The sequence below is a fragment of the Phyllostomus discolor genome, chromosome 3 (genome assembly GCF_004126475.2).
Source record: "Phyllostomus discolor isolate MPI-MPIP mPhyDis1 chromosome 3, mPhyDis1.pri.v3, whole genome shotgun sequence".
Taxonomy (NCBI): domain Eukaryota; kingdom Metazoa; phylum Chordata; class Mammalia; order Chiroptera; family Phyllostomidae; genus Phyllostomus; species Phyllostomus discolor.
The window spans coordinates 123,675,980-123,797,875 of NC_040905.2; the positions used below are offsets into that span (position 1 = coordinate 123,675,980).

Genomic DNA, 121,896 nt, shown 5'->3' on the forward strand with positions numbered 1-121,896 from the left:
TGTATTTTTTCTGGAACTTTGATCTGTTCTTTCATTTGGGCCATTTTTTTTGTCTCAGTGTACCTGTTACATAGTACGGGGTGGAGCCTTAGGTATTCATCAGGGCAGGGGAACCCATGTCACTGCACTGTGGCACTGTATGTGGGAGAGGAGTTTGAGAAGTAACAGTGTTGCTTGCTCAGCTCTCAGCTGGCTTTTAGTCACTTCTGCCACTACCCAGAAGCAAATCAGGGCCCTTTGGTGCTGATTCCAGGGTGAGTGGTTTTGTGCACATTCTAGAACCCTGTGGGTCTCTCCAATGAACTCTCCTGTGAGGCTGGGAGTTTTTCCTGCCACCTTAACTCCCACAGGTTTTTTCAGTAGAAGTTTGAGGCTTTATTTCCCAGTGCTGGGACCTGAGTTGTGAAGTCTGTCTCATTCCTCACTTGTTCCTGCTGGTTTATCTGCACACAGATGTGGAACAGCCTGGTCCACCAGCGGCCAACTCACTCGCTTCAGTCCTCCAGATGCCACCTTGCCACGAGTCCTCTTCACACTGGTTTCCTGTCTCTGTCCCTCCTACTGGTCTGGATGAATGTTTCTTCTTTAATGCCTTGGTTGTCAGACTTCTATAAAGTTTGATTTTCTGGCAGTTCTGGTTATTTTTTGTTTTTAAATTTGTTATTGTCCTTCTTTTGGTTGTGCAAGTGGGCAAAGTGTTTCTACCTATACTCCCATCCTGGCAGGAAGCCCTACCTTCTATAATTTCTACCAATGAGAAAATAACATAGCCATTGACGTGTAATGACCATAATCTGGTGCATTCTAGTATGTTAGAGTCCATTCAGAACCTATGCTGTAGGGATGCAAAAGCCAATCTACACAGTTTTATCTTTGTATTATAGAAATTCTTTTAGTAAATTTTGAATTACCAATTAGGCCAAATTGTGAATCTCTATTTTTGTTTTTTTGCTCCCTACTCTCCAAGTGTTGTCATTACTTGATTGTGGTGACTAGATATACTTCAGGGAGGGGGTTTCTCCCTATTAAAAAATTTCTTCCTCCAAAGAACCTCAAATTAGCATCATTAGAATTAGAAACCTCCCCCACAGGAATGGTGGCTTTATTGAGTTTTGGAACACAATGTGTAACCTAAGTGCTAACCTTTATGTCAGAATTGTCAGACCTCTTATGCTAATGGCAGATACCTCATGTCATGGGACCTTGGAGCCAACCATAAAAAGGACTAAGTGAAAACATAGAGTTGATTATCTCCTGATAGATAGAGAAGGTTGCACATATCAGGCACTTAAGAAACATTTGTTGACTTAATGGCCCCAGGATGTGAGATTTGAAAACTGATTATATAAAAGGCAGAGAAAAGGAACAAGTTAAAAATATTTCAGAAATCAAGAATGAGAAAGTTTCCCTGATGTCCTTTATCTTTGCACTTGGAAAATTTTGTGATGAAGAAAACCATATTTAAAGAAAAAGTTTGGGTAGTGAGACATTCAGGAAATCAATAAATAGCAAGCCTGTCCTTGTTAAGACAGTGTGTAGAAATAATTCTAAAAAGATTAAAATCAGTGCTGAACCCAGGAATCATTTTTTCTATATCATATTGATTATTCCAAGTGGAACTGTTAGCTATCTTAGAAAAATTGTGGTTCTGAATTGCTTTTGCCTCTAACTCTGAACCTCTATTTCTAAAGGATTATTTCCTGAAGGAAACACTCAACTGGAAAATTTTGGCCCATCAGAATCTCTCTGAAGATTAAGTCTCTGTGAAGACCCAAATGTCTAAATTGAAAAATTTTTGTTGTCACACTCAGGTATGAGTGAAATACTTCATATCCTCTTCCTTTCTGTCTGTCATTCACCTATGTCAACTATTCCCTCAGAGGTAAATAAAATGAAAGCCCATGACACTGAGAGTCAGTTATGGAGGGACATGTCACCATGTTTGCCTTTGCTGATGTGTTTCTAGAGACACTTGTCTCACACCAAGCCTCCACTGTACTTCCTTTCTAATCATTTTCACATAATCCAACAGTCACATCTCAGGTTCCCAGTTTCCACTGGTCCTGGCCACCTCTGTGTCTGCTCGAGAGGTCTCTTACTTAAAGGATCATCCCCCTCTCCAGACTGTGTGGATTGACTTTCTCCCCATGTGGGGTTGCTTAGAACAAAAATAACCACCTCAGCTCCTTGTCACTAAAGCAAGAGAAGATGGAATTCAGTTTCTTAGGACAGGATGTCATTACAGGTTTTCACTATCAGTTATAAGTAAGACATATTTGGGTGGCCATACTCTGCTGACCTTGCTACACAGTCATCCCAGATCTGGCATCCCAGATCCCAGAGTGTCACCTGAACAGGGACTCAGAGTCTGGCAATGATGATGATAATGATGAAACACAGGGATCTGGGCTCCCAGTTTCAGGGACTCTGTGGCTAACTTTTCATAGCTCTGCTTCCACATAAGGAATGTAGAATTTCAAAGTGCAGACAACCTTCCCTATTGTTGGTTGATCTGAATATGTTAAAATTCATCCTGCAACAAGTGCTCAGCTATTAGCTAGACTTCAGGTTCTAGGGAGGGGCCAGGCTGAGCTGCTCCCTTTGGAACCCCTTTAATACCACAGATGCACCTGGGAATATAAAGAGATATAGGACATCAGATTGAGAGGATTTTCCAATCTTCCCTCTGTCTTGTTTGTTCTTTGGAACCAAGAAAGTTTCCCTGCTAAAAGAGCTAAGGCATGTCCACCTACCAGGCTAGGTAGACATGCCTTAATTCAGTGCTTTCAAATTCTCATTACATAACACCTTCACTATTTTGGCTTATTATTTGTTTCACATTGTTCTTTAATTCAGCTCATTCTTAATTTATTTTTTTAATCTTAAGCAACAATATATAACAGCTAATGAGTTTGGTATGTTCATTATATATTTCTTTTCATAATTCACATTCTGCTAAATAAATACCTATTCGAATATTTTTTAAATGTTCAACTTGGTACCACTTAAAGTAATCTTATACACCTTATGTAACAGTCAAAACTCAGGCAGGACAACATAACAATAGGCAGGACTGCACACATTTATTTTTGCAGCATTTTTTAAACAGTATGGGAGAACTAAAAATGCAAAAAGGGTACACTTGAGTTAGCACAGAAATAGTAATTGTATGAAGCAGTTACCCTCCTGAAGGAACAGAGGAAAGAATATGGGGTTACTAGAACCTAGAAGCTTGAAAGAAGAGCTCCTCAGAGGTTAAAACTCTGAGGAGAAGATTATGCCCAGACAATGCTGGTCTCTGAGGGCCTGCTGAGGCTGGTTCTGCAAGGATGGGTGTAGAAATGGGGAACAGTGACAACTGCTGGTGTAAGTTACTTTCCCGCCAAAGCATAGAACCACTGCTGGAGTGATGTTAACTGGGAAAGCAAGCAAATAGGAAGAAAAGTGTTCCTTCTCCTTTCCCTCCCTTCCAGTCTCCCTACTGACAGAATGCTCAGCTGCCAGAGGAGAAAGGTGGTCCACAGACGCCCAGCCCCAGAGTCACAGAATACAGTCTAGACTGACAGGTTCATTTAGGGACAGTAACTTAGCAACCAGCACACCACACTTAGAAAAATAATGCCCTAAAAGATGCTCAGAAGAAAAAGCCCAGTTTGGGAAAATACTTTTGTGTGTTGTGAGAGAGGTAAGTTGGAACAGGCTTTTCAGGCCTCCTCAAGGCCTAACAAACAAATTATAATTTAGGCAAGTCTGTGATTCTTCATAGCTCAGCTTGTCTGTAAGGAAACCCCCTCAACAACACCTTTCTGGGGAAGCCTGGAAATGCTAAAAACATCTTTCCATTCTTGTTTCCAGCCAACGGGACTGAACTGGCAGATAGGTACTGGGTCCAAACCAATGAAAAGGATACTACAGACCTACATCCAAAAAGCTCACACCCAAGATAGCAAGGTAAGACAAACCCTCAAGACATAAATGGCACAGCCCCAATCACCTTGGCCATGTACCCTGTTATTGCTAGTTCCTGCTTAAAGATCTCCTGTGTTCCAATCACACAAATTTCTTATGTGGTTCAAAAATGCCCTCAACTGCTCACCACTCCCTGTATCCCACCCTTTACAATGTGACTTTGCAGTTCCTTCCATCTACAGGTGGACATTATTTCTCCATTCCTGGATTAAGCTGGCTGTGTGATGTGCTCTGGCCAATAGAATGTGGCAGAAATGATGCAGTGCCAGTTCTGAGCATAAGTCTCAAGTGACTTTGCCTGCTTCCACTTCCTCCTAGAACCCTGCCACCATGTGACCAAACCCACCTGATGTAGCTTAGTGGAGTATGAGAGGCCACATGGAGGAGAGACTAGGCACCCCAGCAAACAGCCAACCTACCCCCCACAAGCAGAGGCACCTGCTGATCCAGAGCTGACTGCAGATACAAAAGGCAGCTCAGCCTAGAACATAAAACTACCGAGCAGAGTCCAGCCTACATTGCAAAGCTGCTGAATCATAAACTAATAAATTACTGTCATTGTAAGCCATTGTCTTTTGGGGTATGCAGCTAAGTGATACATATGGTCCACAAGGCTATAGGAGATCTTTCCCTGCCTCTCTCTCCAGCCACATACTTCATTTCTCTCCCCCTCATTCACTGTTCTACTTCTTCTACCTAGATCACTCTTTCCCTTCCCTTGTCCACCAGGCAACTCCAACACATAGACCTTTTAGGTCTCTGCTTACATACTACTTTCTCCAAAAACTCCCTCAATCTCTAATATAAATTAGATCTATGTCTCATACTCCTCCACAAAATAATGTACTTTTCCTTCAAGGAGTACAGCATAATTTGTAATTATATGTCTAGCTGTGTGGTTCTTTGACTAATGCCTACTTTCTCCATTCTCCTAGAAGCTCCATGAGGACCTCTCAGTACCCAGCACCTAGGCAAGGGCTCCATTGTCTGTTGAATGACTGACTGGATTTCACATTACAAAACTGGCCATCCTAGATACCGGGCTTACTTGAAGAATCAAAGAACAAAGTGGTGCCAGCTCCCCTTCCTAACTAGTTTGTCTATTCTTGGGACCAGTCTGGGATGCTTAGAATGGATGGAACTGATGACAGTGCAAAATTATTATCTTTCTGTATCTGTCAGACTCTGAACTCAGGTGGCAGAGATGGCTAATTTCTCCCAATATCTACCCCTCCCCATTCCACCAAGGGTTTTCACAGGGTACATGGCCACAATATCGGAGTCTTACTTCTCAGCAACTAAATATAGCCATATAAGTAAATTCTCACCAAGGAAATGTGAGTGAAAGTGATATATCAGAATCTGCATCATTTTCCTTAAAAGGAAAAGTAACAGTCTTCAACAATTGTTAGTCCTCAACTTCTTCTCACCTTTCCTATGAGCTAGAAAAGGGATATGGTGCTGATGAGTCAGCTTCAATCATGTCAATAAAGGCCAAACCACATAGGGAAGGCAAAGCAGTAAGACAGAAGGAACCTGAGACTCTGGATGAGTTCATGGAACCAAGCTTCCTACCTTGCCCTTGACCAACCTGAACTGCAACACAGAAAAAATTTTAATCATGTTCTTGAATCATTGTATTTTAGAATTTCTTTGTTACAGAAGATCAGCCTCTAGTCTAACCAATATACCTCACCAAGCTTCCTGTGCCTGGGAGAGTCAGGAAAGGAAACTGAGTCTCAGAATATCATCTAAAACAAATGGATATAGAACATCAATTACACTAGCCTTGACCAGAGCTCAGAATCTTCCAATGTTTCTTCCCCACATCCCTTCATCTTACTCCTGTGATCAGATAGGACAAATAGCCGCTGGTCCTTTTCCCTCATTGCTGTTACATTAGAAATGGAAGCCTGGGTCCTCCTAGGACCCCCTCAGGAAAGTGGGGCATGCAATCATTCCTGGTGCAGCCCTTTGTCTTGCTGGGACTGACAGAGTTTAAGTAATGATAGGAATTAATACATCCTGATCACCAACTCATAACAGCACAAAAAGAAATTATTTTCATTCATTATACATTTTAAACTAAAACAGACTCAATATCTTAACCTAAACAGACTCTGTACTCAGAAAACTCCTTACACTGATGAACAACTGCTGTCCTGAACTTGTACCCAAAGGTGTCTGAGCATTTTGCACAAAGTAGCCCTCTACACATGGGGGATTTCTTTAAAGTCGTATATTTTTTCTTTAAAATGCTCCCAATGGGAGTTGTTTACACATTCTGCTTGCTTAAATATGAGGCCATATTTTCTTTTGTTTGCCATCATTTTTAAGCAGTTGAAAATATGTTCAACCTAGCTCATAATAAAAATAAAAGCAAATTAAAACTACAATGACATGATATTTTTCACCTATAAAGTTGGGAACATTTTTTAAATATTATCCTACACTCTGTTGACAAGGGCATGAGGAAACAATTGTCCCCTCCCTGCTGGATGGGACTGCATAACCATGTGAGGGGAAGGGGGTTAGATGACATGTATCTGAAGCTTACAGGCAAAATTGGAATTGACCCACAATGCGACCTCTGGGAATTTATTCTCCAGATATTCTCACACATGCATGCAGACATGTATGCAAGGATATGCATTCAACACTACCTGTAAAGCAAAAGACTGGAAACAGTCTCGGTGTCAGCCATTAGAAGACTGAAGATATGACGTGCAGATCCCAGAACAGAGTACAGAAGGTACTCCAGCAAGTAACAGCTGTGAAGGAAAAGGAGGAGGAACAGGATTGGGTAGGGCAGCAGCCATTAGGACACAGTTTAGAGCTGGGAAAGTCACAGCCAGCCCAGAGGGAAGCAGAGACTGCCTGATGGAAAAACAGGCAAGGCTCTTACCACACTGCATTGCTCAGTCATGGGCTGGGGGTGCTTGAGAGGAGCATGACCCCAACTCAGAAGTTGAGGGGGCCTTGAGAGGGCTGCCAGCTTCAGGCCATCGGTCTCCCATTCTTTGCAGATGAGCAACAAACCCTTTATTAAAGGAGGGTCAGAGCAGCTCATCTCAGGTCTGGCACAAGGGTAGCCCACAGAATAAAGAAAAAAGAGAGAAATCCGTATTTCATAGCATGGAACAATCTCCAGCATATATTGCTAAGTGAAAAAAAATAATGGAGTGTGAAAGAGAGCACAATGTTTTGGAACTAGATAGAGATGGTGGTTGTATAACATTGTGAATGTGCTTAATGCCACTGAATTGTACAGTTTAAAATGGCTAATTTTGTTATGTGAATTTTATCTCAATTTTTTAAAAGAGAGAGAATATAGCATGCTCCCATTGTGTTAACAAAAAAAAGGAAATGCAGTTATGTGCATGCATACACAGATGGGTGTGAAAAAAATCTGTGGAAGGAACTATAAAACCCTGGTCTGTGCTCACCACTGAGGAGAGAGACTTAGTTTTCACTGAACACCCTTGGAACTACTTATATTATTTACCATATGCATATAATTACCCCCTAAAAAAGACCATTATTAAAATTGCTTAATTATTCTGATGAGTAAATAAATTACTTACCATCAGGTAAACAAATGAAAATTTCTCTGTAAGACTATTATCAGCAAGACACTGATACATTGATCTTTCAATTTGTAAAAATTCAGCCTTTCGAGATGCATAGACATCACATGTCAGGTTCCTTCTGTCCCTTTTCTACAGGTCAAAGTACTTAGGAACACAGACACAGTAAACATATGAACCTTGCTACCAAAAAACTTCTATCATGCTGAAAATTCCTTCACCACCTGCTACACCATTCAGCATTGAGCAAATTAGCACACCTTCATAGATGGCATTATTTTTAAGATGGTAAAAAGTTTAAAACACTGACATTTCCCCTTTTAACACAACTTAGAGGTCTGGCTGCCCCTGGGACTCTCCACTAATTGCTCAAAGCATACCTTTTGAACCCGTTTGATGGTGTCACTCAATAAGGGCACCTTTTTCAACTTAGCTGCCTCTTTTTGACCCAACATAATTTCAACAACTCCTACAGCTCCAGGCTCCACCAAGTTTTCTATCATTATATCTAGCTTTCATGGTGATCCTAAACTGACTTTGAATGAAGAGACAAACAGATTGTTATCTGCTTGTTTGATTGCACTTCTCCATATACTGTTCCAAACAAGGACTTCTCTTAAGAGTTGCAAAAAGCACTAGTGTGTGGCCTCCAAAGTCACACAGGTGGCTTTTCAATGTCTCTGCCAGTGTTGTGTTTCATGCAATCCATGCTCCGACTATTCTTGAGGCACAGACATATGGTTTGGGCCCATTTCAGCAACATCATAATAAAACCCATTATATAAATAAGCAGCTAAGAATATCTTAAGCTTTTAAGGTTGACACCACTGCTTACTGCTCTATTGCTACTTGTGGATGGCGGTGAACTCGGCATCTTTGTGGTCAAGTTCACTGTGGCAAACTCAAAGGCAATGTCATATCACAGCTCATAGACATTGGGCTGTGTGAACATTTATTCATTACATGTCATATAGCACTGATTTCAAGTTTTTGCTTCAAACTCTTACAACTTTTAGGTGAAAGTACAACTTTAAACTTAATGCTTCTTAAGAAAGTAAATGAAAAATGATATTAAAAGCCAGACTTGTTAGCAATCTTATACATATTCAGTCATTCATACATTCATTCACTAATTCATTCATTTGACAAATATTTATCAAGTACCTGTTTACATGGCAAGTATTGCTTGGGGCCCTGGAAATACAATGGTGAGCAATAAGAACAAGCCCCTGGCCATACGGATCTTATGATGTCATAGGAAAATATAGCTATTAAGTCAATCATTGAACAAACATACAATTATATATTGTAAATGTGTTCTGAAGAAACATATACTACTTTAAATGAGTATAGCAGGCCTAATTGAATTTGGAGAGTTTGAGAACTAATATTTTAGGTGAGTCTTTGTCTTAGTCTGGGCTGCTGTAACAGAATAGCAGAGACTGGGTGTCTTGTAAATGACAGAAATGTATTTCTCACAGTTCTGGGGGCTGGAAGTCCAAGATCATGGTGCCAGCATGGTCAGGTTTCAGTGAGGTTCCTCTTTCAGGTTACAGATTGCCATCTTCTTGTTGTGTCCTCAAGAGGCAGAGAGCAGGGAGGGAACTCTTATAAGGGCACTCATCCTATTCATAAGGGCTTCACACTCCTGATCTCATCTAGTTCTATTTGCCTGACAAAGGCCCCACCTCCTAATACCATCACATTGCAGGGTAGGGTTTTGGGAGGACACAGACATTCAGTGCACAACAGATCTGATTTCAGTGGTGCAAAGTGACAGAAATGTGTTCTAGGTAGAGGCAACAACACATGTGAAGACCATGGGGAAGGAAAGAGAGGATGTATTTGGGGAAATGAAGGACAGTTGCATGGCTGGGAGATAATTGAGGATGGTGTAGAAGAGATAGCCATGCAGGACTCTGTAGGCCACAACAAGGGTTTTGGATGTTATGGTCACTTTAAGGGAGGCTTTGAAGGGAATTGCTTTAGCAGCCACACATTTGTCCAATGTTCCTCCTTGTTAGGAGAACAGACTAGGCAGGAGGCAAAAAAGGAAGTGAAGGGATCAGCTATTGCCATATGGAGTTGAGTTGTGATGGTAGCTTAGAGTGATGACAGAGGAAATTTAAAAAAAGCAGATGAGTTAGAGGCATGCTTTCAGAGAAGATTAGACAGTCCTGGGAAAGAGAGTGACTGTATAACAGAGGAACGAGAGTGTCAAGAATGACAATACAATAGCTAACCACATTCCCTGTTTGAAACTCATCCTTCTCTGACCACTTCCAATATCATATCCAAGCCTCAGCTTCTCTATGTAGTAAGAATACTACTACTTACATTTTCAGTTTGTTGTGTTGATTGACAGGGATAAGACACAGGAGCATCAATGAGCAATGATCAAAAATGGCCCTCTTCTGATTATCCCCTTTTTGCCTACATCTTCAGCTTCACTCTTTATATTATGGCTATTCTTCATGTGGGCTAGCTTTTGTCCCCCTCTTTGCCCACCCACTCAGTGCCACCCAAAATGCCTCTCCTTTCCCTTGGCATGATAGTAAATCACCCCTTCTCAGTCCGTAAGTCACCCAGTCATCAGCTTTCATGTCCAGGGCAATTCCTTCTGTACATGAAGAAGCTGAGCAAAGAGCTGGGTTCTCTTCTACTATCAGCAAGTCTATTAAATATTACTGTCTATTTAATAGTCCCTCATCTTTTATTAGCTTTGATGTCAGTGAGGTGAGCTTGACATGGTTTTCCTGGTCCCCATCATAGCTGCTACTGCATTTGCTCAAACAAGGGAAGAATAAAATACCCTCCAGCAAGTTCTTCTGGAACCACACTCACGGTTCTCAAGAAAGAGTGGCCATGGTGAGGAAATCCACACATACCCTTCACCAAGAGGGGTGTCACCATGGCAATTTCTAAAGTATAAACTGTTGGCTATTTTCATAGAGTCTGATTGCACCTTTGCGGGCCAGGAATTCCAAGGTTTGAGATAGCTACTTCTGGATAATGCCCAGATTAAACCAGTTAAGCAATTAATAGGTTAATTGGAATAGAATTATGCCAATATCCATTTCCTGGTTTTGACAATAGGATTATGTAAGTATTATTGGGGGAAGCTGGGTGAAGACTATACAGAAAAGGTGTAACTCTTGTGCCATCTTACACTGTTTCAAAATAAGGAATTATAATTTTAAAAATCAAATGGAACTTAAAAATCCATTATGGCAATCAGTTTGGAAACACTGTGTTGTACTTTGACGTGCTTTGGGGAGAAGCAAAATGCTTCACAATTTATCAAAGCTGCAAGAGCAGAATGTAAGTCATATGAAAAGCCAGGTAGACCCAAACACCTCCATAGACAGAGTCTGAGCTGAAAGTTGATTATCTCAGAAGCCCAGGTAGTAGCTAGTCCCCATCTCTTGTGGCAAAGTTATCTCCTATCCTGGGCTCTCCCAGGGTCCTTAACGCCTTCTTCAACTTAAATCCTCAAAACTTCACTGAGCCAGAAAGCCAACCATACATTTATTGTCCCATAACCTTTGGAATACACATCCTCCAATATACTGGGGAGCTTACAGCAGTCCTGATAATAAATAACAACAGTAGCTAATATTGACTGGACCTTCGAAGATGTTTTTATTTTTTTTATTTTTTTCTTCTTTTCTTTTCAAGATTTTTTTAAGATTTTATTTATTTATTTTTAGAGAGGGAAGGGAGGGAGATAGAGAGAGAGAGAGAAACATCAAGGTCCGGTTGCTGGGGGTCATGGCCTGCAACCCAGGCATGTACCCTGACTGGGAATCAAACCTGTGACACTGTGGCTCACAGCCCGAGCTCAATCCACTGTGCTACGCCAGCCAGGACGATGTTTTTATTTATGATCTTGCTTAATTCTCATCATGGCACCAAAAGTTACATAAAATAATCAACTATTAAGCCAACAATCCAAACCCCACAACTCTCCCACATGGTTTCCTGAAATTAGGGTTTCTCTCCCCACCCACCTTCATAGCTAACCCTTCTGGGAACTTCTGTCCCTCCTCCTCTGAGGCTGAAGACTTTATAAGTGAAAAAGCACCCCATGCTTCTTGTTGTTTTAAATATATTTTATTGATTATGCCATTACAGTTGTCCCATTTTTTCTCCCCTTTATTCCCATCTGCCTATAACCCCCTTCACACTATCATTCCCCCACCTTAGTTCATGTGCATGGGTCATACATATAAGTTCTTTGGCTTCTACATTTCCATTACTATCCTTAACCCCCCCTGTCTATTTTGTAGCTACCATTTATGCTTCTTATTCCCTGTACCTTTACCCCCATTCTCCCCCAACCCTTCCCCACTTATATCCCTCTGTGTGATCTCCATTTCTGTGAATCTGTTCCTGTTCTAATTGCTTAGTTCATTTTTGTTTTTGATTTTTTAGGTTCAGTCATTGATAGTTTTGAGTTTTTTGATCATCTGTTTGTATTTTTGATCATCTTTTTCTTAAATAAGTCCCTTTAACATTTCATATAATAAGGGCTCTGTGATGATGAACTCCTTTAAGTTGACTTTATCTGGGAAGCACTTTATCTGCCCTTTCCTTCTAAATGATAGCTTTGCTGGACAGGGTAATCTTGGATGTAGGTCCTTGCCTTTCATGACTTGGAATACTTCTTTTCAGCCCTTTCTTGACTGCAAGGTTTCTTTTGAGAAATCAGCTGATAGTCTTATGAGAACTCCTTTGAAGGTAACTGTCCCCTTTTCTCTTGCCACTTTTCAGATTCTCTCCTTATCTTTAATCTTGGATAATGTAATTGTGATGTGCTTTGGTGTTGTGCTTCCTTGGGTCCAACTTCTTTGGGACTCTCTGAGCTTCCTGGACTTCCTGGAAGTCTACTTCCTTTTCCAGATTGAGGAAGTTCTCCTTCATTATTTGTTCAAATTTCTTGCTCTTCCTCTTGTCCTTCTGGTACCCCTATGATTCAGAAGTTGGAATGTTTAAAGTTGTCCCAGAAGTTCCTAATCCTCTCCTTGTTTTTCTGAATTCTTGTTTCTTCATTCTGTTCTGGTTGAATGTTTATTTCTTCCTTCAGTTCCAAACCGTTGATTTGAGTCCCAGTTTCCTTCCCTTCACTGTTGATTCCCTGTACACTTTCCTTCATTTGACCTTTCATAGCCTTCACTTCTTCCTCTGTTTTGCAACCATACTGAACCAATTCTGTGAGCATCCCAATTAGCAGTGTTTTGAGCTATGCATCTGATAGGTTGGCTATCTCTTCATCACTTAGTTGTATTTTTTCTGGAGTTTTGTTCTATTCTTTCATTTGGGCCATAATTTTTTTTGGTCTCGTAGTGCCTGTTACCTAGTAAGAGGTGGATTCTTAGGTATTCACTAGGGTGGGGCAACCCACATTGCATGGTGGTGCTGTGTGCAGGGGAGGGATCCGAGAGATAACAATGCCACTTGTTCAGCTCTTTGCTGGCTTTCAGTCACATCCTCTGCTACCCACAAGAAAGTTGGGCCTTTCTGATGCTGATTTCTGGGTAGGTGGGTTTTGGATACATCTCACCAGCAAACTCTCCTGTGAGGATGGGAGTTTCTCCCATATCAATCCCAACAGGTTTTTTTCAGTGAGACGTTTTGAGGCTTTATTTCCCCACCCTGGAACCCTGGGTTGCCCTGCCTGTCTTGCTCCCCAGTTGTTCCTCCCTGTATATCTGCACATAACTGTGGGACCAGCTGCTCCTCCAGCTGCTGCCTTGCTGTGAGTCCTGTCCACCTCAGCTGCCCATCTCCACCTCTCCTACCATCTGGATGAATATTTCTTCTTTAACTCCTTGGTTGTTGGACTTCCATACAGTTCTATTTTCTTTCAGTTCTGTTGTTTATTGTTTTTAAACTTTTGTTGCCCTTCTTTTGGTTGTGTGAGCAGGCACAGTGTGTCTACCTATGCCTCCATCTTGGCCGGAAGTTCCACACCCTGTGTTTCTGAGGTGTGGAAGGAGGGGAACAATGACTCCTGGTTTCAGCTAATAGTGTGAGAAATAAACTTAACCAAATATGAGGTAAATTTTTTAATGCATCTGAAAAGATTTATAAATCAAATAGCATTTTTTCATCCCTCTGCTTCTCAAAATTATCATGCATGCACCTGAGGGTTAAGCAAAGAAATCCATTAGACATCATAAAAATATAAAACACAGATTTAGAGATTTGTTCCTTCACTCTAATGAATATCTAATTCAAAATGCCTTTTTGTCTTCAAAGAGCCCTGAAGGCCCGGAAGGTTCTTACCTTTGTTATCTTTCTGTACTTTTAGCAGAAATATTACATTTTTCAAAAGAAGAAAAACATTATTTCCAGAGTTAAAACAGAGAAGGCTTCTAACTATTTAGGCATAAATTAACTCATAGTTACCAACACACCAAAGAGAAGAAGAGAGATTATTTCAAAATGAGCAGGTCCCTCTTATATATATTCAAATGTTAATTTCCAAATCAGCCTAGAATACACACAAATATATTTAAATTCTGCTGAAATGTCACCAAAGCCCCCATTTAACCAGTTAAATCATTCAATTCCTTCTCAAAGGAAGGAACAAGGCTGTCAGATGAGCCAACCTCAAGTAAAATGTCTAGATCCTCATGCAGGTAGACATTACCAGTTTCACATGACCTCTTTTACCAGAATGCCATTGCTTATCATTTATACATAAATTTACCTGAACTTAATTTAAATTTTAAAATGTTTTTCTCAGTGAGTTGCTGAGCTTTGTAATGAGGAGGAATAACAGGTATTCTCAGGACCTCCAAACACAGTTGAGCTATGGGTGCACTGCACAAAGGCACCTAGCCACTGTGATGAGTGGGGACAAAGCCAGTCCTCACTCTGATCACTAGTTAAGTCACCTGGCCCGGCCCAAAGCGCTTCAACCTTTTGGTAGTTAGCCCACCCTATAAAGAAGAGGCACTTTTTAAAATTCACCAGGCCTGAAGTAATTCACCTAAAAAACTGTAGTTCCTTTGTAATCCACCTGATGGAACTGTAGGTGCTAGCTCTGGCTCTGGACATCACACATCTGTATCCCACTCCCTTGCAGTGATCTATACACACCTGTAATAGAACCAGGCTTTTGTCTGCAGCTGTCCCTGGGTCCAGCCCTTCCCTGCTATTGTCTGTCAGCCTTTACCCTTGTTTTAAACTTTGGAGTTACAGTTCCATGTAGTACAAGTACAGGAACCATTTTTCTCATTCTTATTTTACTTAGAAATTATAGCACAAATATTTCCTGGAATACTCAATCCATGGCATACACACGTTGCTTTATAAAGTGCCTAATACAATTTCAGAGATGAAGAAAATGTGGCTTTATAGGCATAGACTCAGAATAATCTGGTGGCCAGATGAACACCAAAGAATCTCAGTATCAGTAAACTTAAAACTGAGTTTCTGTCTTACAGTATCATATGAAATGATGGACAGATTTTCATCAAGGTGAATGTTACGTTTGTGCTGGGTTTGATTTAAATAATAGGGCATGTGGCACATGGGGAATTCACCTTGGGGTCTACTGGAGAATCTCAAAGAGATAAATTGTTAGACTCTGGAGTTTTATGAGAGGCCTCTGTGATCCAGAGACACATGCCATATATTCAACATGCCACCAATAGCATGTGGACAGAAAGGGGCCATATACTAAAATTGACAAGCTCAGGGAAGGCCTGTGTGGCAGCCTTACAAACTCAGACCTAAACTAACCACATGGGATGGTCTGAAATGAAAACTTAGTAACTAAAAATATGTTGTGGCAGGTAGTCATGTCCTAGACCAGTATCTTCCCTGATGAAGGTCAATCTTCACCTTAACCAAGCCTGCCTATTGTCTTTTCTCATCTACCATAACATGCTTTTGGAATGGCAGGGTAATCCCCTTTGTCCACACCCCACAGGGCACAATCTCCCACCAAAGCAGGAGACCACAGGCCCCTCATTGTCATTGTTATGATACCCATTATTAAATGTTAACGATCCTGTACCCACAAATATAAAAGATGTGTCTATTCATTTTCCTTTTACCCAACCCCAGAGATTTCTCCACTTTGCTCTCTCTTGCCTCCCTAATCTACCACCAATAACTTTCAGGTAACCCCTTTAAGCCTGCCACTTCCTTTGATTGTAATGTATAAAATAAGGTACAAAACTGCCATTCTTGAGAGCTTTTTCTCAATCTGTTGAGATTTTGTTTCTCAACAATTGTCAGTTCAGCTCAAATAAACTCATAAAACTTCTTACAGGTTTGGACATTTCTTATGTCAACATGAGAAAGCCATGTTTTACACAGAAGCCTTAGTCTATTGTATTGACTCAGAAAATCTTCTTCTGTTTCCTTTTATGTAAAACATTCCTTCTAGCTTTGTTAAAGTATAAGTGATAAAACTGTATACATTTGAAGTATACAACATAATTTTTGATATATGCACACATTGTGAAATGGTTACCACAATCAAGCTAATTAACACAACCATCTCGTCATATAGGTACCTTATGTGTGTGCACAGTGGAAACACTTCAGATCTACTCTTTTGCCAATTTCATGTATACTATACAGTATTATGAACTATAGTCACCCTGCTGTACATTAGATCTCCAAGACTTAGTCATCTTGCATAACTGAAACTTTGTACTGTTTCACCAACTTCTCCCTGTTTCCTCACCCCAATCCCCTGGCAACCACAGTCTACTTTCTGCTTCTACAGGTTCAACTTTTTTGGATTCTACATATAAGTGAAACCATACAGTACATGTCTTTGTATCTGGCTTATTTCACTTAGCATAATGGTGTTCCAGGTTTATTCATATAGTTACAAATGACAGGATTTTTTTCTTTTTAAATATTAAATAATATTGCATTGTGTGTGTACTTGAGGAGACCAAAATTCTGCCACCCTGAGCTGCTTTCAGGGATATTGATTTTAAGCTGTATATTAAGGAATGAAAGATACATAAAGAAACCTTGATCCTCCCTGCTTTCTTGCCCAAGATATTCAGACAGAGAAACTGCTTCAGGAAGGCGATCTTAGGATGCTGCCTCAGCCTAATTTGAATTAAGTGTGGTAAACAAGAGGGCTTCAGTCAGGGACCTGTTAGCTAACTACCCCCACGTCCCATTGTTTCTAAGTCATCTAGCAAAAATTTTCCCACCATGTTTGTTATACTCTGCCTCAAATACCCATAAATCACTCATTCCCACTTCTGAAATCTAATATCATGTTCGCCCCCTTTTCCCTTTGTCCAAAATGTCTTATATGCCCAATGCTGCCTTGCTGTCTTTGAAATGTTCATGGATTTACCATGTCTATGTGAATTTCCCATGCACATGTATTAAACTTTCACTTTCTCCTGTTAGTTTGTTAATTTGGTGATTGGTTCAGCTACAAGAACCTAGAAGGTAGGAGAAAGAGTGTTAATATTTTTTAAGCCCCCACAGTATAAACCATGGTTTCTTTTTTTTAAAGATTTTATTTATTTATTTTTAGGCAAAGGGGAAGGGAGGGAAAAAGGGAAAGAAACATCAATGTGTGGTTGCCTCTCTCACATACCATACTGATGACCTGGCTGGCAGCCCAAGCACGTGCCTTGACTGGGAATTGAGCCGGTGACCCTTTGATTTGCAGGCTGGCGCTCAGTCCACTGAGCCACACCAGCCTGGACTGAACCACAGTTTCTTTATCCATTCATTCATTCATTCATGGACACTTAGCTTGTTTCCATGTCTTGGCTATTGTGAAGAATGCTGCAAAGAACATGGGATCCAGGTATCCCTTTGAGATGCCAACTTTATTCCCCTTGGCTATGTATGCAGAAGAGGGGTTGCTGGGTCATAAGGCAGTTCCATTTTTAATTTTTTGAGGATGCTTCATACTATTTTTTACAGTGGTTACACCAATTTGCAACCCCACCAACAGTGCACAAGGGAACCCTTTTCTCCACATTATCACTAGCACTTATTGTTTGTTGCTTTATTGATAATAGCCATTCTGACAGGTGTGAGGTGACTTCTCATTGCAGTTTTGAATTGTGTTTCCCTGATGACTAGTGATGCTGAGCATCTTTTCATATGTCTATTGGCCACCTGTATGTCCTCTTTTGGGAAATGTCTATGCAAGCCCTTGGGACAGCCACTCTTAACTGCTAACTTGGAGTTTAGCTGCATCTCATGTGCACAACTATATATTCTGGGAGAAGAGCAGCGAAGGCTCATGTATTAAACCATGTTTAACAATTCTCCAGGCAATTGCCCGAGAGATAGAGTGGGGAAATTGTACAAACAAGGGAAGGTTTGCCCTTATTTGTGTATGCTACCCTCAAGGGCCTGCAATTTAAAAAGAACATTTTAATCTAACTGACAACTTGTGTGGCATTTTCCTACACTGTTTGCAGGATGTTGATATTTCTTTAACAGCTACTGTTTTCTTATGCCACATGGTAGCTTTTCATTCATTCATTCAACAAATATTTATTGAACATCTATGTACCAGACACTGTTCTAAGTACTGAAAATATAGCAAGTTTAAAAAACAAGACAAAAATCCCTGCCTCAGAGAGCTTGCAATCTGCTTGGAGATGGAGAGTCAGACAATAAGCCAAAACATAAGTAAACTATGTAGTAATTCAGATGTGCTACAAGGAAAATTAAGCAGGAAAAAAAAAAAAAACCTGACAATGTCAGGAATGTGCTCTCATATAGGATGGCCAGCAAGGTGGCTAAGTGACACTAGAGAAAAGACCTAAATGAGGCGAGTGACTAAGCCACGAGGAAATGCAATGTGAGCACCTTGCATGCAGGGAGAAGGGCCATGGCAAAGACCTGAGTCAAGAGCATGTCTGTGGGTAGAGAGGGGCTGGAGGAGGCTGGAGTGGCAGAGAAAGGAAGGGAACTTCAGACAAATGGTGTGTGGAAGCCAGTGCTGAGCCTTGAAGAAAAAAAAATTTTAATATTTTATTTATTTATTTTTAGAAAGGGGGAGGGAGGGAGGGAGAAAGAGAGAGTGATACATCAATGTGCAGTTGCCTCTGTAGCTCTCCCTACTGGGAACCTGGCCTGCAACCCAGGCATGTACCCTGACTGGGAATCGAACCAGCGACCCCTAGGTTTGCAGGCTAGCACTCAATCCACTGAACCACACCAGCCAGAGATAGATTTTTAAGAACTTTAGTTTTTCCCTGCCCAGTGTGGCTCATGGGTTGGAGCATTTTCTGAAGACCACAGGGGCATGGGTTCAATTCCACATCTGGGCTCTTGCCTAGACTGTGGGTTTGATCCTCCAGTTGGGGCACATACAGAGGCAACCAATCGATGTTTCTCTTTTACATCAATGTTTCCATCCTTCCCTCTCTCTCTCCCATCCCCTCTCTAAAAAAGAAAAAAAAAATCAATAAGCATGTCCTCAGGTGAGGATAAAACAACTTTTTTTTTTAAAGAACTTCAGTTTTGACATTAACATGAAAGACCACTGGAAGGTTTTGGGCACAAGAATGTCATTTTTCTTTTTCACATGTCCCTGCAGCAAAATACTTCTTTGACCCTGTCACCATCTCTGTCTTGGAAAGGCTATGATGTGTTACTGGATGCTGAGAATTGTTTATTCTTCAATGTAAAGTTACCAGACTAAGTTTATTCTTACTCAAGACTGCATAGGACCTGGCTAATCAAGAACTCCAAAGTCCAAATTTTCCATATATGTCTTCTTTTATCTAATAGCTCAAATTGAAGTACAATTCATACACCACACAATTTACCCATTTAAAGTGTCCAAGCCCATGAATTTGTACTATATTCATAGAATTGTGCAACCACTAGCACATTCAATTTTATAATATCATCATCACCCCAAAAGGCAACATAGTATCCATTAGTAGTCCTGGCAATCACAAAGTTGCTTTCTGTCTTTGGGGTTCTGTACATTTAATGTAAATGAAATCATACAGTAGATGGCCTTTTGTGACTGGCTTTTCACATAACATAATGTTTTCAAGGCTCACCCATGCTGCAGCATGTGTCAGTATTTCATGCCATTGTACAGGTAGACTACATTTTGTTTATCCATCAGTTGATGGACATTTGTTTGGGTTATTTCCATCTTTTGACTGTTATAAATTATGCTCTGACTTACTTTTTTTTAAGGATCATTTGGTTGTTGTGTTGAAAATAGCCCTCAAGGGGCCCATCTGAGACAGGGAAAACAGCCAGGAGATTTTTGCAAGGATCCAGGTAAGAGCTTTGTGGCTCACACAAAGGTGAAGAAGTCAGAAATGGCCACGTTTTGATGTTCTGATGCATTTTTATATAATTTGCTTCCAATGTTTTCCTTTCTTCTTTTTATTTTCTAACCATCACTACAATGTTTTCACTGCATTTTTGCTGATAGATAACATGTTTAAAACCTTGATACAAACACCTACATTTATCTTTCTTGTGGGGACTGTGTTAGGTACTTAACAAAGTCTTAGCTCTTCCAGAGTTTTTGTGTAGGAAACAACCAAATAAAAATCTGCAAATCAAGAACTCTGCTGTGCTTCTATAACTTCACTGTTAAGATTTACCAGTCTCGGCCACTAAAATTATTTCATCAAATTCAATGAATAAATGGTCTTCAATTCTTTCCTAGCTCATATTTTTTCCAAGAATGTTGCTAACTATATTTCTGCAGCAACCTTCTTGTCCAAGATAACTAATTGAAATGTCACAAAGCATGGAATTTACAAAGCTTGTCTTCAGGGGAATGTACTTCTCCTTCACATGTAACATGACAACTTGAGTAAAACAATGTCATCAGGGCATTTTCTTTGCTATATTAAAATAGTGTTTGCATACATTGTTCAATAGTTTTAAGCTGTTGAACAACAATATATACAAGAAGCTGAGAGACTTATGTAACAGGTACTTGATCGACCTATATAACCCACTTCACTCCCTAAGAAAGGTGGCAGGGCTTAACCAAGAGGGCTTTATTCTTCTGCTGGACACCTACCTGAAGGGGTTGTCAGCAAGGTCAGGGGTAGGCTTCAGAAAGAACTGAAATTCCCTGCAAAATGAGCAGGTCAGGTTCTAGCAGGAAGGACAGCATACTTGAATGGGGTCATAGAGGACAGTTAAATGAAGTGATTATTAGTGAGGTATTGTTACAGGGTGCAGCCAAGGGGAGGACCACAAATGGGCATTTGAAGTGGGGTCCAGAGCTCAAGGTGTCCAGATTTTAGGATGTGCTGACACCACCCCCCACCGCCCCCCCCCCCGCCCCCGTGTAGGTTGGGGGAAGGGACAAATGGAGCAGGGCCTTTGAGAGCTGTTTCACATAGCAACAGCCTTGCAGCTACCCTCTGGCATGGTCATTTAACATACCTTTTGGCTGGTCACTTAAATATGCTAAATAGCTATGGCCATGCTCTAGGCCAGGGGGATGGAAAGGGACCTCCCCTCTAAGATGTGACTGGGGGGCAGGTCCCCCCGAGTTGCAGCACCTGCGTGGGAGCTTGGAGATGATTGGCTCCATGACATGGGGCCACACCTGCCCAGACTCACGATGGCAGTCCAGTAAAGCTGGAAGGATATGAGTTCTGGCATGTGAAGCCAAGTGTGGGAGGAGTCGGAAATGGGGCTGCAGAGGAAGATTGGCGCAGGGATTTAAACCCAGATGCGGCAGCCATTGAGAGAGAGAGAACTACACGTCATTAGCAGAGTGGAAACTCCCACAGCCCTGCGAGAGAGAATCACCATGAGACTTTAGATGAGAACCGCCACTCAGCTTTGACAGAGTGGCTACCCGCCGCCCCCTCCCATAGCCACTGGAGAGAAGCACGTGGTTTTGGCTGAGTGGGGACTCCCATGGCCCTGGGAGAGAGGACCACGTGCCTTTGCCAGAGTGGGGACCCCTGCAGCTTTAGAAGGGAGAACCACCACCTGGCTTTAGCAGAGATCCCGGCGACTCAGCTGAGGGTGCTGGGAACCCAGGGAGGTCTCCCAGTCGAGATGGAGACTAACTGGGAATAACCAGGGACTGCCTGAGCCATGGACTTCTATTTCCTTTCTTGAGATACGGTACTCTGGACTGGGCAAAGGGGGAAGGAAGGACTGTGTCTGTTTGTGGGTATTTTAAAGGGACTTCAGGATTTTTGATAAAGACATTAGGTCACTACTTTAAGTTTGTATAGCATTAAATAAACATTTCCTTTCCTTTTCACGAATCTCTGGCATTGAGAGATGTCTTTCCTCTGGTGGCGGACATAACAGACCTGGGGGCTTCTTTCAGTAATAGTGTATCATCCCAGGCCCCCCTTGTTTGTTCTGTAACAGTATGGGCAGGGTGAAGAGAAAACATAGAATATCAAGCACCCTGAAACTGTCACAGTAGGAAGCCCTTACCACCAGGTCTAAACTAAAGAAGAGAGAGGTTTCTGGAACTAGAAAAAGTCACCCACCAGGATCTGTGGCCTTCAAGGAGGAACACAAGCCCAAAGGCTGGCAGGAGGGGAGTCAGACCCTCCAATCTCCTGCTGGGCCTCCTTGGCCAGTCCCACTGGAAACCAGAAGCAGAAGAGCAAAGGGGAAAAGGAGATAGTGTTACAGAAATACAACAAGGGGGGCCTGGGATGATATATTATTATTGAAAGAAGGCCCCGGGTCCGTTATGTCCGCCACCAGAGGAAAGACGTCTCTCAATGCCAGAGATTTGTGAAAAGGAAAGGAATTGTTTACTTAATGCTATACAAACTTAAAGTAGTTACCTAATGTCTTTACCAAAATCCCAAAGTCCCTTAAAACACCCATAAACAGACACAGTCCTTCCTTCCTTCCCCCTTTGCCCAGTCCAGAGTACTGTATCTCAGGAAAGGAAATAGAAGTCCATGGCTCAGGCAGTCCTCTGGTTCTTCCCAGTTAGACCCTCCATCTCGACTGGGAGACCTCCCTGGGTTCCTGGCACCCTCGGCTGAGTCACCGGGATCTCTGCTAAAACCAGGTGGTGGTTCCCCCTTCTAAAGCTGCAGCGGGGGGGGAACCCCCCCCCCCCGCTCTGTCAAGGCCACATGGTTCTCCTTCTCTCAGAGCTGCGGGAGTCTTCACTCTGCTAAAGCTGTGTGGCTCTCTCTCCAATGGCCGTGATCCTCTCTGCACCTCCACGGCCACGTGGTTCTATCCTCTCAGGGCTGCGCATGGCTCTCCTCCTCAGGGCTGGGCATGGTTCTCCCCCAGTGGCTGCCGTGTCTTCTCTGCACCTCCACAACCACATGGTTCTCCTCCCTAAAGCAGCATGGCTCTCCTCCAGGGCTGCTGCGTGGTTCTCCCTCTCAGGGCTGCGCATGGCTCTCCTCCTCAGGGCTGCACATGGTTCTCTTCCTCAATGGCCGCCAAATCTGGGTTTTAAATCCCCATGGCCAATCTTCCTCTGCAGCCTCATTTCTGACTCCTCCCACACTCGGCTTCACATGCCAGAACTCGTATCCTTCCAGCTTTACTGGGCTGCCATCCTGAGTCTGGGCAGGTGTGGCCCCAAGTTCTGGAGCCAATCCTCTCTGAGCTCCCACGCAGGTGCTGTAGCACAGGGGACCCGCCCCCCCCCAGTTACATCTGGGTGGGGAAGTTACTTCCATTCCCCTGGCTTAGAGCTGATCACAGCTACTTAACATATCTATGCAACCAGTCAAAGGTTATAGACATGCCAAACGACCATGCCAGAGTTTAGCTGCAAGGCTGTTGCTATGCTAAACAGCTCTCAATGGCCCTGCTCCATTTGTCCCTTCCCCCAACCCACACCCTGGGGGGGGGGGGGGGGGGGGGGACATCCCAAAATCTCCTGGACACCTTAAGTTCTGGACCCCATTTCAAATGCCCATTTGGGGTCCCCCCTCTTGGCTGCACCCTGTAACAATAGGACAAATGGAAGGTATTCAAAACAAACAAAAAGCCAGGCAGCTTGATCTGAGCTTTAAATAAGTACAAAAGTCATTAAAATCTCCTGAGAAAGAGCAGATGCCATAGGCTCTCAGAAGCTGCTCTTCCAACCAGAATGGAAAAACCCCAAATAGCTTTTAAAACGAAGGTCTTCTCTGGAAGGGAAAAGGAATGTATGCCTGGCAGTCTGCTTAGGAGGATTAAAGTGCCCACCCTCCCCCACCCTGTTGTATCTGACCACAGCCTGAACCAAGGCAAACGTTGGAGCCCCTGGAAGAAGCTCTGACTGCCCAAAACTAGAGGTATTACTGGGAAGTGCAGTGTTCAGCCCTGGGGATAAGGCCTTTGAACATGCAGCAAGGACACTCACTGCAAGAGTGCCAGGCCTGGGGGACAGAGGGGGATGGGGTATGAAGATCTGTAAGCACATGTTTACAGGGATCAGCATCATTGCATATTGTTGTTTCATTTCTATAACCAAGCACTTGACAAACCCAGTGATCACAGTGACAGCATGGGGACAGTCACGCACTACACACCAAAAAACACCAAAGACCCTGGTATCTCTGCAAAGACCAGAGGCACCTTTACAAGAAATCACATGATGAGGTATCATGGGATGCTGCCTAGAAAATCCAATTTGATTAGAGCTAGTTGCTGTGTCAGCAAATCCAGAGTATCCAAGAGAACAAAAGAACCCTCCCCACTCCCTCCCAACCCTGCCCAGAGTTCTGCCCTGGGTGATGCTAAACCAGGAGGAAGAAAAGCAGAAGCCAAGGTTGCCCTCAGGGCACAGGAAGCATCAGGCTCAGCTGGAAAAGCAGACTTGGATACCTGGAGTCACTCAGGTATGACTCAGCCCCCTGAGGCCAAATTTCCAACAAGGAGGCCCCTGGAGGGGGACTGGGTACATATCTCTAAGAAAAGTCATCTCTAGAACAAGGCCATTGCTCAAGGCAAAAATCTGCAGCACTATTTTCCTATTTTATCATCTGTGTAAAGACAATTTTCAAAAACGGGGTCCTTGTAAACCATTACTTAGGTTCATCTGAGACAGATTCAGGGGAAATCTTGGGGCTGTTGGGGGCTTTTTAAGACCAAGATGTCCGTACCAATTAGTTATAGAGCAAATGGCACTTCATAATCAGCCAAACCCACAATAAAAAGCAATCTGTGGATGCCAAAAATTAAGAATAAGCAGGGAAGAGGAGTCATTCCATCTAGTTGTAGATATCAGAAATTTGTTCTTTACATACGAATGGTCCAGGGTACAATTGCAGGTATGGTTTGATCCAGGCTCCAAAAACTAGTACCAGATCTGGTTTTTCTCATACTATTTAACTCCATTCCTCTTTCAATTCTTAATTACATTCTTCATGCAGTTTCCCCTTTTACAATTTAAAGATGACTGGCCAGTTCATGTCCAGAAGGAGTAAGTTACCCCCACGCCCCTGCCATCCCCCAGCCTTTCCTTTAATGGTTGAATAAAAATCCTGGGCCTGGCTCTCATTGGCCCATCCATGAATCAATCACTGTGGCCTGAGGAATGGAATGTGCCAGTTGGTTTCAGTGAATTGGAGCCTAGACAAGGAGCCAAAAGTAGGATCAGTCCCACCTAAACCACATAACTAACAGTCCCAGAGGAATGTTTCCATTAAGGAGATTCACAGCATTGTGAGGAAGGAAGAACTGACGGCAAGTCACTATAAATGACAAATGCAAAAGATAAATAAACATACCAGGCCTCCCTTCCTACAAGAAGTGGAAGATCCTAGAAAGACTGAAAACAAATAGAATCCTCACCCAAGAAAACTGCTTCCCAGTATGGGGTTCATGGACATGGACATTTTTCCAGGCTAAGCTTGAATTCCAAAGCTTGTCTACTTCAACCAGAGATGGCTGCTTGTGTCTTGGCTCTTCCTTTCCTCTTGTTCTGTCAATTGATTTTCCATTACTACAACCCAAATTGACAGAAATGTAGCAGCTTAAGTAACACACATTTATTATCGCACAGTTCTGCAGGTCAGAAGTCTGAGCACAGCTAAGCTGGATCCTCTGCTCAGGGATCTGAGGTCTCATCTTCCAAAACTGATTGTTTTCAGACTTCAGTTCCTGTGATTGTATGACTGAGGTCTCTGTTTTCTTGATGGCTATCAGAGTCCACCTCCCTCTCACCTCCTAGAGTCCATCCTAGTCCTTGCTATGTGGCCCCTCCATGAACTCTCTCACACTCTGAATATCTCTGAGTTCAGGAAGGGCCTAGTTCCTTTAAAGGGTGTACCTGATTAGGTCAGGCTCACCCAGATAGCTACCTTTTGATTAAGTCAAAGTCCACCAATTAGCAACCTAATCATAGGAGTGACATTCCATTACCCCACAGGTTCTGCCTGCACTTCAGGGTGTGGAGATTTCACAGGGCATGCACATCGGGGAGTTTTGGGCCATCTCAGAATTCTACACACCACAGTTTAGCAACTTAACTGTAGTGGAACCAGCCCTTTCCTGTTTAGTCAGTGTCATTTTGGGCAGTATTCAGGGCAATCTCCTGGCCTAGGATTGGCTAACTGGTGTGCTCCTTTGTCCTGGCCACACTGGTCAGTTGAGAGATGGGCACCTGCCTCAAGTAAGCCAAATCAAAGCAAATTCAGGGACCTTGGCTGACATGAGCAGAAAAGACCAATTTCTCTCTCTCACAATATTGCTAAATTTATTAGGCTATACATCTAAAGCTGACAGTGTCCACCATAAAAGGAGAGCCCACCTAAAAAAGAAGCCAAACCTAAAAGAGGCAGAGGAAAGAGACAGGAGAGGGAAACCAACTCCTTGGAATGCTGTTGGAGCCCTTGGATCCAGCCCAGCCTGAATCCAGGACTTATCCTGGCTCCTGTCAGGGATATAAGTCAGGAAGGTACCAATATACCACCTACAGGTGACACAGAGGCACTCCTATAGATAACTGCTTACCCAGCTGGTATAAGGAACAAAAGGAAACCTGCCATTAGCAATGAGCATCACGGAGTGAGGATAAAGCCTCTCTCCATGTCTAGGGTACAGGGAAGTACCAGGAGACAAAATCTCAAGATAAATCTCCTACCATAATGTCCTCCAAGCTGAATTGATACAAGGACCGCTTTCAAGGAGGCAACAGGATGGGAAGTAAGGGAAGCCAGACAATATGTAAAGAATGTAAGACAGAACTCAGAAGAGTTCCAGGAGTCACTGGTCTTGGTGCTGGAGGGGGAGAGCTATAGAGGGCAAAGGTCCAGAAAGGTCCTGCCATGCCTCTGGCCAAGACCTCACCAAAATGCCATCTCAAATGGAACATGTGGTAGAAATCATGATGTTCACATTTCACAAATTTTCTGGAGTAAAGGCTACTTAACAAAGAAGGACCTGAGAGTAACCATAGGAAAAGAGTTCCCTGGGTTTTTTTGAAAATCAAAAAGACCCTCTGGCCATGGACAAAACAATGAGGGACGTGGACCAGTACTGAGACACCAGAGAAGGTTTCCAGAGCTTCTTTTTGCTAACTGCTGCACTCACCATCACGTGCAATGCGTATGTTGTAGTACACATGGAGCAGAAGGGAAAGAAGTAGGCGGCACTGAGCAATTACTTGTAACTTCATAAGAGTTTCCCCAGTGGGTTGCTTAAGGAATCTCTGCCCCAGAACTTCCCTGTGTAAGCATTTCGTGAGCAGATTGGGACCCTTAGAAAATGTACAAATAACATCCCAGCCCCATTCAACAATAGGAAGAGAAGCCAATTAAAGCCACATTAGCTTTTGATTTTTAGATTGTTTGTACCCTCTGGCCCTCAATAAACAATTTCTCTTCTAGTGCCTAATTTGGTGTGGATGAAGGCAAAGATCCTATGTGAGTTCCACCTTGTCCCACTTTCATTCTATTCAGAACCATGAGACAAAGCCCTATGGTGACCACAAGGCCCTGCCTGATCTGGCCCCCACCATCATCACTTCTCCAGCCTCATCTCCTGCCTCTCCCCACCTCACTCCCACTGCTTTGTCCCAGCCACCTGCCACTCTGACAGTCTGTAAACACCCTAACCTTTAACCCTGCCTCTGAGATTTTGTACTTGTTTGTCCTTCCGCCTGAGATGATGATGATAGGCATACATATAGATATAGATGGATACATAGATGATTGATTAGATAGATAGATAGATAGATGAAATAGATGGGATAGATGTAGATACACATGAACCACCCCCTGCCTCCCTCAAATCTTTGCTCAGTCATCCTCTTTTCTGTGAGGCTTCCCTTGATCACCTAATTTTTACTTAAAACTTGTTCTCTGCCCTCCTCACCACCACCACCTGAAGCTCCCAGTTCCTCCCTCCAGATTTAGCACCCTCTGATATGTGTGTGTGTGTATTACCTGCCTCCCCCAGTGCCCAGCAGAACTCGAGCTCCATGATGGCAGGGCTGTGTACTCTATCCATAGTGCCTAACACAGGGCTGGTAGAAGTAGGTTCTCAATAAGTTTTTGTTAAATGAATATATTCTGATCATATTTCCCCCAGCTTCCCTGGAGCTGAAGTTTCCCAGCATTTGCCTGATCAAAGATCCTACTGAGTTCAGTTTAGTGCAAGGAGAGAAGTGGTTTTACTCCTATATTGAACAAATATGTAACAAAAACCAACCATGACCCAGACTAATGGGTACTACTGAACAGTAGAAGCATGGCAGTGGACCTGACAGACAAGGCTCCTGCCCACAGCTGTTTATATTCTGATGGGGATACATGCTGGTGAGTTGCCATGTCTATTCCTCTAATCTCAAATCTTTCTTAGTGTGACAGGTCCTAGAGCTGGACTGGATAAGGTAGCAATCAGAGCCTCAGGTTTCCCATCCCAAGACCAGGGAGGACCATAGAGAAGTGCAGTGGGGAGTGGGGTTTCTGTAAGTCCGATATTGTAGGGAGCAGATGAAGATAAACTAGACCCCCAAGGGAGGGTAGTTCAGTCACTTCAAAGGGGCTTCTGGCCTCCAGTTGTGCAGAGGAGATGACCACGTACCTGGGGGAGAGTCATGGCTGTTTCCAGGGTGTTCTCTCCTAAGAATGGGCTGATGTGCTTACTACATGTGTGAAATCCTTCTGGGAGACTTCCAGCCCCCATCACACCAGGCTCAGTGTCCGAAGTGGTCCTGAAGGGGAGGCTTCAGCAAAAGGACCTAGCTGGGGAAATATTCAAAATAACCAGCAAGGCACAGGTCCTGAGCAATCATAACCATGCCCAGCACCCTGTAACCTACATGTAAGTGACTGTGATCTCTGCATCCATCCAGCTGGGGAAATGTAGAAGATGGACTCTGGGAATCCAACAGCAGGGTTGACATTGAAAGGCACCTGCCAGCGTGGCCCACTGCTTTCCAGTATGCAAAGGACTGTACATTTCAACCTGAGACCCTGAGGGTCCTGCAGGGCACAAACTAGGTTTGTCTTCTTGCCTGAGGCCATCACCAATTATACGTGCTGTGAGGCAGCTGGCCTCCTGCCAGAAGAAGAGGTGAAGGGATTTATAGAATCTTTTTAAATCGATTAAAGATTAAATAGAATCTTTTAAAGGAGGCTGCACAGTGCCAGATAAAAAAAAAAAGTCAGGATTCAAATTCTGCTGTCTGACAGGACTTCGACAAGAGTTCCTTAACCTCTCAGTCTCAGTCTCCTCACCTGGAACATGGGAATCATAGCAGCACCCACCTGGCAGGGTCGTGATAATGATGACGTGAGCTAATGGCACAGGTATAGCCCTCAGAACAGTGCCAGAGGCAGAGCTGACCCTCCAAAACAGAAGCCATGATCATTATCCAGGATGGGAGGGACAATCCAGGAAATATTCAAAAGCACATGAGGGGACGGGAAGATGAGACCCAAAACTGCATGTCAGTGGCAGCATGAAGTTTGCCTCAAAGAAGAGTTGTTTTTGTTGTCATTGCCGGGATAATCCAAAGGAATGGGATAATCAGAGGGAATACTGAATGAGATTGAGGGCCTTTCTGATCAAAATGAGCACAGACACATTCCCAGCCTCTCACATTCCCAGGGACACATTCCCAGCATCCCTCTCCAAGCAAATGGCCCAGCCCAGGTAAATGGGTGGCTGGTGTGATTTGTAACAAGATAAACAACTGGCTGGAGAAGCAACATTAGCACCATTTTCCCGCCATGAAAGAAAACCAAATCATAGCCTAAATGACATTGTTGCCAGTAGTAACGGTTCACAGACTCACAAGGAAAGCATTCCAGGGACCCACATATGGCAGGATAAGGTGTGGTGGTAAGATTTATTGTAGAAGCAAAATTAAAAGACTGTCCCAGGTTCAGTTCCACCCTGCAGTGAAAGAAGTCCAGCCTTGTTTTCACCAAGCCCAGAACAAAAGCCAGTGTCCAGAAATTCTGTGCTAGTGGTTCAGCCCGGTTCAGCCCAGTTCAGCCCGTTCCCATTTGGCTAGCCTAGTCTGTTCCTGGCTCCACTCCAGCAGATGCAGTGTTGCCATCTCCAGGCTCGTGCTGGGAGCTTAGCTTGTTTGTGCAGTTAGCACAGCTGCTGGGCTGCAGGCAGCTGCTGGGTCCTCGTGTAAGGGCCGGTGTTGGAGGGGGAGCGTGAGTGCTCAACCTTGTGAGGCTGATTATATTATCTCAAGCTCAAGAAGGACTGTTACAGAACACAACAAGGGGGGCCTGGGATGATATACTATTATTGAAAGAAGGCCCCGGGTCCGTTATGTCCGCCACCAGAGGAAAGACGTCTCTCAATGCCAGAGATTCGTGAAAAGGAAAGGAAACGTTTATTTAATGCTATACTAACTTAAAGTAGTGACCTAATGTCTTTACCAAAATCCCAAAGTCCCTTAAAACACCCATAAACAGACACAGTCCTTCCTTCCTTCCCCCTTTGCCCAGTCCAGAGTACCGTATCTCAGGAAAGGAAATAGAAGTCCATGGCTTAGGCAGTCATCTGGTTCTTCCCAGTAAGAACTCCATCTCGACTGGGAGACCTCCCTGGATTCCTGGCACCCTCGGCTGAGTCACCGGGATCTCTGCTAAAACCAGGTGGTGGTTCCCCCTTCTAAAGCTGTGAGGGTCCCCACTCTGCCAGGCCGAGTGGTTCCCTCTCTCTGGGATAAGGGAGTCTCCACTCTGCTAAAGACGCGTGGTTCTCTCCCTCAGGGCTGCCGCGTGGTTCTCCTCTCCAGGGCTGCACATGGCTCTTCTTCCTAAAGCAGCATGATTCTCTCCCTCAAATGGCCGCCAAATCTGGGTTTTTAAATCCCTGCGGCCAATCTTCCTCTGCAGCCTCATTTCCGACCCCTCCCACACTCGACTTCACATGCCAGAACTCGTATCCTTCCAGCTTTACTGGGCTGCCATTAGGAGTCTGGGCAGGCGTGGCCCCATGTCCTGGAGCCAATCCTCTCTGAGCTCCCACGCAGGCACTGTAACTCAGGGGACCCGCCCCCCCCCCTCAGTTACATCTAGGTGGGGAAGTTACTTCTGAGTGGGGAAGTTACTTCTGTTCCCCTGTCTTATAGCTGATCACAGCTACTTAACATATCTATGCAACCAGCCAAAGGCTATAGATATGTTAAATGACCAACCCAGAGGTTAGCTGCAAGGCTGTTGCTATGCAAAACAGCTCTCAATGGCCCTGCTTCATTTGTCCCTTCCCCCAACCCACACCCTGGGGTGGGGAATGCAGACATCCCAAAATCTCCTGGACACCTTGAGTTCTGGACCCCATTTCAAATGCCTATTTGGGCCCCCCTCTTGGCTGCACCCTGTAACAGGACCAGACACTTTTTCGAACTAACCAATTTCCTAATCCTTCACAGGTTCTGATGAGCCCTCTCTCTAACCAATTCATTACCTAGATCTCCTGGGTTCTGTGTCCCCTATCCAATCCGATCCTTTGCCCAGTCTAAACTGAGAGGCTTCTACCGTGGCCATCATGGCTCCCACTGCGCATGCCTCAAAGTGGAAGCACCACCCCTTGCGCCATCTTGGCTTCTACTGGGCATGCGCCCGGCAGAGGCCTTTCCTCTTCTCCTTCCCTCAACTATTGGCTACCAGGCCAGCAGTTCCTCAGGAAGATTGAGAAACTAGTCCTTTCTCCCTACACCAGGGAGGGAGGGGTGTTAACACCCTTGGCGGGGCAATGCTGTGATCCTCTAGGCAGTATGTGAAGTTGTAGCTTCTGAGTTTATTAGGCTTCCTAATGTCTGATTCCCTTTGCTCCCTTCCTTTATTACTATCTAGCTCCCTACACTAACAATACCTGCAATGCCACATCTTCCAAACCCCAGTCTCTTAATTTCTTGTCATAACCACCTGTGACATATGAGAAAATGCCAGTCTCTATAACACCTACCTCGCTACTTTTAAAAATCCACCCACCTCTTAGGGAACATTGGAGAGTTTGGAAACTCAAGCAGGTTTTCTTCTTACCGCCAGGTGTGCGCAGGAGGAGAACCCAGGATGCCTGACTTGCTACGTACGGAATGCTGTGAAACAACTTTGATGGCTGTCTTTAAGAAGGCACAACACATGGGAGGTGGCAAAGCACCACTGCTGTCGCCCCTTCCTGAGTTTTGTTTCCCTGAGCCGAAGGCCAAGAGTGTCCTGCAAATTTCCAGAAGTAACTCTATCCCAGCCTCCAAAAGGATTGGGCCAGTGGGCTGTGTCTGCTCTGCTGTGCCATAATCACATGGGTGACTAACTTCCACAATGTATTTTCTTTTATTTCAACCCATCCCCAAAGCCCAGAGCAACTTGAAACAGAAAGAGCCACCATGTCCACCAAAAAAGGAATTTTGGGAAAGCTTCACTGATAACAGCCATCCATTCAGCTGACTCCTAGTGAAATGGAAGGTGTCTGGAAAATGTGTTTAAAAACTGATTTAATGTTGAGCCATGTTAAATGTTTTAATTCCCAAGCAATGAAATGCCCACCAGTACATCAATTAGTCCCAGCAATCAGGCAGGAATATTGGCTTCCTGTGACGGATTCATTTATTTCAGCTCTGCTACATGTCTAAGAAGAAATCCAATGTAGCCTGTAGCTCTGAGGAAGGGAAATTAAGGCAGAGTAGAAACCATCAGTAGAAACCTGGGTAAAGTGATGCTTTTGCCTGAACCCATTGCTCTGGCCTCTCTCTGAAGAAAGGGCAGTAGCTTGTATGCAAGGTCCTCATACAGTTGACAGAACCACCCACCCCCCTTCCTGAACAGCTTCTGTCTCTAGGCTGGAAAACAAGAGAGGTTGAAACGGAGCAGAGGATGTGTCTCAGCTGTGTGCACAAGGCAGCTTAAGAACTTGCAAGATGATTGTTCATAATTTTTCTTCTTTTTCGTGACTTTTCAGTTTCAAGGCCCTGGTCTCCTGGCTCTGGTCTCAGGTCAAGGTCTTCAGCCAGCAGCTTCGGCACTGGAGGGTGATGTGTGCTGGCCACTCACCGCATGAGCTGGGGCACTAGAACCAGCAACAGGCAGCCAGGCCAAAGACTCAGGGGAATGGAGACTCCTGAAAGGAAGCACAAGAAAGTACACAGGGGGGTCTCCACAGCCGGTGAGGATGGATACATTTTATCCAACTCCCTGGGTTGGCCCCCTCTGGAGCCACTCATTTGACCTGCCAAATCTTGCTGTGCTCTCTTAGGTGGGAGTGATGACCCCAAATAAGAGGTTGGGGTGGTGAGAATTAACTAAGATTGTGGGAATCAGCAGTACCAGAGCTGCCTCCATCAAATGAGTCACCTGGGGAGCTGGTTAAAATCGAGTTCCAGGATCCTCCCCTACAGATTCAGATTCAGCAGGTCTGGGACAGGCCCAGGAATCTGAATTTTAAGCATCGATCCCAGGTGATTCCAATTATAGAGTATGTTTATGAAACAAAAGATTAAAGTCCTGGCCCACAGAAGGGTCCACCCACTGTCAGCCTGCTCAGGCCTGAGGGATGAATGGAGAGAGAAAGGCATCTAGGGTTGTTCCTAGCTGAGGACTTACGGGAACACCTTTTTAAGGTGCCCTAGCTACTTTCTGACCCTACTGGTTTAAGGGAAAATTGGCACTGCCCCTCCGCTTCTCTGCAAGGGATGTGGCAATATCCCTTAGTATTACAAATGCACAAACCCTCTGCCCTGTCTATCCCACTCGAAGAGTTTATCCTGCAGAAAACTTGAACAGATGCTGCCATGTTCTTTGTAACAGTGAAAAACAAAAACAGAAACTGATGTGTCTATCTACAGAGATCTAGTTAAATAAAGTTATGGCAGCCAGAAAGCCATCAGTAGAACAGCTCTATGTACAGACATGGAACAGTCTCCAACATTCTCCTTACATTGTTAGGTAAAAAATGCAAGACCTAGAATGAAGTATATAATAAGCTTCTATCAAAGTGCAGAGATAATCTAGAAATATCTCTGGGTAAACCGCACAAGAGGCTGGTAACACTGACTGCCTCTGGAGAAGGGAACTAGGTGACTTGGGGGCAGGGGACCAAGGGAGATGTCACTGCATCCCTTTTCAGACCTTACATGTTGTGAACCATGTATGTTATCTATTGTGTGTATTATACACACTACAACATTTAAAAATAATTTCCAAATATATACACAATATATTTTAATGAAGAGATTTTGTGGGGATTTGCATGTGTATGTTTTATCCTCACCAGAGGACATTTTTTTCATTGCTTTTAGAGAAAGAGGAAGGAAAAAAGAGAAACATTCATGCAAGAGAGAAGCATCAACAGGTTGCCTCCTGTACACACCCAGGCCAGAGAACAAACCCCCAACCTAGGTACATGCCCTGACTGGAAATTTAATCTGCAACCCTTATATTATAGGTTGACGCTCTAACCAACTAAACCACACCAGACAGTGCTAATGAAAAAATTTTAAAATAATCACAGTAAATCAAAAGGCATGACTCCTGTTTATTAGTACCATCTCTGGTCACTGGTAGCAGCAGAAATTGGGGGTCCTCTAATTTGCCATCTCAAACCGAAGGCTAGTGTGGACAAAAAGGGGCCACATACTAAATCTGATAAGCTCAAGGGAGGCCTGCATGGTGGGCTTACAAACTCAGAGACCAAAGTAACCACATAGGATGGTCTGAAATTAAAACCTCCTAACTAAAAGCAGTTCAGCACAGGTAGTCGTGTCCTAGGCTATTATCTTCCTTGGCAAAGGTCAGTCTTTACCTTAACTGAGCCTGTCTATTGTCTTTTTGCATCTAGGATAACATACCTTTGGAATATCAAAGTAATTTCTTTTTTCTAGGCCCCTCAAAGCACAACCATCACACCCAAAGAGACCACAAAATACCTCATTGTTATTATTATTATGTTGATTATTCACTGTTAACTATTCTATAACCACAAGTGTAAAAGAAAAGTATGTGTTGCTCTGGCAGGTGTGGCTCAGCTGGTTGGAGCAGTCTCCTGTAACTAAAAGGTTGCAGGTTCGATTCCATGTGAGGATCCATGCTTCGGTTGCAGGTCTGATCCCTGGTCCAGGTGTGTATGATCCCTGGTCCAGACGTGTAGGGGAAGTGGCCATTGATACTTCTCTCTCTCCCTTACTCTCTCTCTCTAAAAACAATAAAAAAAATATCCTTGGGTGAGGATAAAAAAATTAAAAGAAGTAGGTGTCTATCTGTTTTAGTCTTTATGTAATCTCAGAAATTTCCCCACTTTGCTTTCTCCTGCCTCCCTAATCTACCACCAATGAATTTCATGTAACCCCCTTACGTCTTCTCCTTGATGTATAATAAGGTGCAAAACTGCCATTCTCTGGAGCATTTTCTCAATTTGTTGAGATTTTGCTTCCCAGCAGTTGTCATCAGCTGGGCTCAAATAAGCTCATAAAAGTTCTCTACAGGTTTGAACATTTCTTACATTGGCACTGTTAAAGGTATAGTGGAGGTTTAAATACCAAGTTCTCTTTGTTCTCTGGGTATTTACTCACACTGTTCCCTCTACCTCAGACACCCTCCTGTGTCCTTTGGAACACCTGGCTGAGTCCATCTTCTCCCCACCTTGGGTGGAGTTTAGACATCACTGTCTTTGAGAGACTTCCCAGGCAACTGCCCAGTTCCCCCTGAGCCTAGGTCAGCTACGGCTCCCATGTCCCCTCAGTGCTGTTTTCCCATCATAGCACCTGTCATACTGCCTCAGGATCACCTGGATATGTATTCTCCCCTTGCCCCTATACTCAGTGAGGATGGAGGACAATTGTGGTTTGTTCACAACTGTCTCCCCACATCTTAGCCCAAAGATGCTGTTCACTAAAGACAGAAGGAATCACAAAGAAGTGTGAGAGTCAGGGAAAAGGAGGGGAGGAGTAAGAAAGGCAAGGAGGAAAAAGGGGGAGGAAAACCACATATCCCTATGCCCTTCTTAGCTCCACCCTCAGTCATCTCACCTCCCTGGCTTCTTTCCTTCCCTGCTCTTACCAGCTACGAAATCATCTTGTTCATTCACAAGACAGCTGGGCCTGTCTTGCTCACCTCTTTGTTCCCAGCCCCTACAGCAGGCCTGGCACATAGTAGGTGTCTAATATATATTGGTTAGATTTATTAATTAACACTGCACAGTGAGAAGGAAGGAGGAGGCAAAAAAGAATCAGTGAAATGAATTTAGTCCTGAGAGACTGATACAATAGGTTCTGGGTGGGGCCTGCAAAACTGGAGGTTTTTAAAGGGCCCCCAGGTGACTTTTAAGTGCAGCCAGAGTTGAGAGCCATGTATACATGTTTAGTAAAGTCTTTGGATTTTTCTCTGAAGACAGAATTCCATTGACTGTCAGAGACCCCAACTTGAATCTTAGGAATCTTCCTACACCAGGCGCAGCAAAGCAGACCAACCGATAGGAATGCAAGATGGGTAATGGTGGATGGGCAGGGAGGTTTCTTGCTCACCTGGAGAATGGGAGGAGGGGGTCCACATGGGGCTGGCGCTGGGGGGCACATCTAGCCAAAAACGCATCTTGGCGCCATCTAGTGCCCACTGGAGGCTCTGCAGTTGCGGCACGCTGAGCTGGCCGCGCTGGGCCGGGGTCACAGCCGCGGCATTCTGGGGACCCAAGGCGGCAATCTGATCCGCTGAGAGCTCCTGCAGGGGCAAAGGGGCAGCGCCATCATATACCATTTTATTATTCTCATCTTTATAGTTTCTCCTTAAAAGTCAGATCGTATTTTGGTAGCGATATTTTGGTATTTTCGCTACCAAAATAAATTTATTTTTTAAATGGAAATTTCCAAAAATGGAAAACCAGGTTGACTTGCCATCAGTAACCATTAAAAACAAGCCAAAAGAAATAAAAACAGCAGGGCTGACAGGTGTGGCTCAGCGGGTTGAGCATCCTCCTGCAAACAAAAAGGTCTCGGTTAGGTCTTGGTCAGGGCACATGCCTGGGTTGCGGGCCAGGTTCCTATTTGGGAGCCTGTGAGAGACAACCTATCTTGAGGTTTCTCTCTGGCATCCTTGTTTCTTTCTTTCTCCCTCCCTTCCCCCCTCTCTAAAAATAATAAATAAAATCTTTAAAAAAATGAAAACATTATAGAATTCTAGCTAGATTTGTTCACTAACAACAGCTGAACCTGAGGCCTTTAAAAAAAAAGGGGAGATTTAAATGTGTCACAGAGATGTTGAAGACATTTTAGCTCCAAACTGAGACATTGAGACCTCCTCTTTAAGCAACCAGTATTAAAGGAAAGTTGAAACAGGAGTCCATGACTTCTCACTGTGTGAGTTAATGTTGCTCAATGCCTCCTAAATGCTTCTGATGTGGAAGAGAAAATGCACACTTAAAGGCCACAGAGCTGAATCTGTCTGTGTTTCAGCTCTGCTACACCGAAGTGATGTGATATTGGGCAAGCTACATAACCTCTCCCAGCTTTTGGACAAGATATGGGATGGCATAGAGGACTCATCTCCTACGCACATTCTGATGTTTTGGTATGAGTGCCAAAGCACCATGAGTCCTCAGAGGAGGGAGATAGTGGGATCTATTAGTGATGTTTGCCCTGGTGATGTTTCCCACTGGAAGTGGGAAATTCCTTGGTGCACACTGTCTTTGAGGACCCTAAACAAGAGGCTTCTGGAATCGCTTCAGTCAGAGGTCTTGGTGAATAGTTCCAGTGGGTCTGGAACGAAATGGGATGGCAGGATTCTGCATTTGTGGGAAGGCCTTTAAAGTTATCTGGTTTGTTTTCTAAGGGCCCAAAAGATTCTGAGAAAGGAAGTCAGAATCTATCACCTCTTCTTCTTCTCCTTCACCCTCTTTCCTGCCTAGGGAGATGTGTTCCTGGATGCATGTAGACTCTTTCCTGCTCACTCCAGGACAAAGCTCAAGCTCCTCCTGAATGTGGCAATGAGGCCTCTGCCCTGGGCCCTGCCCATCTCTCCAGCCACTTCCCCCAGCACTCTTCACTCAGGAGAATGACCAGCTACATGTGCAGCACCCCTGAGTCAGCACTTCTGCCAAGCTCTTCCTTCTGTCTGGACAGTGTTCCTCCCTCTCCACCTCTCCTGCAAGATTCAGCATCATCTCCTTTCTCTCACTGTCCTGCACCCCACATGCACAGTGTAGGTGTTCTTCTGGCTTCCACCTTCCACCTACCATTAACAAATCTATAATAAAAATTATCTATTTTTCTAATGTTACTGACTTGTCACCCACAAGGCAGATTGAATCTCTAGGCCTACTGCACTATATTTTAAAAAGCAAATTCAAAGTTGTTGCCAACATTTAATTATCAGGAGATTTCACAGTGAAAATGGAGACTTCTGACTTCTTCTTTTTTAAAATGGTTTTATTCATTTATTTTTAGAGAGGGGAAGAGAAGGAGAAAGAGAGGGAGCAAAACATCAATGTGTGGTTGCCTCTCATGCACCCCCAACTGGGGACCTGGCATATGTCCTGACTGGAAATCGAACCAGCAATCCTGCACTCAATCCACTGAGCCACACTAGCTAGGGCTTCTTCTTCTTAAAAAAAAAAAAAAAAAAAAGGAAGATCCAACAACCCTGGGCCCACATTGTCACATTATACTGATGTATGTGCCAGACATGAGAAGTAGCCCTGGCAGGGGTTCAGTTAATTGAAACATCATCCTATACACCAAAGGGTTGAAGGTTTGATCCCCTGGCTGAGGCACATAGGGGAGGCAACCAATTGATGTTTCTCAAACCAATCTCTCTCTACTCTCCCCACCCCACTTCCACTTTCTTTAAAATCAATAAACATATCCTCAGGTGAGGATTAAAAAATAAAAAATAAATAGAGAAGAAGCCTCCCCATCTAGATAGGACTCTCCGGTTTACTTCCACCCCTACCCAGCTCACTGCACTCCTTTAGTTTATCTTCCAGGCCCCTGAAGACACTGTTAGACCCCTTCCCTGCTGCATGCCCAGGTGTACGTAGCCTTCAGCCTACCACATGTAGGTGGTCAATAGGAATTTCTGGAATAAGTGCTGCAGCAAGGAAGCAGCCACAAACTGTACTCCAAACAAGACTATAAGGAAGTGCTCAGCAATGTGCCAGCATTCAGAACCAAGCTGCCTGTCGCCAGAGGGGAAGCTCAATGGCCTTCAGGACTATTTATTCTTCAAAGGAACTACTGTGCCTGCTCTGTGCTGGGAACTGTCCTGTGTGTCTTGAAATAAATCAATGATGTGACATCATGGGAGTCTGTCTAAGCTCATTTGTGTGTCTTATCCAGTTGTGGCAGACAGGATGTGTTCTTGACTTACACAGCAAGCAAGAACACTAGTGTCAGTCCCCATCAGAGCAGGCTGTCCCAGACAAACACTCCTCTAATCTTGCACATGGATGGGAAGCAAGGACCCCTTCCTTGCACTGGATACCCTGCTTCCTTAACTTCAGTTGATCCAATTCCACTCTCACAATTTTTTCCATAGTAGCTTGTCACCTGTCCTGCTGTGGTTTTTAAAATATTTTTCTTTAAATCAATTCAAGTGTTTTTGCTGAAAAATATTTTGAAAGTTAATATCCAGGTCCACAATTCCCCATCTGCAATTCTGAAGTCCAAAAAGAGTCTGCAAATGGAAAGCTGTTTCTAAAGTTTAAGACAAACTTATTTGTTAGCAAAACTTGACCTGAACTGATGTGAAACCATTTATAGTCTCTATTTATTTCAGTTAGTGAGACTTGTCACCAGTTTCTTAGAAGAAACATTAATGTGTTTGCTTACAGGAACTTCCCAAGACACAGCCATACTGTGCAGTCACATAGTGATCTTTCTAAAATCTAGAAAATTCTAAATTCTGAAATATAGCTGTCCCCGAGGGTTTGGGATAAGGGAATATAAACTTGTCATACCATCATAAATAGAAATTAGTGCCACTCACTATGAAAAGAATGCAACCACAAAAATAAATACAATTAAAACATAAGTTAAAATTTTAAGAAAAACTCTTTAAAAATCCTGAAAGTATCTTGTGACTTGTCCATTGCCAGCATACAGCTCTCCTCTGGTACTGTGAGCAGAAGCCCAGTTGTGCCCCTAGAATACAAGGCCTTCCATCTGCTTCCTGCTGTGATATGAAATGGGGTCAAGCTTCAATTCTCCTTCAGGAAATGAGGACCTACTTTGAATATTTCATCAGGAAGGCATCTGATTGCTGATGGTTGGAAATATGGCATCAAATCCTTGTCAAGCACTCGGAGCTCTTCCTTAGTTAATCCAGCTGGGGAGAAAAAGGAAACATGAGGGTTTAGTTCAAACCAGCAGAACTCTACTTATTTTATTAATGATGCTGCAGAATGCACAGATCTGCATGCTTGAGGTGAACATAATTCCTTACAGAAGGCCCTGAAAATCACACTAGGAACTGAGTTCCCTAATCAACTCAAAAGAAAAATGTGGGTCGCATTAGCCCTGATTGGTCTCCTACAATAAAATGTATACCCAGAAGGTGCATTTTCATATCGTGTACAAACCAATTTAGGAGCCAATTCAATCACATTTTAAATCACTTTCGTGTGCACAAAACCACCAAGAGAGCTTATTCAAATGGCAGATTTGCAACCCCACCATCTGCAACTTCGTGTGCTGAAATCTAAGTTTTACTGTAACTATACAGATGTTTGCTACACACGACCAAGGATTTTTTTCTCTGTTCCCAGATTTAGCATCAGAAAAAGAGAGAAAGCTATGTGTAAGGTGCTTCTTACCTGCAATGGTTCCAAGTTCCTGCAAGACAGAGCCAGACCATTCTGTGGGATCCCCAAACACAACTTCTGCCTTCTTCTTGAACTCTGCCAAGACATGGGTGCTGCAGAGTAGGTGCCCGATTCTGGCAATGACCACCCTGGTTAAGGGGTAGGAATATACTGTGAGCCTGGAAGACTCTCTAGCCAAAAACGGTGTGCAGAAGTTAGGTCAGCTCAACATCAAAGAAACATCCAGCCAAGCCCACTCCCTGTTTTAGATCAGAAGGTGGCCAAGCATCAGAAGCAGAGGACATCTTGCTGAAGAAACAACCCACAGATCACTTTGCCATTTTGCACACTAGCATTTTGGTTACCTGAATTCTGAGATCTTTATACGTGAGATTTCAGTAAGATTCATGTCACATAGGGTTGCACCAAGTCCTACCAAGTGGAAGCTCTTCAGATCCTGGATGCGATAGCCTGAATCCTCCAGGAATCCTTGCAGGATGGATTTAGCCTATGAAAATAAGGAAGATTAGGAGATGAACTCTCTAGGGATGATTGAGACCACAAAGCCTGAGGGGATAATTCAGCGGCCTCCTAACTGATACCCTATTCCACTCCTCCACACACGTTCCCCATTCCAAACCACTGTAGCCACTGCATTCTGGCTAATCTCCGAGTCTGTGCTCTGACCAGAGAGGTATCTTTAGACAGTGCAGCTCTTGTAGCTTTCACCAACATTAAATGAAGAGTATCTTGTGTCTATGTCTGCTGGCTCATTTCCTTCAGTACTCATGATCTTCAGACAGCTTGGATAGTTAAGTCCTTCTGCATCAAGATTCAAACTTTTCCAGCATCTGCTTCCACAACTTTCTGACAGAACCGTGTAATTTTCTGCTTTTGTGCCTTTGCTCAAATCAGTCATTCCATCTGAAATGCCATGTCTTCATTCCCACTGTTAAAATTCAACCATCCTTTTATTTTGCGGGTTCAAGTCCAATGTCACCTTCTTCATTAAGTCTTTACTGACTATCTCTGCCAGAATGAATTTTTCTTTCTCTAAGATCCTACAGAAAAGTTTTGAACTTCCAGCCAAGATGGAGGTATAGGTAGATACACTGTGCCTCCTTGCACAACCAAAAGAAGGACAACAACAAATTTAAAAATAATAAACAACCAGAACTGACAGAAAATTGAACTATATAGAAGTCTGACATCAAAGGAGTTAAAGAATAAACATTCATGCAGACCGTTAGGAGGAGCAGAGATGGGCAGCTGGGCAGAGAGGACTCATGGCAGAGTGGTGCCTGGAGGACCAGGCAGTCACACATTTGCATGTGAATAAACCAGGAGGAACAACTGGAGAGAGAGACAGACCACACTTTAGAACCTAGGAACCCAGGGTTCCAGTGTGCGGAAATAAAGCCTCAAACCTCTACTGAAAAACCTGTGGGGGTTAATGTGGCGGGAGAAACTCCCAGCCTCACAGGAGAGTTCATTGGAGAGACCCACAGGGTCCTAGAATGTACACAAAACCACTCACCCTGGAATCAGCACCAGAAGGGCCCAATTTGCTTGTGGGTAGCAGAGGAAATGACTGAAAGCCAGCTGAGAGCTCAGCAAGCAGCACTGTTACCTCTCAAACTCCTACCCCACATACAGTGCCACAATGCAGTGACATGGGTTCCCCTGCCCTAGTGAATACCTCAGGCTCCGTCCTGTACTATGTAACAGGTACACTGAGACAAAAAACAATGGCCCAAATGAAAGAACAGATCAAAACTCCAGAAAAAAATACAACTAAGTGACTGAGATAACCAATGTATGAGATGCACAGTTTAAAACACTAGTAATCAGGATGCTCACAGAATTTGTTCAGTATGGTTGCAAAATATGAGGAAACAGTGAATGTTATGAAAAGTCAAACAAAGGAAAATGTTCAGGGAACTAACAGTGAATGGAAGGAAACTGGGACTCAAATTAATGTTTTGGACCAGAAGGAAAAATACACATTCAACCAGAACAGAATGAAGAAACAAGAATTCAAAAAAATGAAGAGAGGCTTAGGAAACTCCAGGACTACTTTAAACATTCCAACATCTGAATCATAGGGGTGCCAGAAGGGGAAGAGGAAGAGCATAAAATTGAAAACTTGTTTGAACAAATAATGAAGGAGAACTTCCCCATTCTAGCAAAGGAAATAGACTTCCAGGAAGCCCAGGAAGCTCAGAGAGACCCAAAGAAGTTAGACCCAAGGAAGCACACACCAAAGCACATCATAATTGCATTACCCAAGATTAAAGATAAGGAGAGAATCTGAAAAGCAGCAAGACAAAAGGGGACAATTACCTGCAGAAGGATTCCCATAAGACTATCAGCTAATTTCTCAAAAGAAACCCTGAAGGCAAGAAGGGGCTGCAAAGAAGTATTCCAAGTCATGAAAGGCAAGGACCTACATCCAAGATTACCCTATCCAGCAAAGCTATTATTTAGAATGGAAGGGCAGATAAAGTGCTTCTCAGATAAGGTCAAGTTAAAGATTTTCATCAGTACCAAGCCCTTATTATATGTAATGTCAAAGGGACTTATTTTTTAAAAAAGAAGATGATCAAAATATGAACAGTAAAATGGCAACAAACTCACAACTATCATCAGTCAAACCTAAAAAAAAACTAAGCAAACAATTAGAACAGGAATAGAATCACAGAAATGGAGATCACATCAGTGGGGTAGGAGAGTAGGGAAATAAGGAAAAGGTATAGACAATAAGTAGCACAACTGATAGGTGCAAAATAGACAGGGGAGTGATTAAGAATAGTGTAGGAAATGGAGAAGCCAAAGAACTTATATGTACGACCCAGATTTGATATGTACGACCCAGATATGGACTTGAACTCAGAGCTGGGGGATGTGGGTGGTAGAGAGTGTGCAGGGTGGAGGGGAAATAAAGGGGGTGGGGATGGAACAACTGTAATAGCATAATTGATAAAATATATTTTTAAAATATCCTACAGAAATATGTTTTCCCATTACACTTCCATTCCAGAGAGCAGTACATCAAATGCTTTGGCGTTGAAAACCACACAGGATCTCTTCAATGAAGAGATATAAGGGGGCTGATGTGTAGGGCTCCTGAAACTAGCACAGTGGCCATTCATTATTCATGACTTTCCTGGAGAGCATTCTCAGGTCCAGGGGTGATTCTATGGCCTGGTCCTGACTAATCAAGTCATCTCTTAGTCTGACCGCAGTAATGATCCTAGACTAGACATGTGGTCCGGTCAAAACCTACCAGGACTTTAGCTGGAATACTTAGGAAAGCCAAGCCTTCTTTACACCAGAGTGAACCTGGGAAGGATAAACACCTGAATTTGCTAGAACTACCACATGGAAAAAGCTTGCCTCTGAATAAAGCCAACAAAGTGAAAGCTGGGTCAAAAATGGTGGGAGACAGAATCCCACCATTTGTTGAAGGTCCTGGATCTAGCCACACCTGAACTCTACACTTGAACTCTTTAGCTATGGGAATCAATAAATTCCTTTTCTTCCTCAAGAAAAGCCACTTTGAGTTGGGTTTTCTGCCACTTGTAACTAAATGAGCCCTGTTGTATTTGATCTTATGTTGCACCTGAGAAAGGATCCAAGTCAATCCATTGTATGATAAAGTCTGGCTCCCTCAGTGATTATGATGGCAGATGCAAAAGATTACTAGAGGATAAGAGCTCACAAGGCAAAGGTGGGGAGGAGACAGCCAAGGATGGACATTTCTTTAATGAGAGTGATGATCACAGGGACATAGTGAACTTCCCATCTTCCTTTGACACCAGCCCATCCCCATCACACAAATAACACCATTACAGTGTTGAGAGAAAGTTTTGGCAAAGATTGTGATGTGTTAAAAAAAATTGTGCTTATGTGGCAATGGGATTCTACTTTTCATGTGGCTGGTGCTTTCCCATTTCTCTGGTCTGTTTAAATGTTACCTCTTCAAAGGTTGCCTAGATTCCTTCATCTCAAGTAGCCCCTTCCATACTAGTTCCATGAGCACCTTGCCTACTTTATGCTTATCACACATTGCAATTAAAATTTTTTTACCTTAACCATTCCTTTCTTGCCTGTATCACCAAGTAGAATCCCCAAAGACACACACCGTATCCACCTAGTTCACTATTGTATCCTCAGCACCTAGCACAATGCCTGGCACACAGTAGAGAGTCACTAAGTACTTTACAAATGAAGAATGAATGAACAGCTGCATGAGTGATCTATAGAAGTTGTAGAAGTACATGGAGGAGAGCAGGAGTACATGGTAGGCAACATGTACTCCTTTACAATGACATCCAATTGCTGCTTTCATACACTGGATTTGCTTTGGGGAGATTTCCCATGTTTCTGCAAATCATATTGGTCAGTGTCTTCAGAAAGCTGCCCTTAATGATTACCAAGCTCACAGGTTCCACAGAGGAATTTCAGTAACACCACACTCAGACTTCAATGTTTTTGGCACTTAATATGCACTGAAAATAATAGCTAATAATACTGAACGCCTACTTTCTGCCAGCACTTCAAATGTACCACCCTGTCTAGTCATCACAACTACCATATGGAGTATTAATAGCATCCCTATTTCACAGATGAGGAAGCTGAGGCACAAAGAGGTTAAGAAACAAAGCCAAGGTTACATAGCTAGTAAGCAATGGTCCTAGAATTAAAACTCAAGCAGTCTGACTCCATAGCCTGTGTTCTTAGCCAGTGAAGACACTCAAGTTGGAGAAAAGATGGAAATGAACTCTTTTTATTAAGTCTTCACAATCAGGTTTCACTAGTTGATTCATAGCAATATGTGCTTCCCCAGATACCAGGCATGCCTATTTTAAAATGAAAGTGCAAAAATAAAATTCAAATAAAATTACTTTGAAGATGAGGTATTTTTTCTTTATTTTTATGTTGACACTATTATAAATGTCTCAATTTTCTGCACCACCTTGGCCCACCTCCAAATGACCCCTGCCACCCTCCCTCTCGTCATCACCACACTGTTGTCTGTCTCCATGGGTTATACAAGCATGTTCTTTGGCTAATCCCTTCACCTTCTTTCATCTAGTCCCCGCCCCATTCCCCTCTGACAGATGTCAGTCTGTTTCATGTGTCCATGCCTCTGTTTCTACTTTGTTCAGCAATCTATTTTGTTCAGTAGATTCCACATATAATTGATATTACACGGCATTTGTCTTTCTCTGACTGGCTTATTTCACTCAGTCAGGTATATTCCAGATCCATCCATGCTGTCACAAAAGCTAAGATTTCCTTCTTTTTTTACTGCCACATAGTATTCCACTGTGTAAACGTACTGCCACTCTTTTTATCCACTCATCAGCCCAAGATGGGCACTTGGGCTGTTTCCAGATCTTGACTATTGTAAACAATGCTGCTATGAACATAGTGGTGCATATATTTTTTCAACTCGGTGGGATTCTTAGGATATACTCCCAGAAGTGGAATTGCTGGGTCAAAAGGCAGTTCTACTTTTTATTTTTTGAGGAAACTCCATACTGTTTTCCACATGGCTACACTAATCTGTATTTCCACCACTGCATTTTTTTCTCCACATCCTCATTAGCACTGATAGTTGATTTATCAATAGCAGCCACTCTGACAGGTATCAGGTGATATCTCATTGTGGTTTTAATTTGTATCTCTCTGATGGCTAATGATGTTGAGCATTTTTTCATATATCTTTGGTCCATCTGTATATTCTCTTTAGAGAGGTGTCTGTTCAGGTCCTTTGCCCATTTTTTAACTGGATTGTTTGTCTTCCTGGTGTGAAATTGTCCTTGTCACTGGAACCTGAAAAATGCAAGCTCAGCCTGCCAGGTAACAAGCCAACATATGTTTAATTGAATGACTGGACCAGTGTATCTGCAATGACTCCAAGACAATTAATACTAACACTTTTAGGCAATAATAACCACTGAAAACGAATAACTGTAACTTTTAATCTCTCTGTTCATCCTGCTGGCTTCTAGAATAGGTTCTTTTTTTTATACTGGTTTTTAAACTGAACTCTCTGTTAATGTAGTTCCACCAGGTCTATTAATCTAGAAACATACATTTAAGGATTTGATTGGGAATTAAATTTGAGGAACTGAGTGCAAATGATATATGCAAGTGTTAGGTTTTCATATCTTCTTCAAATATATTGACAAATCTCACTGACACCCATGGAAATTAAAATTGCTGTAAAAGGAAAGAGATACTCTAGCTTCCAAGTTGGGTATGTTTTGTTTTCTCCCAGATTGTGAATAGAATGGTTTTTAATATAGGAAATGTGATGTAGCACTTCTCAAACCAGTCAAAAAAGCAGTCTTAGAGCCCCAGGACTATAGAACACAAGAATGGAGAGCACCTCAGATTTCTGGGTCTAACCTCGCAAATGAGGAAACCCTTCAAATGAAGGGTAAATGCCAGGAAGAGAAACTGTGATGATGATGGTCATGAATATAACAATGATAACAATGAAAACCATTAACTTTTATTGAATGTTACATATCAGGTATTGTTCAAAGTGTTTCACATGTATTAACTTTTTTTAAAGATTTTATTTATTTACAGAGAGGGGAAGGGAGGAAGAAAGAGAGGAAGAGAAACATCAATGTGTGGTTATCTCTCATGAACACCTACTGGGAACCTGGCCCACAACCCAGGCATGTGCCCTGACTGGGAATTGAACCAGTGACCCCTTGGTTCATAGGCTGACACTCAATCCACTGAGCCACACCAGCCAGGGCTGTATAAAGTTATTTAATCCTTGTGGCCCATACTCCACATTGCCCAGCTCCAGGGGACACAATTCATACTGTGTCCAGTTTGAATGGTGCTGCTCGGAGGTACACGGCATGGCGATCCTGAGTACACAAGTTCGTGAGAGTGGGGGACATGCATTGGTTTGCCTACCCAGCATCCATTCTTCCTTTCTTCGATGACACCATACCTTTGACCAGTCTAACAAATTATTGGGTTGGCCAAAAATTTCGTTGTTGTTGTTTTTTTCCTGTATGATGGCTCTAGTAGCACTTAGTTGTCTTTAGCTTCATTTGAAAAAATTTTGTTAGATTGTATTGTGACAGGTTTAATATCAGCATGCATTTAAAAAACATCAAAATTGGTGAATTTTTGTGCAGCCATTTTAATATTAAAGATGAAAGAAAATAAGCAACATTTTGGCATATTATGCTTTATTATTTCAAGAAAGGTAAAACTGTGCAGTGTATGGAGCTGTGGCTGATAAAATGTGTCAAAGGCAGTTTGCAGAGTTTTGTGCTGGAGATTTCTTGCTGGATGATGCTCCACAGTCGGATAGACCAGTTGAAGTTGATAGCAATGAAATTGAGACATTGAAAACAATAAACATTATACCATGCAGGTAACAGCTGACATAATCAAAATATCCAAATTGATAAAGTTATTGGTGAAAATGAAAAAAGTTTTTTATGTTATGGAAAAAAAACATATGGACTTTTTGGCCAACCCAATACCACAAATTCAGTGGGTTAACACAACACATTATATTCTCTTACAGTTCTGGAGGTCATTAAGTCCTAAAATGGGTCAGCAGTGTGTATTCTTCCTGGAAGCTCTACAGGTAATTTGTTTCCTTGTTTTTACTAGCTTCTAAAGGCTATCTGCACTCTTTTGCTCATAGCCATCCTCAAACCAGCAGCACAGAACCCTCAGATCTCTGTGTGTCCCTCTGCTTCCATTGTCAGATCACCTCTGTCTCTGTGGCCTCCTGCCTCCTTTTAAAAGAACCCTTATGCTTACTTTGGGATCACTGGATAATCTAGTATAACTTCCCATCTCAAAATCCTTAAATTAATCATATCTGCAAAATTCCTCTTGCTATATAAACTAACAGGTTCTAGGGATTAGGATGTGGACACCTTTGGGGACCTTTATGCAGCATACCATATACCATTTCTCATTCTAGAACATATGCACATGGTAAGATGGACTCCACTCCCTGACTGACCAACATATTCTACAATGACCAGAGTGACTGTTCAGGAGAGGCAATTACACCATCGCAATCAATGCTGGGACTTTCCCAAATATTAATGAGAAAGAGAAAATTTTTGTGGGATTTCTAATTAACTCATATGTAAGCCTAGTGCTAAAGACTACTGAGGAGGGCTGCCTGAGAATGCAGATAACACAGAATAGCTAAGATCCCCCTTTCTAGCATTGTAATGGATTAACTTCCCTCCCAATTGGAACAAATTCTGAAGAGATCTTATTTAGTACATGAAGGATGAATTGTCCTCCCACAAAAACAAAAACAAACAAACAAACAAACAAAAAACAGAAAGAAAACTGAACAAATTACAGGACAACAAGGAGCACAGCATTGGATAACAAGGAGCACAGAACTATATTCCTGAAAAAAGGAAAACAAATAAGGCGAACCCTAAAATTGCTCTTGCTCAATGCCCAGAGGCTGTTTCTAGGCCATGGAGTAGAAAAGGGAACCCAAACAATCCCAGTGGTCCAGTGAAGTTGAGGATACAGAGGGGCCCAAGTTCAGAGAGGTCAGGGAATCTATAATTTGCAGGAAAGTACTGGAGAGAAAAATGCGCACAGACAGAGCTCACTCCAAAAATCTGCAGGGAGGTTTTCTCGAGTCTGACTGAGAACTAACCTACGCAGGCCGGAAGTAAAACTACACGTAAGTATTAGAACAAGGCATCATCAGACTTCCAGCCAAGATGGAGGCGTAGGTAGACACACTGTGCCTCTCCATGCACAACCAAAATAAGGACAACAATTTAGAAACAAAAAAAACAACCAGTACTGGCAGAAAATTGAACTGTATGGAAGCCCGACAACCAAGGAGTTAAGGTAGACATACTCATCCAGACTGGTAAGTGGGGCAGAGTTGGGCAGCCGGGTGGAGAGGGGTTGTGGCAAAGCGGTGGCTGGCGGACCCAGTGATGTGGCGGATTATGGAAGGGCGTGACACACAGGGAAGCTGGAAGACCAGCTGGTCCCACATTCGTGCACCACATTCGTGCACCACATTCATGCACCACCTTCATGCACAGATAAACCAGGCCAAACTGGAGAGTGAGACAGACCGCACAACCCAGGGTCCCAGCATGGGGAAATAAAGCCTCAAACTACTAACTGAAAATGCCTGTGGGGATTGAGGTGCTAAGAGAAACTCACAGCCTCACAGGAGAGTTCATTAGAGAGACCTACAGGGTCCTAGAACATACACAAACCCACCCACATGGGAATCAGCACCAGAAGGGACCAATTTACTCGTGTGAAGTGGGGGAAGTGACTGAAATCCGGCAGAGAGCGGAGCAAGCGCCATTGTACCCTCTTAGACCCCTGCCCCACATACAGCGTCACAACCCAGTGACTGGGTTGACCCGCCCTGGTGAACACCTAAGGTTCCACTCCTCACTATGTAACAGATGCGCTGAGACCAAAAAAAAAAAAAAAAAGGCCCAAATGAAAGAACAGATCAAAGCCCTAGAACAAATACAACTAAGCAACAAAGAGATAGCCAACTTATCAGGTGCACAGTTCAAAACACTGGTAATCAGGATGCTCACAGAATTGGTTCAGTATGGTTGCAAAATAAGAGGAAACAGTGAAGGTTATGAAAAGTCAAATAAAGGAAACCAACAGTGAAGGGAAGGAAACTGGAACTCAAACCAATGGAGTGGATCAGAAGGAAGAAACATCCAATCAGAAAAGAATGAAGAAACAAGAGTTCCAAAAAATGAGAGGCTTACAAACCTTCAGGACTACTTTAAACATTCCAACATCCGAATTATAGGGATACCAGAAGGAGAAGAGGAAAAGCAACAAGTGGAAAAGTTATTTGAACAAATAATAAAGGAGAAAAGGAGAACATTCTGGCAAAGGAAATAGACTTCCAGGAAGTCCAGGAAGCTCAGAGAGTCCCAAAGAAGTTGGATCCAAGGAGAAATACACCAAGGCACATCATAATTACATTAGCCAAGGTAAAAATGAAGGAGAGAATCCTAGAAGCAGCAAGAGATAAGGAGACAGTAACCTACAAAGGAGTTTCTCATCAGACTGTCAGCTGATTTCTCAAAACAGACCTTACAGTCAAGAAGGGGCTGGAAATAAGTATTCCAAGTCATGAAAGGCAAGGACCTACATTCAAGATTGCTCTATCTAGCAAAGCTTTCCTTTAGAATGGAAGGGGAGATAAAGTGCTTCTCAGATAAGGTCAAGTTAAAGGAGTTCATCATCACCAAGCCCTTAGTATATGAAATGTTAAAGGGACTTATCTAAGAAAAAGAAGGCAAAAATCATGTACAGTAAAATGACAGCAAACTCACAATTATTAACAACCACACCTAAAACAAAAAGTAAGCAAACAACTAGAACAGGAACAGAACCACAGAAATGGAGATCACATGGAGGGTTAGCAACAGGGGAGTGGGAGGAGGAAAGAGGGGAAAAAGGTACAGAGCACAAGTAGCATAGATGGTAGGTAGAAAATAGATAGGGGGAGGGCAAGAACAGTATGGAAAATGTAGAAGCCAAAGAACTTATAAGTATGACACATGGCCATGAACTAAAGGGGGGGAATGTGTGTTGTAGGGGAGTACAGGTTGGAGGAGAGTGAAGGGGGAGAAATGAGACAACTGTAATAACATAATTAATAAAATATATTTTTTAAATAAAAGAACAAGGCATCAGAAAGCAGTAGGGTGGACAATTCCCAGAGCTTATATGGAGCTGGAAAGAGTTCACATTCCCACCAGCCAGAGGAGAGAGGTTTTGAAATCCACAGAGCATTATTAGGTAGTATTCTCAGAAGGACCATGTCTCAGTCATTGGGATAAACTAACCACAGAATAAGTCACTCTACACTCTCCCTAATCAATCTCAAAAGGAAGCCCCCCCCCCCAAATCAAACTGATCTGAAGGTAACTTAAATGTATGCCAGAACAAAGCCCAATAGTTTTCAAAGGAGTATAACTAAATCAAGCTCTCAAAAATATAAAGTTCACAATGCCCATCAGCCAGTCAACATTATTAGGCTTGCAAATAAGAAAATATGATGCACAATTCGGAGAAAAAATACTAAATAGAAACAGACTAAAAAATGACAGTGATGATGGAACATTGAAAAGATCCAGCAGCATCTACCTACCTGTCCTGAGGTCCACTCTGACTGCTGACTTAGGGAAGCCACAGTGTCAATGGAACTGAGATCCAGTTGCCCCAGCTCACTCTCACTAAGAGCCAGAGCAATGCGGCCAAGTGAGACAATATGGTATTCTCTCCAGTAAGAGGGCATGTCCCAGACCTTCAGATGGATAAAAGCCAAATTAGACTGACCATTACTGAAAGTATTTAAAACAGACATAGAGTAAATCTCTTTAATATATAAAGTTCTTTTGTAAGTCAATTAGAAAAAGATGACTATATTTGCTTTTAAAAATAGACAATAAGACATAAACAGAAAATTCACAAAAGAAGAAATAAACATATGAGGGGAAATTCAGTCACGGTCATAATTTTAAAATGCACATTAACATCAAAGAGTACCATGTCGGCTGATAACTGTTTGGAACCACCCTGTCTGGTTTCAGAAGCTGTAACCCCCCATGGCTAAGACTGACTGAGAGACTTTGGGACCCTAAGCCACTAAGGAGGCAAAGCTTATCTCTCTGGCTGGGGGTGGGGGGTGCCTCTGCCCCCTTTACTTCACCCTGCCTGGACCCCAGTGGATGACCAACTAGCCAATGACGGGTAAGATTCCTGAAGGGAGGGATGACCTAAGACAGGCATGGTCTTGAGAGGGCCCTCAGGGAAGGACTTGGGGGGCTATAGAAAAAGGGCGGGGGGTGAACCCTCACCTCTCAGCTTTGACATAGCCTGAGTCCTCATTCTGTCTGCAAGAAGTCTCTTAATCTCTTGGCTGGCTTACTTCCCCCACCTGATTTAAGCCTGAAACAATGCCAGAGGTGGGTGTGGCCCTATGCAGTTCCCTGGGGGTGATCAGGCCTAAGAAAGAATGTATAAAATCCTGTGAAACCTGCTTTGCTAATACCCTCAACTTAAATGATAAGGGTATAATCATGAAATGAGTTTGTTTCCCCAAAGTTTTATGGCCCTTTAGCTGTCTGACCCTGACTCAAAATAAGCCCTCAGAGTTCTTTGAATGTTATCTGTTATTTGATCCTTACTGACTGATAATGATTGATGAGCTTTACGTATATATACCCTGTGTACCTATGCAAATGAACCCAATAAAAGCCCATTGAGGAAAAAGCTCCTGGTCCTTCTCCTTTGAGAGATGGCCACCTTTCCTCCCCAAGCAGATCTGTCTTAGTGGACTTGTTCATCTGTGGCAGTTGTGTGTGTGTGGGGGGGGGGGGGGGGGGTTGCAGAGCCCTCCCCACAGATGATACTGATAAGGAGTAAAGAAAATGACTATTTATTATTTATGGTGCTGGAAAGATATGAGGTAAAGGATACACCCATTTGCTGATGTTGATAATACAAATTGGTACAGACTCTTTAGAGGGAAATTTGGTTGTATGAAATGAAAGTTTTTAAACTATTAGACTCTTTGACCTATAAATTCTACCTCTGGGATAAGTAAATAATGAAACAAGTGCCCAAAGAAATATGTATAAATATGAGCCTTGAGGCATTAAAAACTATAAACAATCTAAAAGCCTACCAATTAGCTAAATAAATAAGAAGAACCAGTCATAAAATATTATGTAGCTATTTTAAATACTGATGTAGATTTATATTTCTGATATGATAAATGTGCATTGTGTAATGTTGGATATGGGCAGAAGTTATTGAATAGCAGGTGAGTATGTTACTATTTTTTGGTAAATATATATGTTAGTATACATGAAATACATGTATGAAATATATAAATATTATATATTTTACACATATACACAGAAAGCTAGTAAGCTTCAGGTGAATATACCAAAATATTAACAGTGCTTATCCCTGGGTAAAAGATTATGACTGATCTTTATTATTTCCTAACTTTTCTAAATTCTAATTACTTATAAAAATAGTTATAAATATAATTTTATGGAATTTAATGTCTTAACCCATACATTCCACAACTGTCATAAGAGCTGAAACAAGCCACTCAAAGGGATCTTTAAAAAACTGGCAAACTTCTTCTGGTCCCCAGTTTTATTCCTTTCTTCTACATTTCCAGATGGATTTGCAAAGAGTCTGTGAAAAGCGGCTTCATGCAACAGTTGGGTTATCCAGGTAGAAAAAGAAAAGGCACAATTCCTAGAAACATCTCTGCCAGAGACCCTGGAACATCCACAGAATCTGATTGACTGAGTGCCCATTAAATGCCAAGACACACCTCACTCTACTTCACAGCAGCCCTAAGTGGCAGGAACTGGAAACTTTATGCAGTGAAATTTCCACAAGAAAACACAGTGAGAACTCCTTGAGGAGCAAGTGCTCTGTGACGGAAGTGCTGGGGGTGTTGTATTGGGTTTTCCCTCTTTTAAATGCTTCTTCCCACAGCTGGGCTTTACCTGCACTGCCTTCTCCTTTAGGGCCATGAGCTGAGGATGGCTAAAACCCCTGACAGCCCCCAGAAGGTCCACATTCCTGATGAATGTGTCTTCCTCCATGCAGAGTAGGTGCTGGGGGGCCCAGCAGGCATTGGCTTCACCCAACCTGAAGACGTCATCAGAAGAGGGAACCTCGACCCCACGGCAACCTGAAAATAGGGAGATGCAGGGAAGAAACAGAGAAAGAGAATTTCAGGAAATGTTTATATGTTTCTCTATTGAATTAAATAATATTCTTCTCCAGTCGAGTTTATCCACAAGAGGCAGTACAGTATAGAAACTGACAGCAGGGAATCAGAGACCAGTTTGAATACCACTTCTGCCATTTCTTGCTAATTACCTGGTAGCAAAATGATGAAAATGCCAATGTTTTGCACAGCCACATGCTCAGAGTAGGAGATTTGCAACATTACAGCTAGATTTCAAATTGCCTTGAGGGCAGCAGGAGCTGGTGGTGAAGAGTTCTGGCTGTAAATTCAAAACCAAAGCTATTTAACCCTTCTGTACCTCATTTTCCTCATTTTTCTCCTCTATAAAATGAGGAGAAAATTTTTGTGAAGACTAAAAGTGTTGCCATATATACAGCACTTAGTGTCAGGTCTACAGTAGATACCCAATGCACACTTTTTTATTATTTATGCCACCTGCTGCCACCATCCCACATATTTGAGTTTGAAACCCAGAGTTAAGGGTTCCAGAATTGAGGAAGGATCACTCCTAAGAGTGGAAAGGGAGGATGATTTGCCCTCCATAAAAGTCATGGAGAGACTATAGCCTTCTATCACAGGAGAGAGGAGAAATTGACCTGTTGCTTCTTTTGCAATAGGAGCAACCACCCATTTTGGTCTTTGAATAATTTGAAACTCACCTGGTCAAACCAGCTACCCATCCTCAAACCAGAAATGAGATATTGTCTTTGCTGACCCGTATGTGCCCAACCAGGGAGAAAACCCAAGGCTCCTTGTTTTAAGAGCAACCCTGGACCCTCCCTACCTCACCTGGTGCTGACAGAATCACCAGTACCACCCTTTCCCAGGGTACTTCCCAAGCTCTGTGGCCACCCCTTTCTCACTGCATCATCAATGAAAATTAACTGGGCTCCAATCAAGAAGTAAAACTGGATCAGGTCAAGAGCACCATGTAAATTCCTCAAACATTATCATAACCCACTTGGAGGGGACAGAAGACCCATCCCTCCTAGACATCCCCCACCCCACTTGCCAATGAAAGCAGGATCCAGTGACAGGACAGAACGAGAGGAACAGAATGGTGAAACAGTGCAACAGGAACTTGGTCCTATCACTGCTGTGCTCCCAGGCCTGGCACAGAGCAGGTGTTCAGCAAATACTTGTTGCATGAATCAAACACACACACAAATTACCTAAAATGAAGCCAAATAGTAATTCTGCTAATCTACCAGCATGACAGTAATTAATACCCAGAACCACTAATGGCAACTCTGGCTACACATTGGTAACAGTGTCCTCTCCTGAGTGTAGAAAGACAAGAGGTGTTACAGTGTGACAACTGGACTGTGAGGCTGTAGACAGTGGTCGATACCATCATATTTGGGGACAAATCCAAGAGCTGCCCCTTATTAACTCTGATTTTGGCCAAGTCTCTGAAGGTGAACCTCTCTAAACTTCAATTTCCTTGGTCAATAAAATGGGAGAGGTCATAGTGCCCACTCCACAGGACAGACGTGAAGATGATATGATGCATGGAGTAATGATCACCCAAGGCAAACATAAATCAGATCATAACATTTCTTTATTTGATACTCCCCTGAAAGCCCTACCCAGGGTAAAATCCAAAGTCCTTAGGGTTCCTTTACGAGGCCCTGCATGACTGGCCTTGTGTCTCACTCCACTTCAGCACACTGGCCTCTCATTTCCCATCCATCTCCCACTCCCGCCATGCTTCCTTCTTCCAGGAAGACTCTAAAACTCCAAATATCCACAGGCCCTCTCCCACATTCCCTCAGGTCTTTACTCAAATGTCAAGTTCTCACTGAAACATCCCTTTTCAAGTTACAGGCCTCCACGCATACCCCTTGACCCCTTCCCTTGTTTATTTTCCTTCTTAGCACTTAGCATCACACAACATACTGTAACAGCAGAGAATTGTAATTGTGGGAAATTGTAACCCACCCCCACCATTCTTTTGACATTGTTTATGTAAATGCTGACCCTGACTAATAAGTAGATAAACAGCATGTTTGTATAAGAATCTTAGGATTAATGCCAAAAGATACAGACCTGGACCTTCAGGTATCCCAGCTCCAGGAGGAGCTGACCTTCAACTGTGGAGCCAGGATGACGTGAGCCCAGGATGACTAAACAGGATGACACACACCAGACTGTCACTTGCCTTATGGGAATGGACTGTGAGAGACTGCACACAGAGAACTCTGCAACCTCCTCACTTTGTCTCTTTGTTCTGTTTCCCTCTCCCTGCTTATAAAAACCTCTGCCTGCACTGAGAGGTGGAGATGGGCTTTGCCACATGAGTCCCCCATCTTCCAGATGACCAGCATCTGCAAATAAACTTTCCTTTATATCAGCACCTGTCTCTCAAGTACTGGCTTTCAAACGAAGCAGGCAACTGGACCTGCGTTTGGTTACAGTTTTTGGTGACTTAGCTGGGACAACATGGACTCTTGTAAGATTCAGGGTGTCCAGGCTGGGGTCCCAGATGACCCATGTTCTGTTACAATAGCACTGTGTAATTTATTGTCTGGCTACTCCCCCACGCCAGCCATTTGAAAGGAAGCTCTGTGAGGACAGAAATTTTTGCTTTTTGTTCACACATCCCTGCTCAATGATTATTAGTTGCAGGAAAGAAAGGAAGCACTATCTCTCAACTATGTAACTTTATTATACAAAATAATAATTGCATGATTATTACAACTATTATCAGGTCTGATTAACTTTATCTCCTCCTGCTTGGCACAAGTCTGTGCTGAGCAAGTATACAATTATAATAAAAATGCCTAACATTTATCAACCATTTCCTACATGCCAGGCACTATTGGGAACATGTTAAAGATTTAAACCCATTAATCTTCACAGTAACCTAATCTTGCACAGACTTTATTGTCCTTGTTTTACAGGAGAAAAACACTGAGGCACAGACAGGTTAAAAAGCTTACCCAATCACACAGCCAGGAAGCAGCAGACCCAGGGTTCAAAGCCAGCCAGTCTGGCCCCACCCAGCACGGCCACTCAGCCATTTTGGTCCCATTATGTCAATGATTTTGAAATGCTTGTTGCATGTGTCCACCATTAAACCACTAGTCTGCGTAAGGCACGCAGAATGTGCTTCCAAATCACTTTACAAAGGTGTAGTTCATTGGCCTGTGGGTTTTTGCCTATTGTTTTGCAAACACTTCATCCAGTCCCCTAGACGAGGAGGCCTCTGGATGCCAGCAATGCAGCCCAACATTGCTGCCATAGTAGGGGAACAGGTGCCCAGAAACACTCACCAGGGCTGGGGGCTGTGCTGGGGCTCCTCCCACTTCTGTCCCGGACAGACACAAAGACAGCCCAAAGGAAATCTTTGGGGGGCAAGGCCCCAGCCATCTCAGAAGCTGTTTGTTGAAGGATATCAGGAAACTGTTGTGGGGAGAGAAGATAAACAAGGAGGAGCAAATAATAGTTAAAGCACATTAAACATGGATTGAAGTCAGAGTTTAAGCTATAACAGTATTTACTGCCTCAGGGTTTTGTTTTGTTTTTTTTTTTCCTTCATAGCAGCTTCTCATATAATTTAATCCCTAACCCAACTAACCTGGTCTCTAAAGAATCATATAAAATGATACTCAACCTCAATAATAATTCAACAAATGCTCAATAATATAAGTATAGGTCACTTACACGGGCTGGTCATGTGCATGTGCACATGGCACTGGCACATGTAAGACTTGGAACAAACACATGTGTAGAAAGAGCAGAGTGGTAGCTGAATCATAGCTCACAGGCCATGCACCTCTGCAAGCTGGCCATGTGAAAAGATCAGAGTTCAGTTTGCTGCTGCTCATTCTCCTTTCCTAAACAATGGGCATCCTGGAGTGCAGCTGGAAACATCAGAGCCCTTTGGGGCAGGGAGGAAGGTTCCAGAAAAATAAGCTGGCAGCAAACCCAGTGGAGTAGAATGAACTACACTTTAACAATAGAACATAGAGATACCTTTGTGGCAACAGAGCTTAATTCATCTCCTGAGAAAAGTACTAGAAAGGGTCCCAAGTCCTTTGTCATCTCAGCTGTCCAGTTCTGGGGGAGACTAAGAAGAGATAATAAACAACAAATTAAAACCATGCAGTTGTCCTTGTCTCCCGGCATCCCTTTCTTTAAGAAATGGACTTTCTTCATATGTGGAGATGCTGTCAATCACATGGGCCAACTTTCCTGGCCAAAGCAATGTGTGTGTGATACAGACTGACCAAAGAGAACCATCCCTAGGAATTTTGATGGAACTACTGGAGAAGCTCTCTCTCTTCCTTCTGGTATTCCAAGAAGTAAAAAGAATATCAAAGGTCATTCCTATCACCAGTGGAGATAATAAAGCCACACCCTAAGAACATAGAGCTGAGGGATGGGAGGGAAATTCCTGATGACATCATTTGAGCTCCTGGATCCAACCATTCCTCTAGTCCACCCTGGAGTTTTCCATTACATTCAATTTTTAACTCAATAAATCCCATTTTGTAGCTTGAATTGAATTGTTAAATTTCTGTCATTTATATCACACCATTTCTTTCCTCCCCTTCCTCATTAGAACAGTAATGATCTGTTTCTTTAAAATACCCTAAGAGTCTTCTCTCTTATAACAGCACAAAATTTCCTCTTGAACTTGACATGATACTAATAGTACTAATACAGAATCTACTGTTGCTCTTATAGACACTACAAAGGTCTGCAGTGAAGTGCCTCACACCAAATTTGGTGACATCTCTAAAGGAAATCTGCCCAGTTAGCAATGATAACCCCTCTCTTAGGACTGAGGCCAAATCCCCCCTGGCCAAAAAGCTCCCCCCTTATCTCTTTGATTAAAAATGTTATGCCACTAAGACCATAAGCTCTGTGAAGACAAGAGCCACACCTTTCTCACTAACCACTGCATCTTTGGTGCTCTAGTAGCAGAACCATTGTTACATACTCAGTACTATGTGCTGGGTACTATTGTAAGTCATTTGCATGCATTAACTCAGTTAATCGTCACAACAATCTTTTGGGACTATCACTGTTCCCATTCTACAGATGCAAAAATAAAGTATAAAAATATTACATAACTTTCCCAGGTTACACAGAGAGCAGATGACAGAAACAAAATTTTAACTCAAGGAGTCTGGGCTCCCGACTCCATGCTCTTAAACAGCATATAATAGTACAGTGCCTGGGATACAGTGACATCTCCAAAAATGTTTGTTGTCTAACGGTGACTCATGGTTGGAGCCTTCTCAACTCTGAACAAACTGCATAAAATTCTACATGAGAAAGAACAGTTTTATTTCCCCCAGGGAGCTCTTACTTGCCTAGAGCTAACAGTGCTTCAATCATTTACACCTTTATCATCATCATTATTATTGTCCCATGACAACAATAATAGTACCACCTCCTTGCATTTGTAAAGTGCTATCTTTCCAAAACTACTTTTCTTTTCACATGCCAAGATGTTTGGGGACAACCATGTGAGGCCTGAAGAGCAGCAACCCCTGTTCTTGGTTTGCAGGGAATCTGAGACCAAAAGAAGAAAGGTCACATTTCCAGAGTAAATGTAAGTATCAACTCATTCTGAGCTAGATACTCTAGGTTTCGAGATTAGAAGAGACAGCGCTGGGCTCCTCTTTGCCAGTATCCCCCACCCCTGGGGCTGAGCCCTGGCCTTCCTTACCCATGCTGCTCCAGGAGCCTGAGCTTCACTGCAGCCTTCTGCTCTGGGCTGAGGTCTGCGCAGTGTCTGAGGCCATGCAGGGCAGTGGCCCAGGCTTTGGGGGACACTCCGTGGTGGATGACAGCCGCCGGCAAGTGGCAGAGCAGGTTCCCCATGATGTCTACAGCGTACTCATCAGCAATGGAGTTGTTCTAGAAGTGACAAGTGGAGCTGATGAGAATACCCAGTAGGACTCAAGATTGTGATCCCTTATAAACACATCCCGACTCCAAACCTCATAAAAATTCTAGGATGTGTATCACCTGCCCTGCCATGAACTGGTAAAGATAGCACAGGGCCTGATTTTTACCCCAGGAAGACCTGATTTTACCTGTAGGGAGACCCAACAGGGAACGAGTGTGGACAAAACTCGGCAGATGGTGAACGCTAGATAAATGAGGGCTGTCATTGTTGTTGCTGCTTTGAGCAGACCCCAGAGTTCAACGACCATTATAATAACAGTGCATAAATAACAAAAACAGCACCTCAAAGTCTGTATGGCCCTTGAAAATCTTCGAAGATTTTTCTCAACACAACAAAAGGAGCTAGCATTTATTGAGTGCTTACTATGATCTGGGCACAGTTCCAAGTGTTTACAGGTCTTGATCCATCATTCATCTTCAAAGTAACTATAAGAGCTAAGGACTAACAAAGACACTGAAATAGAGGACAGGCTGACAGTGACCAGAGGGGAGAGAAGAGGGAATTTCAGGGGAGAATGGGAAGGGTTTACAGGAACAAATATAAAGGGCACACGGACAAAAACTGGGGGGTGGGGTGGTAATGGGAGGGAGGTGGGAAGGGATGGGTGGGTGGGCAGGAATGGGAGTAAAAGGCAGAAAACTGTATTTGAACAATGATTAAAATAAAGAAAAAGAGCTAAGGATTAATATTATCTGTTTTTGAGATAAAGAAACTGCCAGCTAGTGGCAGAGAAGGATGGCCTTCTCTATGGGCCTTGGTATTAAGTAACTCCTTGCTTATTTCATTCCCTTGATGATTCCATAAGGGAAGTTCTCTTATACCCATCTTACAGGCTGAGGCCCTGGAAGGGGAAGTACTTCCCCACAGCAACATGACTGATCACCAGCGCACAGGCATGTCTAGACCCCACACTCTGTGTGCTGCATTCTTTTCAGTCCCCCAGAGCAGTCTCCCCTCATTCAGGCCCAGAACCCAGGGCCAAGACTGCCCCACCTAGTGGCTCAAAGCCAGCTCTGAGACCACCAGCAGGCTTGAGATCCCAGCCAGAACCCCTGAGGGCTCCCAAGAGGACTACAAGTACAAAGTCACTGAAATTGTCACCCAGAAAGTTTCCTTACCAGGCACTGCTGCACTTTCCTGAGGACCACACTCTTTTTGTGGGAATCCAAAACCAAGGAGTCCAGTTGAATCTTCCCCAGGCTGATCAGAAAAGGCACACATCGGGAGGCTGGGACAGAAGCCAGGTAGCGAGCCCTGGAGAGACGGGAAGGCCGAGGGAAAGAAGACAGTGGCTGCTCTGGATTACTTCTGAAGTCAGTGTCTGATGCCCAAGAACTTATCACAGGGCTGTTCTTTAAATGTTTGTTCTCCCAGTGATGTTGTAGCTCTTGTGAGCAGGTAGCAAGCCTCCCATCCATTGTGCTTCTCTCCTACAGGTGGGAACCAAACTTCCCATAATGCTCCTCTTCTATGCCCCAGCAGCATTGATCACAGAATAGTATCTCTATGAACACACATTGACTAATGGACCTGGTGAGGAGAGATTAGGAGAAAAGGAAAAGTAGAAGGAAGGGACAAACAGGAAAGAGAATAAAATAGAAAGTGAGAAAAAAAAGTGAAAAGGAGAGCATGAAGAGAGCAAAAGAAATGACTCCCACTTTCTTCATCTCTAGTCCAGGAGTGTCCCCTAAATTCTTGACTGTATATTCTCAACAGGTACAATATTGCCCCCCATTGGGGGAGAAACTGGTTCAGGGGGAAAAAAAGAGGGGTTGAAAATAATCTGTTACTACGATGATTTGTGACCTGTGAAAGCTCAACCCTACTCATCAAAGTTATTCCTTATCATTTCTCTCATTAGGGAGAAATGAAACTTTTCTCTTTAGGGAGGCAATAATGAAATGAAGGTTAAGAAAGACTTCTCTAGATCCATGTACCATCACCACTTGACTGTTTCAAAAACAAATTCAAAATGTTCTTCTACCCTTTAACCCTTGATCCCCAAAAGTCACTGCTCTCTCCTTACTACCACTCAAATCTGTCCTTGCCTCTCCATTTGCAGTAGCACTGTCTTATTTATATCTTCATTTGTTCATTCATTCACTCCACAGGTATCTACAGAGTATCTACTACATGCCAGCACCATGCTGGGGACCAGCTACAACCATGAACAAAAGCTGAGGGGGAAGTCCCAGCTCTCAGGATGCTTCATTGTAATTGTGGGGTAGGGAGGAGGAAACACTGAAACTAGTGGATAACAGGTATTTCAGCTCATGATAAATGTAAGGAAGACAACAAAATGGCTCCGTCATGGAGAGTGATGGGGGGACAGCCAGGACGGACCCTACTAAGGCTGTGCTAATTGAGCTGAGACTTGTATAAGTGGAAGGAGACAGCCATGCCAAGGTCCAGATTATAGAAATAAGCTTCCACTGGCCCCCTCCTCCCAGCTGAGCCCCTGTATTCTGTCACACAGGCAGTGGTGATGATCTTTCCAAAACTGAAATCTGAGGGCTGTGCCCAGGACACAGATGAAACAACTGTGGACATCACATAGCCCCTCTCTGATCTGACCATCCCTTACATCTCTGGCCTATCTCTCTAACAACTACTCTTCAGATGCATGCCTTAAATTCTTCTGAGCACTTCACTATCCTTGTCCCCTGCTGGACAACCCATATGCCCCTGCCTAGAGTGTCCATCTTGAACTCTCTAACCCCACCTCATTCTTCAAGCTTTAGTTCAGTCTCAACTGACTCTATAGTCTGAAGAAGATATTCCCTCCTCTGTTCCCAGGGTCCATTATCCTGTCCCAATGTATAGCACGTGGCTTTCTTGGAGAATCACCTTTCCCTCTAAGTCATTGTGCTTTGGGGTGGAACCCATTTCACTCTTAGTTCCAAAGTTTCCCATCCTCCCAATCCCAGTGATTGGGCCAAAGAGAGCAAATTGGCCCAATGTAGGCCAATGACAGTCAACCCAAGTCTTATGGAGAAGAATGGGAAAAGAAAGTCTTTCTCTTGCCTGAATATGAAACCAGGAAAATGTGACCTTGGGTCTGCCAGGGCCCATCATAGAGAAAGAATCTGCCTGACAGAGATGCCCACAGAGGAAAGCTGGGCTAAAAGACAGATGACATCATTCTATCCCCTGGATCTAGCCATGCCTGAAATCCAGCCCTGGACTTTCCAGTTACACGAACCCAAAATTGCCTTTCATTGCCTAAGCCAGTTTTAGTTAAGATTCTGTCACTTTCAACCAAATATCAAGTTGATATTATAATTGGCTTCATGTTTGTCTATTTCCCACCCCCCATGAGACTGTAAGTTCTTATAAGGGGAAGATTTAGTTATGTCTAAGAACCAGTCCATAGTAAGCACTCAATAAATATTTTTTGAATGAATGAAGACAATAACAGCAAGAGAAGGAAGAAGGAAACAGTGTACATACCATATTTTAAAATCAGGGCTGTCCCCCAGGTCTGAGCACCCACACATACCAGAAAAAATCCCCACATTTCATATCAGCCCTGATTCCCCTGGAGCTTGGGCACAGCTGTGAGGCCAGCCCAGCAGGACTGCTTCACTGGGCTGGGTTGCTTTGGCTTTAGTTTTTAAACAAGAAAATGCAAGGGTCTAAAATATCTGTGTGGGGCTCAGAATTTAAATCCCAGTTCTCAAGGACTTCACTGTCAAAGGCACCCTCTACTCGGCCTCTGGTTCCTCACAAAAACCCAGGGGGAGAGAATCACTTTGGCTTGGGAAGTCCTACCAATCCTATTGCTGAGCCAGAAAGGGGGTTGGGAGGCAGGTGGTGTTCACTTACGGGAGTGCAGCCAAGAGGAAGGGCTGCATAAAGGACCTGGAAACTTCCCAGTATTTCCATGCCAAACAATTAACCTGAAAGATTAAAAAATTTCTAGGCATTTACTCAAATAATAATGAGAGCAAACAAGATTGTACTCTCTGGTGCCAGGCACTGCTCAAAGCACTTTACACGTGTTTATTTATTTAGTGAAACAACTAGTGCTGTAGGTACCACTGTCGTGCTCAGTTTATGGATGAGGAAGCTAAGGCAATGGAAAGATGAACACAAAAATTTAAGTATGAGAATGCTCACCACAGTTTAGTTTATAACTGCAATAAAGTGAGGTATTACCTTAATGTCCCTCAGTATGGGATTGGGTAAGTAAATTATGGTATATCCATACAACAGAATACTACACAGCTATTTTGTTTCCACATGGTAGACTTAGATATTTTAATACAGAATGATGTCTATGCCCTATTTTATATATATACACATGTGTGTTGTATATAAAGTTAAAGAGAACAGTGTATATTAGTGTATGAGTTCATTTGTGCTTTTTAAGTTACATGTAAATATGTTTTATATACCAAAAAACTCTCAAAGGCAAGAGCCAACTCTTCCCTGCAGTTACCCCTGGAGCAGGTGGTCTCAGCCTCAGCACTATTGGCATTTGGAGCAGGGTAACCCTTTATTGTGGAGCTGTTGTCTTCATTCTGGGACATGAGGTGGCAGCCCTGGCCTCTACCCACTGGAAGCCAGTAGCATCTACCCCAAGTGTAACAGCCAAGTGTGTCTCCAGATAGGGCCCAATGGTCTCCTGTTGAGAAGCTCTGTTCTGGGGGAAATTTTACTTTCTTTCTGTTTTTTTTTTTAATAATTACGTGTTTTCAGGAAAAATATAAACAAAAAAGGCAAGTTTTCTAATGAACTTGTATTTGAAGGTTCTAAGAACTGGGGAGAGTCCAGATAAGGAGCTCCCCAGTTGGGGCAACTGTTCCTGCTCAAACATGCAGGTCTTCCTCTATCCACTCCATTAGTTACTGACTTCCCTCCCTACCTGAATGAGGCATTTTATATAGTTCCATTGTTCTCACCAAGGAATTGGGAATTGGTTAAAATGTAAACTATAGGGCATCACCCCAGACCTCCTCTAAGAGAAAGTCCGCAAGTGGGACTCTGCAATCTGTATCTTTTTAACAGTTTTATTGAGGTATAATTGATATACAAAGAACTACACTGTACTTTTATGTGTACAATTTGATGAGTTTGGACATATGCAAATATCTGCAATACCACAACCTCAGTCAAGGTCATAGACATGTCCAACACCTCCCAAAGTTTCCTTGTGTCCTTTTGTTTTTATTTCCATGAGATCATGTAACATGAGATCTACTCTCTTGAATTCTGAAGTGCACAAAACCACATCATTAACTTTAGGCACCATGTTGAACAGCAGAGCTTTAGAACCTACTCATCCAGCAAAAGTGAAACTTTAGAGCAAATGAACAACTCAGGCCTTCCCGCCTCTGATCTTCCCAAAGTATGAAACAGTGTCCATAACAATTTGGAAAAGGAAGGTTTTGTTTTGTTTTGTTTTTTAAGATTTTACTTATTTATTTTTAGAGAGAGGGGAAGGGAGGGAGAAAGAGAGAGAGAGAAATATCAATGCATGGTTGCCTCTTGCATGCACCCTACTGGGGATCTGGCCAGCAACCACGGCACATGCTCTGACTGGGAATGGAACCAGTGACCCTTTGGTTCACAAGCCAGTGCTCAATCTACTGAGTCATACCAGCCAGGGCTGGAAAAGGAAGTTTTAAGTGAAAAAGAAAATACTCTTAGAGCAGTGTTCTGTTCCTGGCCATCCCTTGAAAGTATAAGAATGTTGGATGAGGGCATGGCCTTCACTCTCAGGAGAACATAATTTTAAACATGCAAAATGCTATGTCTTCCAATTTTATTTGAAGGTTCAGATGAGAGTACAGAATAACCAAGCTGTGGAAACTCTGGCTGTGAAGACATGGGTTTTTGGAGCATTTAAGAAAAGAAACTGGAGAAAGCCTGGCTCAATATTTGGCCCCACATCATCACTCAATCAGAATAATTTTATCATGAACATCTTAAGATGCCAGTCAAGGCAGGGTCAGCAAATAGGGTAGGAAGAGAAAGACAGACGCAGGAAGGTACCTGGTACGGTGAAAGCAGAGAGAGGTTGTTCTCGAAATACTGGAAATGGGCCAGGAAGGAGTCAGCACTCAGGGCATCAATGTGGGAGCATGTCACGCCTTTGACCAGCTGCCCTGCACTAGAAAACAAGACCAGAGGCCAGGAGAAGAAAGGGTTGGGTAAGGCAGGAAAGGAGGAAAAAAGAGAAGGCAGAGCTGATGTGACATAGGCACAAACTCTCCCTGCTGGGAAATCAGGTTCCAAAGAGCTTGTCAGCTCCCAGGTGGAGTTACAGTCTTCTACCTCAGGAGCTCCTCAGGCCTTCTGGTGGTCTTTGACAGAAGCTCATACAGGAACAAGGCCTGAGGGATGAGAATGATGGCCAATGTTGATGGAGCACTCGGTCACCGTGCAGAGCACATGGTGTGCCCAGCACCATGGAGCCCTATGGGGAAGGCACACCATAATCCCATTTTACAGATGGGAAAATAGAGGCTTACCAGGTTCTGTCACTTGCCCAGGACCACACAATTGCTAAGTGGCAGAGCTGGGATTTGAACTGGTGGTAGAGCACTCACAGAACCCATGCTGTCACACCCAGCCATTCCCTGTCTTCTAGGAGGTAAATGAGGAGCTAGCTTCTGCGTACTTCCTGTGCTGTGTGTAGCTGCTGCCTAGTTGAGGACCTTCTGCAGCCCCTATTTCCATTCCCATCTGGTAGTCCCTGAACACATGACATCCCAGAAAGCAAAAGCAGATGAAATGGCTGAATAGACCAGGATGGGCTGATGAAGCCAACTATGTGATTAGAAGGCGGGAACTTTCAGGGCCAACCCCTGATCTCCAGGGAGAGGAAGTGGCCTAAGAGTTCAATTAATCGCCCATGGTCAATAACAGGGTTCTGAGAACTTTCTGATTGATGAACATGTGAAGATTTGGGGAGAGTGGCACTCGGAAAGGACATGGAAGCTCCTCACCCTTTCCCCAAACCTTGTCTACGCATCTCTTCCTTCTAGCTGTTTCTGAGTTATGTTCTTTCACAATAATCTAGTACTCTAATGAGTAAAATGTTTCTGTGAGTTCTGTGAGCTGCTCTAGCAAATTAATCAAACCCAAGGAGGGCATCACTGGAACCTCCAATCTATAATTAGTCAGAAGCACAGGCGACAACCTGGATTTGCAAGTGGTATCTGAAGTGGGGAGAGTCTTTCAGGATTGAGCCCTTAACCCCCAAGGTCTGATGCTACTCCAGGTAGGTAGTATAAGAATTGAGTTTAATTGTAGGACCTCCCCACCTAGTGTCAGAGAAGTCCCTGTTGGCGTGGGGAAACCCCTCGTACACACTTCAGAATTGGTGTCAGAACCCTTAGTGTCATACTTGACTCCTCCGAAGCTCCTTTTCCTTTAGGACAGTGACGTTGAATCCAGATTCCCTCCTTAAATCGAAAAGAGACACTTCCTTAAAGAAAGCTCCTTGTATTTCCACAACACTGGAGGTAGCATCTCCTGCTTCAATAATCTGCCAAAAGTGACAAAAAACGTACTAAGAGCCTTGTAAGACAGTATACCGAGCTTTGGGTAAAGGCCAGGCACTGTGTCAAGTGCTTCCTGGGCAATAAATCTTATCAGATCTGCTCAGCTAATTAAGGAAGTAGGAACTATCATTATCCCCATTTTACAGCCAAGAAAACTGAGGCTCAATGAGTATTGGTTGATAAGTGAGATTCAAGCAGAGTCTGTCTTATTTTGAAACCTAGACTCTTTATTTTAACCATATGTGCTACTACTGTCTACAAGGCATTGACATTTGGGACCAAATCCCTTGTGTTTGGTTTCTTAACAGAATTTCAATTGGAAAAGGCAAGTCTGAGAGAATAGGATGCCCCAAAGACCCTTTGCAAAACGGGAAAGAGGAACATGGCATGACTTCGAACAATGGAAGAGGCTTTCAGAAGTACTCCAGGAAGTTCAGAATTCATTTTTAGATTGAAAAAAAAACTTTTAAAAATATTATTATATCAAGAAAACTAATTAAAAAGTCTGCCCCATTTGATTTGCTAGAGAGAGCACCTAGGTCTTAGAAGAAATATAACGTGACCCCTATGGCTCTTTCTGGAAAGAAGGCAAGGCAGGCATCAGAAGAAGGAATTCTCCAGGCTCAGAACACTCCCTGCCAAAGGCTGGACTAACCCCAGCCCTGAGTGGACATCTCAAAGTCACAGCCCAATCACCAAACTGCAAAACCACATATTCTGTGAGCCACATGGCTGAAGATCAAATATCTCCCTCTTACCTTGCTGAGTACACCTTGCTGCTGGGCAGGAGACAGATCAGACATGTGCAAGGAGACGGTGCTTCTCAGGACCTGCTCGAGGTCCCTGCGCTCCATGCTGTAGAAGGCCTGGGTGCTGACCCCAGGCAGCAGCACACCCATCTGGCTGATGTTGTGGAAAGACAGCACCTGGACGAGGACAGGCCAGCAAGGTGTGAGGCTCTGGTGTGGCCTTTCACCTTACAGGCACTTACCAGTCCCACTGCATGTAGAGTATCAGGATGGGCACCACGGGCAACCCTGTGAGTAAGATGCTTGCTGCCCTCCCAGGCCTTCCTTCCTTCCATCAAGAAAAAGTTAAATATCAAAATAGGACACAGGTGTTAACTGCTCCACTGGGGGAAGTACTTTGCTGTCTGAGGCCACAGCACAAATATCCAAAAGCAGTGGCCCATGCGCCACAGCTGGCCAAACAGCTGGTTTCATGTTTACTTTGAACTAGCCTTCAGCATTCAAAAATATGGGGGATTTCCATAAAAACCCATATTCAAATCCCTTTTTTAAAAAAATCTGAACATCAGGTGATATGGGCCCACACTCATAACCATGGAATGGGCAAGAACTGCCTCTCAGGTAGGCCCTGGGGCCCCCAGATCACTCAGTCCTGACCCCTCTTACAGGGCCTTGAGGCAGCCACGGCTCTCATTACCTCACGTGACAAGCATCTGACTTAGCAAAAGCCCCACACTCATTTATCTCCAGAAAAAAGTTTTGAGTTGAAATAAAAATATATTTCAGGATATGAGTCTGATATTTTATGACTAATATGACTGTAGCTGGCACCTATCAGAAATTATACATTTTCTCCTCCTCCTTCAGAGTGAAGATGCTAGGTGGTTTTCAATATAAACAGGGACATTCATTGGTTCTACAAAAAGACAGTTGAGTGTTTTCCCTTAGTTTTGCTGTATAAAATGGATAGTCTCTTATTGTCCCCAAAGAAGGCAACACTTTCCAGCCCTTGGCTTCTTAGTAAAAGTCACCTTGCCCCACTGTAGGCAGAGCTGGATATCAGGAAAGAGACAAGCCACTTCATTCAGGGCTGGGAGAGAACATAACAGTCTTCCTCAGCTCCCTAATATCAAATGCACCCAGATGGCCCCAGTCAAAACAGAGAAGGGCTGCCAAGCCTTCAAACTGAAGCCACCACAAGGCTAGATGGGACAAGATGAATGGGCTAGCCTTGGCCTGGAGCCAGGAAGTAAGAATGGGTTGGACAATGGTCACAGCACTGCAATGGAGGTCGTTAGCATGGGAGTTAAGTGAGCAGGCTCCGAAGCCCCATGCCCTGGCTTCATTCCCAACTGTGTCCCTTTTATGTGTTCTTGGCAATTCCCTTTATACTCGGTGCCTCATATGAATGACCTGGAAAGCAAAAGTTATAACTCTATTGACTTCATAGGGTTGTTGGGAAGATTAAATGATTAACTCACTGTGCTGGCTTTGGCAGCACACATAACATTGGAACAGTGCAGAAAATATTCACATGGGCCCTGCGCAAGGACAACATGCAAATTCGTGAAGCATTCCATATCTGCGGGGAAAGAAGGGGAAGGGTCATCAAGGCATAGGTATGAAGGGCACATGGACAAAGCCAAAGGGAAATAGAATCAAGGGTGGGAGGTGGGGATGGGTGGGTTGGGGGGCAGTAGGGAGGGAAAATAGAGACAACTGTACTTGAACAACAACAACAAATAAACTTCATTGTATTTAAAGATTTTAAAAAATGATGAACTCAGAACAGAACCTGGAACACAGTAAGCACTTAATAAATGTTTGTTGTTGTCATATTGGAATTGGTCCCAGTCCAATCCTCATGAGCCAGTTTGCTTCCTAGGAAGCAGTTATGAATGTGAACTAAAAGAGTCAGACCCAAAATGTTTAAAAAACAAAAGATTTATATACTCTGAAGAGAAACCAAAGTATGGGACCCAAAATGTTTAGAGCTCAGATCTCTGGATCCGTTTCTACTGGGCCCAGCACAAACAGACTAATACCCCAAGAAAAAGGCCCATTTCCCACCCCAGGAGCAGCTAGGGCATAAAGTAGATACATGTTTCTGTGTATTGCCAAGGCCACATACAGGAGACAGAGCTGGGGATTAAACCAAGGGCATCTAGCTTCAGAGCCTGTTTGCTTAACCCCCTCCATTATCCCTCCTTTTGTGGGGACAATTCCTTCTGTGCAGTCTAAGGCTGGAATAAAATAGCATTATCTCTGATCCCAGGATGAGGGATGTGTTAGCAGCCTCAACAACTAAAAACGAAGTCTTGGGATGAATCCCATGCTTTGCTCAACAGCTCAAGGAGAGCTCACACACAGTGAGCTCACACTCTAGGTCATGTGGTGGTCCAGTCTCTTGCGGTGTACTAACTACATATTCCTTGTAGCCACCTTGTGGAATAGGTACTATTGTTATACATATTATCTTACAAATAGAGGAACCGAAACAAAGTGAAGTTAAGCCAACTGTCCAAGGTAGCAAATGTCCAGGTAGTAAATGGGAGAACAAGGATTTGAATCCAGTAGTCCTTGGAACTATCTTCTTACTGATTGGATGCCCCTGCTGTGTGTGCATATGACTGGACCCTGGGTGTTGAGATATTGAAAAACCATTCAGAGCTCCAACTAACCTTCTTATGGGCCAGGTATTTGGCAGACAAGAGGACGACCTGGCTCTTGGCCCAGCCTGGCACCTGGTTGAGGGTAGAAATGGCGCTGTGCACAGCCTCAGGGGAGAGGGATTCCAGCTGACTGTGGGTCAAGCCCACAATCGCATCCGACAAAGAGCCCAGGGTCTCATTGAGGGTCTGGTTCTCCGTGGCAATGTTCAGGAGGTCGGCTTTAAGCTGGCAGAGGAGCAAGCTGGAATGAGGTTGATAGCAAGTGGGACAGTAGTTCCCTCTGACATCCTGGGGTATAAGGGCCCCACAACACCCTCCCCCACCCTGCCTCACCAATGGGTGAGGAACTGCAGCCACAGGGAGAGGGATGCCTGCCATGCCCACAGAATGAGTCACCCCACTGAGAACACTGCCTGTGCTAGCTTTGACCTTAATGTCCTGCAAATTGATCTTGTGCTCTATTTATATATTAACTTGTTACTAGTCAACCTGAAAGTACAGCAGACAGAAATTTCATCCAATTCACCCATAACACCACCACACTCTCAAAGTATCTCTTTTCCTTTTGTGACCCTGAACTCTACCCCTGTACATATAGCTGTTTTCCTTTTATAAAATATCCGGGGGGGGGGGTGGCTGATGATAATATACAATCTATATAAAAGTAATTCTCAGTGGTAACAAAAAAGTAGGTCTCCTTGAAAACCTTACATCATACAAATAACTATGATTAGTAATTGGATATACATAGGCTTCTAAGACCTCTTATGCCTTTATAAATATGTACTTTATAAATAAACTATAGTACATAGTGTTACATAATTGTAATATGAACAGAAGTGCACTTTTCTATATTTTTCACTTAAAATGACGTCTTACAAGTTTTCATGCTTCTGTGATTACCCTAACAATTATTTCATTATGATATGCCCATCTAGCTGTAGTCAAGAGTGTTTCCCAATTGCTTCCATGTTACCTCTTGTAGCATGACCTCTGCACAAAAGAGAAACACAAGCATAGTTCATGTTTTAACACCTGAATTTGTATGAACAATACATGTATTCGTTTTAAATGTTGTGTAGTGTGTTCCAGGCAGTATTGAAATGGCCACTGGGGGGCAGCAGAGTGAAGTAAAGGAAAGAGCTCTCCCAGCTTCTGTTCTCCCAATTCTGCCTTTCCCCTTCTCTGGAGCTCAGCTTCAACATCCCTAAAGGAAGTAGTGGAGTAGAGCAGTGTTTCTCAAAGTGTGGCCTTTGACCAGCAGCATCAGCATCACTAGGGAACTTGTTAGAAATGCAGTCTTGGGGCCTACCCAAACCTACTGATTCCGAATCTGCATTTAAAAGCCCTAGATGACTTTTGTGCCCCTTTAAGTTTGACGTGGCTGCTCTGACAGAATTTTGATCTGTCCCAACTTCTCTACATTGTTTTGTGTTATCTCTGCTCTCAGTGGACCTAGATCCTGATTAACACTGCATGTTTCTCTCAAAGGCTGGCAAGACTGTTTTCCCCATTTCTCTGGCTAGTAAAACTGAGGCCAAGGCCCAGGCTATATCCCATCTGCACCTTCTGAACACCAGCCTGAAAGCCCCGCAGATGGCTGCACTTGATCATCTGGTGAAGAAGGACTTGGGCCATGGTGGCGTCCAGCAGCTCCAGGTCACTATAGAAACAGACCAGCAGCCCGAGCCTGTGTGAGAAGACAAGGGATTCTTGCAGAGGGTGCAGCGACTTGGGCAAGTGACTTGCTGAAGACGAGTAGTGGAGCTGGGACTTAAATCTAGAGCCGTTCAAGTATGTCACCTCTCCTCCTGGGGCAGTAAGGGACATGAGAAAAGCATGGTGCGAGGTTAGGCACAGAAAACTCCCCATTTCCCACCTCAATACAAGGTGTTTGTCCACCAAGACAGTCTCTGGGCAGAGATTCATTTCCAGGATGCTGTACAACCTATACACCCAGATGATAATGACTCCAAAAAGAAAGAAAAAGACAGGAGACAGGACAGTATAGGTGCAGAAGTGGGATCTGAACCATGGTCTGGCTGGGAGCACTATACCCAGTGGTTAAGAGCATAGCTTCAGGCCAATGGGAGTTTGAAGCCCAGCTCTATGGAATCTCCAGCAAGTCACTTAACTTCTCTGCTAAGTTGCTGTGCACAGTTGGGCAGTGCACACTCCTGACTACTGTACAGGGTGGGCCAGCCTCTCTGAGCTTTTAGTAAAGGGGGGGTTTGCTTTGTTCATCAGAGCACATCATAATAAATTTGATGAATGTAGAAATGAAGAGTACTGTGAGAGTTAAATGAGAATCAACATACCAGATGGTTAACACACTTCCTGGCAGATACCAAGCACACATTCATTAATGGATGCTCTTAGAATTAGTATGATATCTACTCGACTTCACATGGCCAGACCACCTAGCTGAGCATGCTCAACCTGGCTCCACCCTCAGAAAGACTCTGACCTGCTCAGACATGTCCGTGGGAGAGCAACCAGGTCAGAGAAAGGATCTGAAATTGTGTCTAATGAGAAGATGACTCCGGGAGGCAAAGACTGAATATTAATAACCATATGAAGAATAATATCTCTTGAGCACTGAACTGTGTGTCAGGTGTGTATAATACTTATAAGGGCCTTAATGAGGTAGGCAGATTATGATCCCCCATTTCACAGACAGGGGCACTAACATGACCAAACTCACACAACTCACAAGTTGCAGAGCCCAGATCCAACCCAAAAAGTCTGATTCCAGGTCCTATGTTCTTAACCACTAAGCAGTTTTTTGTATGCAACCATAGAAATATGGGACCCATGCTAACAGGTGAAAATTACTAGGGATCGGAGAAGAGGGATCAACAGTTTTATATAAGAACATTCTCTACTGGTGAGTTAGAAAAATTTAAGGTACTACAGTAATGTCAGAGTAAGTAATATCAAGTAATATCACTGTGACAGTAAGGCCCTGGGAGATGAAGAGAAGGTGACTGAACAGTGCTCCCCACCTGGCCCCACTGCACGCCCCATCCCCCTGACATTCAAACCCTTTCTGGAGTCACAGCTCCTGGCCCTGCCCTGCTGGAAATGGCTCCTAGGGGATCACGTTACAATTGGTAAATTCTAGAGCTCATTTCATCTGGGCTGGGTTAGGGGGCTAGATAACCCATCTGAGAGTCTAGGTAACAAGTGGTTCACAAATAGATAACCCAGGAGCTATTTCCAATATCTGACCCAATCTTATAGGACTCACACATTTACCTTGGGATGGACAGAATACAGAGTATTCAAACCTTAGCACTTAATAAAGTTCATAAAATGCCTGACATGCAGGAGGTGCTCAGAGAGTATCTGTCCCCTTCTCCCATTCAGGAGCTCTTTAGGGGGTCTCGTGAAGGGGTCACCTGCCTTCACATGCATAGAGACTCTTCACGGATTCGTCATCCCCCTTCTGTCCAGGGACCCTTTGCTGCTTAGGGGGCCTGATGCTTAGATCCCTTCCTAGGAAACAGCCCTGAAGGCCCAGAGCCCTGGCCCCTTGCCTGTGGATGGTAGAGGTATTCCTCATGTCAAAGTTGGAGGAGCCAATCCTCTCCAGAAATGCCTGGGCTAGCTCAGGCGTGATATCATAGACTGTGTCCAACTGCTTGGTGGCGTTGTCATAGCTGATAAACAGCCCAATCTAGTGGACAAGGACAGGAAGGTCAGTGAGGAGGACTGATGCAGCCCCGTGCCACACCACCCTGGTGCGTGTGCTGTGCCCACCCCAGACACTCAGATAATGCCTACGTCTCATTGTCACAGATTTCTTAAATGTCTGTCACTGCTGTTGTGGTTTCTTTTTCAGCCCAACCATTATTTAAGAAAGTATTATTTTTTAATATCCAAGAAGCCAAACTTTTTAAAAGCTAATATTTGCACATTTATTTCTAGATTTGTTATAGTGAGGTTAGAGAATATGGTCCACAAATTTTCTGCTTTGGGGAGTCAGAGATTTTTTAATAGATGAGTTTAAAAATGGCCCACAGGCAATAAAAAAATGCATGTTCTCTTTGTAAGATTAAAAAGCAAATAAGAATAAAAAGAATCTGAGTAGTATATTCATATCTTTCTATTCTTGTTCACTTTTTGCCTGTGTCCAAGGGCATCACGCTCACATCCCCTGTATTTTGACACGTTATTCTGTGCTTAAAAGACTCAGACAGAAGGTTGCCTCTCCCTGGTAGATTGCTCTTTGTCCATATAAAAATGCCCCTTAATGTTGGCATTCTGATTTCATCTCCCTTTTCTACACTTTTAGACAAAGGAGAGAAGTTGCAAATGGACTCTTGACCTTAGAAATTGTGTCCTAATGCCTAGCTTCCTCAGAATTTAACCTCTACCTACTTACTGAAATTCATCCAGCACTGGCAGAGTAAAATGGAGGTTTTATAACAGGGTTATAAAATGGATAGACATTGGACATATTCCCAGCCTCCTAGGTAAAAAAGAGGAACCTAGTGTTGCCTCTGACTTCAAAGTAACCAGGCATTATTGGGTCAGCTGGCCCATGAACAAGTCTGTCATTTGAGGCAAAGGCTTCTCTCACTGGCCAAGAGACAGCCAGGGCACACAGGAGAAAAACTGGAGGTGAGACCCAAGCTCTTCATGAGTGCCTCTGAGCTGGCAGCTTTCTTTGCAGGCTGCATTCCAGAGTCAGGGCACCCAAGGGATTTTAGTGTCACTGGATCAACATCAGGAGGAGAGAAACAGGCTGACCATGAGTTAAGTAACCTTAGAACAGCGTTAAAATGTAATCATTACTCTTGCTAAAATAACAATAAAGTAGCAGTAAAAGTAGCTATAAATAAACCTAGTTATTAATCCATGTTACTTTTGATTTGGAGCCATGCTTCTCAGGGCTGGAAACACAATAGCTACTGTCCTTGGCCTTTTTTGAGGATAAAAATACTCTTAAGTGATTTTTGGTTCATAGTCAACATTCTCTTTCTATCATGTTTATTCACATCAGAGCCATCTCAGTTGTTCACGATTCTTTTTCTTTCCTTAGTTCTTCTACACTAGAACACAATCCAATGACTGACCACTTGGGGCCTTATTCCAGTGTTTTCTTTAGATACCCAGATATATTGGGTTGAAGTAGGTATTCAATTTCCAGGGCACCTCACCTGGCTGGCTGCACATGAGAGGCTAAAAATACACCTTATCCTAGATGTACTGTATCAGTGAGGGGAGCATTAAGTGTACTTTCCCAACTTACTTCTACAGGACTAATTTTCATAATTTCTTCAAGTGATAGGTGAACCATATATCTGCCCAAGATCCATAAGTTTTCTGCACTGACCCATGAAACAGAGTCACCTGCAAGGAAACAAATAAATGGGTGAATTAGTAAATCAACCAACCAATCAATCAATCAATCAATAAAAGCCTCTGCACTGGAATGTGACTGTCAAAAGCATCTTTGTTATTAGGACCTCTTTGTTGTATTCCTTAATTCATCAGTTCATTCAATGGCCATTCACAGACAGCCTCCTGCCCACGAGACACTACACCATACATCAGGAAGCATGGGTGCCCACCACCTGAACACTCATTAGAAATGCAGCTTACTTGTTAAGACTTGAGACCACAAAACAGTTTTATTTTTAGCTCACTTAGTTACTAAATAATCTGGAAATTACAAATATATACTTGATTCTCTTTCATTACTACAGTAATAATCATGACCATTCTTGCTGATTATCACCATGTTACTATACTTGAGCCAAATGGAATCACTGGTCCTTCCTTGTGCGCACCCCAAATGTTTGCCAAACCTTCTCGTGACCTAGAATACCTTTCACCTAACTAACCCTTCTCCCAAACCCTACCTTCAAGACTGAGCTCAAACATTTCCTTTTCCTTAAAGCCTCTCTGTCTCTCCCCAGCCAGCAGTAACTTCTCTGTCCTCTGGATTCCCAGAGGACTCTCTCCCTGTCATTCTGTTCAAGCATTTTAAATTCCCCATTAGTGGGATGTCAATGGGACTTGAAGAACCATCATGTGTAGAAAAGGGAATCCTCGTGCACTACTGCTGGGACTGCAAATTGGCACAGCCACTGTGGAAAACAGCATGGAGGGTCCTCAAAACACTAAAAATAGAGCTATCATATGATCCAGCATATGATCCCTCTTCTGGGTATTTATTTGAAGGATATGAAAGCATTCAAAAAGATATCTGTACCTCAGCATTATTTACAATAGCCAACATATGAAAGCAGGCTAAGTGTCCATCAATAGATTAACGGACAAAGAAGAAGTGGTACATATATACAATGGAGTATTCCCTGCCATAATAAAGAATAAAATCTTGCCTTCTGTGGTAACATGGGTAGACCTAGAGGTCATTAGGCTAAGTAAAATAAATCAGATGGAAGAAGACAAATACCATATGATTTCTCTTACATGTGGAATCTAAAGAACAAAATAAACAAACAAAAGAGAAACAAATCCATAGTCACAGAACAAACTGATGGTTGCCAGATGGGATGGGGTTGGGGGTGAGGAGTGAAAAAGGTGAAGGGAGTAAGAAATACAAATTTGTTGTTACAAAATAGTCACAGGAAAGTGCTGTACTATAAAGTATGGCATAGGGAATGTAGCCACTAATATTGTAATAACCATGTATGGTGCCAGGTGGGTACTAGACTTATCAGGGGGATTACTTCATAAGTTATATAAATGTCTAATCACTACTGTTGTACACCTGAAGCTAATATAATGTTTTTAAAAGAGATTTTATGTATATAATTTTTGAGAGAGGGGAAGGAAAAGAGAAAGAGAGGGAGAGAAACACCAATCGGTTGCCTCTCATACAGGTCCCAACTGAACCTGTATGAGACTGGGGACTGAACCCACAACCCAGGCATGTACCCTTATCAGGAATTGAACAAGCAACCCTTTGCTTTGTGTGATGACACCCAACCAACTGAGCCACACTAGTCAGGGCTAATATAAAATTTTATGTCAATTGTAATTGATTTTTTTTAATTTAAAAGAGCTGTTACATCCTGGATACAACTTCATTTCCCTGAGCTAGAATTAGCCACCACTGCCCCAATCCTTCAATAAAAGACTTGTATACACAAAAACATTGCATTGTTGGCATTTGGGGATAAAAGAAAGAAGCAGGGGAGCATTTACAGACTACAGTAAATCAGTCACCAAGAGCTGGTACTGAAAGCCATGGTCAATGATGAAGTCATTGATGCAGCCGCTGAGTCACAAGAACAGGGTGACTCCCCTATCCAGGAATCAGAGCTCTTGGGGTGAGCATAGGTAAACACTATAGGATCCCCTAGATGGAGACTCTGGACACTTAACTTGGTGATTAGATTGGCAGTCCCAGAAGGCTAGGGAACTGGGGACATGAAAGCCAGCGAGGACCACAATGGGTTGTTCTTTTTAATTATTACACATGAACTATCTCTCTGCAGGCCCATGTTCCCCAAGCTGGGGATATTTTTAACTCCTAAAGTATTTGCAGTTACCTCAAGAAAATTTATGAAAAATACAAAGTTTAAAGTATGAGTAGAATTCATTTTCACTCACTTTAGTTTAATAATGAAACATCCAATAGGAATTTTAGAAGGAAAGTTTGTCTCTAGTTAAATATGGCACTAAGGACTTAGGGAAGCGTAGAGGTTCGGTGGTTTTTTCAGAGTTTTATCGTATGAGGCTCATAACTATGCATCAGGCAGAGGGAATTTTGTGTGCATGGAAGACATTGATTTGTATGTCATTGAATGCTCCTCACATACAAATCTCAGAACTTCCTTTTTGCTCCCCCAGTTCAGCAAGCTCATGCCCGCCTCAGGGCCTTGTCTTGCTGGTCTCTCTGCTGGGAATGCCCTTCCTCCAGGGCCTGCGTGACTGCTTCCATTTTCCATTTTAATCTCAATTGAAATGCAGGTCTTCTCCGATTCCTTAGCCCAGGGATTGGAAAACTACAGCCCGTGGGCCCAACCCAGCCCACCATCTGTTTCTGTACTGCCTGCAAGCTTGGTTTTTACACTTTTCAATACTTGAAAGAAAAATCAAAAGAAAAATATTTTATGGCACATGAAAATTATATGAAATTCATATTTCAATGTCCATAAATAAATAAGGTTTTATTGGGACACAGCCACACTTGTTCATCTATTTTTCATGTCTGCTTTTGCTATAACATCAGAGTTTAATAGTTGAGACACAGACATTCTACAAAATCTAAAATATTTACTCTGTCACCTCATAAAAAATATGTGCCCAGCCCTGTTCCCTCTCCCTCTCTCTCTCTCTCTCATTCTCCCTCTCTCCCACTCTAATCTACTTGTTTCGATATTTTCTCCACCCACCCTCCTACAATCAAGCAATAGCTCCATGAGAACAAACACTGTGTCATGCTCCTCTGTGTCCCCAGTGGCTGACAGATAGTAGGCTTTTAAAAATGTTTTAAATGTTTATTCTGTTTACATTACTGACATTAAACATTCAACAAGTTAAAGATTACCTTAAAAATTGTTTGCATTACTAACCTACAGAGCCATTCTTTTTTCTATACTTCTTTCTCTCACTTTTTTTTGATTGTGATAAAGTACACCTAACACATTTACAGTCTTAACCATTTTCAGTATACAGTTCAGTAGTAATAAGTACATTCACACTGTTGTGCAACAATCACCACCATCCATCTCCAGAACTTCTTTCATCTTGCAAAACTGAAACACTACTCCTTAAACACTAACTCCCCACCCACCTCCTCCCAGTCTTCACAACCAACAATCTACTTTCTGTCTCTATGAATTTGACTCTATGTCCCCATCTAGAGGGACATAGCAGATCTTTAATAAACATGTCTCAAATAAATAAATCCTGATCTATTTCTGTTTTGTTTGCCAAGAAGCTTAATGCTAAATTTCTGCATTTTATTTCCTAGATTTTATTTAAAAAATTATCTTATGCCACTTTAATACAGATGTTTTAATACAGATCTTGAATCTGTACATTTATTCTAAAGGTTCTCATCAAATCTCAGATGCCATCACTGTTTATATCCCTCTAAGAAACCATGCCACACCACCAACTGTGAGGTATGATACAGCCTTAGTTCAGGCTTTCACACGTGAAAAGGGCACGTGTTTCATTCTGCAAGCCACACCACATTATTTCTGGAAGTTGGGGGAGGGGTGGGTAAAAATTATAAGTAACACTGAACTCAAATCTGTCTTCAGAGATGAAGCACTTCTTTTTTTAAGTATGGACACCCCCTAAAAAGCAATGCCACATCAAAACACAGGCTCACCAGTGGCATTGGAGGATGTCTGCAAAACACCAGCCATCCAGGAGTAGAGAGCTTGCCGGGAATGGGCTGAGGTTTGGTCGTAGAGGTCTTTGAACACCGCAGATCTGAAAGACACAAACACCGGGGCGAGGGGGCGGGGGGGGCGCAAGTAAGGAACAGACAGGTGGAGCCTCTCTTGTGTTAATAAAAGGCTTCCTCATTCCCTTGCTATATGGGGCTCTTTTCCCATTTCTCCTTGGCCCCTCAGTTAAATACATTCCCAAGACTAGTCTCCACATCCTCATCTCAGGGTCACTTTTCTTTTGTAACAGCTTGATTGAGATTATAATTCACATATCATATAACTTTCCCATTTAAAGTGTACACTTCAGTGGTTTTCAGTCTATCAATAAAGTTGTACAACCATCACCACAATCAATTTTAGAACATTTAACCCCTCAAAAAGAAAGCCCGTACCCTTTAGCTGTCACCCCTCAACCTCTAGTCACCCCCATTTCTACAAACCACTCATCTACCTTCTGTCTCTACAGATTTGCCTATTCTGAACATTTCTGAGCAATAGAACCAGACAATATGTCATCTTTGTGACTGATTACTTTTATTTAACATGATATTTTCAAAGTTCATGCATGTTATAGCATGAGTTGGTACCCATCCCTTTTCATAGCCAAATAATATTCCACTGTGTGGGTATATCACATTTTGTTTATCCATTCATCAGTTGAAGGACATGTAAGTGGTTTCCACCTTTTATCCATTATAAATAGCACTCCCGTAAACATTCATATACGACTTTTTGTGTGGACATGTTTTCATCTCTCTTGGACGCATATGAAGGAGTAAGCTTCCTGGGTTAAGTGACAACTCTGCATTTAGCCCTTTGAGAAACTGCCAGACTGTTTTCCAAAGTAGCTGCACCAATTTACATTGTAAATGTAAATTCACACACCAACAGTGTATGAAGGTTCTGATTTATCCACATCTTCACCAACACTTGTTACTGTCTGATGTTTTGCTTGTAGACATCCTGCTGGGTGTGGTGTGTCTAGATCACTTTTAAGTCACTGAAATCTGGCTTCCTCATCACCATACCACTCCTTGTGATCCAAGTTACTAGTGACCCCTTTGTTGCCATATCCAGTGGTCCCATTTGGTCCAAATGTGAGTCAACCTTTCATAGCATTTAGCACCAATCACCATTCTGGCTTATACTACAAAACAGCTGAGTCTCCTTGTCTTGGAAATCTTCCTTCACCCCCACCCACCACCACCGAAAATCAATTCACCAAATGACCAATTCATAAGCCTTTTCTAAGCTTAAACATCCTTTTCATTCTCCAAGTCATCACCTACATGAACAGGCCGACTTTCCCTTAAGTCCATGTTAAGATCTGATTTCTGCATTTTTCTTTTCATTTACTTATTTTTGCTTGTTGTTGCTATTTGTTTTTCCATAGCTGAGTAAGTGAAAATGACAGGACATAGACATAGTTCTGGAGAAATGGTAAACATCCTTTATGGGAAAGCCTGCCCATTTGCAAAAATGCTGGCTCTGGTATTCCCCAGTTACTTATTAAATTAAATTCTAAGATTAAATTTTTCATTAAGCTTGAACATTCCTCTGCAGAAACTACTCAGGTGATTCAAAAAGACTGCAGCTATGGGCTACTGGTGATTGGCAGCTTCATCATGACAACACATGCACACTTGAGCATCACATCTTGTGCAGTTTTTTGGCAAAACATAAAATCACCCAGGTGACTCAGCCCGCCTACAGCCCAGATTTGGCACCCTGTGACTTCTGGCTTTTCCCAAAACCAAAATCACCTTTGAAAAGGAAAAGATTTCAGGCCATCAACAAGATTCAGAAAAATAAGATGGGGCAGCTGATGGTGATTGGAAGAACTATGTGAGGTCCCAAGGTGCCTACTTTGAAGCAGACTGAAGCATCATTGTCTTATGTACAATGTTTCTTGTATCTTGTACCTTTCTCAATGAATGTCTCTATTTTTCATATTACATGGCTGGATTCCTTCTGGACATACACACACACAGTTCTCCCGAGTTGTTGTCATCATTGGTCTTTTCCTCTTGTAAGTCACTTTTAGATTGAGAAAGCCTCTTTTAGGGCCATAAAGTGATATAATTAGTAAAAGGAAGAAGTTAGTGGTGAGTACAATGCCTATGGGCTTTCGAGTCCTGGACACAAGCCTCTAATTTGGTATCTCCCACCCCACAGTGTAATACCACGTAGGACAAGAGGTTAACACATTGACTGACACAGCATCTCAAAAGAGAAAGCACTTCCTCTTCAGTGCTCTGTCAGTCCTCCCACCCCTCAAGGACAAGGTCTCAGTCAGTGCTAGTGAGTCTTCAACAACATTCAGCTCCTTTTCATCCAGGAAAAAGACCCCAGGCTCAGAGCCTTGGAAAACCCACACATCCAATTAGGATTAGTGGCACTGTTTTTCTTTTATTAATGTATTTATTTTACAATTACTTTTTTTCTTTTTAATATATTTATTGATTATGCCATTACAGTTGTCCTATTACCCCCCTTCATTCCCCTCCACCCTGCACACCCTCCCCACCCACATTCCCCCCCTTTAGTTCATGTCCATGTGTTCACATAGTTCTTTAGCTTCTACATTTCCATACTATTCTTGCCCTCCCACCTGTCTATTTTCTACCTACCATCTGTTGCTACTTATGCTCTGTTACCTTTCCCCCCCTCTCCTCCTCCCACTCCCCTGTTGCTAACCCTCCATGTGATCTCCATTTCTGTGGTTCTGTTCCTGTTCTAGTGTTTGCTTAGTTTGCTTTTGTTTTAGGTGGTGGTTGTTAATAATTGTGAGTTTGCTGTCATTTTACTGTACATGTTTTTTCTTTATCTTCTTTTCTTAGATAAGTCCCTTTAACATTTCATAAAATAAGGGCTTGGTGATGATGAACGCCTTTACCTGGACCTTATCTGAGAAAGCACTTTACCTGCCCTTCCATTCTAAGGAAAGCTTAGCTGGAATAGAGCAATCTTGGATGTAGGTCCTTGCCCTTTCATGACTTGGAATACTTCTTTCCAGCCCCTTCTTGCCTGTAAGGTCTCTTTTGAGAAATCACCTGACAGTCTGATAAGAACTCCTTTGTAGGTTACTGTCTCCTTATCTCTTGCTGCTTCTAGAATTCTCTCCTTCATTTTAATCTTGGGTAATGTAATTATGATATGCCTTGGTGTATTCCTCCTTGGGTCCAACTTCTTTGGGACTCTCTGAGCTTCCTGAACTTCCTGAACATCTATTTCCTTTGCCAGAATGGGGAAGTTCTCCTTTATTATTTGTTCAAATAACTTTTCCACTTATTGCTCTTCCTCTTCTCCTTCTGGCACCCCTATAGTTCAGACATCGGAACATTTAAAGATGTCCTGGAGGTTCCTAAGCCTCTCCTCATTTTTTTGAATCCTTGTTTCTTCATTCTTTTCTGGTTGAATGTTCCCTTCTTCCTCCTGGTCCACATCATTGATTTGAGTCCAGTTTCCTTCCCATCACTGTTGGTTCCCTCTGCATTTTCCTTTATTTCACGTAGCATCGCCTTCATTTTTTCATCTAATTTGTGACCAAATTCAACCAATTCTGTGAGCATCTTGATCACCAGTGCTTCGAACTCTGCACCTGATAGGTTGACTATTTCTTGGTCGCTTGGTTGTATTATTTCTGGAGCTTTGATCTGTTCTTCCATTTGGACCATTTTTTTTGTCTTGTCACACCTGTTACACATGAGGGGCAGAGCCTTAGGGGTTCACCAGGGCAGGTCAACCCAGTTGTTGGGTTGTGATGCTGTATGTGGGGCTGGGGTCCAAGAGGGAACAATGGCACTTGTTCTGCTCTCTGTCGGATTTCAATCCCTTCTGCCACTTCCCCCAAGCAAACTGGGCCTTTCTGGTGCTGATTCCCATGTGGGTGGGCTTGTGCACATTCTAGGATCCCGCGGATCTCTCCAACAAACTCTCCTGTGAGGCTGGGAGTCTCTCCCTGTGTTTCAACCCCCACAGGTGTTTTCAGTCAGTGCCCTGAGGCTCTATTTCCCAGCACTGGGACCCTGGGACTGCCCAGTCAGCCAGCCGCCTTGCATGCAGTGCCTCTCTTAACAATCACCACTTTGCTGGGTCTGCCCATTGCTGCCCTGGGACCCTGGGACTGCCCTGGGTCTGCCAGCCACTGCCTGTGTTCCCAGGGTCCACCCACTGTAGTATTGTGCACCCTGGATGCCTTACACTCCCAGTCCCACTGCTCTTTGTGCCATGACCCCTCTCCACCCAGCTGCCGGACTCCACCCCTCCTACCAGTCTGGATGAATGTGTCTATTTTAACTCCTTGGTTGTCCAACTTCCAATACAGTTCAATTTTCTGTCAGGTCTCATTGTTATTCTGTTTCTAAATTGTTGTTGTCCTTATCTTGGTTGTGTGAGGAGGTACAGTGTATCTACCTATGCCTCCATCTTGGCCAGAAGTATTTTATGATTACTTTTACTCAAGACAAATAACACTGATTTCCCATTTATAGGGGTAATACCAAATTTGCTTTTTAAATAAATATGAAGTAAAAAGACTAAGTCACTATAAATAAAATAAGTAATAAATAATAATGCAGGTGTGTATGGATATGGCAAAAACTGCTAGGATGGGACCAGAATGGTTGAAATTTGGGAGACACTGTTTTAATAAAACCATCTCTAAACACAGATTTTAGGCTTCTGTTCCAGACTTCACATACTAACCTGTCCCCACCTGCCTTCTCCCATCTGCCATGTACTACCTCCTTGAATTCTCACAGCAGCCTATGAAGGGTAGTGGGTGAAGTGAAAAGGGCCGGGAGGAGCACTCACAGGTTCTTGAAGGCATCTTCATGCAGGTCCTGGGGAAGCCTATCTGTGATATCAGGCTGCAGGAAGCTCCCTGAGGACCCTCTCAGCACCTTGCCCAGGATCTCTACACACTCCAGAGAGTTCAGCACCTGGAAGCACCTCTCCAGTGTGATGAGAAATAAGCTGCGGTTCACACCTGGGCTCTGCAAAGCTTGTTTCCGAATCTCTCCCAAGTCGATGATGATATCTTCCAGCTTCTAAAGGAATAAAAAAAGCTAAGCTAACCTTGAGAGCAGTCTTCATATTTGGAAGCCCTGCAGGGACCAGTGAGGAAACTAAGGACCACTATGTAACACTGCTATGTCAAAACTTCTACAACTTTGCGTCACCTACAAAACAAAATCAAAGCTTTTGCCAGCTTTATTTGCACTGTGCCATTCCTTGCTCTGAGATACACCATGACTGTCACACCTCAGGCCCTTTCTCTAGCTGGAATTCACTCCCCACTTCCTTCTCCCAGCAAAACCCAGCTCATCCTTTAAGTCCAAACTCAGTCATCACACAATTGGTGATGTCCTCTCTGATATTCTCCTGCTTCAGTCAGATCAGAGCATCCCAAACCAAACCCTGTGATGCATTAGAGATGCTCATGGTGCTGTCTTTCCTCCAAGGTGGTCGTTCTCAACTCTGCCTGCACATTGGCAACAGTGGGGTGGTGATCCCAGCACCCCCAAAGAAGCTGATTTAACTGGTCTGGGGTGGAGTTCTGGCATCTGATTTTAGTGTGGGGTTGAACTAGGACAGTCCTTCAGGTCCAAGCCATTAGCCTAGTGGAATACCTGGTACCTAGAAGATATTGAGAAATAACCTGTTGAATTAGTGAATGTATGAAAGAATAAAGTGAAATGAATGAATGGATGAATCCTGTGAACCATAAAATCCGTAATGCTGACAGGGTTTAGTCACAATCTGACTGGGTCCTCTTTCCTTCACCCAGTATACTCTCCAAAAATAAAAGTCACCATTTACTAAGCATTTGCCTCACAATAGGCACTGTGCCAAGCATGGAGTAAACATGCATCTTCTCATAAATTCCCACAACAGTCCTGTAGTTTAAGCCTACAGGTCTAAGAATCAGACATTCTTAGATTCGAATCCCACACCCTCCACTTGTTATCTGTGTATCCTGAAGCAAATTACTCTCAAATTACTTCTCTCTTTTAAGTCTCAGTTTCTTCCTCTTTAATGGAGATAAAATTAGTGCCTACCTCTTAGATTTACATAAGACTTGAATGAGCCCTGACTGGTGTGGCTCTGTGAGTTGGGCATCATCCTATAAAGCAAAAGGTCGCCAGTTCAGTTCCCAGTCGGGGCACATGTCTGAGTTGCAGGCCAGGTTCCAGGTTGGGGGTGTGCAAGAAGCTACCAATCAATGTTTCCCTCGCACATCAATGTTTCTCTGCCTCACTTTCTCCTTCCCTTCCCCTCTCTCTAAAAATAAATTTTAAAAATCTTAAAAAAAAAAAAACAAACAGGAGGGGATAAGCAACCTGTCCTAACTTACACAGAGATGGAATCTGAGTTCAAGCCCACACTTCTCAGCTACCTTCAGTCTCTTACCACAAGAGCAAAACTGTGTTGTTAGTAAGTGCAACTTAGGGGATTTTAAGCAGGGGTTTGTGGGTAGAATTTAGGACATTTGTTAACACTTCAGGGAAAACTGCACCCTCATTTTCGCTGACATAGAACTGACATACAACATTTCATTCAGGGATAGACTTAGGCAACAAGTCACCCAGGTAGTAGCAGGACCTATGATTTGTCATCAGTAGGAGCCACAGGCACTTTTATAGCATGTCACAGTTGTTGCTGACATCTGAAATTTCACTTATACTCAACAGTCCCTCAAAATTGCAGAGGACCTATTAGGTCTGCTGCTAAATCTTGTTATTAGATGTGTTAAAGAAGCTCATAAATGATCATACTCCAATTTTTTAACATATTTGATTAATGAATTTCAATAGAATTGGCTTCCTTTGTAATCACTTGTATTTTATTTTATAGATTTTAACACGTTATTCTGAGAAGAGGCCCTTGGGTTTTACCAGATGCCAGCAAGGCTCAAGTTGGAATCAGGAGGCCAGGGTCCAACCTCAGATTTGCCCCTTGACAGTGTGTAATCCAAGTTTACTTCCCAAACTCTCCAAGCCCATTTCTTCATCTGAATGTTAAAGTGGTAAGATTCTTATTATCCTTATTTCAGAAAGCCCTAAGAGAATTCAGTGGATCCATGTGTGTTACATCCTTACAGCACTGTTGGCAAAACTATGGCCCACAAGCCCAATCTGGCATGCCACCTATTTTTGTGAATAAATTGTTATTGGAAGATGTCTACACCCCTTCACTTACCTACCATCTAAGGCTGCTTTCCTGCTACAATGGCAGAGCTGAGTACTTGTGACAGAAATTGTATGGCCTCCAAAGACTAAAATATTTACTATGTGGCCCTTCATAGAAATAGTTTCCTGGCTATTCCCTTAGGATAATACCTGACACATAGTAAACCTTTAATAAACATTAATCAATACCATTTTCACAGACCACCACCCCCATTTTTGCCATTATCTGGCACTTTGTTTACTATTATTTACTTCATATTTTTTGAACTAACTTTTTTTTAATTAAAGTCATTTCAAAAGAAACATTACATCTCTACTACCAAACTCACAGGTTTGATGTGTCCATTCTATTTTAATCACAAACATTACAGTATATCTATGATTATTAGAATGCTTAAATGATCCACCTCCTGTCGGGAAACACTGCTTCACACAAATGTGTCTCTGAAAAAAAGGAAACTCAAAACCTCCTGTTTCTAAGTCCAGTGGATTTCCTGGGTCTGAGGCCTTGATTTTTCTTACATCACCAACTTTGTTTTGTGGAAATGATCTGTTTCTGGTTTTTTGTCTCCCCTCCAGACTGTAAACTCTTTGAGGTCAGGGACAGTCTTTGATCTCTGAACCTATTGTCCCCAAATGCATAGTAATCATCCATGGGATGTTTATTAAGCCAAATTATAGGAGGCCCTGGGTGCCCCCTCATTTCTTAGTAGCCATAAAAGTGTGAATCATAAGTTTCTTCCTTTGAACTTTGGAGAAAATTCTAGATCCAAAGCTCCAGGAGGACTGGGGAGGGAGAAGAAGTCAGGGAGATACACAGAAAGGTCAGGGCCTAAATCAACCTCAGTTCGTTTCAGCTCAACAAATGCCAGCTGGTCCTGGACCTCCCCTACTCCATGGATGCAAGAGCTCTTCACCATGTGGTCCCTCGTGTCTTCCCAGAGGTACTTCATGGCAGTGCGGAACTGCTGGGCGTCTGCTTCCCTCAGGTCCTGCAGTAGCTTTTGGGGCTGGTACAGACGCTGCTCCAGGTGGGTTTCCATGGTTGCCTGAACACGGAATGTTGGGAGAGTTAGTGAGGGCAGGCCAGGAAGCACAGTCAGCACCAGGGACAGCAGCCCAGCTCAGGTTCCTACTTTGCAGAGACCACAAGCTGGAAGCCTTCACACGTTTTGATAGGCTAGCTGTGACATTTTTCATTAGCTGCCAACATTTAAAAGAGGGTATTCCTCATAAAAACTCAGATTTCCAACTTCTCTTGGAAAACACAAAGAATTGGGAATGCTGAGCACACATCCCCTGACATGATAATCAGCTCACCACCCAGCCAGCCACCCTTCTCCATGGCCTGCCTGGCCCCTGTAGGTGATTGAGGTTTCAAGTCGAGAAAGTTCACCCCCACGTGGGCACTCTCTCATGCCCCAAGCTAGCAGTACAGTCTCTCCTAAAAGAGATTTCCTTTGTTGTATGTGGAGTTATTTTCTAAACCTCCCTTAAATAGAGCTGCTGTAGAGGGCCAGCATAGTGTGATGTTGTAGGCAAAAGGTGGGCTCTAGAACCAGACAATCTGTGTATAAATGCTCACCTTGTCTCTTACTAGCTGGGTGACTTTAGGCAAGTAATTTAACTATGCTTGCCAGATAAAATACAGGATTCCCAGTTAAAACTTAATTGCAGAGGAATAATAAATGATTTTCTAGCATAAGTATATCCCAAATATTGCATGGGATATACTTATACTAAAAAAAAATAATTTGTTGTTCATTGGCAAGTCAAATTTCACTAGGAATTCTGCATTTTTTTATTTGCTAAATTGGCAATGCCACCTCTGGACCTCAGTCTCCTCAGCTGAAAATAGAGCCAATACTAGGCAATGTTGTTCTGAGGATCAAATGAGTATATAAAGCTTTTTCACTAGTCCATAGCAAACAGTAAGTAGTCAATAAGTGCCAGGCCATTATTCTCTATCTTAAATGAGCTCACTATTTACTCAATGTCTCTCCCCCTGGAATGCAAGGTCCACATGGGTAGTAACATAACTGTTTAGTCTCTCTGAGTCTCCAGTATCTACAACTGTGCCTGCAATAGACAGATAGGTGATAGATAGATAGATACACAGATACACACATAGATAGAGACACAGATACATACATAGACAGACAGTATGTCTACTAATCAGGTTAAAGTATGTCTCCTGAGAAACCAAACTGCTATGGAGAAAAGTGTCAGGCATTACTTCCCTTATTACCACAGATGGTGACAGTAGAAAGAAAGCAGATACTGTGAGGCCAACAGCTAGTGGGTACCCTAGTAACTGGTTAACAACCAGCTCTCTGAGGGTAGTTCAAATGTAAATGTTGGTTGATATTTTCATTTTCAATAAAAAGGAAGTAAACATGGAAACCACAGAAATATACATCAGAACTTCATTCATCTTTAGCATGAATTCTTTGCTCAATCTAATAGTTCTTGAATGCTAGAAAAATATTTCCTCAGTTTTCTGAGCTATTCACAGTATAATGGTAAAGACAGAACACACCAGCCCTGCCATGCCCTACTGCTTCTTGAGGCACACGTCCATTGCCATCTATTAACATAACCGTATAGAATACAGAGGTCCAGCAGGTGGAAGCTGAGCCCACTTGCTTGTGCCTCCAGCATGGGTTTTTGGCTGATCTTCCAAAAAGTGACATGAACAATCAACAGAATCTCAGCTAATATGAATTTTTGAAGCCAAGGAGTACAGAAGATGATTTGCATCTTCCGGTAAGAGATTTTATAAATTGAGAGGGAAATGCTTCATGTGAGGCCCCTGCAGAGAAGGAGAGATCACACAGAAAACACATTGTGATAGCTCCCTCCCATCCTGGAGCAGGAGCCTTGATCCCACACAGGAAATCAGGAGAGACTTTGAAGGATACGTAAAGGCTGGGAGACTTAGGCTGCACACACACAGCAAACAGCACACCCATAGCTGTAGCACCAACCAGAAGAGTTCCAGAAAGAAACTCTCTCCTAAAACTGTGGACAGCCCTGACCAAGACTTTCTGCTTTTGGGCAATGCACAGAGAGTCAACCCATGGCTAGGGGCTGCAGTGTGGGTGCCACAGAGAGACTTTTTTAGAGGGAGAGCTGAGGCATGGCAAGGCAGGGACCCCGCGCTCACACATACAGGGCCTCTGTCAACAAAGAAACCATAGTGAAAATGCAGTGTGTTCCCAATGAGTCCAGCTGCACAGGAAGAACAGAAAGTGGCATGTCAAAGGAACTGTGGGACCTGAGCCAGTACAGCTGGCAAGCAGGGGGCTGCAGAGTGGAGTATTTGGTTCTGAGTCTCCTATGAGAGAGGCACACTGGGGACTGGATAACCAGGAGCTGAGCACCTGAGGTTCATTGCAGCCAGGCAGGTCCACTCACAGGCAGGTATGCCCAACACCCACCTGTGAGATTGCAGTCTCTGCTGATCACTGAGATCAGGTTCAAGGGCCCCCTGCTTGGCGCATATCCACAAGGGAAAAGAGAAGCTCTGAAAGGGCCCTTTCTGAACTTCTATCACATAATACAAGCTACGCTGGTTCATTGGGCCCTGGCACAGCAACAGGTGTTCAGGGCCCTGCCTAACCTCAGCTCTTATACAGAGCTGCCATCAGCACCAAGCAGAAAAGAGCTGCCCCTTTTACACAGATTGGCCTCTCACAGGAAACAGACAGCTAATCCATCAGAAACTATACATCATTGGAAATTATCTGGGACAGACCAAGACATGTGGTGGGTGAGGGGATGGTGAGGAAACACTCCCACCATATTCCCAGAAGACTGAACAGTGCCTCTGTGGGTGTCCCAGGGATTCCACTCTCCCATTTGCACCAGAAGTCCCCTTGGATACAGGTGGAAGTAGTATTTGTAGTGCTTGCAGACTTAGATGAACCACTGATGGGCCTTGTGCTGATGGAAAGCCAGCAGGACAGAACAAGGAAGACCAGCCAGGCCTTAAGGAGAGAGCCACAGACTGGATCATTTGTAGTCTTGAATAGGGTGCCTAGGGCCAGATTAGGACACCACCTGACATCACCAGGAGTGGATCTAGAAAGAGAAGATGGTGACAAATACTAGACTCTGCTGAGACAAATTCCACTGTGGTCTTCTTCATTATTTGTGTTATTTTTTTCTCTGACATGGCTTGTTGACACTTTTCTTTCTCTTCAAGTTTGTTCCTATTATTTCACTATTTTTGTACTTTAGTTTTATTTCAAATTTCATATTCTACTCCTCCCTTCTCTTATTCTAATTTGCCTTCTCATCTTTGTTTTAAATTCTGTTTTTCCCTTTGTATGCCTTGTTTCTATCCCACACTATTACTATTTCTTCTCCTTCCAGCCTCTCAAAACCATTTTCCTTTTCTTTTTTTTTAAGACTTTATTTATTTACTTTTAGAGAGAATGGAAGGGAGGAACACAGAGAGGGAGAGAAATATTGATGTGTGAGAGAAACACTGACTGGCTGCCTCTCACACACCCCCAACTGGGGATCTGGCCCATAACCCAGGCATGTGCCCTGACCAGGAATTGAATGGGTGACCTTTTAGTTTGCAGGCCAGTGCTCAGTCCACTAAGCCACACCAGCCAGAACTCAAAACCGTTTTTCTTGCCACTAGTCATCTCACTCTTTTTCCCTTTCTTATAATATCTTTATTCTCTTTCCACCTTTATTAATCTTTGTTCCTTTGTTATTGACATGGTGGTTATTGATAATCTCTTAAATTTTTTTTCTAGATGTTCACTATTTTTGTATTTCAAATCTCAAATTTTAAACTGTTCCCATCCCCTACTCCATTTTGCCTTCCTCCTGCCCTTTTTATTTTGTTTTGTTTTAAATTTTATTTTTCCCTCTCTTAGCCTGGTTTTTATTCCTTACTCTTATATTTCTTTTCCCACTATCTTCTCAAAATCACTTTTTTTCATTTATACATGTCATAATCTTTTTCTCTTTCTTTTTTTCCTTCCTATTCTCTTGCCACCTTTATTAATCTTTGGTCATTTGAGGTTATATTGCTGTGGTGGTTGTTTTCCTTCAGTTTTCTTCTTATTTTCTCATTATCTTTTTACTTTTTTAAACCTCATATTATACTCTTCCCTTCTCCTACTCTATTTGCTTTCTTCCCTCCATTTTTTTAATTTATACTGTAAATTTTCCTGTCTTTTTTTCTTCACCATTATTCCCTATTCTTATAATTTCTTCTCCCTCTACTGTCTCAAAATAGTTTTTCTTTCTATTTGTCATCTCATATTTGTTTTTCCTTTCTTATAAGAATCTTCATCTCTTTCCACCTTTATTAATACTGAACAACATTCATTGTTGATAGTGTGGTTGTAGTTGGGAGTATTTTGGGAGGTGAGTTTTGTTTCCTGGTTATTATGTTTTGTTCTCACAGTACCTGTATAATAGCATACAAGATGTGGTGGGCATCATGACTCTCAGTGAGCCAACTGAAAAGAAGAAGCCACAAAAGAATGACCCAACAACAACCAAAACCCAACTATAGCAAGAGAACCAGAGAACCCACATAAACAGCATAAAGGGCATTGCAAGAGCATCCAGCTCAGGAGATCAAGGAGATTGCACCACTGAGTCCCAGAGGTCTCCCAGCACAGAAAGCCACCCCATGACTCAGGGAGTCAAAGCAGATCAACCCAATAAGTGGAAACAAACAAAAAGAGTCATCTAAAATGGGGATACAAAGAAATGACACCCAACTGGAAGAAAGTATGAATCCCCAGAAATAGTGCTAATGAAATTGAGGCAATCAAATTATCATACATGGAATTCAAAATAATGGTTATAAGGACGCTCAAGGAACTCAGTGAGAACTACAAGGAACTCAATAGTAGCTACAAGGAACTTAGTGGAAACTACATCAGCATGAAAAAACACACAGAAACTATGAATAAGAGCCAAGAGAAAAAGAATACAATATCTCAAATGAACAATACACTAGAAAGAATAAAAAAACTGGCTTGATGAAGCAGAGGATCGAATCAGTGAGTTGGAAGACAAGGTAGAAAAATACACCCAGTCAGAGCAACAAAACAAAAAAAAAGACTCAAAAAGAACAAAGATAGTTTAAGGGAGCTTCAAGACAACATGAATTGTAATAATATTTGAATCACAGGGATACCAGAAGGAGAAGAAAAGGAGCAAGGGACAGAAAACCTATCTGAAAAATTAATGACAAAAAATTTCCCTAACTTGGTGAGGGAAAAAATCATACAAGTCCGGGAAGCACAGAGGGTCTCATCAAGAGGAAACCAAAGAGGCCCACTCCAAGACACATCATAATTAAAATGGCAAAATTTAAAGACAAAGAGAGAATCTTAAAGGCAGCAAGGGAGAAAGAGCTAGTAACATATAAAGGATCTCTGATAAGGCTGTCAGCTGACTTCTCAACAGAAACACTACAAGCCAAAGCCAATGGCACAAAATATTCCAAGTGATGAAAAGCAAAGGCCTGAAACCAAGACTAATCTACCAGCAAACTTTTATTTAAAATAGTAAGTGAATAAGGAGCTTCACACACACACACCACACACACCACAAACACACACAAATAGGCTTAAAAAAAGCATCTCCAGCAACCAGCACTGCAAGAGATGAAACAGACTGTTTTAAGAAATGAAGAAAGAGAGAGAGAAAGAGAGAGATACACACAGGTACAAAGGGGAAACATGGCAATGAATAAACACCTATCAATAACAACCTTAAATGTAAGCCCTTGGCTTGTGTAGCTTGGTGGATTGAGTGAGGGCCTGTGAACCAGAGTTGCAGGTTCAATTCCCAGTCAGGGCATTCTTTGGGTTTGTGGGCCAGGTGCTGTAGCAGGAGGCAACCACACATTGATGTTTCTCTCCCTCTCCCTCTCCTTCCCTTCCCCTCTCACTAAAAATAAGTACAAACTTTTCCAAAATGTAAATGGGCTAATGTACCAATAAAAATACATAGGATATAGCTGAATGGATAAGAAAACATGACCTATATATAAGCTGTCTATAAGAGACCCACCCACCTCAGAACAAAAGATGTACAGAGGCTGAAAGTGAAGGGATAAAAAATATATATCTAACCAAACAGACATTTAGAAAAAGCTTGGTAGCAATACATATATCAGATAAAAATAGACTTCACAACAAAGGGCCGTAACAAAAGACAAAGAAGGACACTACCTAATACTTAAGGAATAATAGTCCAAACAAGGAGGATATTGCCCATCTAAACATATATGTGCCCAACATAGCAGCACCTAAATACATAAGTAAAATCTTGGAGGACTTCAAGAAAGAGACTAATAGCAATACAGTCATAGTAGAGGATTTTTAACCACCCCACTGTCAACAATGGGTTAAATCTTCCAAAGAAAAAATCAATAAGGATAGGGTGGCATTGAATGACACTCTAGATCAAATGGACTTAATAGATATTTACAGGACATTTGACTCCAAAGAAGCAAAATACACACTCTTTTCAAATACACATAGACCATTTTCAAAGACAGACCACAAGGTAGAACAAAAAACAAGACTCAAAAAATTCAAGAAAATTTAAATCATATCAAGCATTTTTTTTAGATCACAATGGCTTGAAACAAGAAAGCAATCTCAAGGAATAAACTCAAAACAAATTAAATACATGAAGACTGAGTAACATGTTATTAATAATGAATGGGTTAACAATGAGATCAAGGAAGAAATTAAAAAATACCTACAAACAAATGAAAATGAATATACAACAATCCAAAACCTATGGGACACAGCGAAGGCAGTCCTGAGAGGAAAGTTCATAGTGATACAGGCCTACCTAAAGAAGAGAGAAAAATCTCAAATAAACAACCTAACCTTACATCTACAAGAACTAAAAGAACAACAAACAAAGTCCAGAGTGAGTAGAAGGAAGGAAATAATCAAGATCACAGCAGAATTAAATGACATAGAGACTAAAAAAAAAAAAACTCAAAGTATCAATGAATCCAGGAGCTAGTTCTTTGAAAAGATACACAATATTGATAAACCTTTAGCCAGCTCATGAAGAAAAAAAGAAAGAGAACCCTAATGAACAAAATCAGAAATGAAAGAAAGTTACCAATACCAAGATATAAAAAGGATTGTAAGAAATTACTATGAACAACTGAATGCCAAGAAATTGAACAACCTGGGTGAAATGGATAAATTTCTAGAAACATTCAATCTTCTAAACTGAATCAGGAAGAAGCAGAAAGCCTGAATAGACCAATAACAACTAGTGAATTGAAGAAGTAATAAAAAAAAACTCCTGGCACACAAAAGCTTCACAGGCAAATTTTACCAAACATTTAAAGAAAATTTAATTCTTATTCTCAAACTATTCCAAAAAATTCAAGAAAAGGGAAGACTCACAAACTCTTTTTAAACACAACCAGCACTATTTTAATTCCAAAACCAGAAAAAGACACAACAAACAGAAAACTACAGGCCAATATCTCTGATGAACAAGAATGCTAAAATCCTCAACAAAATATTGGCAATATTGGCAATCCAGCAATACATTAAAAAGATCATACACCATGACCAACTGGGATTCATCCCAGAGATACAAGGATGGTACAATACTCACAAATCAATAAATATAATCCATCACATAAACAAAATGAAGGACAAAAATCACATGACTAAATCAATAGACGTGGAAAAAGCATTTGATAAGGTACAGCACCCATTTATGATAAAAACACTCAGCAAGGTAGGAATAGGGGAATCATACCTCAACATAATAAAGGCCATATATGAGAAAGCTACCACCAACATCATACTCAATGGGCAAAATCTAAAAACTTTCCCCTTAAGATCAGGAACAAAACAAGGGTGTCCACTTTCACCACTCTTATGCAACATAGTACTGGAAGTTTTAGTTATAGCAATTAGACAAGAAAGAAATAAAAGACATCCACATTGAAAAGGAGGAAGTAAAACTGTCATTATTTGCAAATGGCATGATGGTATACAAAGAAAACTTTGTAGTCTCTACCAAAAAAACTATTTGACCTAATAAGTGAATTAGGCAAACTGGCAGGATATAAACTCAATATTCAGAAACTGATGACATTTTGTACACCAACAATGAACTATCAGAAAAAGAAACTAGGGGGGAAATCCCAAGTACTATAGCAACAAGAAAAATAAAGTGCCTAGGAATAAATTTAACCTAGGGGGTAAAAAAACCTATACTCAGAAAACTATAGAACACTGAAGAAAGACACTGAGGAAGACACAAATAAATAGAAGCATATACCATGTTCATGGATTGGGATAATTAACATAATTAAAATGTCCATACTACCCAAAGCAATCTACAGATTCAACACAATTCTTATTAAAATACCAATGACACATTTCACAGATATAGAACAAATATTTCAAAAATTCATATGGGACCAAAAAAACACCCTGAATACCTCAGCAATCTTAAGGAAAAAAGAACAAAGTAGGATGGGATCATAAGACCTGATATCAACTATACTGCAAGGCCACTGTAATCAAAACAGCCTGGTAGCTGGCATAAGAACAGACACATACATCAAGGAACAGAATAGAGAACCAGAAATAAACCCAAGTCTCTAGGGTCAATTAATATTGACAAAGGGTGCATGAGCATAGCAATGGAGTAAAAATAGCCTCTTCAATAAATGGTGGTGTGAGAGCTGGACAGCTACATGCAAAAAAGTGAAACTGGACAACCAACTTACACCACACACCAGAATAAACTCAAAATGGATAAATGAGTTAAAAGTTGTGATACCATAAAAATCATAGAGGAAAACATAGGCAGTAAAATTTCAGCTATCCCATATAGCAATATTTTTTGCCAATATATCTCCTAGCACAAGGGAAAGAAAGGAAAAATAAACAAATGGGAGTACACCAAATTTAAAAGCTTCTGCATGACTAAAGAAAACATCAGCAAAATGAAAAGGGAACCAACTGTATGGGAAAATATATTTGCCAATTATATCTTGGACAAGGGTTTGATCTCTAAAATATATAAAGACCTCATACAACTGAACAAACACCAGGAATAAAAATAATCCAATTAAAAATGGGCAAAAGACTTCTGGCCAAGATGGAGGCATAGGTAGAAACCCTTCGCTTCCTGCACAACCAAAAGGAGGATAACAACCAATCTAAAATCAATAAATAACCAAAATATTTCAGAAAATCAAACTGCATGGAACTCTGACAACCAAGGAATTAAGAAAAAATCAACCAGAATAACCAGACCGGTAAGGCGGACAGCGCTGGTCAACTCAGAAAAACCACAGAAAAGTGGCTGGGGACTGGGCTAACTGCTGAGCTAGGCAGAGCTGCCTGGGAGGGGCTGATTTAAGAGGAAAACTGAGACTCAAAGCTGACTGTAGGCTACACCTGGGGTTGCCGCAGTGAGAGATACCTCCAGTCTGACAGATAGCCTGTTGGAAAGAATGCGCTAACAGACGGAACAGGCAAAAGGAAGCATTGCTTCCCTCTCTGGCCCTCCTCTCCCCACCGGCAGCTCAGCAATGAGGGTTGCCCTGCCTTGGGTGAATACCTAGGGCCCCCACCCCTTACACTTACCAGTTTGTCCAAGACAAGAAACAGAGGCCCAAATGAAAGAACAGAAGCAAAACCTCAAACTAGCAATGAGGAGATTGCCAACCCCTATCTGCATGGAGAATTTAAAGCCCTGGTAATCAAAATGCTTACAGAACTGATTGAGCTTGGTCAAAAAATGAAAGAACAAATAAAAGATACCCAAAATGAAATAAAGCAAAATATTCAGGGAACCAACAGTGACAAGAAGGAAACCAGGGTTCAAAGCAACAATTTGGAACAAAAGGAAGAAATCAACATCCAACTGGATCAGAAAAAAGAAACAGGAATCCCAAAAAACGAAGAGAGGCTGAGGATTCTCTGGGACAACCTGAAACATTCCAATATCCAAATTATAGGGGTGCCAGAAGGAGAAGAACAACAAGAAATTGAAAACTTATTTGAACAAATAATGAAGGAAAACTTCCCCAATCTAGTGAAGAAAATAGACTTCCAGGAGGTCCAGAAAGCCCAGAGAGTCCCAAAGAAGTTGGACCCAAAGAGGAACAAGCCAAGACACATCATCATTAAGTTACCCAAGATTAAATATAAAGAGAGAATCCTAAAAGCAGCAAGAGAAAAGGAGGCAGTTACTTACAAAGGAATACCCACAAGGCTATCAGCTGATTTCTCAAAAGAAACCTTACAGGCAAGAAGGGGCTGGAAAGAAGTGTTCCAAGTCATGAAAGGCAAGGACCTACATCCAAGGTTACTCTATCCAGCAAAGCTTTCATTTAGAATGGAAGGGCAGATCAAATGCTTCCCAGAGAAGGCCAAGTTAAAAGAGTTCATCACCAAACCCTTATTATACATAACGTTAAAGGGACTTATCTAAGAAAAAGAAGATAAAAAATATGAACAATAAAATGACAACAAACTCACAACTATTAACAAATGAACCTAAAGAAAAGAAAAACAAAAACTAAGCAAAAAAACTAGAACAGGAACAGAATCAGAGAAATGGACATCACACAGAGGGAGGTCAGTGGGGAGGGGGAAAATGAGGGATGGAGGGAAAAGGTGGAGGGATGAGGAGGAAAAGGTACAGGGAAGAAGAAGCATAATTAGTAGGCATAAAATAGATGGAAAAGATAAAAATGGTATAGGAAACAAGAGTACTCAAAGAACCCTGTATGTATACACCCATGGACATGAACTAAGAGGGGGGATGCTGGAGGGTTGGGGGTCCGGGTGGAGAGGGAATAAAGGGGGGGAAAATTGGGAAAACTGTAATAGCATAATCAATAAAAATACTTTTAAAAAAATGGGCCAAAAGACCTGAATACACTTCTCCAAGGAGGATATACAAGATGGCCCATAGACATATGAAAAGATGCTCTACATCACTAGCCATCAAAGTGATGCAAATTAAGTCCATGATGATATATCACTGCACACCTGTCAGAATGGCTATCATTAGTAAATAGAGAATAACTACTGGCAAGGATGTGGAAAAAAAGGAACCTTATGAACTGCTGGTAGGAATGCAGACCAGTACAGCTGCTATGGAAAACAGTATGGAATTTCCTCAAAAAATTAAAAATGGAACTGCCTTTTGACCGAGTGATTCCACTGCTGGGAATATACACTAAGAATACTGAAACACTAATTCAAAAGAACTTATGTACCCTTGTGTTCATAACTGCACTATTTACAATAGCCTAGTTGCTGGAAATAGCCTAAGTACCCATCAGTAAATGGTCAGTAAATGGATCAAAGAGCTGTGGTACATTTACACAATGGAATACTACAAAGCAGAAAGAAAGAAGGAACTCTTACCTTATGTGACAGCATGGATGGAACTGGAGAGTATTATGATAAGTGAAATAAGCCAGTTGGTGAAAGAAGAATACCATATGATCTCACTTATAAGAGGAATCTAATCAACAAAATAAACTAGCAAGCAAAATAGACTCAGAGGCATGGAAACATGGAACAGACTGAAAGTGACCAAAAGGGAGGGTAGGTGGGAATTATGGTGTAAAGGAGAAGACACTAGTCAAAGAATATGTATGAATAACTCATGGATGTGGACAACAGTGTGGAGACTGACTGGGAGTGGGGTTGAGCTGGGCAGAGGAAGGCAAAGGGGGAAAAACTGGGACAACTGTAATAGAATAACAATAAAAAATGTAAAGAAAATTTTCATGTTACTGAAAATAACATGCTTAACTATACACTTAACAAAAACATTATCATGCTATTGCTTTTCTTACAGTAGAATTAAAAGTGAAGAAAAATACTTCTTGCATGCATAACTGAAATACTGATAATTATACTCAAAGATCCACTCTCCTGTTTTCCTTGTAGCAACAGAATCCCACAAGTCTAAGCTGAGTTGATGGCCTCTGAGGAAGGACTACAGGAAGATGTGATTATGGACTGGGAGCCAAAGGAGGGTAAGCAGAAGGAAGTGGGGGACTTGCAGGTCACACCCTTAAAAGAAAAAGTGCTTGCCTTTACTTCCTCTTTCTCACCACACCCTCCCTTAGGTTAGAGAATAGAGGTGCTGTGGTCAGACATGTGTGGCAACAACTTCCTAGAGAATGATAAAACAACAAGATAGAAGGAACCTGGGCATCTGGAAGGGCTTTTAAAATAGACCCTCTCTGGAACTCTCACTTAGTTGTGGACTAATACATAAGACAGAAATAAATTAAATTGTTTTGAGCACTGTTATTTGGGGTCTCTTTGTTACAGCTGCTCAGTTTACATCCTAAAACACTATGTCTCCATCAAAGAGGGAAAAATAAATGATAGACAAAGAGCTTGTATTATGTTTCAAGAAAAACTCGACAGAACACATTTCTTTGAGGAAGTGAAAACTAGCTTTATACTTAGCCCACTTCTCCAACTTACCTGGCCTGAGTTTGCAATCCCTGAGCACTGAGAGGGGAGCATATGCAGATGGGTCTCAGGTACATACCTGCAGGCTGGGGATGGTGAAGGCAACATTCCGTGAATTCAGGTAGGCCACAACTCTGTGGGACAGGTCTGACGTCCACATGTGGGAGCTTCCGTCAAAGACAGGTGGGAGAAGGTCATGATGACAGTTTCCCTATGATGAGTAGTTCTCCTACTAGCTCAGTGACCAGGGCACCAGAGTTCACAGAAGATGGTGGGATGTCCCTGGGGATGCTAGAAACTTTATGTGTGAAGGTAGGAGACTTGTTAATCTGGCACAATGGGTAGGCAGTTAGGGGATTTTCCAATTCTAGACATCCACCTGGATCCCATTCTCCCAAGAACAATTATCAATCTCTGAGCTGTGTGTAACTTTATAATTCCCATAACAACCCACTTAAATCAACTACAATCAAACAGATGAACTTAGAAAGGTGTCCTTACTAAATTAAGTCTAAAAAGTAGATGCTGCCCTGGCTGGTGTGGCTCAGTGGACTGAGTGCTGGCCTGTGAACCAGAAAGATCACTTGTTCAATTCCCAGTCAGGCACATGCCTGAGTTACAGGGCCAGGTCCCTGGTTGGTGGTTTGTGAGAGGTAGCCAGTCAACATCTCTCACACCAATGTCTCTCTCCTCTCTTTTTTCCCTCCCCTCAAATAAATAAATAAATCTTTTAAAAAATAATAAAAATAGCCCTGGCTGGCATAGCTCAGTGGATTGAGTGCAGGCTGTGAACCAAAGTGTCGCAGGTTCGATTCCCAGTCAGGGTACATGCCTGGGTTGCAGGCCATGACCCCCAGCAACTGCACATTGATATATCTCTCTCTCTCTCTCTCTCTCTCTCTCTCTTTATCTCCCTCCCCTTCCCTCTCTAAAAATAAATACATAAAATCTTTAAATAATAATAATAATAAATAAATAAAAAGCAGATGCTGTGTGAACTGTGAGATGCTGGAATAGCATTGTGAAGAAGGGGGCCTCAAAACCTGGATTTAATGTTGGCTCAATCACTTAGTTTTGTGGCCTTATATAATTTATTGAATTGTCCTGTGCCTCAATTTCCTTTCTATGTTATACAGCTAACAATTGTGAGGATTCAATATGCTCACCTGGTAAAGTGCTTAAAACAGTAGCCAATGCACAGAAAATGCACAGTTTCATTCATAATAGCCAAAACATTGAAAACAAATCAAATATCTAACAGGTGAAAGGTTCAACAAATGTGGCATACCCATTCAGTGGACTACCACCTGTCAGTAAAAAAGGAGTGAGTCAGGTGTTTGCTACCGGATGAAGTAGAATAACTGACGATAAACCTTTCTGCTGTAAGCCATTAGAAGGCCTTTTATAATCCCATTTTTGTTATAAGTAGAATAATGAATAAACTAAAATTTAGTCTGAAAGAATATATACACAACTATCAACTGGAGTTATTTTAGGGAGAGGAGTTTTATGGGGATCCATCACTCTCACATAATTGGGTGCCCCTGCCATGAGACCCAAGGCCTCCATTTCTTCTCCTTCAGAATACTCATCATGTTAGAACCATCTGCTAACATCTGTCTTTCCACCAGACCCTCCAGTGCCCTGCCTCATGCCCCAGTATCTAACACTGGCCCACCTGCAGTACGTAACAAAACCGGGTGAAGGCAACAGACCATGGAGTCCGGATGATGGGTACACGCTGCAATGCCACCACTTCCCTGCTATATGACCTTGATTCACCCTCTTGGGCTTCAGTGTCATCATTCTGTTTAATGGGATAACAATAGGACTGACCCCAGGGTACCTGCAATGATTAGATGTCTTTCTATGCATAAAGCACTTAGAACAATACCTTCTACACAGTAAACACTCAGTAAATGTTAGCTCCTATGCGACAGCAAAGAGGAATGAAAGTCTGTGGAACAAATGTGTCTACTTGACAAAAGCCACTTGTGCTGTGGTTGACATTTTTGTATAAGCATGTATTGCTTTTTACAATTAAGAGACTTTCACTAAGAGTTTTTATTAAAAATCTATTCCATCCCATCTCCTCCCCTCTAAGGCCAGTTACCTTTGAAACTGTATGAGATCCAGTAATGCTACAATGGGAATAAAATGAAAAAAAAGTTTAAAAAAGAATCACTCCAGAGAGATCACAGTCACATTCCATGTGAAATTCTTAGAAGCAGCAAGTAGGGACAGAGTGGGGACATTACCCATCAGATAGTTTCCATCTATTATTTCTTCCTAAAAGGCAAAGAGAAAATATCAAGTATAACATCCAAAAATTGGCCGTTCCAGTAGAAAAGGTTTTGGTTTTTTTAAAACAATGGAATACTCACTGCCATTTTTTGCAACAGTGGATGCAAATCTGTAAGAAAGCCAATGAATGTATAACTAGAATTGTGTGACCTTCAAAGATACAAATGTGGGTTAGAAAAAAGAGTCCCCCTAAAAAGTCAGTGATGAAGGAAAATTTTAGTGGGTTTTAATTATACCTGCACTTGTATGTGCCTAATGTGAGAAAACCTTAGTTTGAAAACCCTTTTAGAATAATTGTGAAAACCCTACATGCATGTGCTCACACATGTACACGTGCACACACACTCTCATCATAATACTTTACCATAGCACATTACAAACCTAAATTGACCCATCCCCACTCAATCCCCTAAGATGTGTGGAAACCATGACAGACTTTTCCTCCCTTGAAACTTACCCTGCCTGGAATTTGGAATTCTGAGACTTGCCACTCCATAGCTCAGAAAAAGGAATAGGAGAAGAGCGTATGTCCTAGGTTCCTGAGACATCCTCCTGTGGTTAATTCAAGCATAGAAATAATTCAGGTTTAATTTCTTAGATATATTTAAGAACATTCAGAAGATAAGAGGCAAAGACAAATAGACCCAGAATCCCTAGCAATTTTTTAAAAAATAACTTTAAAATTCCATCTATTTTGCTCCTCTAAACCCCTATCCTAGTCTAAGACACAGTCATCTCTCTCCTATCTAAACTCTCCTCCATTCCCCCCAATCAAGCAAAGAGGAGTGCTTAAAAGCATGGGTTCTGTTACATCAGACAAAGGATTTATATCCAGAATCTAAAAAGAACTCTTGCAATTCAGTGAGAAGAAGATAAGCCAATGGGGAAAATGGAGAAAAGATATAAACTTAACCTTCATTTTAAAAAATACAAGTGGTAGACTTCCGGCAAGATGGAGGAATAGGTGGACGCACCGTACCTTCTCGCACAACCAAGAATAGAACAACAATAATTTACAGACAATAACACTCAGAACTGACAGAGTATTTATCTGAATGAAAGTCGGACAGCCAAGAAGTTGAAGTAGACCCGTACATCCAGACCGGTAGGGGACGACAAGCCGGGTGGGCGCAGGGCTGGCGCAGGGCTGGCGGAGGTCGGGGAAAATTTGGCACAAAATCGGCGCAACAGCCATCTGGGGCGCAAGAACGCAGCGGTGATCCCTGAGTACGCGAGCTGTGGCTGGGGGACCCAGTGAGGCAGCGGTTGTGGACCAGGGCAGAGCTCGCAGCCCAGGGTCCCAGAGAAGGGTCTGAGCCCAGGAGAACGAAACTACCACCATTGTTCCCTCCCATCCCCGCTCCCGCCCCCACCCCCACATATAACGTCACAATCTAGCGACTGGGGTGCCCAGCCCCAGTGAACACCTAAGGCTCCATCCCCCACCATAATAAGAGCGACCAGACCGGAAAAAAAAAAAAAAAAAAAAAGGAGAGATAGGGAAAGACGTAAGACATGTTTCCAACAGAACAAATCAGTCCCCCAGGACTCATCCTTTTGAGTGACCAAGAAATAGCCAATCTATCAGTGCACAGTTCAAAACACTGGTGATCAGAAAGCTCACGGAATTGATTGACTTTGGGCGCAATTTAGATGAAAGGATGCAGGTTACCCTAAAAGAGATGCAGGAAGATATACGGAGGAGAGCCAATAGTGAAAGGAAGGAATCTGAGTCTCAAAACAATACAGTGGACCAGAAGGAAGATAGAATCAACCAAGCAGGAAAACTTGATGAAATAAAGAATTCAAAAAATCGAGGAAAAGCTTAAGAGCATCCAGGACACCTTTAAATGTTCCAACATCCAAATTATAGGGGTAGGAGAAGGGGAGGAGCAACAAGTGGAAAAGTTATTTGAACAAATAATAAAGGAGAACTTCCCCAATCTGGCAAAGGGAACAGTCTTCCAAGAAATCCAAGAAGCTCAGAGAACCCCAAAGAAGTTGGACCCAAGGAGAAACACACCAAGGCACATGATAATTATTACATTAGCCAAGGTAAAAATGAAGGAGAGAATTCTAGAAGCAGCAAGAGGTAAGGGGACAGTAACCTACAAAGGAGTTCCCATCAGACTGTCAGCTGATTTCTCCAAAGAGACCTTACAGGCAAGAAGGGGCTGGAAAGAAATATTCCAAGTCATGAAAGACAAGGTCCTACATCCCAGATTGCTCTATCCAGCAAAGCTCTCATTTAGAATGGAAGGGAAGATAAAGTGCTTTTCAGATAAGGTCAAATTAAAGGAGTTCATCATCACCAAGCCCTTATTTTATGAAATGCTAAAGGGACTTATCTAAGAAAAGAAGATAAAGAAAAGACATGTATAGTAAAAGGACAGCAAACTCACAATTATTAACAACCACACCTAAAGCAAAACCAAAAGAAACTAAGTAGATAACTAGAACAGGAACAGAACCACAGAAATGGAGGGCACATGGAGGGCTAGCATCAGGGGGGTGGGAGGAGGAGAGAGGAGGAAAAGGTATAGAGAATAAGTAGCATAGAATGTAAGCTGAAAATAGATAGGGGGAGGGCAAGAATAGTATGGGAAATGTAGAAGCTAAAGAACTCATAAGTATGACACATGGACATGAACTAAAGGGGGGGAACGTGGGTGGGAGAAGGGGTACAGGGTGGAGGGGAGAGAAGGGAGGAAATGGGACAACTGTAATAGCATAATCAATAAAATATATTTTTAAAAAATACAAGTGGTCAATAAACACATTAAAGATTATCAACATAATTAGTTACTGGAACATGAAAATTTGACCCACAATGAGATACCACTACCTACGCACTAGAATGGCTAAAGGTTTAAAAGACTGATAATGCCAAGTATTGGTGGTAATGTAGAGCAGCAAGAGCTCTTATACACACATTGTTGATATGCTATGTTGGAGAACTGTTTGGCAAAGTCTTAAAAGTTAAATGTACAATATTTTTTTTAAAAATGACCCAGGAATTCAACCTGTATGTATTCACTAAAGAGAAGTTAAAACATATGTCCATACAAAGACTTGTCCAGTTTCATTCATCAGGGCCAAAAACTGGAAACAACTCAAATGCCCAACAACAGGTGAAAGATTAAGCAAATGTGGCATATCCATTTGTGATATACCAATCATCAGTAAAAAAGAAACAAGTTGAACCTATGCATTCAGCTATGATGGGGTCATTGGCAGTAAATAAAACCTCCTGCTTTGAATAATTAGAAAACCAACCAAAACATATGAATAGAGATTTTTAGAAATTGAACAATAGGTAGCACAAGACTAAGATTCCTGAGAGAAGGGAAACTGTGAGATGATAAAAAATATAGATTGGTTTATGCCCCTGGTTCCTGCACAGGGCTCCTAAAATCCTTGTAATTTCCTGAGTGATAAGAGCACTGGGAGCTTCTTTTGTTCTATAAGGTGACTTTGGGTAGGCTTCTGGATGGGAGCTGGTCACCACAAACCCCAAGCCATAATTAAAAGCTTGGAATTTTTCCCCCTACTCCTGATCATCCAGAGAGTGGAAGAGGGCTGGAAATGGAAGTTAATAATTGATTGTTCCCATATAAGGAAGATCCCAATAATAGGTGGTTCAGAGAGCTTCCAAGTGGCAGATGCATCCCCACTGGGAGGATGATGCACCACAGCTCCACATGACAAAAGTTCTTGTACTCAGGACTCTCCCATACCTCACCCCGTGTCTCTCTTCATTTGGCTATTCATCTGTGTGTTTTATCATTGCATTTAATAAAGTAGTAAGCATAAGTATTTCCCTGAGCTTTGTGAGATGCTCTAGAAAATTAATCAAAACTGAAAAGAGGGTTGTAGGAATGTGCAATCTGCAACCCAATCAGACAGAAGTTGTGAGTAACCTGGGGACTTACTGCTTGCAATTTGTATATGGAATGGGGTAAAAGAAGTGTTGTGGGACTAAGCCCTTAACCTGTCTGACATTATCTCCAGATAGAGAGTGTCATGACTTAGTTAAATTGTAGGACACCCTACTGGCATCACTGAATTGCTTGGTATGGGGAAAAACCTTCATATATTTGGTGACCAGAAGTGAAGTACTCAGTGTGGAGTGTTTTGTGTTGAGTGGTAAAAGACTCACAGGAAAGAGAACAAAGAAGGAGGTGGGGAGCCATGTTTTTTCCTACTTAGGAGGGAAACAAACTGAGCTCTGCATGTTCTCCTACTCACTACCTGGAGTCTCCAGATCTCAGCACAAGGAGGGAGAGCCTATAGGTCTCACTGAATTGAGGAGACAGTGGAGGGAAAACAGATACAGAGAGAGAGAGCTCTGGAGATTTGCAGAAGGGTCCCTTGAATCTTTGGCTAATATTTGTCTTTCTATGCCTATACATGTGAGAAACCACCTGAGACTATAGCAGAACACAACCATGAGTAAGTAGAACAATACTTCAAGCTCACACAGGGCAGAGAATAAGTCCTACTAGTTCAAGTTGGAAAATCTCCAACTATGTGGGGTATTAAGGAAAGCAAGCTGTGAAAGGATCAAACCAATTCCAATTAACTGGCTTACATCCCAGAAAAAAATCCCAATAATATTTAAAGAAGATCAGAAAATCCAGCAACCAGCAATGTAAATATCCAAAACAGCCAGCATTCAATCAAAAATTACCAGGCAAAGAAGCAGGAAAATATGGGTGATTACCCCAGAAAAGAGTCAATCAATAGAAACAGATCCAGAAATGACAAAAGATCAAATTAGCAGACAAGGATAGCTATTATAAATATACTCTGTAGGTTCAAGAAGGTAGAAAAAGTGTAAACATGTTAAGGAGAACAATAGAAGATGCACAAAGAGCTCAAATGGAATTTCTAGAGAAGAAAAATACAATATCTGAAATGATATATACACCAGGAGGGATTAATAGCAGATTAGACACTGCAGATGGAAAGATAGGTAAATTTGAAATCATAGCAGTAGGAAATATCCAAATTAAACACAGGTGAAAAAAAAAAGACCTTCCCAAAATATAAGAGAGCTCTGGACAATATGGAACATTTAAAATGTATCTAATTAGGGGCCCAAGAAAGAAGATGGCAAGACAAATATTTAAAGAAACAATGGCCAAAATCTTTCCAAGTTTCATAAAACTATAAACCCACAAATCCAAGAAGCCTAACAAACCCCTAGCAGAAGAAACATGAAGAAAACCACACTAAAGCACATCATAATCAAACTGCCAAAAAAAAAAACCCCAAAGAGTTGAATCTAGAATACATAAAGAACTCTCAAAACTAAACAGTGTAAAACATCAATAAACAATCCAATTAGAAAACAGAGAAAAGATGTAAGCAGACATTTCCCCAAAGTGGATATACAGGTAACAAATAAGAACATGAAAAGATATCCAACATCATTAGCCATTAGGGAAATTAACATTAAAACCACAATATCATTATAGATCTGTCAGATGGCACAAAATGTTTTAAAGTGATAATGCTAAATGCTGGAAAGGATGCAAAGAAACTAAATCACTCATACATTGCTGGTGAGAAAATAAAATAGTACAAATATTCTGGGAAATAGTTTATAAGTTTCTTATAAAACTAAACATGCCTTTAACATATAGCCTCACAACTGTATTCTTGGAAACTTACCCCAGAGAAATAAAAATTTATGTTCACATAAAAACCTATGCATGAATATTTATAGTGACTCTATTTATCACAGTCAAAAACTAGAATCAATTCAAATGCCCTTCAACTGGTGAATGATTAAACAGATTGTAGTATGTCCACGTCATTCAATACTACTCAGAAGTAAAAAGAACAAACTATGGATATGTGGTGATTTGAATGGACCTTAAGGGAGTTATGCTCAGTGGGAAAAAAAAAAGCCAATCATGAAGGTTACATACTGTGAAATTACAGGATTGAAAACAGATTAGTGTTTGCCAAAGGGAGAGGAAAGCGTGGCTATTAAGGGTACACAAAGGAGGCTTGTGGTCATGGTAAAATTATAAAAACTGAACACAAATACACATAAGAACAGTATATGTAAAATGGGAGAAATCTGAAAAACTCTGGGTTGGATTATATGAATGTCAATTTCCTGGTTTTGATACTGTATCAAGTTATGTAGGATGTAACCATTGGGGGAAATTGGGTAAAGAGGATACAAGGAACTTATTTTTTTTCCTTTTGCAACTTTCTATGAATATAATAAAATACCCAAAGAAAAATATCACATTATGTACACAAGAAAAAGAATAAACTGATTTATGCAAGAATATAGATGAACCTTGAAAATATTATGCCAAACAAAAGCCAATCCAAAAAAAACATATATTGCATGATTCCTTTTATATAAAACTTTAGGACAGACAATCTACAGCAATAGAAAACAAATCAGGAGTTAACTGGTGCACAGTGGGGTACAGTGGGAGGAGTTTATTGCAAAAGAGTACAAGGAAACTGTACCGAGTGAAATTTATCTTAATTATGACGGTTGTTATACAGTTATATACATACACTTATTGAATCTTGAATCCTACACTGTAAGTAGATGTGTTTTACTTTGATGTCAATTATACTGCACAAAAGTTGATTTCAAATGAGAAAAGCATGGACCATGTGGCCAAACTGCCTGATTTGAATCCCATCTTTACCACTTACTAGCTGTGTGATGTCACACAACTTACTTCATCTCTCTGGGCTTCTGCTCCCTCATCTGTAAGAAGGAGTAAATAATGGTACCCACATCATCCTGTTGTCTGAGGAAGAGTTAATAGTAAATCACCTAAAATAATGCTTGGCACACTAAAGCTCTATATATGGGTTTATTATATATTTTTAAAGTCAGACTGATATTTTCAAAATTCAAATCATGGAATGTCTGCAGAAAGAATGTTCTAGAAAAAGGCAAGATTAGGTAATTTTTTAAAAAATTTTATTTTAATCATTGTTCAAGTACAGTTTTCTCCCACTTACTCTCATTCCAGCCCACCCACCCAACCCTCCCCTCTTCCCCCCCATTACCCCCCCACCCCTAGTTTTTGTCCATGTGTCCTCCAAATTTGTTCCTGTAAACCCTACCCATTCCCCCCCTGAAATTCCCTCTTCTCTCCCCTCTGGTCACTGTCAGTCTGTCCCCTATTTCAATGTCTTTGGTTATATTTTGCTTGTTTCTTTGTTTTGTTGTTTAGGTTCCTGTTAAAGGTGAGATCATGTGGTATTTGTCTTTCACTGCCTGGCTTGTTTCGCTTAGCATAATGCTTTCCAGCTCCATCCATGCTGTTGCAAAGGGTAGGAGCTCCTTCTTTCTTTCTGCTGCATAGAATTCCATTGTGTATATGTACCATAGTTTTTTGATCCATTCATTTACTGATGGGCATCTAGGTTGCTTCCAGCACCTAGCTATTGTAAATTGTGCTGCTATGAACATCGGGGTGCAAATGTTCTTTTGTATTGGTGTTTCAGTGTTGTTAGGATATAGTAAATGTAATACATCACATAAACAAAAGCAAAGACAAAAACCACATGATCATATCAATAGATGAAGATTAGGTAATTTTTAAGCACCTTGACTTTTACTTGGAGTGAGATGGGAGCCACTGAAGGGGTATTAGCACAAGAGTGAGAGCCATGCTCTGGCTTTTTAAAACTGAATCAATAACACTGATGCTGTCTTGAGAACACCCTGGAGGGAGACAATGGTTGAAGCAAGAAAACCAGTAGAGATGATAATAATGACTTAGTCATAGATGGCAGTGAGGGTGGTGAGAAATGGTTGGATTCTGTGGAGGTATTTTAAAGGCAGAGCCAACACACTGGGAGTGGACATGCTAAGCTTGAGATGCCTAGTGAATATCTGAGAAGAGACAGCAATGAGCATTCTGGTCTCTGAGTCTGTAAGTAGGGAAGAGCTCCAGGGTGGAGATCGATATTCACCCAAAACATTCAGCATATATCTAAACCCATAACACTGGATGACAGTACCAAGAAATTATGCATATAGAGAAACAAGGTGAGTTTAAAGGACAGAGACCAGGGCATTTCTTTGTTAAGATATGTTAGGTAAACCACGTACAAACAGCAAAATCAAGACTGGGTGATTCCCCAGAACAAAGAACCTACTTTCTTCAGCAAATATATTGCAAAGACAGAGACAGAAACAGAAAGGGGAAGGAACTATGAACTTCAAAACAAAACAAAACAAAAAAACCCTTTAATATATCAATCATTTAGAGACTTTATTTGGATCCTGATTCAAGCAAACCATAAAAGCAAAAATTATAGACTGGAGAAATTTGAGCCCTAACTGGATATTTAATTAGTTTAAAGAATTATTGTTAATATTTTTAAGTGTGGTCACAGAATTGTGGTTATATTTTTAAAGCAGTCCTTCTCTTCTAAAGGAGGAGTGTTGGTCAAATTAGCCCCATATGCAGAGTGTAAAGAAGAAAAAGGCAGTCCGCTCCACATTGGCAGGCTTGTCTTAGGTGGTGCAAAGACAAGTAGAACTCCACCCAATCCTCCAGAATCTTGAAAATTTATATACAAAGGTCTTAATGAGGTTCAGTCCATATTAAGTCCAGATGGTCTCAACAGCACATTGCTCTCTCGAGGCTGTGTCCTTGAAAATGGCTCCCTCTATGGGACCAGTGGGCAGAACACACATGATAAGGACAGGAAAGGGGCTCGGGAGACTCTGATTGCCCTTAAGGGTCAATCCAGGGTCATATCCTCTCATGGTCTCCACCAAAAATGGGTCAGCAAAATACAACCAAGGGGCTAAATTTAATCAGCTATCTGGTTTTGTGTGGCTCATTGTTAGGTAGAATAAATAGTAAACCAAGGCAGGGAGGAGGAGGGAGACAAGTCTTACCCACTAACTCAGCAGTCCTGAGCCTGGTCTGATAATTTTGCCAGGTGTTCCACCACCATAAGACACACTATGTTAGCACAGGAGGAGGGAAGCCCTTGAATTTCTATGCTTCGTTTCCACTATCTGGGAAAGAAAGTCTTGAAACTGCGTATTCATCCTAAACCCTAAAAGGAGGAAGAAGAGGGGATCCACAGTGCCCCAAAAAGAAGCCCATTAAACAGCTTTGGTTAATTGTCTACCTCTGGTCACTCTCTCCTTTAAAAGGGAGTCCCTAATGCTTACAGAAAGAGCCCATAAATAACTTTGAGTAACTGCCTTAACTTTAATTAGCTGCCTCCTTTCACTTATCCATTTTACAACATGATGACCAAACATAGTCTGGAGCAAGATAAGGATTCAGACTAACAGATCCCACACACACTTAGGTTTGGGTAGTCACATTCCCCCACTACCCTAAGTGAAAGCTGGTACCACTTTTACCTGTCAGTCAATATGCAACTTCTTCACCCTCATCCTGCCAACTATGTAAGTCCTCAGAACAAAGGGCCTGATGCTCTTGCCACCCTGGCTCTTGCCTTTCTCCCCCACCTTGGAAAGGTCCATTCTCTTCCATGAGAATGTATCACCAATAAACCCTGCTTGCACACTTGCTGATCTGTAATTCTTTACTGTGTTGGCAAAAAGAACTGAGTTTCTCCCATAATATCATAAGCTAAAAATGGTTTTTACATTTTTAAATAGTTAAAAAAATCAACAGAACAATATTTCCTGAGACATGAACATTTCATTTATGAAATTTAAATTTTAATGTCAATAAATAAAGTCTCATTGGAATACAGCCATACTCATTCATTTTGTCCATGGCTGCTTTCACACTATACCAGCAGATCTGAGAACATGGACAGAGACTATGTTGTTCACAAAGTGGAAAATACTTACACTCAATTTACTGAAAACTTTGTCAACTCCCTTTTAGGGCTACATACTCACACATTTACAAAAGAAATGTGATGTTTGAGATAGCTTCAAAATATTTTATAATACAGGAGGGAGAAAATAGGTGGGACACAGGTATTAGTATAACTGAGCAAACCGGACCCTGTCCACAGCATGACCCAACAATTAGTGTTGAAAGAAACAGGTTTTTATTTACAGGATTCCAACCTTAGGGTGGGGGGCTGAGTGCACTCCTGCTCAGCCTTACTCTCCCCCAAAATCCAGCACTTTCCTTGCTCCTCACCAAGCTATAAGCTAATAGCATGCCCAAAAGTTCACCACATCCTTACCTGTTCCTAAGCCTGTGGCACCAACAGGTCTCAATCCCCTCTAAAAGCTACACTCGTGGGTTTCAGAGTTGCCATCCTCTTACAGTAACTCTTTCTTTCAGGATCTGAAATGTACTGTCCTCAGCCTCCATGAGTGTGGTTCAGGGAAACATGTACCATCTTACACTGGATCATGCTGGAGTCCAGGGAGGCACACATCCCAAGAGACTGGCCTCTCTGTATGTCCTTCAGAGAAGCAGAAGTCAGCATTCTCTGATCACAGTTCAGCATTCTAGGCATCTCTCACAAGTCTGTGCCCGGTTCAGCAGTTTCCCCAACAGGTCCATCAGCTCTCTCCTTACACTCTTTCCTCAGCCTGCATAGCTGCCTTCCTCACCACCCCAGGCTCCTTGGCAGAATCCTGACTCCAGCCATCATGGAATCTACTTTACAAACCAACCATCATGGGGTACCACTTCACTGCAAATTGCATAGCTGGTTGCTGTTTCCTCTCTCACACCTCATGACAGAATTCTCAGAGGAGCAGACAAGCTCCTCCCTCACTACAGGCAGCATAGCTGGGTTCCCTTCTCTCTCAGCCCACCTGTATTTTAAATGCTGTCCCAGAGCTTCCTCTATGACCTCATATCCTGCCCCTCCTAAAATGTGCTACTCTTGCCAATTCCCCCATATATTTTACCTTCTTTCAGTTGCCATCTTTAGTCAGGGCAAGAGTTCCATCGTATAAGGGCTGTATAAGCTCCCCATCACCTCCCACCTGACCCACCCCTATGTCAGGAGTCACTGAATGCTCTTAGAGTTCACATTTTGCCAGGGGCAGCAGCAGAGCTATCAAGTAGCTATCAAACTTGCTATAGTTATGCAAAGTATCTTAAATGACAGATCATCCCCTTCCCCTATCACTCAACTGTGGGCTGTATGGAATTTCTCCTATATTCTGAGGACCCCCATTTTGTACCCCATTACATTATGAGAAATGTTGGCTATGGGTTGACAATGGAAGCTGTGTGATGGGTACATGAGGTACATTATATTCTTGTGTCTACCCTTATATGTGTTTGAAATCTTCTACACTGATGAATTTTTTAAAGAAAAGACCAAACAAAGAAGACTGTTGTGCTTTGAATAAAGAGGGTAGATAAGTGAAGAGGAACTGGGAATGGGGGCTGAAAGGAATGGCCAGAGGGCTAGAAGGAAAACAAGTGAGGATATGGTGTCCTTGGGGTCAAGTGTGAAGAGGGAGGACCACTCCAGAGGTCCTGGGTCAGGCCAGATGAAGTCTGGGACTTACACTATCTTTACATGACTCTCAGGCAGCCCATACCGCAAATACAGAAACCCCTCATAACAGGAACTGGAAAGGAACCCCATAATACACAACCATCCTTCCAGATTATTTCAGAGAAGCACCAGTATTCTTGTCTAGCTTGTTATGAAAATAGATTCTTTATCCCCCAAGGGGGCTTCTACAACCAGCTTTAGAAAGAATTATGTTCATTTTACTGCCCAGGACAATACTTTTTCCAAAAGCTTTGGAAACTTTTGAAACCTCCAGACACCAAACACTGTGTGTTCCAAACTGGATTGGAATAGATGCATTCTGCCCCACCAATCCTTCCTCCAGGATGGTATTTTCAATCTCTTGACTGTTACTGGGTTCGGGTCTTTTTGGCTCTGGGGAGCCTTTGGCCCTATTTTCTCTTTTCCTTTTGGTCAGCTGCCTTGGGGCACTGGCTTCATTCACGATTCTCCAGTTTCCCAAACAATGAAGTTCTTGTGTTTATGGCTAGTCTCCCTATTAACTCCACAGAAAAGTTTACAATTACTGAAACAGATGCCTGCCCACCACTTTGTCTTCATTCCAATGTAACCCCAGCCCATTAGTTTTAATTAAAAGTCCTTTGGGTCACTCTCTTTTAGGAGATTGGCCAAAAGGACTGAAAGGCCTGAGCAGAGCAATGGCAATTAGGGAATCGATAGCTTTCTCCACAGGTCCCACCCATTTGCCACCAAAGACTCCCCACAGCAGACATGTGGGTGGAAAACCAGGCAAGCAAGGACAGCCTTGGTGAAACCTAAAATGAAAGCAGGAGCAATAACCACAAACCTAAAATAAACAGTTTCCTGAGAAACTACAAGCATCTGGATGAGCAGGGAGACCAACTGTCTAGTTTCCTGGGACTGTCACAGGGGAACCAGGGCAAGTTGCTCACCCTATGGATAAAAAAAGTTTCACCTACGAAACTTGCAAAAACACTGGGAGGTTTCTCCAGTGCTGGGGCATCCATCCCAGGCACAAACCAACCGTTCACAACGACATGGAGTTTTACTGCCTGCAAAGCAGTTCCCTTTAATGTCGGTACCATAGACACATAGGATTGGGCCTCCAGATGCCAACTTGGGGATTTTCCACCCCCCTGGCCCTAACCAAAAAGTACATTTTCATTACTATAATGCAAAATGTGCTAACTTGTGGCTTATAGGACACTAGGCTGACTGAACTGGATCGGATTTCATTTCAAACCTTGGTGTTGAAGTGGCTAGGCTCACAAGGAGTATAGAACTCCAGGGAAAGGACACTTTCTGAACCAGAGGCATGGAGGCCTGAGCTGTTGTCTCAGCCCTGCTCCTGAAGGTGAGATTCAGGATAGCCATTCCTCTTCCTCTTTTAGTCTCCGGAGAACAAACTGGAAGGCTAGGGGTTCCATAACAAAAAGAGGAGACAGAAATGGTCTCATGGAGTATTTTCCATGTGTCAGGTCCTCCCTTGCATCTACTCTTTCTGCCAGCCCTAAGGGGTAGTCTCACAGAGGAGATCAGTGGGTATGCACAGGTCACACAGCCAGCAAATGGCAGGGAGGGCATCCCTGAGCATTGCTGCCTGACTCCCTGGTGTCTATAACCCCAGCAACCACTGAAGGAGAGATAACTCTGTATATGGCCCTCTTCACATCTTGGCACTTCATCCGCACAGAATCTTTGAGGCAAATATTACCATTATCTATTTCACAGATGAGAACATGGGTTCTAAGAGGCCAGGTGAACTGCCCAAGGTCACACAGCTACAAAGTAGCAAGGCCACTTGGATAGCAAGCCCAGAGCTAAAATGATTCCAAGCATTTACCAGCTTTGCTCTTCAGCCTCTGTGCTCATCAGTCCTAAAGCTAAAGCTCCAGTGGCTGGTACCACCTCGGGGATAGGAGCTCTGGCTTTAACATGAGCCATCCCTTACCAGCTGTGTGGTATTGGGCAAACTCCTTAACCTCTCTGGGCCTTCATTTTCTCCTCTGTACAGCAAGGATGGCAATACTGCTCCCTCACAAAGACTGTGTAAAACTTTTAAAGCTCAAAACAGCATCCAACACATTTGCTTTACCTGCATTTTCCCATTTCTTGCTCACAGAGCTCTGAGGTAAACTGTAATATATGTCAGAACTAAGACCAGCGCTACCAGCAGCCATTATTATCATTATTATTATTGCTGCTGATATTACTATTACAAAGTCATCTTTGCTGTTCTTATTACTATTAGTGGGTTTGCATCTCTTTACTGTAACTTGCATCACACAAACACACACATACATACATCTCCCATGGGTCGCCCCTTCCCAGGACCCCTTAAAGTTCTGTACCCGCCATTTACCATCCCCCCTCACCTGCACCCCATGCATGCTTTGGTGCCCCTTCCCTGGGCAGGCTCTGGGCCAAACCTCCGTCCGCTCCCTGAGCCTGAGCTGCGCTCGCCTGTACCCTGTGTCTGGCCCACGTCCCCTGTGCCTCTGGGCCAGCTGCGCACGCCTCACCTGCAGTACCGGCTCCGCTGCCCTGTGTTCTGCCAGAGAGGCGTGGGGTGGAACTTGGTGGAGTGGGGTGGAGCGTGGTCGGGTGGGACGAGGTGGAGCTTGGCAGACGGGTTGGGGTGGAGAGGGGCGGTGCAGGTGGAAACCCAAGCACCCAACGTTAGGGGGCAATGAGGGTGGCTCAGATTACAGGCCCCACTTGGGGCCCCCTGCCTAGACCCGAAGCAGACCGGACGAAGTTCATTACGCGCTCCCGGTTGCCTCTCTTGGAGTTTGTCTTCGGGAAAGGAGGATCAGCTCTAAAGATATAGCCATCCACGGCACTGTAGGGGCTCTGCTTGGATCTACATTCAAACAAAGGTTTATTAAAAGTTTGTAAGACCGTTGGAACAATGTGGTCGCGAGATATTTAATGGTTAGGTTTTTGGTGTGACCCTTGTAATGTGGCTCTCTGTTTAAAGAGTCGTTCCTTTAAAGACATACATTTACAGACTTGGAATATGATGGATGGGATTTGCTTGGAAATAACGGCACCAACAAATGTCAGAAGTGTGGATGAAACAAGATTGGCCACGTGTTGATAATTGTCTGAAGATGTATGGAGGGGTCTTATGACCTTTCTTCTTTTTTCAATGTACTTGGGAATTTTATACTAAAAGACTTTTTAATAAGAAGAACTAGAATATGCTCAGAGACCTTGGTCAGTAATGTGACCAAATTTATCTCAAAGACAAAATATACTCCTCCGAAGTAAAAATGGTTTGTGCACCAAAATATTTACTTCAGCCAGCCTTACATCGTATATAAATCCCCCAAAAAATGGTGGTGGTAGAAAGAGACCCAAATTAAGAGTCCATCCCATAGGAAATGGTTATATAGACTATAATACAGCAACTGTATGGGTTATACACCTATTAAAATGGGCATTAACAAAGACAAAGCAGTAGTACTACAAGGAAATGATTTATATCCAAAAAGCCAAATATTAAGTAGTTCATGTAAATGCACTTTTGTTAAAAACTGAAAGGAAAAAAATCATTGAAATATTAGCTTTGCATGGTGGGATTAGGCATAACTGTTTTCCATCTTTTCTAAATGAAAATATAATTGTGAACTCTAGTGGTTTCCTTACACCCTCACATTTAATTGAAATATCTCAATACCTGAAAAATGTTTTAAGTAACGACCTGAGTTTACTGAAACTGACATTTCATGTGCAAAATTAGACATTCTCTTCAGAAATGGCCAATTCTGTTCTGTCACCCATCTGCTTTTTTTTAATCCCCACCTGAGGATATGTTTTTTTATTGATTTTAAAGACAAGGGAAAGAGGGGAAGAGAGAGAAACATCAATGTGAAAAAGAAACATCAACCAGTTGCCCTCCAAATGTGCCCTTACTGGGATTGAACTGGCAACCAAAGTATATGCCCTGACCAGGGATCAATCCTGAAATCTTTTTAGTGTACAGGTCAGTGCTTCACAGGTGGTTATTTATATTACTTATAAAGTTATAATACTCGATAATCAACATCCTCAAAAACACCCTTTATCCTCAGGCTCTTGGTTTAATTCTTTTAGCAAGAAGCTTACTTTCAAGCCATCGGCAGTGTCCAACCTGAGGACCGTGGGCCACACGTGGCTCAGGGTGGCTATGAATGTGGGCCAACATATAATCATAAATTTACTTAAAACATTATGAATTTTTTGATTACATGTCACAATGCACTTAATGTGTGGCCCAAGACAGCTCTTCGTCTTCCAGTGTGGCCCAGAGGCGCCAAAATGTTGGACACCCCTGAGCCTAAATGATGGAAAATGTTTTTCATCCTTTGTCAATTTTATTTAGAAAATAGGTGTCTATGAATTTCACATGATTCATCTTGGAAAGATGTAAAAATACAGTGTATCTTTGCATTTAAAAATTTTTTAATGTTAAAAGTTTGCACGTTTGTTTTTTTTAAAGATTTTATTTATTTATTTTTAGAGAGGGAAGGGAGAGAGAGAGAGAGAGAGAGAGAGAGAGGGAGAGAGAGAGAGAGAGGGAGAAACATCAATGTGCAGTTGCTGGGGATCATGGCCTGCAACCCAGGCACGTACCCTGACTGGGAATCGAACCTGCGATGCTTTGGTTCTCAGCCCGTGCTCAATCTGCTGAGCGACGCCAGCCAGGGCAAAAGTTTGCACATTTGTATGTGTCGGTACATTCATGCATAGAAAAAGAGTAGACAGATATATAACAAATTTTGATAGTGGTACTGTCAGGGTTATGGCATAAGTAAAGTTTATTTGTATTTTATACATTTTCTATAACAAATGTGTGCTTATAAGGCAAAACTCAGTGGGGCTTTATGATCAGTCACAGCCATCTTATAAATAATAATAAAAACAAGTGGCAAAATCCAAGGCAGGAAACCGGTTTTGTTCTGCTGAGTATAAAAAGGACTGCAATGTATGCTCAACCACCTCAGCTCTACCATTTGAAAAGTGCTGAGGGTTCAAAAGCATTTAAAACCAATATTCTGTATTGACTCCTGAAAACAATATAAGAAAATGCATTTGGGCATTCTATCTCTTTTTAATTATTTTCCAGAACTTAAGAAATTAAGGTGTATAAGACATTCCAATTTTTTCCACTTATTTTTTATTATCATTTAAGCTGTTATGGTTGTTCCCACTTTTCTCCCCTTCCCCTCTCTCACCCAGTACACCTTCTCCCCACCCCAAGCCAATCCCCACATTGTTGTCCTTGGGTTTTGCACAAATGTTCTTTGGTTAATACCTTCACCATCTTTCATCTCATCTCCTACCCCTCCTTTTCAGCAATCTGTTTGTCAATCTGTTTAATCTGTCAATCTGTTTTATGTATCTAAGCTTCTGTTACTATCTTGTTCATTAGTTTATTATGGTCATCAGATTCTACATATAAGTTAGGTCATATGGTATTTTTCTTTCACTGAATTGCTTAATTCACTTAGCATAATTTTCTCCAGGTCCATCCATGCTGTTGCAAAAAGTAAAAGGTTCTTCTTTTACTATGCAGCAGTGGCTGCATAGTATTCCATTGTGTAAATGTACCACAGCTTTCTTATCCACTCATCCATTGACGGACACTTACAATTTCCAAATCTTGGCTATTGTAAATAGCACTGCTATAAACATAGGGGTGAATATTTTTTTTGTATTGGTGTTTTGGGACCTTTAGGGTATATTCCCAAAACTGTAGTTTCTAGGTCAAAAGGGAGTCCCATCTTTAATTTTTTTAAGGATACTCCAATATGTTTTCCACTGTGGCTGCACCAATCTGCATTCCTACATCCTTGCCAACACCATTGTCTTTTGATTTATAGGTGTCAGCATTTCTGACAGTTGTGATATCTCATTGAGGTTTTAATTTGCATTTCTCTGATCATTAATGATGTTGAGCATTTTTTCACATGTCTACAGGCCCTCTGCATTTCCCTTTTGGAGAAGTGTCTATTCAGGTCTTTTGCCCATTTTCTAATTGGGTTGTCTTCCTGGCATTGAATTGTATTAGCTTTTTGTATATTTTGAAGATTAAAGCCTTGTCAGATGTATCATTGACAAAAATGTTCTCCCATGCAGTGGGTTCCTTATTCATCTTGCTGATGGTTTCTTTAGCTATATAAAAGCTTTTTAATTTGATGTAGTCCCATCTGTTCATTTCTGTTCTGTTTCCAGTGGCTCAGTACATATATCATCAAAAGCATTTCTATGTTGGACATCTGAGATCTACTTAAATAGATTATCCTACTTCTAGGATTTTTATGGTTTTGCAATTTACATTTAAGTCCTTACCTGTTTTGAGTTAATTTTTGTGTATGGTGTAAGTTAGTGGTCTAGTTTCACTTTTTTGCATGTACCAGTCCAGTTTTCCCAACACCATTTATCAAAGAGATTATCTTTGCTCCATTGTATGTATGCTCTTGCCACCTATGTCAAATATGAAACATTCATAGAGGCATAAGTTTATTCCTAGGTTCTCTGTTCTGTTCCATTGATCTGGCTGAGACATCTGTCACCCCACTGATTGCCAGGGTTGATTTGGCTGATCTGGCTGGCTAGGCAACTGCACTCCTTCCTTCCTCACCAATCCATGTGCACCTCTCCTGAAGCTGCAC

The 121,896-nt window shown here is 42.3% G+C and overlaps 1 protein-coding gene, 1 non-coding gene and 1 pseudogene across 2 annotated transcripts; 2 read left to right on the forward strand and 1 right to left on the reverse strand.

Annotated features, from left to right (window-relative positions):
- The first annotated feature begins 26,802 nt into the window (after window positions 1–26,802).
- On the forward strand, window positions 26,803–27,109 carry LOC114488078 (annotated as a pseudogene).
- Window positions 27,110–31,621: 4,512 nt separating this feature from the next.
- Window positions 31,622–104,500, reverse strand: OTOA (otoancorin). Its single transcript, XM_036021388.1, is given in 28 exon segments — window positions 31,622–33,041; window positions 36,439–36,631; window positions 40,134–40,231; window positions 40,719–40,855; window positions 41,072–41,214; window positions 51,898–52,053; window positions 54,281–54,468; window positions 57,804–57,933; window positions 58,507–58,600; window positions 60,212–60,402; window positions 61,573–61,708; window positions 64,280–64,353; window positions 66,452–66,569; window positions 66,734–66,792; window positions 67,809–67,949; window positions 68,724–68,891; window positions 71,396–71,611; window positions 72,953–73,098; window positions 74,894–75,065; window positions 76,644–76,744; window positions 80,709–80,812; window positions 85,588–85,823; window positions 88,883–89,014; window positions 101,541–101,628; window positions 103,575–103,602; window positions 103,720–103,750; window positions 103,846–103,874; window positions 104,223–104,500. Coding segments are annotated over 28 exon segments (3,471 nt in total). The 5' UTR covers window positions 104,314–104,500; the 3' UTR covers window positions 31,622–32,970.
- LOC114514111 lies at window positions 70,197–70,300 on the forward strand. Its single transcript, XR_003685917.1, has one exon. It is a non-coding gene; the product is annotated as a U6 spliceosomal RNA (small nuclear RNA).
- Window positions 104,501–121,896: the final 17,396 nt, after the last annotated feature.